Genomic DNA, 133,919 nt, shown 5'->3' with positions numbered 1-133,919 from the left:
GACTTAATAAAGCCGCATACAAACATGGTCTCTTTTTTGTTTTCTTGAGTAAGGCAGCTCCAAAATGCAGGTGTTTCAGCCTAGCTCAGTGCCTTCTGTGGTTGGGCAAGCCAGCAGAAAATACGGAGCCTCATGATTGGCTCACTGTGCTGTCACTCATGGGGACATTACGTCACCGTCAAGTCTAAGGGTAGAGCTCGAAAATTCAAGCCCCTTGGATGCTGCCATAGAGTTACATTAGATGTACCCATCCAAGAAAGCTCCAGGTCATTGGCCACAGATAAAATGACACCAAATCACGTTATATCTACAGTAGCTTTGATTGGACTGATCATGTCAACATCATACTTTCAAAATCTTAGCTAGCAGTCATCATCACAAATCAAGTCAACAATCTATTTGCAAATCTGTTTTAATCCTTGTCACATGGAGAGAAATAATGATGAGAAACTATGGATCAAACGTATCTGTGCTCATTGGCCATTGGACAAGATTAAGGGTCTCTTTTCCTAGTTTAAAATTATAAACATTCAACATTGGCCATGCTGTCAATGAAGCATGATTTGTGCCGCATTAAAAACAATTGTAAACTCGGAACTGCAAAATCTGACTTTAGTGAGTTCAAGACAACTGGGAACTCGGGGAAAAACGAGCTACAACTGGGAAAATACGTTTTGCACTTTCATCCAACTCGGAATTGTAAATCCATAACTCAAGCCTCTTTCTAGAGCTACAACCTGAAGATCACTGAGGTCATCATGATTCAATTTTTTCTTTTTGAGTTCCCAGTTGTCTTGAAAGCACCATAAATCCAGAGAATGGCATACTTTGATGGCAAAATGGATGATAAAATTTGCTCAAGAAGGACCGCTGAGATACCTTTCTATTCAAGTGAGCACACTCCAACAAGGTGAGTCCAAAAATGTATTTTATGCTATTGCTATAAATGATGTAATATGCCAGGGAGATATGTATACTGTAGCTAAGAAAGTAATACTAAGTGTAGTAAGCTGTTAGTAGCCCATGTGCTTCACTCTTATAATTTGGTCTATTTTCACCTACTGTTCTGACTTGGTGCACATGTAGCCTATAACCTGTTTTTGAGCTTTCATTGTCTGCTTATATAGCTCCTTTATTTATCCTACGGTTCTGACTTGGCGTACAGGGAGAGCACTGTAAGAACGGCCCATGTTCTGAATTCTGTCACTGTACATTTAAAAAGTGCTGAACAAATAGTTATAGTGACTACGTCCGTCCTAGCTTGCTCATTGTTGTTTTAATCGAAATCCCTGATTGCCTCCTCCGCTTGTCGTCCCCTTATGCCATAGTTTGTACATCTCAATTGTCAGTAGAAACCACATTTGTTTAAGCAAGTCAGCCATATCATCTTTCTTTTTTTTAAGGCAGTAAATGAGGCTGAATGAACTGTTTCGCTGATAGCCAGGTGTAGCAGTGGTAAGGTGTTTGGACTTCTGTTGGGACAGCTTTATGTATGGGCAGCAGGTAGCTTAGTGGTTAGCGCGTTTGACTAGTAACAGAAAGGTTGTAAGATCAAATCCCCGAGCTGACAAGGTAGAAATATGTCGTTCTGCCCCTGAACAAGGCAGTTAACCCACTGTTCCTAGGCCATCATTGAAAGTAAGAATTTGTTCTTAATTAACTTGCCTAGTTAAATAAATGTAGGCCCTAAGAATTTGTGGTCACTGTTATAATGCAATTAATGTGTTGCCAGCTTCACTGGCATGCATCCCACATTTTTTTTTTTTTTTTGCCGCACCAATATTTACATGCTACATCTTGGCTTATAGAGATAAAACAATTATGTGTGCCAATGTAAAAGTGGGGTGGGAAGTACTGTAAAGCATACAGGGTCTGTATAATCTAAATATGGTGTCATTTCATGAGGCTCTGAATAATACAGAGTGTTGCTGGACTACTCCGCCCATTACATTGGCCACAATTCAAGTCATTGTAAATGCATTAACATATTTTCTTATAGAGAAAACAATTTATTCGTGCCAATGTAAACTTGTTGAGAATTACATTGGTAGAAGTTTTTGTGTTTTTTACTTCTTTTCACAGGTGGATCTAAGGACCCAGATAGTGGGCACACAGGAGCAGGCGTTTACATTCCTGAATCTGATGTGCAGACATGTAGAAGACTAACAGATGAACTGTCAGTATACTCAGTTGAACTGCGATAGTAGTTGCCCTCCATTGGGTGGAGGACGTACAACCTGTTAGAATTATAGTATGCTCATATTCTCTGTCTGTATTGAATAGTTTATCATCTGGCAAATCTCATAGGAGTGACCTACTATTGGTTCTTTGCTTCTTTGCTCGCTTTGATGTGCCACTGATGTTCCACAATAAAGTGCCACCGACACGGCCCGCTCCTTCACCGCAGCCAACATGAGTAAAACATTTAAACGTGTTAACCCTCGCAATGCTGCCGGCCCAGACGGCATCCTCAGAGCATGCGCAGACCAGCTGGCTGGTGTGTTTACGGACATATTCAATCAATCCCTATCCCAGACTGCTGTTCCCACATGCTTCAAGAGAGCCACCATTATTCCTGTTCCCAAGAAAGCTAAGGTAACTGAGCTAAACGACTATCGCCCCGTAGAACTCACTTCCGTCATCATGAAGTGCTTTGAGAGACTAGTCAAGGATCATATCACCTCCACCCTACCTGACACCCTAGACCCACTCCAATTTGCTTACCGCCCAAATAGGTCCACAGATGACGCAATCACACTGCACACTGCCCTAACCCATCGGGACAAGAGGAATACCTATGTATGAATGCTGTTCATCGATTACAGCTCAGCATTTAACACCATAGTACCCTCCAAAATCGTCGTTAAACTCGAGACTCTGGGTCTCGTCCCCGCCCTGTGCAACTGGGTCCTGGACTTTATGACGGGCCGCCCCCAGGGGGTGAGGGTAGGAAACAACATCTCCACCCTGCTGATCCTCAACACTGGGACCTCACAAGGGTGAGTTCTCAGCCCTCTCCGTACTCCCTGTTTACCCATGACTGCGTGGCCATGCACGCCTCCAACTCAATCATCAAGTTTGCAGACGACACTACCGCGGTAGGCTTGATTACCAACAACAACGAGACGGCCTACATGGAGGAGGTGAGGGCCCTCGGAGTGTGGTGTGAGGAAAATAACCTCACACTCAATGTCAACAAAGGAGATGATCAGGGACTTCAGGAAACTAAATAATGAAAATAATGAGTCAACTTTTGTACTATGAGGGACAGTATATTTACATAGGCGAGTGCTTTTGCTGTTTGTTAGGCCTACTCATCTTGTTGGCTGACGAAAAGTAAACTACATGTGCACAGTTCTATCTTCAATATGCGCCTCGGAATTCGTGCAGTTGCGTCTGTGATGTGTCTGTCTTCACTCACTTGAAGCCGACTTCTTAGCTGAAATGCGCGTGAGAAGAACCGGATCAAGTGACGGGCATTGGCGACATCTAAGAGAGCCATGTGAGCGAGAGTTGCTTTGGAGTACGGCAGCAGGGAGAAGGGAATTATACTTAGCGTATTATATTCAGCTTAAGGGGACAACGGCCACTTTGGCCGCAAAAGGCATGCATTTTTAGGGGACATTACGGCCACACAAGGGGGGATGCTGCCGGGAAATTCGAGGGCTGATGCGAATATTATAAACTGCTTGTCAAATTGTGAATGAGAGACTGTTGAAGAGTGTGCAGATTGCGCCTTTTTTCAAATCATAATTCAAGTCCTATCATGCAGCCTTAGAATGTAATTAAACATCAAAACATATAGCCCAACGTTTGTATCACAACTAAAGTTGCACAGATAACTAAATAATGCATATAAGAGGACCAGTTTATTACATGTGCGCGTTATTCTTTCTATTTTATTAAGCTATGTTCAATTGTATTCTTCATACTATAAAATAATACAAAATAATGCTACAGAATTCGAAGCAAATCTTATCAGCTAAATTAGCTAGAACAGCTATATGACATAGCCACATCAGGGCCTAAAATAAGGACAACTCAGACACAGGAGGTTGGTGGCACCTTAATTGAGGAGGACAGACTCGTGGTAATGACTGGCGCAGAATCATTGGAACGGTATCAAATACATCAAACACTTGGTTTTCAGGTGTTTGATGCCATTCCATTTGCTCTGTTCCGGCCATTATTATGAGCCATTCTCCCCTCAGCAGCCTCGTGTGAAGTTAGGGTATGTTATTCTGTTCTTCTGAAATAGACTACATTTTCTTCATGTCATGTGTCTTTAGACCTGTCTAAAATAAAGAATGGACTTATTGCGAATGTGTAGACTATACTAAATGGATTTATTAGACTTTTTAAAATGTAGATGTTCCAAAGGTCTGCATCAGTGGCTTGTGGACTATGTAGGGAAGCCAGGAGATGCTAAATGTGTTTATGTTAATTAACGGTCAATTACCGTAAGAACGGCAATTATTTGCTTGACAATCACCGGCTGACAAAATTTCATGACTGCCACAGCTCTATTAGATGCTTTGTTTTTTGATCCACGCCCCAACTTTTTTTTTTAATGGTATCTGTGACCAACAGATGCATATCTGTATTCCCAGTCATGTGAAATCCATAGATTAGGACCTAATTAATATATTTCAACCGACTGATTTTGTTAAATTAACTGTAATTCAGTAAAACTTTTGAAATCGTTGCATGCCGCGTTCATATTTTTGTTCAGTGTAGTTTCTGGAGAGCCTATGCTAAATTCACACCTTAAGTTCATTATTTACAATATGACTGTTTAACTGTACTATTTTGACTACACTATCTAGCTATCTAACCATTAATTTTTAGAGACTTCTGAATCCCCAGAAACTTGTTTAGAACAACCAGAACAGTAAGGAAATGGCTCTGATCTTACATCTGGCCTCACCTCTACCCAGTGGAACATTAATATCAATTATATCTTGTTTCAAAGCTCTTTTAGCTAACTGGTCTACAATTTCATTCCCCTCCACACCCGAATGTGCTGGGACCCAGCAGAATCTCACTACTACACCGAGTCTCTCAATTCTCCATAATAACATTAATACCTTCAATAGTACAGTAGTTCACTCCTATTAGATTTACCAGATGATAAACTATTCAATACAGACCGAGAATCTGAGCATACTATAATTCTGACATGTTGTACGTCCTCCACCCACTGGAGGGCAACTACTATCGCCAACAGTTCAACTGAGTATACTGACAGTTCACCTGTTAGTCTTCTACATCAAATTCAACAAGGTAAACGCCTGCTCCTTTGCGCCCACTATCTGTGTCCTTGCATCCCTCTGTGAAAAGTGGTAGAAATGCATAACAACTTATACCAATGTAATTGTCAACCATTTTTCCTATGCCACTTTATTTGATTTGATTACTTTTACCCCTTTGGACACAGTAATTGCAGAATTTCTGCAGTGTACTGCAGTTGAACTGCAGTTATACTGCACTGTAACTGCAGTTATACTGCACTGTAACTGCAGTTATACTGCAAAATTACTGCAGTATTTTGGACCCAGTATTTGCAGCATACTGCAGTTACACTGCACTCTAACTACAGTTATATCACAGTGTACTGCAGTTATACTGCACTTTGACTGCAATATCTTTTTCATAAGGGTGAGAGTAGCCACGGAGGAACCAGTGGCGGTTCTAGACGATTTCAACTGGGAGGGCCAAGCTGGGGCTAGTTGTACTGTTAGAGGGGCCAGTTACATTAGATATTATTGTTGTCATCGTTTTCTTCACTGCATTTCAGGCATTAGCAGGTAAAAAGCCCATGTTAATAATCAATATTGTTGCCACTGTCTAATAACGGATGTAAAAAAGAACGATAGCAAAAATTTGTTATGTAAAATTATGATAATACTCCACATTTAGGGGGGCCACAAGGGGGTCCAAAATTGTTGTCACAGCTGCACTGCCCCCCCCCCCCCCCCCTCCTCCAGAACCGCCACTGGGAGGAACATCTCCTATCACCACAGGAGGGCCAACCTCCAACTCCCTCAAACCATTCTCATCAGCAAGCTTTCCAACTTTCCAACCAAAACCACTGCCTTGTCTACTAGTATATTCCCAACAGTCATGTAGAACAGTATCAGTGAGATGGTCAACCTCACAACCTTTCAGCCTAACCCAATACACGAAAGAACACTGTAATTCGTTGGGGTGGCAGAGTATAAAAGCAGAAATGGGTTCATCAACGGGCCAGAAAAGTTACGATTCCATCACAATGCGCATTGTTTCTTTTCTTCTTTGGATGGCAATGTATACCCAAAGCGAAGTGATACATTCTGCCATCTACAGCGTGGAAGTAAAATGACACACTTGTCTCCAGATTGAGTTTCATTTAGCCTGTAGATGGCGCTAAACCCATACAATTCTACAGAGCTGCTAAAAAATGTAGGTCTTCTACCATTTGTCACATTCGGTTACTCTTGTCGCCCTCAAATTCAACTCTGGACCTCGAAGCTAGTTCCACTGTTTGTTTTCATTGTTCAGCTCTAATCAGGGACTGATTTAGACGTGGCACACCAGGTGGGTGCAATTAATTATCAGGTATAACAGCAGTCTCCGGACCTCGTAGGGTAAGAGTTGAATACCCCTGCGAGTCTAATGTATCTAACTATGTCTAAACATTTTTGTACACAAGAAAAACAAACTATATGAAAACATGAATGAATATGTAGTTCACACACATCCAAAGAGTAGGTCTATTTCAAAGGCAAGATGTAGGTACTAGGTCGCCTATGCAGACAGGACTATTGCAGCCTACATTAAAATTAATTGCTTCATATATTGCATTTTATGCATATTCATATTTTTGACATTCTCAATGATCTTTCCACCCAGATCAGTCAAACAAATTTCTGGCACAATGGAAGAGTGCTGGAATGGAAAAAATGGCAATACCTTCCACTTTCTGACTACTTTGTGTGCAAGACATTTTTCCTGTCTATTTACAGAGTTTTGGTGCTCAGATACATAGCCATTACGAGAGATGCAAAATATCCTGTGGAAGATGGTCTGCACAGAGTAAACATATTCTGAAAGTAGGCTATCCTCTCTCACCGCTGTTCGTTCATTTATTCCGGAAATGTTCATTCTTTAAACTTTTGCATATGATACCTGGTATCCTTTTTCATTCTAGTAAAATGTTTGAGGAAATAATGATTGATTGCTTTCTTTTTGTAATTGAGCAGTGGACAAATGAACGTTTATTTTCCTCAACTCTTCACATTTTGGTCAACTAAATGTTGCTTTATACCACAGGGCGGATGGGCAGATATTCAATATCAAATGGAAACCATCTTGTTGTGGCATGAGGCTTGGGACCTTATGCTCTATTTACACAAGACATTTGCCAACAGCTTTTGTCCAGCTTGACTGCATCTGTTGTTAATGTCAATGCTCAGACGCTCTTTTCTGTCTCCCGTTGAAGTTTCAAACAGGGACATGTTATTTGCGATGACAAACACATTACTTGCTCATCAATTTTGCATTTTCCCCCTTTCTTCTCACTATTGCGTTATTTTAAGGTTCCCCCATTCTTCCTTGCCATGCTTCATGGAAAACACAAGAGAGAGAGAGAGAACGTGGTGGACAAATGCATTTCAACTAGGTAAGCATGCATGTGCAGGAGCTGGATAACAATGGTCTTGAGAATACTCCCAGGCCACAGTGGAGTTGTCTTTTGCTCTGGAAATGGAGTCAGTCCGGGCCTCATTCGCAGCAGCAGCCACACCTTCAGTCCCGCTGCTCAAAGTGCAGAACAACCAGCCAGGGCAATCACCTGACACATTTCCATCCAATTTCCACTGCAGAATGTGTTCATTTTCAGCCTAATGGCATGTCATTTTGCTAGAGCCTTTGGTCAAGAATTAATCCTGGAATCAAAACAGATTTTCCGGGGAGCAGTCTTCCATCAAGTATTGATTTTTTTTACACTCACGGAGCCTGTACTCCCTAATTTAACCTGACAGCCGGCAGCACAATGGACTGGGAGCACCTTGGCATCTCACAGAGGGAACTCTCCGCCTCCTCCTCGCTCTCCTTTTCTCTTTCTCCTTTTCTCTCTCCCCCCTCCATTTTTCTTTCTCCTTCCTTCTTTCATCCCCCTCTCTGAAGAAGTGAAAGAGAGGTGTGTGTGTGTGTGTGTGTGTGTGTGTGTGTGTGTGTGTGTGTGTGTAAAACAAAGAGCTTTGGCTACAGAAAATGGTGGAGGGGGGGGGGGGGGGGGGGGGGGTAAAGCTTCTGTCTGTTTTACCTCTAATTATGTTTTCAAGTATAGTGCAACTTGGGCAGGTATGAGGCTGAGAGGGAAAAGGGGAGAGAGTCTTCTGGGGCCATCAGGTATCATTATGGTCCTGTTGACATCTCCCTGTTTTTGAGTGATTCTCATCTGTGATTTCCCCCAGCCATTTCGCTGAGATGTGCGAAGAGGGTCTCATCATGGCACCATGAAGAAGGCCAAAGTGTCCGCACTGGGCCCCGACTAATAAGACGGCAAAGATGCGGCCAACCATACCACTCACAACCTACTCCTCAATCCATATCTCCTCTCTCGCTCGCTGCCTTGTGCTATGTACTCTCTATCTCTCTGCCTCAGTGTATACTATAGGTGATTGGGAGAGAGAGTAAGAGGCAGATGAAGAGGTGGACATTGTCCATACAAACACCTCATCAGAGGAACAGTTATCTGCCAGACTTCCAAACATCTTAGAATGGGATCTCTGTGATACATGTTAAATATATATATATATATATATATATATATATCACTCTCAGATGATATCACTCCACTTAGAATACAACTCCTGTCTTGTTTTTACCATAGAAATCTGAGAGAAATGGACAGTACAACAATATTTTCCACAAGAGCTAGGTTTCCATCCAATTGGCGAAAATATTCTAAAATATGCATAAATATTCTAAAATATGCATAAAAACAATATGTGCATTTTCACACCAGAGATGTTTCCATCAAACAGATTTGCACGTAAAAATAACTTTTACGCTTCAATTCCCAGGTATCGAATCATTTTTTAAATGTTGCTTTATATAGCGACGTCTGCGCTCTAGCCAACAGCTCGCAGGTACAGTGCGGGTAGGCTACATACATTATGAGAGCGAGATTATTTTTATTTGTCAAACGGCAGCCAAGCATCATCACCAGAATAAGACCCAATATATCTATTGGAAAGAAGCATCAAGCACATCACTGTGCACTTTCACCACCCTGTGAAGTTCATCATAATTTATTTCATCTGTAGCCTAATAAACTGTTTTCTTTCCCGAGTCGTAGTGGGAGGACCACACAATATCAACGCTTGACTCCATGTTTACTTTGATGTGATGGTTCTTATATCAATATTTGTGCATAAAGGCATGTCCACCGCCATTTCTCTCATCATTAATTTTACCGACACAAAAAGATCCCACCTTGTGGGACATTGTTTTGTGGACATTTGGAAATGTTACCGACAAAAATAAGTACTTTACTTGCATGAAAGGTTGGATGGAAACCTGGTTACAGATCAGAATAGCTGCGGGTGTGTGTAATAATATAGTAAAGCAGTGTCAGTGGATAGAGATCTGGGTTGGGTCCACTCATTTCAACTAATTCATTGAAAGTGAATTCATGGGCAATCCTATTTATAAATGGCACTTTAATCCAATTCCTTATTGAGTTAACTGAGGGTGGAATTGACCCTGACCCTGGAAGAGTTAAACAGATTTATAGGTCCTACCCCTGACAACAATAATTAGGGAATGCAGATGGTCTTTGCACATTTTTTTTTTTAGGTTCATGTTCAGAACATTACAGTACTGTAAATATTTCTGTTGAATTCATTCAACATGATTTAATTTAGAATTTCGGTAACACCAAGAATGGCAGTGAAGAAGAACATGTCAAACCAACACCCTTGGATTGGTTCATGCAAAAGAGAAGAGGTGGGACCCATGGTGGTGGGAGCACTGGGCCTAGTCTTGAGTCCTGAAGGAAAACGGAAGGCATCACAAAGTGAGAAGGAGCATTCGCACAGTCAGTGTAGATTAGACAGTGTAGAAAGTTTATTGGGCTGTGGGCAATGCAATCTGCTATTCCAGTCAGGGTGCCGGCCATCTCTGTAAAGAAAAAACTTGCCTATTAACTCCTCTACCTTCAAATGCCTCACATTGTGTCATGGCTAAGAATGGTGGAGGAAAAAAAACAGAATACCAAAAGCAACCAGGCATCATATGCATGGACAACCTGGATTGCATGTGAGGATTGTTAATTGTACCCCCAGAGGCAACCTGGTGTGCGGAGCAGAGCAGCAGAGTGGGAGACGCCTCAGCGGCTTTGGAGGCTGAGCAGTGAGAGCAGCAACGTCTCAACCTTGAGGCGGAAGTGAAAACAAGGAGGCGGAGGGAGGGCTGCTGGTAGAGAGGGATACACCGACAGTTCATTTACTGAGAACATCAGCCCAGTGCACATTGTCTGAAAGATAAGGGAAGTGAATGCCTCATGCCTGATGGAAAACAAAGGGGGCAATTTAAAACCATCTGCATCCAACACATGCAGCCTCATCCTCCACCTTTCTCTTTCTGTGTCCTGACAGATATTGGAACATAATCCATTTGGACTGCCGACATGTCATAATATTTTCTTCTCACCATCTTTCTCTTCCAGGATAATTTCAGTTGGTTGCTAGTTGAACAGGAATGTGTTCGAAGTCCGTCGGTTGACTGTCGCAAAGAGCTGTTCGGGAGAGATTATTTTTTCCTAGATCAACACAAACATATTTCTCGCTTTTTTGAAAGACTATACTATATGTACGTAATGTAGACAAAATCCAACAGGTATTTTCTCATTTGCAAAGAAATATGGCAATACTAGTGATAATGTCCTCCTCTGATTTAATTGAAATAGGGACCGCAAACAACACTGTTTCAGATGATTATTAAGGGTCATGGATATGGTTAAGATTCAGGATCAAACAGTTCAGTACTGACAGTGTTGATTGATGATACTTTAGTAGCAACATTATCCCACCCGTAGAAACACAATTAATATAACAGAATATTCTATTAATTGTGGACTAGAATATCAGCATATCAGCAGTACCATTTTGAATGTTTGAGTGTGATTCTGTCCTTGTGCTTCTCACAATGTTGTACACATAGTAGAAATGACAAAGTCCAGAAGCAAATAGGTGAATTGGAAAAATGTGGATTTTAACCATGTTTGTTTTGTCTATACACTATTTCCATGATTCCACCTCACTTTATTGGGTTACTCATCTCTGTACCAGAAAGATGTGTTGTTGGTATGTTGAGAGTGAGATATGTCATTTTTGTGCACCAGTCATTTACTTATTGCCATTTTGTTAACTTTTGTTAAGATGAAGTTTTACTTTTCCATCAACAAACTATAAAAGACATTGAGAGAAAAAAATGGCTGTCTGCACAATTATGCTGTACAGTGAAAAATAAAGAAAATGGAACAAATACAAAACAGAAGAATATCAAATAGCCCAAGCTATACCTCACCCATCACTACGTAAAAATACATCTAGTTTTTTGAAACGAAGAGGGGGAAAAAAATCTGTTTTCAGCCTAATGTTAATAATTTATGTTTGTCTGTGCTTTTTTATTATTTATTTATTTACTACTTTCTATTCACCAGCCAGACAGTTTTCAAAGGCTTCATAAACAAGAAAGCTATTTCAAACTTTGGAGTTTAGTTTCAAAAGGCTTTCACTGAAGAATGTTGATATTTTTTTTTTTTTTTTTGTACGCTTGTCTCGTTATTGTTATCTGGTAAGGCATTGATGTGAAATAACCCTGACATGTATTCATTTCTATTGACCCTATGGAAATATAAATGAATTGCTACTGACCCCACAGGCTGTCAAGCCTGTCCGTTTGCTTTTAGGTGCAAATTCTCTGTATTGAAACATGGTTCATTGTTCAATTCTCTCAATCACGGCACCGTGGAAGTGCAAGAAAGCTGACAGCTAAGACGTTCTGAAAACTACACAGGGAAAAATGATGGGCAAGACACACAAGTTTGAGTTAACTTTATGCTCCAACTATATATATATATGTGCGTGTTTTAATGCAAGGACAGCAAAGTATGCATTGGTGGAATTTGATAGGGGGATATGTACAGGTCTTGTGAGACTAGAAGACAGTGAGTCATTTTCGGCAACCCCGGCCTTATTACTCCTACTGCAGTGTTTACAGTGCCTGTTGGTATACTGTTAGTATGTGGTGCATTTGTGCTTTCTTTACCATACACAGGAAAAAAGGTAATTAAAAGGTTATATCGCTCGCTTGTTATATGGCACCCTAAATTCTATATGGAACCCCAATGAACCTTTTTTCCTTGAAGAAAAAGGGGTTCTACTTAATAGAACTTTTAGGGGGTGAGATATATGAAGCAAGCAATATAACCTTTTATTCTAAGAGTATATTGTACAAGATAAAATGCAGTTCTTACCAGATAATTATTTGGAAATGTCCTTTTGGTGCTTATAAGTCACCGAGAAATATCTTTAGATTCAAAATTCATTCTACATTTCAGAATAAACAAGACGATCCATTAATGTCTAACACGTGTTTATTATTAATTATGGTACAAATAAATGTGACAGATGTGAAGCTTTTTAGAAATACACAAAGCGCCGCTTAAATGACCAAACAGATATTGCTCTATAGATTAAGCACAGGTTTCAGTCTATAAAATGAAAAGCAACCTTTGCAGGTTCATCAGCTTTGGTTTCGAGGTCTTTCTTGAGTTATAACAATATTTCAAACCAGTTGGTGTATGAGTCTGTGTGGATATAATTTAAAAACATTTATCTTAATTATGATTATCTTTATTTTTTTTTACAGAATTGGGTACAATCATAAAGCCTTCTTTGCCCCCAATAAAATAGGGCACATCTTGGAGACTGAAACTGAGAAGTGTATGTAACATAGCCACAGAGAGAAAAAAGCTAAACAAGTAACAACAAACTCTAGTAAGTCCTATACATGTGACCCTGGAAACCACTTGGCAAAAGTAAATCGGGTGTCATCAGTTCAGAATCTCAGTTCAGACCCCCCCCCCCCCCCCTCCCCCATGAGAAGTGAACACTACTTTCAAACATACAGGAGTCATTTTTCTGTGTTTTTTTCTATGACGGTTTTTGCATGGCATTGCTCACAATGTACGGTGGGCAGTGGTGATGTCAAATTTAAAAGAACTGCTACTTATCTACTCATCGATTCTCTTTGTATTTCAAGATTGTCGGCGACATTAACCCATTTCTCTGTACAATGTGCATATAACTATAGAGCTTTGGTCCAGCATCAAAAGGTTACGTGAAGGTTTAACTCCGTCCGTTGTCTTTTTGTTTTTGGTTACAGCTTCATTGTTTAGCCTCAGTACTACCTGCCCATACAATACAGAAGCCGCATAATCACTTCTCTTACATGTTGGGATGAGGTGGGGTGAGAGACAGAGGGGGAACACACAAAAGTCTTTAAATTGAGTCAAATCACATATGACTTACAGTATATTATGATTGAACACCATTTAGTAATACTGACTTACAATATTACACTGTTAAAAACAACTTCCTGCTAAAAGTATTCAATCTTTGCTCAAGGTAGGCCTACAGTAAATAATAAAGGGTAAATGAACACGTAAGGGGGGGCTCCTATGTAGTGCCTCTCAAATCTCAGCCTTCTGTATACTCTCCTCAACTAATGTCTATTTCCGTATGTGTTTGTAAGTATTATCAAGTGCACTTTATGCTGCTAGGCAAGCAACAGCGTAAAGTGGGACTAAGTGTTCTACTTGAATCAAATTAGAACGTTTCGTATCAATGTGTAATCTTAAGAGTTCTGAAAAGTGGTTTTACATGTGTGTATCAGTTTGCAATACTCTTTATAGTTCAACACAGTGGCTGTAGGCCTATAGGTTATTAACACATCCGTGGTGTAACAATATGGATTCCTTAAATCCTCCATGTGGGCCCTGGTAATATTGAAGTACACCTATAGGAGGTGAGCTACATGTTGCGACGACACTCTGTTCATATCCAACATCTACACAGCAACAACACCCTCTGATTTGTTGGTTGAAATGAATATGGATTATGTCTTGCGAAGTGGCTACTTGGTTGTCTTGCATTTCACATGACTTTTCCCCAAAATACTTTTTGAATTAGGCTATACTGTCTGTCAAGGCTTCACTATAGAATCACTAAAATAAAAATAAACAAAACCGCAGCAGGATATTTTCACAAAAACATATTTGACACCTGAAGACAAAGGATTGAGCGATTAGAAAACGTTCAGATTGATAAGATTATAATGAGTTACTGAATGCTAAAGGGAAGTAATGCACATTTTGCTCTTAAAGGTCAAAATATTTGCTTAAAACCACTAACGTGTCATTTGTTCTCAGTGACAATGTACTCTAAAAAATATACATGTATTTAGGGATTTGGAACTTGGGGCTGCCTTTTGTGTTTTATGTTGTCTTGTTTCCAGATTTCTGTAAGTCCAACTTTGTTATAAGTGGTTCATCTCAAACATGCAGGAGCAATTCTTCAAATAGAAAAAACTAGACACACACTTCAGAAAGGGATGGGCAGAAAAGTCCTCACAGTAAAACACATGTTCTATATTGCAATATCAAAGGGTTGTGAACTAACAAAGAGTCATTTTTTGGAATCAAAATGCTATTTGGCATTCTGTTGGCCTTTGTGTAACTTAGTTGAGCCCAGTGTATGAAAGAAACTGTACAGTAAAAAGAACCAGAGAAAGGGAACTTAGGCACATAACAATAACTAAAACATGTTATTGGCCAAGGTAAAATGCCCCCTTGTTCTTGAGCTGAAGTAATGTGTTCTTTGGCTATCAGGCTTTGGCAACAGAATGAGATACAGTAGCTTCAGACATATCCACAATAGAGTCGGTGCACAGAGACAGAACCTATATGGTTAGGTACAGAGTATCCCCTCATTGTTTAGACAGCCTTCAGTTTATTACCCTTCCTCCAAAACATAGACAATCTCATAAAATCATTGATAAATACTTGTAAAAGTTGTACAAAGTTACACTGTGACTGAAAATAGCTGCAGATGAGAAAGTGTCTGAGACAAACAATATGCCATTGTTGAACAGCAAAGAAATGCATTTATATGACAAATTTGACATTGTGGTTTCAATTTAGTAGATATTTACATATAAACACGGGAGATAATGAAATTAAGTGAGACAAAGATTAAATGTACAGCCAAACTCACACACATATCTTAGATGTTCTTGCCAGTACAAATGTAAAAATTTAGAACACTTTTACACTTAAAAAATTATTCTTAGTATTCCGATGCAACAGACTTTGGTAAGTAGTTAGTGTTTTTGTCTTTGATTTTGGCATGATTGCTTTACTAAAATCTCCCTAATGGGAACCCAGATTTGGACAATATTCTGGTCAATGAGGCCAGAACTAGGACTCTTTGAAACAGCACACTCTAGGGTTTGTAATCTTTTTCTATCAAATACTAACATATTTATTTTTATTTGGGGATTTCGGCAAAGGTCAATAACTGTGGTAATCACACTGATAACACGTATTCTCGTTTGCAAACTTTCCTAACTGTCCTTTTCAGTTGACTCTATAAAAGGCCTGGAATGTTCTTTCATTCTTCTTCCCACTTTGGGTCATGATCCACCATGTTGTTTGGACTTTTCTCTTTATCTCTAGTTTTGGTCGTTCATTTTGGGATCTCATCCAGAGAATCACAGAGAGGGTCCATGGGCGCGGTCGGGCCGAGGTCCAGGTCCAGGTCCAGGTCACCGGGCTGTTTCAACCGCTTTATTGTGTTTTTCAACGCTTGCCTCTTGTTGCAGAACCAGACGCGGACCACCTCGCGGTCATAGTTCAGTTTCTCTGCTATCTCGGTCATTTCCTGTCCAGAGGGGTGCGTGTTCTTCTCGAAGTGGCTGTTTAGGATCTCCAGCGCTTGCGGGGTGAACGAGGTCCTCCGCTTGCGTTTTTTGGAGGGCTCGCTGCCAATAAACTCGGTCAGGTTCTGCATGCCGGACCGGTGGCGGGCCTCGGCCTCGGCCATCCAGCGCTCCAGAACGGGCTTAATCTTCTGGGCGCTTTTTGGGGTGATGTCCAACTTCTCAAACCTGGCAGGATATAAAAGGCCAGGGTTCAGTTTGCCTGTCAGACTGCTACCTATAGTGTTCTCTTGGGCTTCCTGTGGTAGGAAAAAGTGGCTTCTCAGGATGGTGTGTCTGGGGAGAATTGAGAGAGAAGAATCTTACTTAGGTGCCCTGCTGGGCCAAGGGATAACCTGCCTGCCTCAGTGAACTGGAAGGGCCTCCTCTCTCAGACAACTGCCACTGGGACAGAGACGCCCACCAGCCTTGGATACAGTCATGACAGATTGTAGCCAAAGTTGTAGCAATTGGAAGAGAGTGTTACATGTTATTGTTTTTCGCTTGTCTTGCATTTGGTTGTGATTCGCTGTCCCAGATAGGCAGTGTTGGAGTGAGGATACCCTGCCATTGGCTAAAAAAAAAGACTTCAGATAGAACCCCCCAAAAAAACAGAGCATCTGACTATCATGATCAAACACTGAGCTTTAGCAATGTAGATTACACACACACACTGATGTGAAATATAATCCACGTATTATATCACCAATCACAAAAAGGTAAAAAGGGGTTAACCAAAACAATGAATTGAACATTATTCCCATACCTTCCCTTGAAGTGATAAAATAAAATCTGTTTTTAATTCATATGGCCAAACAGGCAGCAGTGCATGCATCTACTAGATCTTCTCAGTCGCTTACACTCAATTTCTGTATCTGTGTTGAAACGTATCTATAGCACAACAGCAATGATCAAACGCTCATATGCAGTTACAGAACTGATCCCTTTCTTGCCTTTGTACCTGACTTGTATATCGTAGACCATACAAATGTCAACAATGAACACAAAACTCACTGTTGAGTGTTTTGTTCTCAGAAATGTTAACTCATTGTTTTCATCAGAAGAGAAATGTGTGCAACTGTGTTCACTTTCTGGCGTAAATAAATACTATTGCACAACATGTTAAACCCCCACATCAGTGTCAAACCATGTACAATATAGAGAATGATCTATGCAATGGGGACTGTCCACTTTTTATGATTTTTTTTAACAATATTGCAGACATGCAGAGATGCAGAGAATGAAGTTGGGTTACTTATAAGTCACTGTGGGTTACTCCTAAGTCATCATCTCCAATGTTGTGACCTTCGATGATAGAGCTTTGCTTTGGTGTAGATTGAGGCCTATACAGTATGCATTCAGACTGTATCAGTTGTGTTTCTCCATTGTATTCATCTTTCCCATTTCTATTGTGGATTGTGTTTCTGGAACCAATTGGGAAGTCTACAAAATGTGAGCAAACCAGCCTACTGTATGTATTGAATACATGGAATTGGATTGTGATGATATCGATGAATGAATCCTGCACAACGGGCTTATTATTGACTTTTTTCCATTTTTATCAGGAATAATATTTGATTTGATATGTATGAAATTGTTTGGCTCATAATTCTGCAATTTTTGACCATCATGATTTGGTGACTGTAAAGAAAATGTATTGATCAAAGTGGGATTTTTAAAAGACAGACTAACTTTCTGTTTTGTCTGCTTGGACTCGAGAGGATGAGTGTGGTTGTGTTAATCTTTTTGCAGGCAGTCGTGCTCTTTTGATGGATCTATTTGCAATGTGGACAGTATAGTAGAGTTTTAATGAATGTATTTATGTTTTCAGAAGGCAACTACATTTTGAAAACACATCTACTCTTTTGCAAAAGGCCACAGAGTTTTGTGTCTTGTGGATTCTGTTTTGAAAATAGTCATTAATCCAAAAAATGCTATGTAAGTGATTTGAGCAAGTGTAAATACATAACTGTAATTTCTTTACAAAAGCAGTATGAATTATTAATCCACATTCACATTTTTCAAACTTTTCTCCTGCCTCAAGTTCTCTTGTATATTTAATATGAATACATTTCCCTTCAGAGTTTATGGATGCATGAAGCATAAGTCATTATTTGAATTGAATGTATTGTGCACTTTAGTGCGTTTGAAAAGTACCTTCAATAGCTCAAGACTATAGTTACAACATTTTGACAGAGTTCCTGAGTCACGAACAGTAGCTGAATTATGCCTTGCTGAATCAGTTTAATCTCAACAAATAGTTGATACTACTGTCCTATTAGAACATTTTCAGGAGTATCTGTACTGTAGCTCTGTGTACTCTGAACCTGTCAGTTGCAGAGTTCTGTGAGACAAGCACAGAGATGACTTTTGGCTTTCACATGATGAAAGAAGATGGACCTGGGCTAAAGTTGCTGGGTTTTTCTCATGCTGTATAATAATGGGGTCAGTGTCAGAGTGTGGTTTGAGCTGCCTGCCCTCTAACGAGAGTCCAGACATCTGTCCAGGTGTTCGGGAGCGAGCAGCTGAGCGAAAAAGGTGATCCCCCTTTAAAACAACAGCCGTTCCTGTCCAGGCCTCTTCTAAGACCTTGACCGAACATGGATGTCTTTGATAGAATCTTCCTGGCAGGCAGGTGAGGAGAGCCTTAGAGCTGGGGGAAAGGACCCCTCTCACACAAACAAAATGAAAGACATTTCTTAGTGGCAAGTCGGCTTGTTATACAGAACAGTAGGGAAGTGATGCTGCCCTAGCTTACTGAAGAAGGACCCTGCCTGTTGTTTCCTGTTTCCCCTCTCTGATTGTTGGTGCAGCTCTGCTTGTCGACGGCCATTATTGTTTTTAACCACCTTTTCAACAGCGGACGGTTATATACTGCAGGGAATACTTTAGTAAATATGAGGAGTCGGTAGAGACAGGACATTTCATGGATCAACAGGAACCAAATGCACTAAAATGAGTTGGGAGCTGCTCGGCTGGCTCCCCACTGGTTCAGAACCACCAGGGGAAAATAAAAACATACCTCTACCTTTTTTACCCCCATTGTCTCTCTCTCTTAACGGTCTTAAAAGTACCTTTTTTCAAGCCATGCACAAACATCGGCTAAGTGTAGCCCAAAATGAAGGTTTGCATATGATTATGGCTAAGAGTGGGTCTTTGACTGAGTGGAGGCTCTATGACTTACAGAATACAAGGGGCAGATCAGTATCCCATCTTTCAGATATTAACCCAGGAGCAGGTCGAGACAGAAGTGGATGTGATGAAATAGACATATCGAGGACGTGCGTGAACTGCTACATTGATGCGCAAATTAGAGACAACCGTTTCTTGTCACGAGATGTGAATCGTTGATGTGGACGGGCTGTGTTCTAGTGTGAAGGAAGGCCGTAAACGCATGCAGCTTAAACATGCATGCAGCGCCATGATTCCCCTTCAAGAATTACACCAGCAATGAGTAGTTAAGACAACACTGTGCACCTATGCATTCTGAGCAGCATTCACATCGAGAGCACCGTGAATCTTTGGACATGTACTGTCATTTTATTGAGGTGGATTCAAACTTCATGCATTTTTTTCTGCAATAAGATGTGTCCTCCATTTGATGAAAGAATCAATGCCATCAATCATAATCTGCAACATGATCTATACATAACTGATACAATAGAATAATAGTTTTGTGTTTAACCCATAAATATGACATGCAGCAATATGATATATTGCATGTACCAAGCACTCTATCATAACCAAACCCATCCAAACCCATTGGTCTGATGATGTACTTATGGGATGTTTGTTCCCCCTGTGATAAGCTAATAAGGCTTTTTTAACAAAGGGAGCAATGGAATCAGACAAGATGGAACCATCTGTCACTGCCTGTTCCAGTGATATCGGACAACAACATGCCCCTGAGCTAGCATGCGGTCCCCTCTTCTCCCCCAACTTCCATGTCTCTGTTGATGTTAACTAAACTAAAGCATGTGAAGACTGCCTCTCTACTTAAAACATAGAAGATGCTTGTCATGTCCAATGTCATACAAGCAACAAAAAAATACTATCTTACCGACATAAATGAACCCTCAAGGACATATTACCTGTTTATTTATTTTAAGCTAATGGCTTTTAATGTATGTTATAAATATCTGAATTATGGATGCTTGTAAATATTTCATGTGTGATTTTTTAAAAAGACTTTAAACATTAGTTTGAAAGGGCTGTCCATCATAAGAACCCTGCTCCCCCCCAGTTTCAGATTATATCGGCCGTTTGATGTTGATGTGATGAAACTTTTAAAAGCCCATTGCACCAATATGTCACAGAAGCAGGGCAGGTCATCAGCAAAGCACATGTATTTCAGAAACACATTATAAATGAATACAGGAATAAGACGGGGTACAGTGCTGATAACTGTTGACAGTGAAGCATGCAACTATGGTAAGGCACAATACTATGGGTAGAGTACAAAGAAAAGGGAACACGAAATTAGCCACAGTAAGGTCACGGACAAATGCCAGAATTAAAGAAAACAACATGATTATGATATTGTTAAAACGATTGCCTTTGCGTGTAGTCCTCTGTTGCTCAGTTGGTAAAGCATGGTGTTTGCCATGCCAGGATAGTGGGTTCTATTCCCGGGACTACCCATACATAAAATGTATGCACGCTTGACTGTAAGTCGCTTTGGGTAAAAGTCTCTGCTAAAAAGAACACGTAATGTGTTTGGTGAGAGAAAAAAACATAAAGTATCATACTTTTTGATCATGTGAAACTCTTTGGGTTAATATAATGTTACCCACCCTATGTGCCTTTGTCTGATTAGAGATACTGTAGGTGTATTTTCAAAGGGGTCTATTTCATTTGCACTAAAGTCAACCAGGTGGAGGGAAAAGCATAAAAAAGGAAGAGATTGACTCGTAACACTACATGTCTGATTATCTAATGAATAGGTAATGCAGCTGTTTATGACTAAACGCATGTGCCTGCGGGACTGTAGAACATGACAATCTTATTAACAGACCGGTTCTTGACAGGTTCTCTGAAGCCCAATGTAGAGGGAACAGCAAAAGGCCTTAGTAATTATTAAATGCTTTAAGTGCTTCGTGTAATACTCTAGGTAATGTATTTTGCATAAGTTACAGCGCGCTCTTGTGTGAGAGGAGAGAAAGAAGAATTGACATGAGAGCTTAATTTGACTGGATGGTCTTCAATTATGTATTCATTTTAATATCTTAATGATGTCTGCCTAAATATGAGATGAAATATGGATGTGAGTCATCATGGACACCGGACGATTATGTGCATTCTCATGTACAGCAGTGCTGAGTGCCTTCGTCTACTGTAGCTACTACTGCATACTGACCGGAGTGGAGCAAGAGGGCCAGTTGAACTACAGAGAAATGATTGTCCACCATTCAGATATGAAATGGTATAAGATGTTGTACATGAATGACATACATATTTCCATAACACTGGTAATATATTGTATTTATTTGTCATTTTAACACCACAATGAGTTAGTCAACTTAAATTCTGCACTGCAGTAAATAAAAAACCATTTATCACTTGATGGGAAGGATAGGAATATTCCAGAAGACACCACAATCAACAGATCTATGGTCAAATATAGCATGCTTTGATGTAAATCACATGGCACCCCAAGTCTTCCTTACCTGCAGATGGCAGACTGACTATAGGCTGGGCCCTCGGCCGCGCTGAGCGCCTGTCCCACCTGAGTCTGGGTCAGGCCAAGGGACAAGCGACGGATCTTGAATGCTTTGGCAAACTCCCGAATCTCCTCCAGGTTGACCCCATCCACCTCGCTGGGAGTCATCTGGGGGTCTACAAATACAACACAGAAGGAGTGGCTCAAAAAAACGAGGAGGACCAAGGCACTTTTCATATAGTTTAAAGGAAAAGCTGCACACTAGTAGCTCTGATGCAATTATTTATTCACCAACGTTTCAACAGCAAGCTGTCTTCGTCAGGGTTTCTCTTCATAGAGTTAAAATGCCTTTATTGTGATGGCCTGTTCAATAGAACAACATCTCAAAAGCTCTTTGTCAGGGATTGCAGAGTGAGGCAGGTTTCCGTTACCTGAATAGTACTGTTAAACACACTGGATATAAGGAATGTAGCTCATTACAGTATATACATTCCAATATAATGGGACCATGCTGCTCTCTGTTGACGAGCAACGAGTAGCTTTAGAAAATACATTATGCAATGTATCTTCAATTAGCAGTGATTCTCATTTTGGTGCTTCTCTGCCTCTCTCGTTGATAATAGCAGTCTCTGTACAGTATGTGCGGTATCAATGGTAGTGAGAGTGAAAGGCTGGCTTTGCATTTAACACTAAATTGGAAAATGTTCCTCCTTCAATCTTCCATATAAAAGCTCATACAACATACTCCGTGGCATAAAGCCATTTAATAAGTTAGTCTACGGTGTCCAATTGCCATTCTCGGCATTCATTCTGTTTCATGCAAACAGCTTTATAACCCACTCTCCCTGCTTTTATAATACAAGATAAGGTCTGTGGAATGTTTATTAGAGAACCATTCCTATTCATGTGTCCCTCCTTTGGGTTAGTCAATTGAGGTCTCCACAGAAAGATTGTGCTGCTGTGCACTGCACAACTCAAGTGTTGACAGATGACAAAAAACTCCTCTGTGTAGAATTCACTTTATAGGAATGTTTTTGTAAATTGCTGCTTTGCAGACCCCCATATACACTGAGTGTACAAAACATTAATAACACCTTCCTAATATTGAGTTGCACCCCCTTTTGCCCTCAGAACAGCCTCAGTTCGTCGGGGGCAGGGACTCTACAAGTGTTCCTGCAACATGCTGGCCCATGTTGACTCCAATGCTTCCCACAGTTGTGTCAAGTTGGCTGACTGTCCTATGGATGGTGCACCATTCTTGATGCACATGGGAAACTGTTGAGTGTGAAAAACGTAGGAACGTGGAAGTTCTTGACATAAACCAATGCGCCTGGCTAGGGCTGTGGCGGTCATGAAATTTTGAGAATTTACCAGCATTTGTAACATGAGTCTGATAATTATCTGTACAAAACAGTTAATCTGTAATAATACTTTTGGAATATAAAAAATACTAGTTTGATATATGTTTTGAAAACTGAAATGGTCTACTAATTCCTTTTCAGTAGACACTCTTATCCAGAGCAACTTACAGTAGTGAGTGTATATATATTTATACTGGTCCCTCGTGAGAATCGAACCCACAACCCTATAAGCACCATGCTCTACCAACTGAGCCACATCATCACATCACCTCAACACAAACTCCTTGATGTCTCAATGTATTTGATTACTGTACAGTGCATTGTTTTTCTTCATGGTGAATGAAAGTCTACAGGTACAAACCTAGATGACCAGCTAATGTACAATACAGTAACTGCACAAAAAGTGGTTTGTTGTCCATGCTATTTGATCAAGAAAAATATTGAATTTGATGTGGATGTTTTGTGTCTTTGCCCATAACTAATTCATTGTTTGAGGACAGGGTTTTGTTCTTTCTAGATTCCATTAGAATGACAATCACAGAGAAAGGGACAGGGAAACAACTCTTATAATTCCAATGATTGAATCCTGCAACTGTCACACCCTGACAGTGGCGACTCGTCATTCAGGGCGACCACCAGGTGTCTCACATTTTCCCCCCATTATCCCCTGTGTATTTATACCTGTGTTTTCTGTTTGTTTGTTGCTAGTTCGTCTTGTCTTGTTCAGGTCATACTAGCGTGTTTCCCGTTTTTACCTGTTTTCAAGTTTTGTTTTCTAGTCTTCTCGGTTCTGACCTTTCTGCCTGTCCGGACCCTGATTCTGCCTGCCATTCTGTACCTGCCCGACTGACCTGGTTTACAAACCCCTGCCTGCCCTTTGCCTGCCCCCCATGTAACAACAAATACCTGAGATTCGAACGATCTGCCTCTTGCGTCTGCCTGCATCTTGTGTCTGCATCTGAGTCGAGATAGCAACATACTCTTGTTAATTATACAAAATGTTTTGCCAAAGCGGAGATGCTGAAACAAAATGTTGCCTGCGCTACAGACGTAGCTACAGAAATGTGCCCTACTTTTGTGATTTTTTTTCTCTTTAAAAAAAGAATGTATATTTACATTTTATTCAGATTTTTCAGAACTCCTACTGCCCGTGGCTCTGCATGAAATGGAAGCACTCTTTTCTGTTTTTTGTGCAGGCTGCACACACTTCATCAGTTTTTCCATTCATAATTTGACAAGCACTTTATAATATGCTCATGCAGTGCTCTCAATTTAATCTGGTCTTTACTTATAGCCTACTAATGTATGTGGAGAATTTTAAAAAGTCTGCACTGGAATAGCGAATGGAGGTTACCTGCAGTTACGTTTTTATATGCCAGGAAGGCTACACCGTTCGTGAGCAATAAATATAGCAGCACGAGAAAGCTGGGATCTGCTTTTATTATATAGTGGCCAGTCAAAACTTGGTTTCCAAACGCGATTGCGCAATGTCTGGGCTTATGAATTGAAATACATTTGCCAAAGTTATAGAATTACTGCTGTCTGTTCAGAAAGAAATTACATAATTCAGAATAGCCTACTACAACATGAGTAGGCCTGTAATTTAGCCGTATGGGCTCAATAGCGTCATTAGAAATAGCTTAGCTGTGGATTGTGTAGCCCAATATGAAGGCATAGCCTACAGTCAGGAACGTGCTGCAAATCTGTCGGTGAACAGCATGCAGACAAAACACGTGCTGCAAATCTGTCGGTGAACAGCATGCAGACAAAACACGTGCTGCAAATCTGTCGGTGAACAGCATGCAGACAAAACACACCTTTTGCAATATTTCAAATACAATCGCCGGAAAACACAGGTTGCTAAGCAAATGGCTCCTGCTGAAAAGAAAAGCAACTAATCCGTATACTATAGGCTACGGAAATATTTGATCAACTTCCAAATATTGTTTTACAAACTAAAACAAGAGCGAGATAGGCTTTTGGCACGAACACGTCGGCCATTACCTAACAATGACCTGCGCATCATTGGGTGAGTCAGTGAAACTGGAAAGCATTTTTAGGACCATAATTTCCTCCTCATATGGTAGCCTACAATATGTGTCTACACACACACACACACACACACACACACACACACACACACACACACACACACACACACACACACACACACACACACACACACACACACACACACACACACACACACACACACACACACACACACACACACACACACACAGTGAGGTATTAAAAGAGATTCTGCCAGTCTTTAGTCTCATGAAATGTTTGATTTGATTTTAGAGCGCTGAGTACCGGTCCATTAGCAGGCTTTGGTAGGCTACTAATGACCATCAGAGGCATCAAAGCACACTTTTGACGAAGCCTAGTTACAGTGACTCAATGGTCACATGGTGTTTGACTGCGGTCATGTCTCCTGACTGTCAGTGTGGGTGAAATACGGTCTCCTTAACAGCCCCCACGCTGGCACCTACTACCATACCCCATTCAAAAGGCATTTACATATTTTTGTCTTGCCCATTCACCCTCTGAATGGCACACATACACAATCCATGTCTCAATTGTCTCAAAGCTTAAAAACCCTTCTCCATCTACACTGATTGAAGTGGATTTAACATCCAAGGTGACATCAATAAGGGATCGTAGCTTACATCTGGATTCACCTGGTCAGTCTGTCATGGAAAGAGTAGGTGTTAATAATGTTTTGCACACTCAGTGTAAGTGACTTTAGGAAACTTTTTTTCCCCCCAGAGCATTTGAAGAATTTCATAGCTAATAAAAAGTGATTTCACATTGTACACATTGTGCCCTGGCATACTGCTTACTAAAGCAAGGTTTGTGCCGGTGAATTATTCATCTTGGTCATTATCAATTAATTATTAAAGGAATCCTCCAAGCGTGTTTAAAGAAAAATCTATTGAGCTGTCATCTTGCCGTGAGGCCTCATAAGAGTGGGGCTTCCGTGCTTCTACAGCGGCCGAGCTCCAGACGTGTGAACATTTGGAGACCTACGTAGTGCAATACTTTTGACCAGGGCCCATAGTATATATATTTTTTTACTTAATGGCTGGGGTTCATCTGGTCAAAAGTAGTGCACTATATAGGGAATAGGGTGCCATTTGGGACGCGGGCCCTTTCTGTCATAAAACAACAGAGCTAGAGCGGTGTTTGTCAGACCGGGGCCCATGTCCACAAAGCATCTCAGAAAAGGTCTTAGGAATCCTGTTAAAACCTGTTTCAAGACCAAAAAAACTACTAGCTAGGAGTACGGGTTAGGACAACGCTAATTTTATTCAACTTTTATTTTGGGGTAACCCATTGAGACCAGGGTCTCATTTACAATGGTGCCCTGAGGACAACAATACAAATTCAAAATGATCAATACAGATGAAATAAATACAAATGACATAATCAACGATATAGCTTCAAACACCACAAATACAATTATTGACCAATTCTCATTAAATTCATTCAACATAAAGACCTAAAATGCACTAGAGGCACCAGAGAGTCAAGATGTAGGGAGTTTGGTAGGCTATACCAAAAATAGGGATCACTAAAACTGAAGGCGGATTTACCTAGATCGGTGTGTACTAGTGGAACCTCGAGAGGTAACCATCTCTGTGAATGGGTTTGGTTTTAATATATTCACATTTTAACAGTGCAGTGAGGTAGGTCGGAAGCTTGTGTAGTAAAGCTATGTAAACAAAAAGGGAGTAATGAGGACCAGCCAATCTTTTGATACAAATTAAATCATATTTTGTCACGTGCCGAATACAACATCTCAACATCAACAGTGAAGAGGCGATTCCGGGATGCTGGCCTCCTAGGCAGAGTTGCAAAGAAAAAGGCATATCTCAGACTGGCCAATAAAAAGAAAAGATTAAGATGGGAAAAAGAACAGACACTGGACAGAGGAACTCTGCCTAGAAGGCCAGCATCCCGGAGTCGCCTCTTCACTGTTGACGTTGAAACTGGTGTTTTGCGGGTACTATTTAATAATGAAGCTGCAAGTTGAGGACTTGTGAAGCGTCTGTTTCTCAAACTAGACATTCTAATGTACTTGTCCTCTTGCTCAGTTGTGCACCGGGGCCTCCCACTCCCCTTTCTATTCTGGTTAGAGACAGTTTTCGCTGTCCTGTGAAGGGAGTAGTACACAATGTTGTACGAGATCTTCAGTTTCTTGACAATTTCACGCATGGAATAGCCGTCATTTCTCAGAACAAGAATAGACTGACACATTTCAGAAGAAAGTTATTTGTTTCTGGCCATTTAGAGCCTGTAATCGAACCCACAAATGCTGATGCTCCAGATACTCAACTTGCCTGAAGAAGGCCAGTTTTATTGCTTCTTTAATCAGAACAACAGTTTTCAGCTATGCTAATTTAATTGCAAAAGTGTTTGCTAATGATCAATTGGCCTTTTAAAATGATAAACTTGGATTAGCTAACACAACGTGCCATTGGAACACAGGAGTGATGGTTGCTGATAATTGGCCCCTCCATAAAAAATCTGCCTTTTCCAGCTACAATAGTCATTTACAACATTAACAATGTCTACACTGTATTTCGGATCAATTTGATGTTATTTCAATGGACCAATCTTTTTGTTGATTTTCTTTCAAAAACAAGGACATTTCTAAGGGACCCCAAACTTTTGATCGGTAGTGCATATATATTATTTATATAAATAGTAAAAAGGACAGGTCCCAAAATCAACCTTTAGTAATATCGAGGTAACTTGACACCATCAAAAAGCACACTGTGTTCTGTCGGACAGTTCCCAAACCACTTGTATGACACCTGGTCGAGCGCAATTTCAGACAACCTTTGAATGAGTAGGGGATGGTGGACAGAATCAAAGGCCTAGAATAGGTCTATAAATACTGCAGCACAGTGATTCCTATGATCTAAGCAATTCAATGTATAATTTAAGATAAGCGTAGCTGCTGAAACAGTGCTATTTCCAGGCCTAAAACCAGACTGGTACACATTAAGAGTATAATTTGAAGTTTAAAAAGTTCTTAGCTGAGAGTTTGTGATATTCTAATATTTTTGCAAGACCGTTTAGAAATTGGGCAGTAGTTATCTAGGTCAGAAGGATCTCCACCTTTGTAAAGGGGGAGGACGTGCGCCGCCTTCCTGATCTTAGGGATAGCACCAAAGGCAACTGTTAAATAACACATTTGGGTCAAAGGTTCTATAATTAGGGGGACAGAAAGCTACTGTAGAAATAGATCAAGCGAATCAGCTCCTGTGGATTTGGTTACATCAATTTTTTTGCAAGGCACTTAATAATTAATTGACTTAAAATGGTTCAAATTAAGAAAAAAGAAGTGAGTGCCTGGAAGTGCATCATTCTCTGCTATCTGTTTAGAGGTGAATAAAGGACTCCCTCTACTGGAAGTTGAGGTCTTTCAGAAACCATTATTTCAAATAGATGGCCAGCAGAGACAAAATGGTTATTAAAAGCACCACAAATGTATTTTTTTTGTCTGTTATGGGACCAGAGGCTGTCATAACCTGCTCAGGCAATGAGGGGCAGAGATTCTCAAAGATTTGACACTTTCAAAATTGTAGCTGGATTTCTAACACTCTCTGATACACAATGCAATAAGTATGTTGACTTTGCTTTTCTAACCAGAGTAAATACATTTCTCAAATGTCTGAAGGACTGCCAGTCAGAGGTAGAATCAGTCAATCGAACCATAGCCCAAGCTAAGTTTTCTTTCATAAAATCTTTCAGACAATTCATGCGTGAACCATGGGTTAGATCTGTCCTTTACCCTTAATCTCTTATATGGGGCATGCTTCTCTGAAATAGAGTATTGTGTATGTTAAGACACTGCTTTTTAACAACTATTAGAATTGAAAAAAAAGGTTACACATGCCAACTTATTAGGCAAGAATTAAAAGTAGGTAAAGTGATTGTGTCAGGCGAAAATTATAATCAAAGTTTTACCATTGCAACATTTGATATACAGTCATATTCACTGTGGTTGTCGAGCATGCTATAGAGTTCACAGCTGGTAATGCCTCATCACCAGTGGCAATTTTAGCATGTACATTTTGGTGGGGGAAACAATTTTTTTCCCCTTGATGCATGCCAGCAAAGCCACTACACAAAAGAACACTGAACTATGCATTAATTACACTACAACGATGACAAACGGTGCCCACAAACAGTTAGGGCCTACATAAAGCTGTCCCAACAGCGGAGCTTTCTTTTCAGCACCATGGAGTGAATCCTTACCAACGCTACACCTGGCTATCAGCAGAGCTTCATCTGGCAGCGAAACAGTTCATTCAGCCATTTACTGCCTTTTTAGAAACCATAGCTGATACGGCTGAGTTGCTTAAATAAATATGGTTTCTACTGACTTGTGGAGTTGCGTAACTAGAAAAATAAATGCATTCTCATTCAATAATAACGAATCCCGACATGAGTTTGACTTCTGAACCATACACAAACATTATTACATTTATGTTCCGTAGATTCATAATGTTTATTCATATATCATTAACACTTAGCTCTAAGTATAAGCAATTGCAAGCAAACAGGCTGCGACGAGGTAGGCCTTCGCTCAGCACTTTCAAAATGGACATGGACAGAAATTTAGATTGGTGTTAGTTCAGATAAATTCAGCAAGATGTTAGGGCGTTAACTTTACACTTCTTTAAGGCACCACAGAGAGAGAGAGACTACAATTATGAATAAGATACTAATGAGATAGACCTATATAAGCAATATAACAATTGAGGTGTAGAAAGTATGGCATAAGGGAATGATGAGCAGATAAGAGGCAATTTAGAATTAAGATATTAATGAGTGAGCTCAGACGGACGATATGCCTATTTGTTCAGCACTTTTTAAATGGCCAGCAACAGAATTCAGAACATGGGCCGTTCTTACAGTATTCTCCCTGTACACCAAGTCAGACATGTAGGATTAATAACAGGCATATAAGCAGACAATGAAAGCTTCTACAATATTCGATAATGACATTTCTCTAGAACTGACTATAGGCTACATGAGCACCACACAGTCAGAACAGTATAAGTTAAGTTCTGAGGGGGAGAAGGAACAATTTCTTAGGATGAGACATGTTCTACTAACAGCTTACAACACAACATACACTTAGTATTACTTTTCTAGCTATAATATACATACAGTGGCCTCGGAAAGTATGACAGCCTGCTTGGAATTTGCCAAAATGCACCAGATTCCAAATTGTAACAAGATTCTCTGGTGTGATGAAACCAGGGTTGAACTTGTTGGCCTGAATGCCAAGCGTCACGTCTGGAGGAAACCTGGCACCATCCCTACGGTGAAGCATGGTGGTGGCAGCTTCATTGTGTTGGGATTATTTTATGTGGCATGTACTGGGAGACTAGTCAGGATCGAGGCAAAGATGAACGGAGCAAACTACAGAGAGATCCTTGATGGAAACCTGCTCCAGAGCGCTCAGGACCTCAGACTGGGGTGAAGTTTCATCTTCCAACAGGACAACGACCTTAAGCACACAGCCAAGACAATGCAGGAGTGGCTTCGGAACAAGTCTCTTTTTGGGGAACTCCCCCAAAAAACGAGGATGAATCATGACATCAGTGATCTTCCGGTCGGAAATTCAGAGCTCTAGAAAGAGATCCGAGTTCCCAACTTGAAATTCAGAGTTGGATGATCGTTCAAAATGTATTTTCCCAGTTCCCAGTTGTCTTGAACGTATCGAAGTCTGAGATTTCCCAGTTCCAAGTTCTGAGGTCCCAGCTGTTTTGAATCCGGCAGAAGTCATGCTGGATTGACAGCATGGCCAATGTATTCAACCTTTTCTGACCCATTGTGTTGTGTGTGGATGTTAATCATTTTAGCTTGAAAAGGAGACCCTTTCAGACATGTGTTTAAAATCTTTAAACCCAGATTGGTGAATGTTGATTGCTTTGCATGTGATTGCTTTGCATCTCAGTTAGCCACTGATTCCTTCCAAGTATTTGCAATTTCCGACATGTTGTGTAATGTTTATGTCCAATGGCCGATGAGCACTGACATGTTTTTATCTATAATTTCTCTTCATATGACAGGGATTGAAAAAGATTTGCCAGTAGATTGTCAACATGATTCACGATGATAACTGCTTGTCTAGCTAAGATTGTGAAAGTATGATGTTGACATCAGTCCAATCAAAGCTATGGTAGATATAATGTGTATATATAATGACATAATGTGCCAGCCAAACCCTCCCTAACCCGGACAACACTAGGCAAATTGTGCATTGCACCATGGACCTCCTGGTCGCAGCTGCCTGGGCCCAAACCCAGAGATTCTGGGTTTGGGTCCAGGCTCTGTCGCAGCCAGCTGCGACCAGGAGGTCCATGGTGCAATGCACAATTTGCCAAGCACTGTCCGGGTTAGGAAGGGTTTGGCCGGCAGGGATATTCTTGTCTCATTGTGCACTAGCGACTCCTGTGGCGGGCTGGGTGCAGTGCACGCTGACCAGGTCGCCAGGTGTACAGTGTTTTCTCCGACACATTGGTGGCTTCCGGGTTGAATGTGCACTGTGTCAAGAAGCAGTGCGGTTGGGTTGTGTTTTGGAGGATGTATGGCTCTCGACCTTCGCCTCTCCTGAGTCAGTACTGGAGTTGCAGCGATGAGACAAGACTGTAACTACTACCAATTGGATACCATGAAATTGGGGAGAAAAAAAGGGGTAAAAGATAACGTGATTTGACGTAATTTTATCTGTGGCCTTCTTGGATTGGCACTTCTAATGTAAATCTATGGAAGCACCCAAGGGGGCTTGAACTACCTAGCTTTCCCTGAAGATTCTGCGGCAACGTAGTGTCCCCATGAGTGACAGAACACTGAGCCAATCACTGTGCAACTAGAAAAAAGTACTGATGTATGTTCTGCTTTTGCTGGCTGCCCCTCCACCATAGAAAGCACTGAGTTAGGCTGAAATGCCTGCATTTTAAAAAACTTTTTTTGCAAATGGATTTGTAACATGAATTAATGCCAAAATAACATGCAAAATAGGCCAATTATAATTATTATCTGTTTTTCCTTGTATAAATCTGGCCTTACTACTATTCGCCCATAGAAATGCATTGAATAATAATTCCTGAAATGTAAAATCTGATAGCTAAATGATCCTCGGTATGACCATCTTAAAACAATTCCATTTATTAGCTTAGTAGAAAGCCAGCTCCGGGCCCTTAGACTCTAGGGCAGTGGTCACCAATCTTTTCTGAGTCAAGATCCCTTTTGGAGTCAAAAAGCAAGCTGAGATCTACCTCTCAAATATATTTTAAAAGACTTAAAAAATATAAGCCTATGCATCATTAACCTTTTAAGACAGATGTGTAGCGATGAGGTTTGTGCAGTAGGCTATAGGCCCAACACATTATCACTGCACACCAATTCACGTTTTTACTCCTATGATCAGAGAAAGTGAAATATTCCTAGATATTAAAAAGACACAAGCCACTAATAATGACAACACATGCTTATCGAAACACTTTGCTATACTCATTCATTGAAGCTGCAGTGTTGGTTGTAGCATGAGTGGAAGTAGCCTTGGGAGAACACGCATTTTATGGCTTCTAAAAAAAAAGTGTTGAACAAAGTGCTAAATGACATTTTAGTCATTTAACAGATGCTCTTATCCAGAGCAACTTACATTTAGTGCTTTCATCTTAAGATGGCTAGGTGGGACAACCAAATATCACAGGCATAGTAAGTACACTTTTCCTCAATAAAGTAGCTATCAGCAAAGTCAGTCTTTTTCTAGTCTTGGTTTTAAAAGTTTTCAAATATTCTGCACACTATTTAGAAGATTCCATCCACTCATTCATAATAAAAACCTCCTCATATTCTAGAGGTAAATAGAGAAAATATAAGTTATGTCCAGGACCTTGCCAATACAAAGAGCTTGACCACAGCAGTACATTGGTTGGAAGAATATAGAACTCAAATGATGATGATTTGACACATAAATAATGCTCCATTGCTCATGTTCCCGTCAAGTTGATCAATGGCAACTTCCTAAAATATTGAATTCAGAACTCATTCGCAGATGCTTAAGGAAATAGTTTAGCAAGATGAAATGAATCTAACTAAAACAGCCTTAAGGCAACGTTTGCATGCTGACAACCTTGGGTCCTATGATTCATATAGGGTCCACGAGAGGGCAAAGCATTTGGAAACTGAGGCCCGTGTTCAATACATACAGGGTTTTTGGATAGTCTAATAAATGTTTATTTAACATTAAAAAAAAATTAATTTAACCTTTATTTAACCAGGTAGGCTAGTTGACTGCGACCTGGCATAGCAGTGTGAACAGACAACAACACAGAGTTACACAAGGAATAAACAATAAACAAGTCAATAACACAGTAGAAAAAAAGAAAAAAAGAGTCTATATACATTGTGTGCAAAAGGCATGAGGAGGTAGGTGAATAATTACAATTTTGCAGATTAACACTGGAGTGATAAATGATCAGATGGTCATGTGCAGGTAGAGATACTGGTGTAGCAGAAAAGTAAATAAATAAAAACAGTATGGGGATGAGGTAGGTAAATTGGGTGGGCTATTTACCGATGGACTATGTAAAGCTGCAGCGATCGGTTAGCTGCTCAGATAGCAGATGTTTAAAGTTGGTGAGGGAGATAAAAGTCTCCAACTTCAGCGATTTTTTGCAATTCGTTCCAGTCACAGGCAGCAGAGAACTGGAAGGAAAGGCGGCCAAATGAGGTGTTGGCTTTAGGGATGATCAGTGAGATACACCTGCTGGAGCGCGTGCTACGGGTGGGTGTTGCCATCATGACCAGTGAACTGAGATAAGGCGGAGCTTTACCTATCATGGACTTGTAGATGACCTGGAGCCAGTGGGTCTGGCAACGAATATGTAGCGAGGGCCAGCTGACTAGAGCATACAGGTCGCAGTGGTGGGTGGTATAAGGTGCTTTAGTAACAAAACGGATGGCACTGTGATAAACTGCATCCAGTTTGCTGAGTAGAGAATTGGAAGCTATTTTGTAGATGACATCGGCGAAGTCGAGGATCGGTAGGATAGTCAGTTTTACTAGGGTAAGTTTGGCGGCGTGAGTGAAGAAGGCTTTGTTGCGGAATAGAAAGCCGACTCTAGATTTGATTTTAGATTGGAGATGTTTGATATGAGTCTGGAAGGAGAGTTTACAGTCTAGCCAGACACCTAGGTACTTATAGATGTCCACATATTCTAGGTTGGAACCATCCAGGGTGGTGATGCTAGTCGGGCATGCGAGCATGCATTTGGTTTTACTAGCGTTTAAGAGCAGTTGGAGGCCACGGAAGGAGTGTTGTATGGCATTGAAGCTCGTTTGGAGGTTAGATAGCAGTGTCCAAGGAAGGGCCAGAAGTATACAGAATGGTGTCGCCTGCGTAGAGATGGATCAGGGAATCGCCCGCAGCAAGAGCAACATCATTGATATATACAGAGAAAGGCGTCGGCCCGAGAATTTAACCCTGTGGCTCCCCCATAGAGACTGCCAGAGGACCGGACAACATGCCCTCCGATTTGACACACTGAACTCTGTCTGCAAATAACCAATTTAATTTATAGGGGATTAAATAAATCAAATTAAAGAGGAAGGAGAAAAATCTGTAACCCCGCATATTACAGTTTGTTAATTACCTAGTAAATAAATAATAATTAAGTTTAAAAATATATATATTTCATTTTAAATTTGACCTGGTAGGCTAGTTGAGAACAAGTTCTCATTCACAACTGCGACATTGTATTTACAAATTAAGTAGCCTGAGTCACAAAATGTAATTATATAAGTAAGTACAATTAAGAAGAATGGTACAACTAAGTACCAGTTAATAACTATATAAATCCCTACTCACGCCACTATTTCAATGTAATATAAAAGAAAAACCAAGCAACATACAAACTCACAAAATGTAATTATAAAGTAACTACTTAGTCCCAAAGGTGAGTACAAGTACGAAACATAGTATTAGTATGTAAATACTTAGTCACAGCAGTCTCTTTCAAAATAATACCTAAGAAACACAAATGAACATACATGGTCATTTATTACCACGTAATTACCAAATAAATACATTCAAGTGATCCTCCTGTGTTGATATTCTCTCAGTTGTTCCTATGTACAGTACTTTACCTTTAGTTACCATATACAGTTGAAGTCAGAAGTTTACATACGCTTAGTTTGAAGTCATTAAAACTCGTTTTTCAACCACTCCACAAATTTCTTGTGAACAAACTATAGTTTTGGCAAGTCGGTTAGGACATCTACTTTGTGCATGACACAAGGAATTTTTCCAACAATTGTTTACAGACAGATTATTTCACTGTATCACAATTCCAGTGGGTCAGAAGGTTACTACATACACTAAGTTGACTGTGCCTTTAAACAGCTTGGAAAATTCCAGAAAATTATGTCATGGCTTTCGAAGCTTCTGATAGGCTAATTGAGTTTGAAGGCCTACCTTGCTTGACATCATGGGAAAATCAAAAGAAATCAGCCAAGACATCAGAAAAAAAGGTAGACCTCCCCAAGTCTTGTTCATCCTTGGGAGCAATTTCCAAATGCCTGAGGGTACCACGTTCATCTGTACAAACAATGGGACCACACAGCCGTCATACCACTCAGGAAGGAGACAGGTTCTTCTAAAGATGAACGTACTTTGGTGCGAAAAGTGAAAATCAATCCCAGAACATCAGCAAAGGCCCTTGTGAAGATGCTGCAGGAAACAGGTACAAAAGTATGTATATCCACAGTAAAACGAGTCCTATATCGACATAACCTTAAAGGCCGCTCCAAAACCGCCATAAAAAACCCAGACTACGGCTAGCAACTGCACATGGGGACAAAGATTGTACTTTTTGGAACAAAAATAGAACTGTTTGGCTATAAGGGCCATCGTTATGTTTGGAGGAAAAAGGGGGAGGCTTGCAAGCCGAAGAACACCATCCCAACCGTGAAGCACGGGGGTGTGCTTTGCTGCAGGGGGGACTGGTGCACTTCACAAAATAGATGGCATCACGAGGGAAGGAAAATTATGTGGATATATTGAAGCAACATCTCAAGACATCAGTCAGGAAGTTAAAGCTTGGTTGCAAATGGGTATTCCAAATGGACAATGACCCCAAGCATGCTTCCAAAGTTGTGGCAGAATGGCTTAAGGCCAACAAAGTCAAGGTATTGGAGTGGCCATCACAAAGCCCTGGCCTCAATCCTATAGAAAATGTGTGGGTTGAACTGAAAAAGCGTGTGCGACCAAGGAGGCCTACAAACCTGACTCAGTTACACCAGCTCTGTCTGGAGGAATGGGCCAAAAGTCACCCAAATTATTGTGGGAAGCTTGTGGAAGGCTACCCAAAACATTTGCCCCAAGTGAAACAATTTAAAGGCAATGCTACCAAATACTAATTGAGCGTGTGTAAACTTCTGACCCACTGGGAATGTGATGAAAGAAATAAAAGCTGAAATAAATCATTCTCCACTATTATTCTGACATTTCACGTTCTTAAAATAAAGTGGTGATCCTAACTGACCTAAGACAGGGAATTCTTACAAGGATTAAATGTCAGGAATTGTGTAAACTTCTGACTTCAACTGTATGTTCATAATAACAGGGCTATAAAATGAAGGGGTGTCTGTTTACACATAGATTCAATGTATACTGAACAAAAATATCAACACAACATGTAAAGCCGTGGTCACATGTTTTATGAGCTGAAATAAAAGATCCCAGAAATGCTCCATACACTCAAAAAGCTTATTTCTCTCAAATGTTGTTTATATCCCTGTTAGTGAGGATTTCTCCTTTGCCAAGATAATCCATAAATCTGACAGGTGTGGCATATCAAGAACAGCATGGACATTTATTTTCACCCTGGCTCCATGGAGAAATTCTGAGAACTGCAGGAAACCGGCTTTAAAAAAAAACATGAAGTGAGGCCCTCTAAAACCTTCTTAAAATGTTCTCACAAGTTCACCCGCGCCGACCGCGCCCATTGCTACGTCCCCTGGCACACTCAGACCCTTTTTGATCCTGTAAGGACCGACGCCGGAGATGAGAAGCGGGTACGAGGAGTCAACATTTATTCCCGGAATAGACTGGTAACAGGACAGGCACAGCATCAGCACACGGGCAAAACAACGGCAAATGACAATCCATATAGCAGCGGGGAACAGAGATGTGGAACGGACAAATATAGTGGAGGTAATAAACAGGTGATCGAGTCCAATAATGCAGTGACAGGAGTGTGTAATGTTGGGGAGAAGGCGTCAGGGTTGGGGAGCGGGAGCAGGCGTGACAGATCCAGAAAAAAACGGATAATATCTTTCTAAAGCTCATTGAGAAGGAATGGTGGAGCTCACCCATGGCCACAGCTGGCCACATCAAGTCTTCCTGTTTTTTCCATCAAAATAAAATGTGTATGATATGAATTCAATAACATTTTTTTTTTTTTTTTTTTACAGTTTTCCATAGTGGACAACATTACATTGGGATGCAACATTATAACTGGATTGGGAAAAAAACGAAAGGTTTCTAAATATGTTTTAGACACTTTTCTACTATGACATAGGGGAGTTTTATTTTGAAATGTAAAAAAAAGAAGTAACTCGTTAGTGTTTCTATCAATACACTAAGCTAACTACTTTCCAATCTCACCAACTCGCCCCAAACCATAGCCATACTTGTCTTTCTATCCTTTACATTGGTTGTGAGTCCAACTATTATTTGTCATGATTTGAGCACGTACGTGTTGTTATTTAGTAGAAATATATATTTTTACTAGAAATAAATGATTGCTATCAGTAGCTAGGTTTCAATGTTCTGATTAGCTGGAGGTAAGACGTGGGAGGGATAGAGGTAGAGACTGCTTGGAAAGATACAGCACATGTTAAGATATCGTTTTCTTTTGTGTTTAGTGAGTCCGCTAGATCAGAGTCAGTAGGGATGACAACTGTTCTCGTGAATCTGACCATTTTTCTGTCCTGCTAAGCATTTGAAATGTAACGAGTACTTTTGGATGTAACTTTGTTTTGTAAATAAGAATGTAATATGTTTCTGAACACTTCTACATTAATTTATTAATGTGAATAATGACGAGTGAGAAAGACTCTACCCCCAAGACATTTCTAATGGTGAGAGGTTTGCATAAGATGGGATGTTAGGATTTTTTTAGGGGTAAGATAACGTTGTTAGATTCTACTGTAAGTAAACTTGAAAGTGTCTGGTATTTACATGGTGTTACAGGTTTAGTTTTTTCCATTTATGTTTTGAGGTTGGACTTTTAGCAAGTATATCACGTTAGAACGTAGGCGCAACGATTGGTGCAGATTCAACCAAAAAGACCAGGGGGCTTTTCCAATGCCTCGCAAAGAAGGGCACCTATTAGTAGAGGGGTGTAAAGAAGAAATAAAAGCAGACTGAATATCCTTTTGAGGATGGCGAAGTTATTAATTACACTTTGGATGGTGTATAAATGCACCTAGCCACTTCAAAGAAACAGGCGTCCTTCCTAGCTCAGTTACCGGAGAGGAAGGAAACCGCTTAGGGATTTCACCAAGATTTTCACCAATATTTCACCACTGGGAGATGAATTCACCTTTCACCAGGACAATAACCTAAAACACCAGACTGGAGTTGCTTACCAACAAGACAGTGAATGTTCCTGAGTAGCCGAGTTACAGCTTTGACTTAAATCTGCATGAAAATCTATGGAAAGACCGGAAAATGGTTGTCTGGAAATGATCAACAACCAATTTAACAGAGCTTGAAGAATTTTGAAAAGAATAATGGGCAAATGTTGCACAATCCAGGTGTGTAAAGCTCTTAGAGACTTACCCAGAAAGACTCACAGCTGTAACCGCTGCCAAAGGTGCTTCTACAAAGTATTGACTGAGGGGTGTAAATACTTACTGTATGCAAATAAGATATCTGTATTTCATTTTCAATAAATAACAAAACAATTCTAAAAACATGTTTTCACTTTGTAATTATAGGGTATTGTGTATAGATGGGTTAGAAAAACATATTTCATCCATTTTGAATTCAGACTGTTACAAAGCAAAATGTGGAATAAGTCCAGAGGACATTACTTGGTACATTTATGTCTACACAATAATTGGACTAAATTATAAAGAGGGCTAATAGTATCTGGTATATACCATGTATTCAGAAAGTATTCAGACCCCTTGACTTTTTCCACATTTTGTTACATTACAGCCCTATTCTAAAATTGATTTTTAAAAATGTTTTTTTTTTTTAACTGGTTTTTAGAATTTTAGCAAATGTATTAAATAAATAAAAAAAATGAAATATCACATTTCCATAAGTATTGAGACATTTTACTCAGTTCTTTGTGCACCTCAGCACTCAATGCACTTTTGGCAGCGATTACAGCCTCAAGTCTTCTTGGGTATGACGCTACAAGCTTGGCACAGCTGTATTTGGGGAGTTTCTCCCATTCTTCTCTGCAGATCCTCTCAAGCTCTGTCAGGTTGGATGGGGAGAGTCGCTGCACATCTATTTTCAGTTCTCTCCAGAGATGTTGATCGGGTTCAAGTCCGAGCTCTGGCTGGGCCACTCAAGGACATTCAGAGACTTGTCCCGAAGCCACTCCTGCATTGTCTTGGCTGTGTGCTTAGGGTCGTTGTTCTTTTGGAAGGTGAACCTTCGCCCCAGTATGAGGTTCTGAGCGCTCTGGAGCACGTTTTCATCAAGGATCTCTCTGGACTTTGATCTGCTAATTTTTCCCTCAATCCTGACTAGTGTTTCAGCCCCTGCCACTAAAAAACATCCCCACAGTATGATGCTGCCACATCCATGCTTCACCTTAGGGATGGTGCCAGGTTTCCACCAGACGTAACACTTGTCATTCAGGCCAAAGAGTTCAATCTTTGTTTCATCAAACCAGAGAATCGTGTTTCTCATGGTCTGAGAGTCCTTAGTTGCATTTTGGCAAACACCAAGCAGGCTGTCATGTGCCTTTTAGGCTGATTGGTGGAGTGCTGCAGAGATTGTTGTCCTTCCGGAAGGTTCTCCCATCTCCACAGAGGAACTCTGGAGCACTGTCAGTGTGACCATCAGGTTCTTGGTCACCTCAATTTCGAGTTTTGATGCAAAGGGTCTGAATACTTAAGTAAATACACTTCCAAAAATGTCAAAAACCTGTCAAAGTAAACCGTCCGAGTTGTCCATTTGATTAATTATTCAGCAGTCTCAAGACTTCGGGATAGAAGCTGTTAAAGATCCTTTCGGACCTAGACTTGGTGCTACGGTACCGCTTACCGTGCAGTAGCAGAGAGAACAGTCTATGACTTGGGTGACTGCTACAGCGTACAATGACACAATGACATTCTAGATGATTCTTCCAACTTCGTGGCAACAGCTTAGGGAAGGCCCGTTCCTGTTTCAGCATGGACAAAGCGAGGTCCATACAGAAATGGTTTGTCGAGATCGGTGTGGAAGAACTTGACTGGGCTGCACAGAGCCCTGACCTCAACCCCATTGAACACCTTTGGGATGAATTGGAACGCCGACTGCGAGCCAGGGCTAATCATCCAACATCAGTGCCCGACCTCACTAATGCTTGTGGCTGAATTGAAGCAAGTCCCCGCAGCAATATTCCAACATCTAATGGAAATCCTTCCCAAAAGAGTGGAGGCTGTAATAGCAGCGAAGGGGGGACCAACTCCATATAATTGCCCATGATTTTGGAATTAGATTTTTGACGAGCAGGTGTCCACATACTTTTGGTCATGAAGTGTACATCTATATTAAAAATACAAAACTGAAATATCATAATTGGATAAGTCATCAGCCCCCTGAATTAATACTTGGTGGAAGCACCTTTGGCAGCAATTACAGCTGTGAGTCTGTTGGGATAAGTGTCTACCAACTTTATACACCTCAGCCTGGTTTAGACGTAACATAGAAAATCTAAATCCGGGACACTGAAATTAGTATGATATGTTGTGTGTGGTATGGCTACATAAGACAGAAGGTTAATTAAGGCAAAAAAATGAAAGGAGAATCGTTTGTAGAGGTGGATGGGTGGGTGAATAACACGAACGCCTAGCAACCCAAAGGTTGCGTGTTTGAGTCTCATCACGAACTTTTGCATTTTTGCTAATTAGATACTGTACTGTACCTGTCACACACCTACTCATTCAAGGGTTTTTCTTTATTTGTACCATTGTCTACATTGTAGAATAGTAGTGAAGACATCAAAACTATGAAATAACACATATTGAATCATGTAGTAACCAAAATTATGTTTTATATTTGAGATTCTTCAAAGTAGCCACCCTTTGCCTTGATGACAGCTTTGGACACTCTAGGCATACTCTCAACAAGCTTCATGAGGTAGTCACCTGGAATGCATTTCAATTAACAGGTGTGCATTGTTAAAAGTTAATTTGTGGAATTTTTTTCCTTCTTAATGTGTTTGAGCCAGTCAGTAGTGTTGTGACAAGGTATACAGAAGATAGCCCTACTTGGTAAAATACCAAGTCCATATTATGGCAAGACAGCTCAAATAAGCAAAGAGAAACTACAGTCCATCATTACTTTAAAACATGAAGGTAAGTCAATACAGAAAATTTTAAGAACTATGAAAGTGCAGTCACAAAAACCATCAAGCGCTATGATGAAACTGGCTCTCATGAGGACCGCCACAGGAAAGGAAGACCCAGAGTTACCTCTGCTGAAGAGGACCATTTCAGTAGAGTTTCAGATTGCAGCCCAAATAAATGCTTCACAGAGTTCAAGTAACATACACATCTCAACATCAACTGTTCAGAGGAGACAGCATGAATCATGCCTTCATGGTTGAATTACTTTAAAAAAACACTACTAAAGGACACCAATAAAAAGAGAAGACTTGCTTGGGCCAAGAAACACGAGCAATGAACATTAGACCGGTGGAAATGTGTCCTTTAGTCTGATGAGTCCAAATTTGAGATTTTTGGAGATTTTTGGATTTTTGGATGCAGAATAGGTGAACAGATGATCTCTGCATGTGTGGTTCCCACCGTGAAGCATGGATGAGGAGGTGTGATGGTGCTTTGCTGGTGACACTGTCAATTATTTATTTAGAATTCAAGGCACACTTAACCAACACGACTATCATTTGTTTTTCAACGGGACAATGACCCAAAGCATACCTCCAGGCTGTGTGTAAGGGCTATTTGACCAAGGAGAGTGATGGAGTGCTGCATCAGATTACCTGGCCTCCACAATCACCTGATCTCAACCCAATTGAGATGGTTTGGGATGAGTTGGACCGCAGAGTGAAGGAAAATCAGCCAACCAGTGCTCAGCATATGTGGGAACTCCTTCAAGATGGCTGGAAAAGCATTCCAGGTGAAGCTGATTGAGAGAATGTAAAGAGTGTGCAAAGCTGTCATCAAGGCAAAGGGAGGCTACTTTGAAGAATCTAAAAAAAATAGTTTTTTGATTACTACATTATTCAATTTTTGTTATTTCATAGTTTTGATGTCTTCATTATTATTCTGCAATGTAGAAAATAGTAAAAATAAAGAAAAACCCTTGAATGAGTAGGTGTGTCCAAACTTGACTGGTACTGTACTTTGCAACTACTTACTACTTTCTAGCTACTTTGCAACTACTTAGCATGTTAGCTAACCCTTCCCAACCCTAATCTTGACCCTTTAACCTAATTCATAACCTTGACTCCTAACCCTTAGCCTAGCTAATGTTAGCCACCTAGCTAATGTTAGCCACCTGGCTATTGTTAGCCACAACAAATTGGAATTTGTAACCTATAATACCAATTGCAATTCGTAACATATCATACAATGTATCACTTGTAACATATCATACATTGATGGATAGCAATCTTCAAGTCATGCCACAAGTTTTCTATTGGGATTAGGTCAAGGCTCTGACTGGGCCACTCAAGGACATTTAACCTTTTTATTCTTAGCAACTCCACTGTAGCTTTGGCCTCCGGGTCATTGTCATGCTGAAAGGTGAACTTTCATCCCAGTTTCAGCTTTCTTGCAGATGGCAGCAGGTTTTCTTCAAGGAGTTTTCTGTATATTGCTCCATTCATTTTCCCTTCTATCCTGACGATGAGAAACATCCCCATAACATGATGCTGCCACCACACTTCACACTATTTAAAAAAAAATGTATTTAACTAGGCAAGTTAGTTAAGACCAAATTCTGACTTACAATGACAGCCTAGTAACAGTGGGTTAACTGCCTTGTTCTGGGGCAGAACGACAGAATTTGACCTTGTCAGCTCAGGGATCTGATCCAGCAACTTTTCGGTTGCTGGCCCAATGCTCTAACCACTTAGGCTACCTGCCACCACACTAAGAATGGTGTTCTTTGGATGATGTGTTGTGTTGGATTTGCACCAAATGTAATGCTTTGCATTTAGGCCAAAAAGTTCCATTTTAGTTTCGTCAAACCACAAAACGTTATGCCACATGGCTACAGAATCTCCCAAGTGTTTTCTTGCATTTCAAACGGGATTCAATGTGGGCTTTCTTGAGTAATGGCTTCCTTTTTGCCAGATTTGTGGAGTGGTTGGGATATTGTTGTCACATGCACACTTTGACCAGTCTTAGCCATAAAAGCCCATAGGTATTTCAAAGTTTCCATTGGACTGCCTCAGATCAGTCTCCTACTTGGTCGGTCATCCAGTTTGGAAGGATGTCCTGATCTAGACAGGGTCTTGGTGGTGCCATATACCTTCCACTTCTTAATAATCTTCTTCACTACCCAGTTTCAGGAACTGCTGAATTCATCCTGAAATCATGTCAATCACTACAATTGAGGCCAATTAACTTCTGTGTGTGATTTTGAAGGTGAATTGGTTACACCTGAGCTAATTTAGGATCGCTATTACAAGGGACACTTATCCAACCAAGCTATTTCAGGTTTTATTTATTATTGATTAAAAAAAATACAAATAAAAATGTTCACCTGGAAGTTGTAGGGTATGATGTGTAGATAGATCAATGGGATAACTACTATTTTAATGCATTTTTACTTCCAGGCTGTAAGGCAACAAAAGGTGATATTTTTAAAGGGGGTGTAGACTTTTCTATGGTATTAGCAATGATTTGATTTTACAGCCCTCTTACCTCCTACCTAGCCTGTGAGTGTAAAGGTGGTGCCATGTAGGGTAGGATCACAGACAGATTACAAGTAACTACATTGTATCTACATGGAAACAGACATGACTTCATTTTACAGCCCTGTTACTATGAACATAAATGGTAACTAAAGGTAAAGTACACGGAAGCAACTGAGAGAATATCATCAAAAGAGGATCACTTGAAGGTATTTATTTGGTATTTAAATTAAGGTATTTAAATGATAAATGACCATGTATGTTGGTATTACTTTGAAAGAGACTGGCGTGACCACATATTTACATAGCAATACACTGGTTCTTACTTAAACTTCTTACTTACCAGTACTTACTTATATTATTACTTAATAAGTACGTATGTAATACTTATTTGGTTGTTTAAGACTAAATTGTTACTATGTATATTGTTTTTGTTACTATGTAAATACATAGTAATTAAGAGGCTATAAAATGAAGGGTTACCGAAAAATCTAATGTTTTTGGACAAACAGAAAGCCAGCACTCTTGAAATAGAAGGTTCACCATACCAAAGACTGTGGTCAATTACAAAATGTAATTCTCTGACAATGTAGGTTTATCTGTATGCTTGTATGTTATTTTACTATGTGTGCATGTGTGTTTGTGTGTGTGTTTGCGCGTGGGGGTGTCGCCGGGTACTCACTGCTGACCAGCTGACCCACACTGAGAGCGGAGGAGGAAGAGGACGATGATGAGGAGGAAGAGACCTGGCGGAGAGGACTCTGGCTGTGGGGCATGTGGAGCAGGTTGGGCTGAGACGACACTGGGCCTGTCTGAACCTGCTGAGCCTGAGGCAGCTGAAGACACACACACAGAAATTAAATATTGACTGAATATATTCACTTAAAACAACAATACAACCACTATAATATTACACCTTAATAGCACAACAAGTTATCTTCACAATAATTTTTAGGAACTCAGTCTTAGAATAATAGAATATACGGTGCAATTTCAAAATTTGGTTGTGCATCTGCAGTCACTTAATTAGCTCATGTCTGATTATTTTTTTGGGGGATTGGTAAATTAGTCTAGCGGCCAGCTATCTAAACTTGTAGTGAGCATAGTCAAATTACAGACCTGGGTGGAGCCCATCGATCATCAGTAATCATATTAAAAACGGAAAACATTTGCCTCTACCCTAAGGGCAAAATGTGTAGAATTGCATGAAATTAGATATAAAATTGCAAAACCTTCTCTCTGCCCCATGTCAAAATGTGTTGAATTTCATGAAACAAGCTAGACAATTGCAAAATCTTCTCTCCGCCCCATCGCAAAATGTGTAGAATTGCAGCAAACTTGCTTTAAAACGACAACATTTTCTCTACGCCCTTCTTCTCTTCACTGTCATGAGGGGTGCCGCTAAAATGTTTTGCTTGCAAGGTGGGGGGGGGGGGGCCACTGCGGCCCTTCATGATGAGTTACATTTTTTTGTGGCCCCCGCCACCATTAAAGTTACCCATCTCTGGAGAAAACTATTCAGAGCTAGATTACAATTGAAACAGACAGTGTTAGATTAGTAAAAAAGAGACACTGGGTTTTAATAGGAGATGAATGGTGGCTCAGCTGTTTTGTATTTATCGCTCTCTTTCGCTCTCCATGAGCATAAACGTCCTCTAGAGGTCTTCATGGATCCACCTGTACCCGAATACCCGAGACCCGATCCGGGACTCGAGCAGATCCGAATCTAGAATTCTGAATAATGTCATGGGTTTGGGTTGAATCTGATATGACTGTCAATGGTCTCGGCCCGGGTATGTGTAATTTTAATTGACTTGTCCGGGAGGGCCCGTACATATCCGAACGCGACAGCTGCAGTAGAGAGAGACAAATTGTACCCTTTATGCTGCTGCTCATGCTTTTCACGAGAGTGTAGTGTGTAGCATATAGATTGTTGTTGTTTTTGGCCAATCATAAATCATCGAAACGGCAATTGTTAGTAGATATCTAATCAATGGAAGATTAAATTAACATTAAAATTAAAAGTTAAAGGAGACGGATAGGCTGCAACGACCAAGAGTCAACAGGTAACGCTAGGCTGCTACTTAATATTTTGAACGGAGTTGTCATTTGTAACTGTAGGATGAGAAAGCACATGCACTGCAACTTCAATTAGCCTAGCTACGGTAGCTAACATTAACTAGCTTCTCCCAGTTTGATGCAGTCATATTTGATGCTAAATAACCTAGATATGGCATATTTTAGTCTACTATAGCCGCCAGTCGGCTTGGTTGCTGTCTCTTGTCTCTCCCTCAACGCTCCCAGTGTCACTCGCTCACAGTAGGATCCCTCCCCGCCTGCTAGAGCAGCACCTCTGTCTCCCTCCTCTCGCTTTATCAACTCCGGTCAATAAAGTAGCTTAAAAATACATATTTTCTTCTGCTTCCCGCACTCGGATCCGACCAGGTATATATGGAACGGGTGTAGTTGTCCTCGGGTTCGTTCGGAACGAGTGTCTATATATAAATAAATAAATAACAATGTATCCATATCGGGTTCGGGTTGGAAAGCCTAGGTCCATTTCAGAACGGGTCCAAAAAGTGAATAGCTCTTACCATCCCCTGCCTGCCATACAGGAGTGTAGAAAAAAACATTATGACAATTATAGGGTGTTTTCTCCAGTCATCACACAAGGGAATTGCTAATAAAGGCAAGTCCGCGCAGGAAAAGAACCATGGACACCGCGGCTCAGGTATCAAAGATAATGTATGATTTACAGGCAATGCACTCCGGCTGTAAGAAAACGATGTATTCTCATGTTTGGTGCGCAAATGAATTGCTCTTACAAGATCAAGCTGATACGTCTTCACTCTAAAGTGAAAGCTGTCTCCTCCGTAAACTAGGTTGGCTTTCTCAATACTCTCTCTCGCTATTAATTCCTTCCCCATCGGCATGTGTTTGTTTGGAATGGTAGTGGATGTCAACAGCGATGCACATACTGTCAAGACGGCTGACAGGCAGTGAGAATTATCTAGCTTCACTTGAAATATTCGGCACTGCCGGAGCTGACAACCGTAAATTATACCCGTGGAACAGTCGCTGTCTACGCGCGTGGCTTTGAAGAGAGGACCAAAACACATAAACATTATTACAAATGCATTCATTCGTTCACGAGTGTGATCTGGTGTTCCGTGAAGTCACTGCCCTAGCCCGTTTACATAGCATGTTTCATTTGTTTTTATCTTCCTTATGTATGGCTGAGGGCCTGGTCCATAGTAGGTAGACTTAAAGCTTGGACATTTCTTTGTTTTCTTTGGTAAGTGTGCCTCTGAGGCCTACCATGCATTTACAAGTCCAAAAGAAGGAAGAACATTTACGTTGTACACAACAATTCAGCACTAGGTGGGGTTTGAGTTCACTGTCAAACATTTAGCACCATAGAACTCATGTTCTTCTTTGCATGTTCTAGGAGAGCCTCTTTTAGAGGATCAGTCTGGTGTTGTACTGTTACGATAGCTAGAGACACACGATTCTCCTTTTAAATGTGTGATTAAGGAGAATCATCACATGCTCAGGTCACAGGTAAGGTCACGAATAAGCGGGGGAGGATGAGGGAGATAAATATAGCGGGTAGTGAGAGAACAGAAAACAGAGTGAGGTAGTGTTTGAGTTTTAAGTGGGGTGATGAAAAGTGTTGTTTTTCGTTTGGCTCTGCAGGGGCTCTGCAGACTGCCAGAGAGGGAGTTTGAGAGGTTCCCTGACAGGTGCTTTACACACACACAAACACGCACCTTTGTGAGGATGCACCATCGTGCTGCTTATTAGCTCCTAAGAAAAGAGTATATTTTCAAAGGCCTGACAAATTTTGATATATCACTCTTTCTTTCTGTCACACTTCTGTAATCTTTACTGCCCTAGTCAAGAGACTGGTTTAATCGAAAGCAACCACTTCCAAACACTGGGAGCAATGAAATGCTACAGTTGGGGGTTATGTTTATGAGAAGGAAATCTTCTCATGTTGCGTTTAGACAGAAGATGAGAAGACGTGATAGCTGAAAAACATCAGACTTGACTAGTATTGTTTCTCACGAGTAAACAGAAAAAAGCAAAATCTACACAGATTTTTGGTCTTCGAATGTACTCAATTGGCATTTTCTGTGAGTAGGAATATATCTTCATGTGTCTTGTATGTGATGTGACTTGTGTGTGTGTGTGTGTGTTTGTGTCTGTGCATGTGTGTGTGTACTATACAGTACATATGTGTGGTTACCTGCTGTCCAGGCTTGATTGGTGACAGTGTGATTCCCTGGGTGTTGATGACAGGAAGGATCTGATTGCCGATCACCGTGGCGATGATCTGGCCCTGGGTGTTGGTCAGAAGCTGAGGTGTAATTGGCTGGACCTGCAGCGCAGGGTTTCCGCCCCCTGATTGGCTCGAGGGCCCCCCAGAGTTGGGCATCAGTGGGATCGTTCCAATTATCTGAAAAAGGAGGGGTGAGAGGAGAAGAAATCAGATGGGTCATTCCATTGATCTACAGTACATAGATAAGGGTAGGAAGGCAATTATCGTTACAACTGTTGTACAACTGTTGATCTACTGCACAGAAGTATAGAGCGCCTTTCAGATTCTATACGAACTCCCCCATTAAATACTTGTGCATTGCGTATGATAATACATGTATGTCAGTGGACGCACAAACGTTTGGAATGGCAGTATCAAAGCACGAGCACTTGATGGTTGAGTTCATGTGTGTGAGGGAACTCACAGGCAGATTATCTGATCATCTGTCATAGAGGAGGTTTTATAGGCCAAACCAAGTGAAGGCAGAGCCCACTGCTGGGAGCACACTGCAAAGGTCAGCTCTGAGTACCTGTGTGTGTGCTGGTGCAGACCACCGCCTGTATTATCCATCACCAGGCCAGGAGAGGGGCGTGTGTGTAAGATTCATGTGTGTATATGTGTATTTGTCGGTTTCTGTTATGGGGGGTTGCTAATACTGAGAGACCCCCCCCCCCTCCCCCTTCAACACACACACACAAGTGCGCTTGCATGCACACCAACACACACACACACACCCCAAATGTCCAATTCAGCTCCCAGGGTCCCTGGGGTACTTCATCCCCTCCTCTCCTCCTCTCCCCCTCTCATCCCCAGCTCTCCTCTTCTCTCCTCCATGGCTGTAATCAGGAAGTGCAGATCAAAGGGGGTGGCAGAGTGTCACCGCAACATTTTAGCTCTCAGAGCTGCCAGAGTGTGGCCAAGAGTAGCGCTTTAGGGGGGGACTTAGCGCCTCTTCACAATGATGAAGGTTAATGTAATCTGTGGACTGGTCCTGGACAGACAGCTTCAGAGTTTCAGTCTCTCTGCCTGTTCTCTCCACTGACAGGACCACAGCACGCAGCCTAATTATGCCAGAGGAGAGTGAACATGGTCGGGCTTGCAATTATTTTACAAAACTTGTCATTTGGACCTGGCTGGAAGATTTGGGCTAGCATTGTTGTATTTTGTTATAGTAATAAAACAAAGGCAAAACATTTTTACCAAAATAAATGGACACAAGCACAATGAATGTTTTGGTAGCTCATGCTGCCTACTTCAAGCATTGTGTACAAATCACCAAAATAATCATATAGTATAGTATATAGGTCAGACATAACAATTATTACACGTGCATCTGCCACTATATATAATTTCACAGCGAAATGTAAACAGGTCCCCCCCATACTGTAGTCCAGCATCTCACTACTGCTTCCAGTGCTAATCTGATTCTCCCTGCCATGCCTCTCTCTGCTTTATTGCCCCCCCTCCCTCCCTGCTCCCTGTTTGACATAATGGGGAAGGATCAGTGGTAGAAAGGTAGGCCGGCAATCTGTAATTCATCCCCTCCACGGCTCATTTGCTTACGTTGCTTCGTGTTAAGCGACAGATAATTTCTCTCTCTCTCTCCGGGCTCTGTGTCACCGCCGCCGATTCCCCCTGTAATGCTCTCCTCTCTTGCCACTTAGCATATTTTATTGCGCCGCCTGACGCTCATGTCTCTCGACATCTGGCTTCGCGTGCCTCCGTGGCGGAGGAATTGTTCCACTCAATTATTCATCCTCGTTGGATTAAGTAGTTATTCTATAAGAGATTAGCGTAATAGCACGGGCAGGGAACTGACAGTTTAGCTCTTGCCCCGGATGCACCGCTACCGCCACATCTCCTTCTCTCCCTCAGACCTCGTGGATGATCTATGGCAGTGCTCAGATGGCGTTTCTCAAGGCAGTTGATTGTGACACTGATTATGTAAAACATGTAAGTTCTGATGGATTCATGGAGAGGTCAGTAGATTCATGGAGAGGTCAATGGAGAATACATGCTTCGGTGGTAGACTACAGCCAGTTATGGCATTTTATACACACAGAGTCACATAGGTTGTGGCACCTTCTAACAAACAATAGTATTGTCAGCTTTGTCCAACCAGCATCCTTCATGTTTACCTTTCCTCTCTTTGTCTTTTTCCTCCTCATGGATTTGTTTTCCACTCGTGATAGTGTGGTGTGTCAGGAACGGTCAGGACCCGCATCCTCCTCTCTCTCCCTTCTCTCAGCAGAACTCATTAAGATTATCCTGCTCTTCTCTTGTTTCCACAGAAATGCTGTCTCATCTATCCAGCAAGGCCAGGGCAAGCTGTGGTGTTAGCCATGGTGGCCAGACAAGATCTCTGGCCATTTTCCCCTCCTGCTATCTCCGTGCTGGGAATAGAGAACCATGTTGGAATAGAGCCCCGGGTTGGGAAACGTTTGGAAGTCCTGACTTACCTCATTACAGCTCAAAGACATCAATCATAACACTTTGATAAGGCATGTGAATTGCTTTATAAGATCACACAGTCAGATGTAAAGCCATTTTGATTGTGGTCCTAACACAGTGTGAATATTCTACCATATTACAAAATATACAGACACCTGAAGTATTATTCACCTGCCTTTTATTTGCCCCGCTGTTAGGTGAAAACAGGGGTTCAAAAGTTAATGTCAGAATATGTTTCCTCTACCACTGAGGAACGATTTGTATTTGTATTTCAGCGGAGTCCCTCTGTGGTTGTGCCCGTGCAGGTTAACAGAGCATGTGTGTTCCTGCCTGGCATTGTGTGCATTAGTAACAGCAGTCAGCCCTGTGGGCTCTGGCCTTTATCAAAGCTCAGTGAAGAGGATGGATGGGTCCAACAGCCCAGGCTCATGGGGGTTTCACCAGGAAACACAAAGACCAGGCACCCATCCCACATGAAAAAAATACTACAGTTTACAATAGAATACTACAGTACTTACTACATCATTATTTAGTCATATTCTACACACTGTAGTATCCCTCGATCATGTGTCGTACTTACTATAGAATTTTGTAGTATACTGTAGAAAACTATAGTAAATACTACAGTAATTTCCGCAAAAACACTACAGTCTGCAAAAACACTATAGTAATTAGTATATTATATTATACTACAGTATTTCATTTGCAAATACCCTGCCAATCCCCCTCCCCTATATCCCATTTTGTGCCACCCAGAAGGGAGAAACCTGCATACCAAGTGTAGACCATATATTTTGTTCTCCACAGGTTATTCGCTCAGACCTCAGTCCTACCTACCTACAGGTTATGGAAAATGTGCTTTTTTAGTATTATGTCCAGTAGGTTTCCTCAAGGAGAAGGCTCCTACTGCTATATCCAAGATAGAAAAATAAAAACACTGTAGTAAATACTACAGTAATGTCCGCAAAAACACTGCAGTAATAATTATAGTATACTGCATACTACAGTTTTTTACTACAGTATTTATGCTATAGTAAACTGGAAATGCAGTGTATGTCCACAACAATTCAGTAAATGCAATAGTCACTGTGCACTGCAAAAAGTGAAATCTAAGCAAGCCTAAATATCTTATATTGAGTTAATTCACTGTTTTTATGTACCAAGCTAAATTATCTAACATCATTGGCAGATAATTTTGCTTATTTAAACCTAAACATGGCTTAATACAATAAATGTATCTTATTTCAAGATATTTTTTAAAATATATTTGACCTTAATCGTTGTATTAGATACTGAGGAAACTAAAGTAAAATGGTGTAATGCTTTCCCAAGGCAATCTGTGTATTGATATCAAATGAATTCCTACTATTTTCTCACAGCCGTATTCAAACAGATGGGACTGAAGAGTGGCTTCGTCGACTAGCCTTGGAAAGTGAAAAAAGATTGACAAATGTAATCAGGTGGACACATGTTAAAGCCACATGATCAAATCCAAACCTACTCCAATAAGCTAAGAGGAAGAAATCGACTGGGCATTAATGACAGGGTCACTTACTGTGTTATCCTCTCTTCAAAAGTCAAATACTTCATTCGGATTAAAAGACCTATAGGAGAAGAAAGGACTTCAAATGAAGGCAGGGCAGGTATTTTCATTCGGATACCTCGTTCAGAATCCTTGTGCTTTTAGCACAGTAACAATGCTGCATAACCTAGCTAAACGACTGCTGCCTAACCTAGCTAAACCACAACACAATATTCAACAAGCACACACATTCTGGAGGGATTCTAGTTATTCTGTCGTTCTTCCAGCAAAACAAACGGCAAAGTCTGTTTGGGATTCTACAGACTGACACAAGTGCTGCTTTTATGGTGGGCATTCAGCTTCTGAGGCGCTGTTTTGTTGGTCCTCCAGTCAAGTTGCAGGCATGCATTAACCTCTAATGTTTCCAGTATCAGAGGGGTATGTGTGCATGTGCACGCGCATTTGTGTGTGTGTGTGTGGTGGGGGGGATCCTGGGTTAGTAGTAGTAGTGTAGTGCATGTTTCAGAGTGCTCAGACTGAATAATGCTCTGAATAATAAGGTGTAGGAGCAAAGGACTGTCGCCCAGGGCTTTGACCGTCTCCGTGACCTTATTATGTCAGCCAGTGTCAGTCGCCGTGACATTACAAAAGCACAGAGCATCCCATCAAATCCATCTCCATGGCGATCTGTCCCCGGCGCTCTGGGCATTTCCAGACCAGGGAAACCTATACTTTCTCATTAGCCGTGTTTAGCATCACTCACGCATGCTGTTTACAGTATACACTACACGTGGGCAAACGCATACAAATCAAATCAAATTTTATTTGTCACATGCGCCGAATACAACAGGTGTAGTAAACCTTACAGTGAAATGCTTACTTACAAGCCTTTAATCAACAGTGCAGTTTTAAGAAAAATACAAAAAAAAGTAAAAAATAAAAGCAATAAATAATTAAAGAGCAGCAGTAAAATAACAACAGCAAGGCTAAATACAGGGGCTACCGGTACAGAGTCAATGTGCGGGGGCACCGGTTAGTCGAGGTAATTTAGGTAATGTGTACACTATCGGGGTCACTTAGAAATGTCCTTGTTTTTGAAAGAAAAACACATTTTGTGTCCATTGAAATAACATCAAATTGGTCAGAAATACAGTGTAGACATTGTTAATGTTGCAAATGACTACAGTAGCTGGAAACTGCTGATTTTTTTTCATTGAATATCTACATAGGCGTACAGAGGCCCATTATCAGCAACCATCACTCATTGGTCAGCAACCATCACTCATTTTAAAAGGCTAATTTATCATTAGAAACCCTTTTGCAATTATGTTGGCACAGCTGAAAACTGTTGTTATGATTTAAAGAAGCAATAAAACTGTCCTTCTTTAGACTAGTTGAGTATCTGGAGCATCAGCATTTGTGGGTTCAATTACAGGCTCAAAATGGCCAGAAACAAAGAACTTTCTTTTGAAAACTCAGTCAGTCTATTCTTGTTCTGAGAAATGAAGGCTATTCCATGCGAGAAATTACCCCAAAAAATTAAGATCTCGTACAACGCTCTGTCACGCATGCTCCCTCTTCGGCCTCTAGGTCACCAGGCTGCTCATTATGTCGCACACCTGTCAACATCGTTATGCGCACCTGCGTGTCATCAGACTCACCTGGACTCCATCACTTCCCAGATTACCTTCCCTATATATGTCACTCCCTTTTGTTCCTTCCTTGTTTCTGTTTCATGTCTGTGTTCTGTTAGTGTTTCTTGTTTTGTATTATGTTCAGTTTATTTTATTCAAACACTCACTCCCTGTGCTTGCTTCTCGACTCTCACCGCACATCGTTACATACTCCCTTTCACAGAACAGTGCAAACTGGCTCTGACCAGAATAGAAAGAGGAGTGGGAGGCCCCGGTGCACAACTGAGCAAGAGGACAAGTACATTAGAGTGTCTAGTTTGAGAAACAGATGCATCACAAGTCCTCAACTGGCAGCTTCATTATTAAATAGCACCCGCAAAACACCAGTCTCAACGTCAACAGTGAAGAGGCGACTCCTGGATGCTGGCATTCTAGGCAGAGTTGCAAAGAAAAGGCCACATCTCAGCCTGGACAATAAAAAGAAAAGATTAAGAGGGGCAAAAGAACACAGACACTGGACAGAGGAACTCTGCCTAGAAGGCCAGCATCCCAGAGTCGCCTCTTGATGGAGCCGTTTCTGGCCATGCAGTCATGAGTGAATAGGGAGTACAGGAGGGGACTGAGCACGCACCCCTGAGGGGCCCCCGTGTTGAGGATCAGAGTGGGGGATGTGTTGTTACCTACCCTTACCACCTGGGGGCGGCCCGTCAGGAAGTCCAGGATCCAGTTGCAGAGGGAGGTGTTTAGTCCCAGGGTCCTTAGCTTAGTGATAAGCTTTGAGGGCACGGTGGTGTTGAACACTCAGCTGTAGTCTATGAATAGCATTCTCACATGGGTGTTCCTCTTGTCCAGGTGGGAAAGGGAAATGTGGAATGCAATAGTGATGGCATCATCTGTGGATCTGTTGGGGCGGTATTCAAAGGGAGTGGGTCTAGGGTTTCTGGGATAATGGTGTTGATGTGAGCCATGACCAGCCTTTCAAAGCACTTCATGGCTACAGACGTGAGTGCTACTGGTTGGTAGTCATTTAGACAGGTTACCTTAGTGTTCTTGAGCACAGGGACAATGGTGGTCTGTTTCAAACATGTTGGTATTACAGACTCAGACAGGGAGAGGTTGAAAATGTGAGTGAAGACACTTGCCAGTTGGTCAGCGCATGCTCGGTGTACACGTCCTGGTAATCCGTCTGGCCCTGCGGCCTTATGAATGTTGACCTGTTTAAAGGTCTTACTCACATCTGCTACGGAGAGCGTGATCACACAGTCGTCCGGAACAGCTGATGCTCTCGTGCATTTTTCGGTGTTACTTGCCTCGAAGCGAGCAAACAGTAGAAGTCATTTAGCTCGTCTGGTAGGCTCGTGTCACTGGGCAGTACTTGACTGCTTCCCTTTGTAGTCTGTAATAGTTTGCAAGCCCTGCCACATCCGACGAGCGTCGGAGCCGGTGTAGTACGATTCGATCTTAGTTCTGTATTGAAGCTTTGCCTGTTTGATGGTTCGTTGGAGGGCATAGCGGGATTTCTTATAAGCTTCCGGGTTAGAGTCCCCCTCCTTGAAAGCGGCATCTCTACCCTTTAGCTCAGTGCGGATGTTGCCTGTAATCCATGGCTTCTGGTTGTGGTATGTACTTACAGTCACTGTGGGGAGGACGTCATCGATGCACTTATTGATGAAGCCATTGACTGATGTGGTGTACTCCATAATGCCATCTAAAGAATCCCGGGAACATATTCCAGACTGTGCTAGCAAAACAGTCCTGTAGCATAGCATCTGCTTCATCACCACCTTTTTATAGACCGAGTCACTGGTGCTTCCTGCTTTAATATATTTGCTTGTAAGCAGGAATCAGGAGCATAGAATTATGGTTAGATTTGCCAAATGGAGGGTGAGGGAGAGTTTTGTACGGGTCTCTGTGTGTGGAGTAAAGGTGGTCTAGAGTTTTTTTCCCCTTTGGTTGCACATTTAACATGATGATAGAGATTATGTAAAACTGATTTAAGTTTCCCTGCATTAAAGTCCCTCGCCACTAGGAGCACCACCTCTGGATGAGCGTTTTCCTGTTTGTTTTTGGCTCATTGAGTGCGGTCTTAGTGCCAGCATTGGACTGTGGTGGTATGTAGACAGCTAGGTAGATAGTGTGGTCTACAGCTTATCAGAAGAAGAACATATACACTCTTGAGAAACACATTTTGGACACAATTCTAAGTAGCCTGCAATATGTGCATCGCTTAGTCATGAGCATATTGAGAAAAACTCCCCTGTACGGCAACTCTCACGCCTTACAGACTTCCTACACAACAAACATGGAATACGGTCTGTCTTGTCATAAAACTATGAGAGCCAGCGTCTAAGGCATTCGTCAGGCAGTGGTTTTAAGTTAGCGTGCACCGAGAGAAGGATGAAACGGGGGTTAAGGTAAATAACTGGCTGGCGTGAAAGGGCACATTGTCCATATGATCTTTCTTGAATATGTGCTGTGTGCACCTGCAATAAGATGATTCATTAGATAGGGCCCCACTCTGACAAGCGTCATCGTTCAAGCCACTGGCTACTGATGGAACAATTCTGCAGCCACCCTGTAAATATGACGTGGTCAGCATTTTACGGTGACCGGCACATGCGGATAAGAGGAAGAAGGGCTTTGTTTATTGCCAAAAAGCTTAACATATGACAGTATGTCTGCCACGGGGCTGATAAATAAATAAATAACCCCCCCCAAACAACATTGCTACATAAGAAAACTGAATATTGAGGCCATCCAGTCTTTGGAGTTCTGTTTGTATGTATTTAGTTAGTGAAAAGTGTTTATTGTAGCACTGAACAGCATGGAAATGTACTGTAACAGTAACCACCATTGTGGGACGTGCTCTTCCACTAGGTTTTCATTCCAGACATGTCTTATGAAAAGTTGAAACCTGATATACATCACTTTTTGTGTTATAAGTGGTGTTATGAGTGGACACTCACCTGTCCTTGTGCATTGGTGACCAGCTGACCCGTGACTCCAGCTTGCAGGTTGGAGAGGGCGTTGCCAAAGACCTGGGACCCGGCGATGGAGCTCATAGCTGCAGCAGCCGCCGCCGCCACCGCTGCCTGGCTGGCCAGAGGATTCAACTGAAGGTACACAATCCACCATTAGAGGTCAAATATAATAAGTTATGCTGTTTGATCAGTAGCAAATAAGGTTTATTGGTATTCTTGAAATGTTAGCATACACAAACATGGGAGAGCGAGTACAGGATGAAGAAAGTGAAGTAGCTTGAGAAAATAGAGTGCCAATGCTTTGTTTTCCTAACGACAGTCGTACTGTGAAGTCTATATGTACAGTAGTCCATCATCCAGGCCCTAGAGGTGTGTGCTCCAGGGCCCAGATGAAAGCTTGGGGTGGGCTGGTGAATAAGTGGCAATTTTACCAGTCTAAGTGCTTCCTGTGGCCCCCAGGGTCCAGCACCATCTCTACAGGGGCCAGGCAGCCCCAGACCATCTAGCTCTAACAATAGAAGGAGCCATGGTGGCCATGCACCACCACTTCAACACCTCCCACTCTGAACTACCCCGCCACCACACCGCTCATCTCGAGGGTTAAAAAATGACCGTCTTTACCCCGACTATAATGGACTCATCTGGAACCGGTGGACTGGCCAAGCGGTTGTAGAGGAGGTCTCTGTGTGGGCAGAGCCTGTGGAGCTCCAGCCAAGAAGGAGCATGAGATTACCCATATAAATCAAGCTAACCACTTATTACGGCCTGAAAATGCACTGCTGATTTGGTTGTAGTGCAGCAGAGCAGAGCCTTATTAGGTTGAGTAAGTAGATCGGAGAGCAGGCCGACAGAGGAGACTGTCCAATTACTCAACAGAATAGAGAAATAATAGAAACACTTCTTAAGCTGTAACTGGCTTGTGCTGGCGGGCAATAATGTTATGAGGGGGCTAATGTTCAAACAATTGAGGCCTGGTGAAACAATTGAACATCCTAATAGCACATAGAGAATGCATAGACAAAAGGATAACCATGTAAAAACCAATATGGGTAGATAACTTCAATGTATAATGGATGCGCAATATCTTTCATATACTTCTGTATCAAGGCACGAGGCGGGACCCAGATGCAAACACAGGAGGTAGATGGTTGGAGTCTTACAATGTTTATTAATCCAAAGGGTTAGGTAAGAGAATGGTCGTGGACAGGCAAAAAGGTCAAAACCAGATCAGAGTCCAGGAGGTACAGAGTGGCAGACAGGCTCGTGGTCAAGGCAGGCAGAATGGTCAGGCAGGTGGGTACAATGTCCAGAAACAGGCATGGGTCAAAACCGGGAGGACTAGAAAAAGGAGAATAGCAAAAAGCCGGAGAACGGCAAAAAGGCTGGTTGACTTGGAAACATACAAGACAAACAGGCACAGAGAGACAGGAAACATAGGGATCAATACACTGGGGAAAATAGCATAAGCACCAGGGACATGGCTTTTAATCTTCTTCCCATTAAGCGTTTTTTATTTTCAGAATCTTCTCATGCTGAGCCTGTCTACCACAAAATATTAACAATCTACCTTTTTCCAAAGCTAATTTCACTTCACCTACCTCTTTATTTTTAGAGTGTAAGTGAGGCCCTGTGGTCTCATCAAACACCATCACCACTTTCCACTCAAACACATCATTACTCTTGCTTCCTACCTCCGCCCTCTTTATGTTTTCTTTACTAGACGCTCCACTGCTTTCTGTATCATGATCTCTCTTCTTCCTATGACTTTCCACTACTGACCATTCCAGTCCTTGACCCTCATCCTCCCACCCAGAACTGACACCCATATTGTTCGCATTCCAGCACAGCTGTTGCTTTACCAACTTTTCCTCAATTTCCTCCATTTCCACACTATTCGCCGCCATTTCCGACTCCCGGGCTTCCCCTCTCTCCTTCCACCTTGAGCTGGCATCAGCTGTGTTTACTTATTTTGTAACAGAGAACATGATTGGCAGACGCAATTAGCAGAGATGGTACCCAGGTTTTGATTGGTTTACTGTTATAGTACTTGGCAGCATTTGTTTGACCAGCTAGCGAACTTGAAAATAATTATAAAAATAAATACAAATTGAGAATAGAGATGGCCAACAAACGGAAATGTGTTTAGAAAAAATAAATGTAGCTTATATGAAGAAGAAAAAAAATGCTCCACCTCACCAAGGATCGATTATCTTGAAAACTAAAGCAGATATGGTGCTTCGGCCCACCGGCTAAATCATTCTGTGGGGACCTGAGCTTTGTTAAGCTGAGACCATTCAGTTGCCATTCATCTTTTATGGTACCCCAACCACTATATTATTACGCCTTCTGAAATCAAATGATGAAAAAATGCCACGGAACGATCAATACTTTTTCATTGACAGTAAAGGTTAAGCACATTAAAGAATGACACTGCATTTTTCTTATGAAATCATATTTCATGTTGGTGGCCTCAAACTGGCCATGATTGATATTGGGTCCCCTAGTCTGAAAGTCATCCAGTTTTTTTTTTTTTTCAAAAATCGCAGGAGTTTCTTTAAATGCCCAACCCGCGTTCGTCTTTCTGACCAACTTCAGTCTTAAACGTTAAGAAGAAATTCAACCTTCACAGGGGTGAAGTGCATTTGAGAATCTCATTCAAGCTTTTACTCGTCATTGGCTAATTGACATATATCATTGTCTCAAAATGATTAAACATATGCACTAACATTTGACAATTGTATTTGTTTTTCCATGCTCTTGTTCCAAGAGACCCTTGTGAAAAAAATCACACACTTCACGTGATCACATTGTAGCACTGACGTTAATGTGTTAACATGTGGCAACATTTAAAAGCAACATGCGATAACATGAAACTACATATGTGAAATACATTGAGCACGTGTGGAAGCATCACCTCGTGAAATAAATGTGACAACATGGGGATGTGAAATTTCAACAAGTGATACCATGAAACTGAAATGCTAATTCTATTTTCACATGTAAACGTTTTTCACACGTGAATCTGCACATTTCGTGAACATGAACACATGTTATACTCCTCACATGAGAAAAGATGGTGCTAACATGTGAACTCTAAATTGAATACATGTGAACAACTGACCTCGTGTCTCTTTTGACAGCTCAACATGTGAAAAGGGAAGTAAATAAATTCTATGGGGTTTTAAGGTAGGTGGTACGCTGTTCAGCTAAAATAGTGTAAACATCTGATGACCGCAACTGGGATTTGAACTCGCAACCTCTGTATTTGGGGTCTGCTGATACATCTGCTGCGCCACATCTTTATGTAATACATGTATCACTAGCCACTTTAAACTTTGCCACTTTGTTTACATACCCTACATTACTCATCTCATATGTACATACTGTACTCGACACCATCTACTGCATCTTGCCTATGCCGTTCTGTACCATCACTCATTCACATATCTTTATGTACATATTCTTTAACCCTTTACGCTTGTGTGTATAAGGTAGTAGTTTTGGAATTGTTAGGTTAGATTACTCGTTGGTCATTACTGCATTGTCGGAACTAGAAGCACAAGCATTTCGCTACACTCGCATTCACATCTGCTAACCATGTGTATGTGATAAATAAAATTAGATTTGGTTTACATCACTGCACTTAGCAAAAGAGTGCCATCTGCATTGCTCTTTTAGTTATCAATTCAGCGGATTATTCTGTCATTGATTTCATTGACTTATTTAGTGTCCAATGTTGGTGGGTCATATTATTCCGATTTAATGATACTACTGAATCCCGATGATAAATCAAATTGTTTTTCCAATGTGCAGGAATACAGGTGAAATCAGTTATTGACACAGACATGGTTGCGTAGCAAAGATTGGAATGCCGTGTTCAAATCCCAGGTGAGGGATTGAGTAATAATTACTGTATAAATAAACATACACGCTGTAACCATGTATTTTAAATATGTACGTTGAAAACACAGAGTTTCTGTTTGCAGGGCATCACCTGTGAAATTTCATGTGAAAAATATCCACATGTGAAGCTTTATGTGAAGTATCATCATATGTGGTGTTCCAAAACCACATGGTTTCACGTGATTTTACATGTCAAATTTCATGTGAAATGACATTTTACATGTGCAAAATGTGGACATTTTACATGTGAAATCATGTGTTTTTTCCGTAAGGGGAGGCTTGTCACTTTACAATCAATTTGCTCTAGTCAGGGTAGTATTATTGTAAAGGCCAGCGAAACAGAACAGAAGAGGAAGCATGTATTTCATTACTTGTCATACAGTAATTGTTTTTGAAAACACGTCACTCTCCCGTGAAATGGATGCCCTTAAAGGACTCGTGTCATTTTAAATAGACTTTTTTTTTGCGATGACGGACTTCTAACCTTCTAAACGTATCTTGTTCATTTTAGATCATATTGAAGTTGATGTCAGTAGAGATAGCAATAGTTTGTTTACTTTGACATCTCATGGAATCAGGAGAAAGAAAAACAATAACAAAATAAAAACCTGGCTAGCCCATGGAATGGCAAGAGTCCTTCATGCCAAAAAGTATTTGGAGTGGGATTGGTATCTAGACAAAATGGTAGTGTGGACAGACTGTTTAAACTCTTCTCTATGACAAAGCTTGTAGTGTCACTATGACAATACGGGTTTAGCCTGCTATTATTGTAATAGTGACATTGAGATATACATTTCTCTCCCTTGATGCAATATGTTCACATAGTGACATTTTAGACAGAAATAAAGGATGAGTGTGATGAGGAGCCAGGTTTGCCTCTATATCTGTCCTGGTGGGAGGGGGGGATGGAGAGAGCCAGCCAGACACCCTCATTCTGCTTTATGACCATGGTGCTGGATTTCAGAGGGTCTTATCCAGGCCAAATCTTCAAATAAATACATGTATCGGTGCGAAAGTGGCAGGAAGGGTCGGCTGGTGATATCAGTCAGTGAGGGATTGCATTAACAGATAATCCTCCCTTCATTTCTGAGCAGAGCCGCGCTCTTTCTCTCTCTCTCCCCTCTCTCTCTGCTCTCTGCTGAGGGGGAGAGGATTTGTGTGAGTGAGAGGTGATACAATGGTGGAGTCCAGGTGAGGCAGAGAGGGATTTGGTCATGGTCGTTTAAACATCATGCTCTTAGGTGATTTGGTTATGTCAAGCGATGCGCTGGTCTGACAAAGGAGGTTTCCTTATTTAACTGGGTTAATGATGTGTATTTGGTAATACCACGGGGTGATGTGCTAGCCTGATAGAGGCACAGTGGAGAGAAGGAGGTTGTAGAGAGGGGCGTCTGCACTACAGCTAGCAGAGCGGAGCAGAGCCAGGCCTCATGTGGAGTTGGAGAGGTCTGGATCAGTACACAGATAATGGTATCGGTGTGTGCGTGTGTTGATACTTCAGTGCTATTTCCTTGTGTAGCTATACGTGCCCAACTGAATATGTTGGTGGTAGTATCATTGTGTTTGCTATTCCTCTGCTATGCGGAGGCTATTATTCTGGTAAATCCAGGTAAAAAAGAGATAATCGACTGGGCTCTAGCCTCGGGTCTTGAATTGGGTAATATGGGTAGCGGCGTGAGGGAGAACTAGGCATAAGAAGGGGGGATAGCAGTGTTGGACATCTAAACAGGTGATTTTCCGCCACAGTGCCTCCTCTCAACAGCGCTATAGGAGGCAGAAAATTACAGACGTGGCCCAGCATTTGTGTTGATTGCATGTGTTGCAGGAGATAAACAGTGATCTTCCTATTTACAAGGCCATATAAACCATTGTGTTCCAGCCTTTTCATTCTCCCATCAATAGGGTGGTTATGGAGTCTTAGTGGTATGGATCTCACTAGCCGTTCGCTAGGGCCGAATCGTGCCAATAACCCACAACGAAGAGCCGCAGGAATCTGATAATGACATCAAATAATTGGATGAATATATATTGTGGAGTCACCAGTCAGGTACACTGTGGGACAAATATTATATTATTATATTGAAACATCAGTATGTCATCATCACAGGACCACAAGCCACAGATGTTTCTCGTCACATCTACTTGCATCACTCCCCATAAGCCTTATTCATCACCCTAACTGAATACATACTGTACAGCCCATGGAGTCAGTTGGTACAAAAATAAGGTCCTTGCTTCAATGTAGATATCATTCTTTGATAAAGCAGCCAAATTGTTACAAATACATATTTTGCACTATGGGTAAAATGAGGACGGTACATGTCAACTCTGTTACAGTCACTGTTGACCACGAGGGTCACCTGGTGCAGTAACCCGTTGACCATGAGGGTCACCTGGTGCAGTAACCCGTTGACCATGAGGGTCACCTGGTGCAGTAACCCGTTGACCATGAGGGTCACCTGGTGCAGTAACCCGTTGACCACGAGGGTCACCTGGTGCAGTAACCCTTTGACCACGAGGGTCACCTGGTGCAGTAACCCGTTGACCATGAGGGTCACCTGGTGCAGTAACCCGTTGACCACGAGGGTCACCTGGTGCAGTAACCCGTTGACCACGAGGGTCACCTGGTGCAGTAACCCGTTGACCACGAGGGTCACCTGGTGCAGTAACCCGTTGACCATGAGGGTCACCTGGTGCAGTAACCCGTTGACCACGAGGGTCACCTGGTGCAGTAACCCGTTGACCATGTGGGTCACCTGGTGCAGTAACCCGTTGACCACGAGGGTTACCTGGTGCAGTAACCCGTTGACCACGAGGGTTACCTGGTGCAGTAACCCGTTGTCCATGAGGGTTACCTGGTGCAGTAACCCGTTGACCATGAGGGTCACCTGGTGCAGTAACCCGTTGACCATGAGGGTCACCTGGTGCAGTAACCCATTGTCCATGAGGGTCACCTGGTGCAGTAACCCGTTGACCATGAGGGTCACCTGGTGCAGTAACCCATTGTCCATGAGGGTCACCTGGTGCAGTAACCCATTGACCATGAGGGTCACCTGGTGCAGTAACCCATTGTCCATGAGGGTTACCTGGTGCAGTAACCCGTGCAATCTCTGGAATAGGATAAAAATGGTCTCTGTGAGCGTGAACAGACCCCTGGAAACGTAAATGTGTGTGACTCAAACTAACTGGAGTTTATTCTGGGCTGGCTCTTCTTATGTGCCTGTTTGAAAGTGAACCGCTTTTCCCGGCAGACACAATGGAACAGAGAAGAGCAGAGGTAATGGGTATCAACCCAGGTTAGACAACAAAAAGGGAAGCATCTCAGAGTTTCGATAGGCTTGATGCATGCAGCGCTCAAACGTTTTGATATCTAGCGCGCCCCAAAAGTCACAATAATTTAACAAACCACCATTTTGTTTGTTTTGCAGCCATGTGTACTGGGAAAGGAAAACATAGTGTTCTATCATTATCAATGAGCTTTGAACAACATCCATAATAATTCTCTCAGCTCCTTAGAAGGCGCTTATCAGAGAGAATTTAGCTCAGAGTAGACAATTACTGCAGGATGAAAATACTTTCTCTAGTAGTCCTACATACAAAGCATGTGTAATAGACAAATTATTCTGTACATAAGGGCACAGTATATCTGACCAGTATGGAATAGAATGTACTTCAGCTTGCCTGAGAGGGTCCTCACGTGAAAATGAGGATGATCGCAGTGAAAGGAAGCCTGGCAAAGTAATGCTCTTGAATGTAGCCAGATGCAAGAAGCCCATCTGATAAAGCGGCCCATCCATCTTAATTCTTCCTGTCATGCTCGTTATCACTCAGCCAAAAGTGTGGCAAAAGTTAACCAAACAGGGAAAATGTACAATCAATAGAGTTTTTGCTTCTGGATGAGAGCAACGAGAGTCTATCTCAAGAGGGAAAAACTCGCTCCTGTTTTCTCGGGCCCACCTCTCACATCCCTCCACCCCTCTCTTCTTTTCCCACTCCTGAGTGAATGTAATCAGCTGTGACATGAGAAAACACGCTCTCTGCCTGTCAGTGCCTTGCCAGTCCTCTGCTCGTCCTAGCTTCCCCAAACAGCTCCCTCCCTGGCTCCTCCTTGCCCTCACATCTGCTACTGTACATCAAAAGGCCATTAGGCCCTCCCAAACACCTCTAGTCCCAGGGTTGGCTGAAATGGCTTGGGGGCAGCCTCACACACAGCTCCTCCACTCTGGGTCCTCAGAGCGCAGTCTGGGTCACTGATGGACCTCTGTTGCCACTCTACTTATTGGCCATTTTCCCAAATTAACATTCGAAAGGACATTGAACATTGACGATGAGGGACGAGAAAGCCAGAAAGGCAAAAAGAACATCAGGGACAGAAAATGCCATGACAGTAGAACACCAGAACATCCGTAACCATTCTAATGGCAGTGGGCCTGAGATGGGTGGGAGTGGTGCATGCTAATGGAGTGATGTCATCATAGCCTAGCAGTCTGACAGTTAGTTAACAGAGGAGGGGTGGGGGGCTGATAAAATAAAATGCATTAACTCCAGGAAATAGACATCCTTAGCGGTGGGAGAATGGCTATATTTAATGAATTTAATGAGGCTAAATGCTAATGAAGGAAGAGCAGAGTCCTGAAAACGTTCGGGCTAACTATAAAGGGATGATTGAGTGCAGGATAGTGGCCGTCAATCCTCTCGCTCATTAGCCTCATGTGAAATTAACAGCGGCTTGAATCATTACGTGAAATCGGTTCTCGCCCATTCGTTGATAATTGTGGGGGCTTGAGAGTTCACGCTGGGTTCTACAGCCATCCATCAGCAGAACAGTACATTTCCTCTGGTCAGAGGGGCCACCGACTGTGTGGCTAAAAAAGGTACCTTTTATAAAAATCCCTTTTATTCTCATTTCTCTCTGCTTAATAATCCATAATATTTAGGGTTTTTTTCCCGGACGTGTTGAATTTACGGCAACTGTCTATATGATGAAGTACCATTCGTGGAAAAGAGCTGACCATTGCGATTTTACGAAGTGACACATTTGGTCCAGTTTGTATACAGTTGTAAAGTTGAGAAACATGCCCCTTTTTCTCAAGCTACGTTTCCTAAAATAGCAGAGAGAGTATTACTCTGGCTGAGAGTGTGAAGTGGATGCATTGTATTCCTGGTCTGTGCTACTTCTCAGTTTCACTACAGTAGTAAGTGGAAAATGAAACATCGGGTGGAAAAATGCACAGAATGACAACGTTAGAGTATCACATGGTATAGAATTAGGGGCTGGTTTCTCAGACACAGATTAAGCATAGTCCTAGACTAGAAAGCAGGCTCAATAGAGGTTATTCATAGGAAGTGCTTTTCAGTCTAGGACCAGGTTTAACCTGTGTCCAGGAAACTACCCCAAGAGATTGATTCAATTATTTTGGGTGTGTGTTTAACAATTTATGTTAAAAAGGTTAAGGAACAACAATCACCTAAACAAAATATATTGACCATGTTTCATGACCTGAGGGGAAATGCCGTCTCTTTTCAAATTGCTGTTATTTGACATATAAATATAGCATTTGAATTACTTTAATATCCTCCTAATCAATCTTTCCATGTCCTCAATTCAATATAGAAAGGGTCATCCGTGCTCCGGCCTTATAAACACAATAAAGGTAAATGATTACTCTTTACTGTGGTGTCCCAAAATACGGCTTATAATGAAGAGAAACGAGGGAGGTCGAGGGGGAGGCCTGTCATGTGTCATTGACTCCAGAGATTAATCACAAGAGAGGGGCACTGTGGCCGAGACGTAGTCACCCATGATCGATAAACCCCACCGCTCACACAACACACACATGTGCAAGCAAACACACACACATGCACACACACACGCACGCACACACAACGCTATATCAGCATTAAGTGGTGAGATGAATTGATGACATTTACAGACTTTGTGTATTGATAATCTGCTTGTTTAAGTCCCGAGGCCGTGCTTTTTGAGAAGCTGCCAAAGTGAACTAAATCTATTGGTTTTGTATTGTGGTCCATTCGCAGAAGCATCAACATCAGTTTCACTCCGCTAATCAAATGAGGCCAAAGATAACCCCCCACATGGATGAATATAAGATGGAGCCTATACTTCCATTTCCTTAATTCCAATGGTGTATCAGCATTTAGAGTGCAGCTATCGAGTGACCCTAACATAACATGCAAATAACACACTTTCTGGTCATATTTTGCATTGACCAGAAATGGGGACTTTTGACTTGGCCTATAAGAGTAATGCAATAACATTGCATTAAAAGAGGATGCTTTTTGCGGTGCAGGTCAGTGCTGCTGTGCAGAATGGCTGTTTGCCTTGTGGTCACTAATGGGCATCAGAAATTACAGGCAGGAGAATCGTGCCCCGCAGGGGGACTGGCCTCCTCGGTGGAGTGGAGCACTTAGACAGCAGCTTGTGTCTGGGAGCCCACTGGAGGAGGAGGAGGAGGAAGAGGAGGGGGGAACTCAATGTCACGGCCTAGCCTCATAATTTAAGAAACCCTATTCCGTATCCACTGTTAAGTGAGCCTTGGCTTGGCTTCCCAACCCCAAGGCTCCCCTGTGGGCATCTAATGCGTGTCGCCCCCAGTGTGAGTGCAGGTGGATCGGGGAACCAAGTCTCACTACTAGGCTGAGTTGGTTACCTCCTCTCTTCTCCCCAGCTCTCTGCCTGCCCAGTGGGAGAGAAAGGCTGGGGAAGAGGAAGAAGCGCCAAACACAGACGGGAAGTAGCGAATAGGGGAGTATGCCTCTGCAGAGCCACACAGCAACAGAGTGCAGTTGATAAAGGATACCTGCTTGTTACATCCCTAATAAAAAAAAATGTGCAGGAATTGTCCATGGGCTGGAGTGAAAAACGTATTATTCTTTCAGAAAATATAGTAAATATGACTTTTTTTTTCTTTTTTTTGACTTCTTCAAATGTATTTGGCCCTGAGTCTAAAGATTTCCTTCGGGCCTAATCCCTCTAATTTGAAGTAAATAAAAGCACTAAGGCTGTCATGCTGTTTCCCTCATCTCCCTCCACCTATGCTGCTGTATAAATATTCATATGAGAAATGTGCCGCTGTCTATTGATGGACAACAGTCTTATTTTCTGCTTCAGTCCACAGTGCCCATTTGTATTTCTAAATGGTGGTGGTGGCGCTGAGGTCGCTATGTAAGGCCATTTTCTGCCTTCTTAAGAGCCAGCTCTCCTGTGCATTAATGAGACTCCCTCCCTCCACCTCCTCCCAACTTGAGCTGCTGAGGAGCCTGACTACCGACAAGGCCCTGCTGCTAGCACTAGACAACAGTGACGGCACAACACTTAAGACATCTATCCCCAGCTGCTCATTTACACACTTTTTTTTTATTTAAAGAACACGCTAGTAACAAATGAGTTGAATCCAGTGCTTTATGGAAAAATATGCTGCATTTTAATTCAGTAGTAATTACTACGATATGACCATATATCTGTGCTGTTTGTATTAGACCTATGACGTCTTTTAATTCACCTCTAACACTGTATTTAAAAAAAAAAAAAAAATTCTGAGTGGTAAAGGACAATTTCATAGACTTACATGAGTCCTGTTAGATATGATACTATCACACTAAGAACTATTGGGCATGGAAATCATGTTGTACATTTAGCATGCTAGGGGCATGTCATCTTAATTTACATTTAATACACTGTGGAATTATCCGGGGCTGCATGAGTAAATTAAGCAGGCGGGGTACCTGATCTGGAAAATCAATTAAATCGATATGCAAGAGCCATTTAAAACACACAAAAAGAGGAATGAAACAAATTGAAGGGTGCTGATTCTAACAGTGGTTTGAAATAGGCAAAAGTGCGCTGCAGCGGAAGACAGTGACACGGGTGTTTTGAAGGGGCGTCAGCTGGAGACAAAAGCAGTTGAGATGGGCTGGAGACCGACCGAGGGGAAGGAGGGAGGGAGTGCAAGAGATGGAGAGAGTGCAGACAGCCCAGGCCCCTGAAAGCCTGTTGTGGTGGGCAGGGCCTGACCTTGGTGACGATGGGTTTTCACGAGAGGGCTCTTAATGAAGCTTGATTGTCAGGGACTACTGAGGGAGCCGAAGGGGAGTCGGGCGAGGAGGGGAGAGAAGAGAGGAGGAAGAAGAAAGAGCGAGAAAAGGATAGGGGAGAGAGAAAGGGCCCAGGTAATTGCAGCACTTGTGGGTCTGATGCCCCGCGGTCCTGTGATGTCGGGGTGCACTGGGGAAGAGAAGGAAGGAAAGAGAGGGAGAGGAAGAGATGTCCGCAGACGCTTTGGTGGTAAATTGTGGAGCGCTGGAACAGGAGGGAGGGGAGGGAGATAGAGAGAGAGAGCAGGGCTCTGGGCAGTAATTACCCTAGCGAGTCTGTGGGATGGAGGGATGGAATAGAGTGGACAGGCCCAGTGTGGAGCTCTGACAGGGACGGAAAAGAGGAAAGCTGAGGACTGCAGGGGGGAGGCCAGGCAGACGGCAGGAAGCTGACAGAGGGATGGAGACAGGACATACTGTAAGCCCTGAAACCACAGAACTAGACACCGCTAGACATTGTGCCAAGGTTAAGGGCTATAAGTAAGCACATACACACACACACACACACACACACACACACACACACGCGCACACACACACACAGCATGTGACAGGACAGCCCAGACAAATACAAGAGGTACTGTAGGGCTGGCGAATGATACTGTTCATGAGCCTCTGGAAGATTTCGCTCGCACAAGAAACAGCAGATAAGGTTCAGGCAGACTGAGTATTACATCTAACCAACCAGACAGTTTGCTTTAAGAGACATTCTACATTCTTCTTTCTATAGAAGAACAGGAAAGTGGAGAAAGGACATGTGAGAACTCAGAAAAAGAAACAAATCAAACAGAAATTAAAGGAATAGAATGTGAAAAGAAAGAGTGGAAGAGAGTGATAACATATGGTAGAATGTGTGTGTGTGTGTGTGTGTGTGTGTGTGTGTGTGTGTGTGTGTGTGTGTGTGTGTGTGTGTGTGTGTGTGTGTGTGTGTGTGTGTGTGTGTGTGTGTGTGTGTGTGTGTGCGTGCGTGCGTGCGTGCGTGCGTGCGTGTGTGTGTGCGTGTGTGTGCGTGCAAACCTGTGTCTGTGTGTGTGTGCCTGTGAGTGTGTTAGCTCCACTGAATGGAGCACAGGGGTCACGAGGGCCCGGGCTCAGCGAATGGAATTAGAGAGAGTTGATGGGCTGGCCTAAGCCTCCCACTGCCACGGATCAGTATGTAGCAGCCTCTCTCTCCCTCCTCTGCCTCTCCCTGCCGGGGGCCGATGTAACTCAGTGGACTGGCAAATTACACCAGACCTACAGCTGTAGCCCGACATTATGATTAATTTGATCAGTAATTTCTCCTGTTTTTCATTTTAATCGCCGCGACCATTCTGCTGTGGCAGGTCTTTCAGATCTAATTAAGATCAATTCTGGTGTAACAGACTTGGCGAGCGCCGTCAAATCCCTGAGCTCTGCTGGGCGTGGAGAAAACCTGCACCTCTATTCAATCAACTTCCAGCAAATCCAGCCCGGATCCAGCAATCAGGCCATTAACACACTTAAGCAAATTTCATAATCTCCCTCCCCGTCTATTTGCCATCACTGTGGAGGGAGGCCCCCTCTGCGAGCGCCTGGAACTCAGCATGTTGGAGTGGGGTGTGAGACAGGAGGTCGTAGTGTAGTGGAGACGCACCGAGGAACGGGAGAGTGAACCTCTCGTTGTGCTCAAAGTTCAACTGTGGAGAGTCCGCCAGTAAACCTAGGCTGTTCGGCTACTCTTCTGAAACATGGAGGGAGCAGCAGTGAAACAGCAGCATCGTCTCTCTTCATCCACTCCGATGTTGATATTAGAAGCCAGTGGATGTTAGTTTCTCGAGATGCAAAGACGAGCTCGGACCGCTGATTCTATTCTAAAAGGTTCATTGTGAGCATCATCTCCCAGTGGGGGACAATTAGGAGTGTAATAGCATCCTAATGACTGTTTGTCTGTCTGACACTCCCTCTGGTTCTTAAAACAAAGGGTTGAATGGCTGAGTGGTCTTGTGTGTGTGAATAATAGGGGAACAATAAAAGGGCTGTGATCTGTACTCCCTCTGTATCCCAAATGGCACCCTATTCCCTATTTAGTGCACTCCTTTCGACAAGAGCCCTATAACCTAATGTGAGGACTAATTATGGCATGCCTTGGCTGTATTGATTCCCAATACAACACTTTTGTATTTTAGTCCCACATGGCCAAAGCAATAATGCAAAACACGTAATGAAAATGTACTCTAAGGCCAATTATGGTTTAGAATTCTCAGAGGAAATGTTTAATGTAGCATGCATGCACACACACACACAGACACACCCACCCACACACGCACCACCACACACACCCACACACACTCAGGGGGTTACAGATGGGGACTCTCCCCGGATGGAGGCCTCTATGGATTAACCAAATTGATGCTCAGTGACTCTTAACTGAAAATGTAATCATTGACCTGGGTGTTGAGGGTGGAGGGTGCAGATGGATGGAGGGGCCCAAATCATATTGCAGACTTGAGTGTGTCGAGACCTGGGCAGGACTGCTGTCAGCAGAGAAGGGTTGTCTCCCAATTGGCACCCTATTCCCTGCGTAGTGCACTACGTAGTGCACCCCGGTCAAAAGTAGTGCACTACGCAGGGAATAGGGTGCCATTTGGGATGCACGCAAGAACTGTCCATGGAGGGACCCTCACCGGGTGACATAGCAACGCCCCCAGTGACAACCCCAACACTGAGCCAGAGCGATGAAACATTTCACACCCAGCCTGCCTACCTCCCTCTCACATCAGCCTTAATACCATTGGACGAGGCAATATCTTAATGATGGCCTCTTCGGCTCCCCTCCAGGGTGGTCAATTTATCTATATATCTGTCTATCCCCAGTCATTATAATCAGGATCTCAGCTTCTTTATCTAATACAATCCATGCTAAGAACAGGGTGTGATTGTGGGGAAACTGGTGAAAGATGTCATAACAGCACTAATAAATTATGATTTCTCATTTTAATAAAGCATTAGAATGCATTGTGACTATGCCAGGCACAGGCAGCGATTGCTCTCTGTAGCTATGCTTCCAAAGAAGTTCTATAAAAGCCATGCTTTCTAAGACATTCCTCAAACACACTAAAATATTCAGAGAAGAAAATGGGGGGCTTTGCTTAACTGTAATGTACTAACATTAGAACACTTATTTATTCCAGAAAATAACATTACTGTTAGGCTTTGGCCCTTATGCTGGGCGTGTCTGATTGGACCAGTACTGTGTGTTCATCCCAAATAGCACCTTATTCCCTATATAGTAGGGTTGGGCGGTATACAGATTTTCATATCGTCATACCGTCCTTCTCTCATCCCGGGATTTACGGTATTACCGGCTTATTACACAAGGGGGCGGCAACATTTAATAAAATAAATAAAAAAGCCAACTGAGCGTCTATTACCAGAATTACTAAGAAATGTGTAATTTCCATGAAGGCTGCTAACTAAATATGCTAACGAGCGCAAAATAAAGAATCAATAATTACAAAAACACGCAGTCCAGCTCAAAGTTATACACATATACTGTAGGTAGCTACATATGTCATTTTTGTTAAGTTTTGACATTTACAAACGAATGTGAACGAGAGATATTGTCCAAATGAACAGTACTGGCTTTAGAGCAGCATGTGTCCCCACTCTAGGGCAACGGGCCTGCCTGCTCTGAGGAGCAGATGGGCCGAGAAAGAAGAAGAGAAGAAAACGTAAGGAAATCAAAAGATAGCGGTGGCAGCTGTACAGATAACTCATCCAAAGGGCTTTGACTTCTCAAACACGGGGGGTCGCGTTAACACAGAATTCTAAAACGCATAAGAAATACCTTGCTGCGTTTTGTAAATGCAGATCTAAAATGCTTCTTATTTTCATTTCTGCTCGGCTTCAGACTCATTTTGTGCTTCAGTTGTATTTCTCCACTTCACTAATGGGCATTCTATCATCAGGCAGCTCTCTGACTGATGTGGAGCTACTATTCTCCGGTACTTTTCTAGGTGTAGCCAGCCTACTGTTCTCAAGTAAAATGATAGATTAACTTTATGAAAAACATGAGGAAATGTAGCTGGCTACATTCTTTCTATGATAAACAGAAATATGATGGCTATGCAGTGTTTTTTCAAAAAATACTGTGCTTTTTTATTGTAAGGTAATTTAGCCTACAAGTGTGGCTGCTACGCCAAATAGCGTTGCACTTCTGTTGTCATCTGATGAAAATGAAGCTATTTTCTGCCGAAGGTGTTGCACTAATGTCTTTTCTGTGAAGGAAAACTATAGTTGCATGTCCCTGTTCTCTCTATTGAAGCAACAAAACACACTTGAGTTTCAATATACTGTATATTTACAAACAAACACGTGAAGAGCCCTATGGGCCCTGGTCAGAAGTAGTGCACTATGAAGGGAATAGGGTGCCATTTGGGATACACAGCCTTTCACTAGCCCAATCTACCGTCAGCGCTCAGGGTTCATTGCCATGGCTGGACTGTGGCTACAGTATATGGTTGGCATCTAGGTCTGGGAGGCAGGCAGCAGCTAGCAAGCCTTTGGAGGTCATTAAATGCGGGCGTCTGTTTTTCCTGCTGAGTCTCACTAGGCCATGACAGGGCCGGAGAGGGGTGCAAGGGGGGAAACAAATGGCTGTACTCATCCCGGCTTTAAAGAAGGGTGCAGCGCCACAACACAATAAGGGCCTGACGCTGATGAATGTGGCTGAGGAGAGGGAGGCGACTCTGGCCAGGCTCCACCAGAAATGAAACCACAGGGATATAAAATAGGTTATTATCGTCAGATGGACAGAAGGGGGCCGAGATTGATGGACAGACAAACTGACTGAAAAGTAGGTCGGATGAGGGAAGGGAAGGGCAGCTAAGCTAAAAAGGACTGATAAATGTTGATGAGAGCTGGGATGGATAACATGATCTATCCGAGATGGATCAGTTGAAAAAGTTATGCATGATGGCTCGAGACTCGGGTTTAGTGTGCTTTGAAGAAACCTCTCACTGTAGGATGACCTTGTCGATGAGATGCACATTTGATGTTCCCACACTGACAGCAGAGCTGCCTGCCAGGAGTCAAACACTGGGTTTTGTTTCATATCAAGTAGAGAATAGAGTACCTGGACAAACCAGGTCTATAAAGTAGGCATCAGCATGGTGTTATCTTGAGGTTGGCCTCCGTCTCTATACAACGCACCCAACAATAGCATATCACCACTAGTAAGACAATTGAAAAACACACCCATTTGCTGAAGTTTTGTATGAGGGTGTCAAAGGTACAGCAGCAAAAAGCAGTAAGGTCTAAGTAAACGACTATTCTTCCAACTTGGATAACAAAGTTATAGATCATTTTGTGACTAAACCATTGGCATACGCTAACAGGAGGGGGTAAGAGTGAGCTCACCTGCAGTGGCATGGGCGGGGTGACGGGCGAGGGTAGGCTGCGGGCCGGCGATAGGTTTTGCCGGAGGGGCGAAGACTGTGGCGGTTGGCCAGAGCCAGTCATGGAGGTGGTGGAGGAGGAGGCGGAGCCAGGGGAGGGGACCGAGACAGAGGACTGCTGAAGGCCGGGCGGGGTCATGCGACCCCGCGATGACAGCTGGTTGTGGGCGTGGCTGTGGGAGTGTTGATGCTGCTGATGGTGGTGTTGTTGTTGCTGATGGTGGTGCTGTTGTTGCTGATGGTGGTGCTGTTGTATCTGTTGGAGCTGCTGTAGGTGCTGAAGCTGGGAGTTCAGGGATGAGGTAGCTGAAGAAGGAAGAGAAACAGAAGCAGAGTGTCAACCTCCTGATATCATCTCCATTGTTATCATCATCACCGTCTAAAACTAGTCAGAGACATTCAAAAGCTATTGTAAGACATTCATGTGCAATCATGAAAACCAGCCGTCAGGTTATCATACTGAAAAAGAATGCTCATGCCTCAGACACACGACGATACATAATAGGTGGAGGTGTGGAACGATGATGTAAATTGGGCAGAGCCACAACAAGGTCCTGTAGTTTTTTAACTTCTACAGCGGACTTACAGAACCACTTAACTTCAAGTTAGAGGACAAAGCTATATACATTGATTGACATAATTGCTCTCTCTAGAGAGAATCTGTTCAATTTCACGCAATGGATGCCACGATCTTTGGTTTAATTGCGGAAAATCTCCTATGAAGAGCCATTCATCTTGACTGGACATCTTAAGAAATCAATCCATTAACTAATTGGATTCAATAATGGCATGCCATTATCCTCATTTCTAGATTTAAATGTTCATACATTTCATGCACAGTTTCAGTGAAACACCGAGGCAGAGATGTTTCAGAGAGACAGACACGCATACTCGAGTTTGACAGGGGAACAGGACTCCCGAATCTCGCGGGTCTCGCGGGATTCTGGCAGGAATGGGAGTAAAGTTCTAGAGTCCAAGTTCGAGACAGGATGGGACGGGATCAACAGTCTACAGGGACGGGTAGTACAGGAATAGTTCTGCGTAAATATGTCATGTGTGGAGCAAGTCTGTAGGCTTGGCTTTATACTGTTTACTTAATAAACATTTGTTTTAAAGGTCATTTCCCCTTCTGTCGGCTCACTCCAGTTGTTGCCAGTCACTAGGTTTCAGATGCCAACCGACATCAGTAGGCTAAATGATGAGGCGTTCAAGGAATTGCAATGTCTTGTTGCAGCCAAGGACCCATCACTAACATTAACATTAGAGTCAAGGAAAGAGCGATGTTTTAGCAACATTTTATGGAGTTGTCCGTTGACAAGGAAGGCTTGTAAAAAAATGCTGTGGTTTAATCAAATAGGCTACCAACCGGAGAGCGGGAGCTGTACTCCTAACAACTTTACTGTCAAGCCCAATTGTTTATGTATTTAACTAAACCCGTATCATCTGAGGTGAAGAGCAAAATAGAAATAGATTGACTTATGCAGTACTGCCACTCGGTTTTTATTTTGTATGTTCATGTTGTAAATGTTCATATGGGACTCCCAGGTGGCGCAGTGGTCTAAGGCACTGCATCTCAGTGCTAGAGGTGTCACTACAGACAACCTGGTTTGAATCCAGGCTGTATCACAACCAGCTGTGATTGGGAGTCCCATAGGGCAGCTGTCACACCCTGACCATAGAGAGCCCTTGGATTCTCTATAGTGGTTTAGGTCAGGGTGTGACTAGGGTGGTGTTCTAGAATGTGTATTTCTATGTTGGTGTTTTGTATGGTTCCCAATTAGAGGCAGCTGGTAATCGTTGCCTCTAATTGGGGATCATATTTAGGAAGCCCTATCTCCCACCTGCTTTGTGGGATATTGTTTGTGTTAGTGTTTTGGGGCACTACGTCTTCATGGTCTTTGTAAGTTTTGGTTCTAGTTTCACTTTGTATTAAAAGAATGTGGAACTCAATGCACGCTGCGCCTTGGTCCGCTCATTTTGAAGTCTGTGACAGCAGCGCGTAATTGGCCCAGCGTCATCTGGGTTTGGCTGGTGTCGGCTGTCTCTGTCCTCATCCTCCAGCCTTAATCGATCTACATTTAGGTAATTTAGAATATGCTCTTATCCAGAGCGATTTAGGCCTACAGTCATTGCATTTAACTAAAATAGTAAAGACAACCACATATCACAGTCGCATATTACATTACTGAAATTATTTTCAATACTTCCTAAACAAGCACAATAGCCAACATATTTCTGAGTGCAAGAACTCGCATGGGACGGGACAGGAGTGATTTTTATCGGGAAGGGACAGAAAAGTTCCGGGATTGTAGAAGTGTTGCGGAATCAGGACAGTACAGGAAAAAAATTGACAGGACAAGACTGGAAAAGGAATACATTTTCACTCCTATAATATGCTATACTTACTGTACATGTAGTGCATTCAGAAAGTATTCAGACCCCTTCACTTATTCCACATTCTGTTGCGTTACAGCCTTATTCTAAAATGTATTAAATAAAAAAGAATCCTCATCAATCTACAAAATACCCCGTAATGACAAAGCGAAAACAGGTTTTTAGATTTTTTTGCAAATGTATAAAAAAATAAAAAACAGAAATACCTTATTTACATAAGTATTCAGATCCTTTGCTATGAAATTGAGCTCAAGTGCATCCTGTTTCCATTGATCATCTTTGAGCTGTTTCTACAATAAATTCAATTGATTGGACATGATTTGGAAAGGCACACACCTGTCTATAGAAGGTCCCACAGTTGACAGTGCATGTCAGAGCAAAAACTAAGCCATGAGGTCGAATGAATTGTCCATAGAGCTACGAGAGAGGATTTTGTTGATGTACAGATCTGAGGAAGGGTACAAAAAAAAACTCTGCAGCATTGAAGGTCCGCAAGAACACAGTGGCCTCCATCATTCTTAAATGGAAGAAGTTAGGAACCACCAAGACTCTTCCTAGAGCTGGCTGCCCGGCCAAACTGAGCAATTGGGGAGAAGGGAGGGAGGTGACCAAGAACCAGATGGTCACTCTGATAGTGAGTTCCTCTGTGGAGATGGGAGAACCTTCCAGAAGGACAACCATCTCTGCAGCACTCCACCAATCAGGCCTTTACAGTATGTTAGAGTGGCCAGATGGAAGCCACTCCTCAGTAAAAGGTATTTGCTTGAAGGTGTTTGCTTCATGGTCTGAGAGCACCTGAAGGACTCTCAGACCATGAGAAACAAGATTCTCTGGTCTGATGAAACCAAGATTGAATTCTTTGGCCTGAATGCCAAGCGTCACGTCCGGAGGAAACCAGGCAATACCTGGCCAATACCATCCCTTCGGTGAAGCATGGTGGTGGCAGCATCATGCTGTGTGAATGTTTTTCAGTGGCAGGGACTGGGAGACTAAGGAACAATGAATGGAGCAAAGTACAGAGAGATCCTTGATGAAAACATGCTCCAGAGTGCTCAGGACCTCAGACTGGGGCAAAGGTTCACCTTCCAACAGGACAACGACCCTAAGCACACAGCCCAGACAACACAGGAGTGGCTTTGGGACAAGTCTCTGAATGTCCTTGAGTGGCCCAGCCAGAGCTCAGACTTGAATTTGATCTAACATCTCTGGAGAGACCTGAAAATAGCTGTGCAACGATGCTACCCATCCAACCTGACAGAGCTTGAGAGGATCTGCAGAGAAGACTGGGAGAATCTCCCCAAATACAGGTGTGCCAAGCTTGTAGCGTCACACTCAAGAAGAGTCAAGGCTGTAATTGCTGCCAAAGGTTCTTCAACAAAGCACTGAGTAAAGGGTTTGAATTATAATGTCAATGTGATATTTCAGTTTTTTGAAAACCTGTTTTTGCTTTGTCATTATGGGGTATTGTGATGTCGTCATGGGGTATTGTGATGTCATTATGGGGTATTGTGATGTCGCCATGGGGTATTGTCATGTCATTATGGGGTATTGTGTGTAGATCAGTGGGGGGGAAAACTATTTAAGCAATTTAAGAATAAGGCTGTAATTAATGTAACAAAATGTGGAAAAAGTCAAGGGGTCTGAATACTTTCCTAGTGCTCCGTATTCAGCCCTTCTATAGTACAGTATGTGATGGCAGAAATTTGTAACCATTGACTCTGAAATTCCTTGGTTCTTATTGTTTAACAAAGCCCTACGTGACTGTATAAGTGACTGTATAAGTGACTATATAAGTGACTATATTAGTGACTGTATAAGTGACTGTATAAGTGACTATATAAGCTACTATATAAGTGACTGTATAAGTGACTGTATAAGTGACTATATAAGTGACTATATAAGTGACTCTATAAGTGACTGTATAAGGCATACAGCATTTTATCCGTTATCACTCAGTAATTAGAATGAAGAGAGTGCAAAAACCAGACGATTTCTAACAACAAAACCAAATATAAAGACATGCATACCAGTTGATTTGACCAATACATCACATTTCTAACTGACCCACTCGTTCTCCAGTGAAAGGAAGGGGAAGACTGCGCTCTGAGAGGTAGAACATTTGACTGTGAATCTACTTGACTTTGTCCCTTGGGAAGTGGTACTGGCGGTGTGGTGCACGTCCGGCACCAGACAAAGATCCTGATTGATGTTCAGAGGGCTCTTGCCACTCACTGTAGGCCTATCTGCAGCCTAAGACATTGTTTTTGCCAGGTCTGGGACTACGTGTGAGAGTACTGCAGTATATCGCCAAAGTACTATTCTCTACTTTCTATACGTTATGAATGCTATTTTAAGCCGTATAACATCAATATAACCTTTAGTGACAAGGTTACCGCAATAGTTGTTTTTCAGCCTTGAAAAACAACGAGAGGTCTCGAGAAATTTGAGAGAATAACAACAGATCAATGGCACAAAAAAAATTGTGTTGATTGGCGTATTGATAATGCAACAGAGCATTCGTGAATAGAGGGGTAGGCAAACTTGTATACGTACTGAATCATTGCACTTCACTAATTATGTTTCATAGTGAGATGAATAAATAAAACATCAGGGCAGGCATTTCTTTGATTAGTCTGGTCGCTGTTGGTTCTGGACAGGCGCATACGAACATTTGATCAAGACCTCCCCATTTTCCTGAGTTCTAAGTAGCAGAAGAAGAATGCCAGCGAAGGAAGCTCGTGAGTACGTCTCAAATGGCACCCTATTCCTTATATAATGCACTACTTTTTTTTTTTTACCAGAGCCCTATCCTGCTCAAAAGTGTTGCACTTTAAAAGGAATAGGTTACCATTTGGGACGTGGCCAGTGTCTCTGGGCCAGTAAACAGCAGCAACACTTTTACATTTCTTCTACCTCCTGACACATTGACACCTCTCCCAAACCCCACCATGAATTATATATCGTCTTGGGCTCGCGAAAGCCAAGAGTCCAATTCTCGCTTGAAATGTTGGGGCAAGTTGTCTCGCAATGTATGACAGGACCGGGCGCCTCTCTCTGTCTTCCCTTACAAGTGAACCACAAGAAAATGTGGAGTGCGCCAGTTAAAAGATGGAGAATGGGACGAATGAAAGAAAGACAGAACGAACAAACGAAAAGGAGAGCGCGCGAGAGAGAGAGAGGAATAGAAAATGTCTGTAAAAAAAAAAAAAAACATTGAAACCTAGGGACGATCAAAGAGAATTCGGAGAATTTCCTCCAAGCGCTGACCTGAGGCAGAGGAGGAACGAGTGGCACGACAAAAGAATATGAAGAAGAAGGAAAACAAATACTGAGGGAATATGGAAGAAGCCCCATGTGGCCTTATTATAAGGGCTGCACCACAGGTAACTATATTCTTTAACAGCTGTGGTTTATAAATTCTGTCATCTTGTGAAGACTTTCAAGCCCACTGACCCTTCTCCCCCTTGTAACTGGGCACCCGGCTTTAGGAAGCGCATTCTTCTAACCGCGGCTGTCTGATGGCTTTGGCTGAGCACATGATCCAGCAGCCCTGTCTCCACTAATTGTTTGTGCTCTCCCTCTCTCCTCAAGCAGACAGTGGATGGATGGAGGATGAGAAAGAGAGGCTCGGTGAAGTTGGAGACAGGCCAAAAGGCTGCTGGGATCCTATGGAGCTCATTATATGCTCTACACTTCCCTGGCTGCGTGCTCACCAATCCTAGTACTATGTTCAAGTGGTCCTCTCACTTATATAGGCACCATGCTTAGTGGTAAAAGAGCGAGGCTCCCAATCTGACTGTTGAACCAGCAATCCTCTGTTAATGAGCATAATAAGGAATAAGCCACATCACAGAAGAAGGACTCAAAAGACATGAATCAACTAAAAACATTAGATGTGCATTTCAGTAACACTTCTGGACCATAAGAAGTCCCAGTAGGTGGGAGATGAAATCCCTCAAACAGCATACAACGATTCTCTGCACCACAGAGGGGTAAGAGTCACGTGATCTGCGTGGTTCTAGGACCCAGGATACTGTAGGCTCTTGTCTACTTAGTTTCACCGGGGATGGTGCCACCGTAAAAAAAAAAAAAATTTGACTGTCGTCTTTGACTGCCGCAGCCCTGACTCTTTGTGAAGTACGAAGCGAGGCTGATTGTCAGAGGTCGAAAAGGCTAGGTCAAAACCTGCTTGTTCGTCAGACACAATGCTATTTTTGTTTCCTGTGTCGCTCAGGGGAGGAGGAGAGAGAAGCAGCCACCTCTCTCATTACCACTGGCCCCTCTCTGGTCCCTGCCAACTCTCCGTTAATGCAGTTCTCTCTCTGGGCTTGATTTGGACTCTGTTGTTTTCTCCTCTGTGTTAACAACAGCTCAGCCCTGTGTTTGTGTGTGTGTGTGCGCGCGCAATGAGCATTAGTCATATCTGCACAATGCATGTGTGGTAACTCTTTTCTTTAGAGTTAGGACACATTCACACAAGGTGCTATGAAAAAGGCGGAACATAAAGGAAGGCCAAGTATTTGTCCAGTTATATACAGTATTGAAAGAAGGTCATCAATGGCAAAAGGTGATGTTATAATTGAAAGGAGAAGCCTTCAATGGGATTGTGTCTACATCCATGCTCATCACACTCAGTTCACAGAAAAGGCCGAAGTAGTAACGAAGTAGCCATCATGTCCAGATAAAGGAACATTGACTGGCCTGGCTTCAACCCACAAAGTTTACCCCATAGATAGACTTGCTCTTTACACTTCACTGAATGGACTGGACTCCTCTTTCTTTCGTGGTATAGTGAATATCGCACAAACCGTTTGAATACAATATAAAGATGAGGAGTCCAGTCCATCCAATGAACTGTAAAGAGTTCTTCAAGTACGAAAAATGGTCTAGGTCACAACAGTCAGTGCAAACTGTACAGTCGTGGCCAAAAGTTTTGAGAATGACACAAATATTATTTTTCACAATGTCTGCAGCCTCAGTTTATATGATGGCAATCTGCATCATTGTTGTGAAGAAGGCTTCAGGGCGCCCAAGAATGTCCAGCCAGCGCCAGGACCATCTCCTAAAGTTGATTCAGCTGCGGGATCGGGACACCACCAGTACAGAGCTTGCTCAGGAATGGCAGCAGGCAGGTGTGAGTGCATCTGTACGCACAGTGAGGCAAAGACTTTTGGAGGATGGTCTGGTGTCAGGCAGGGCAGCAAAGAAGCCACTTCTCTCCAGGAAAAACATCAGGGACAGACTGATATTCTGCAAAAGGTACAGGGATTGGACTATTGAGGACTGGGGTAAAGTCATTTTCTCTGATTGTTAGGAGCATCCGGAAAAAAGCTTGTCCGGAGAAGACAAGGTGAGCGCTACCATCAGTCCTGTGTCATGCCAACAGTAAAGCATCCTGAGACTATTCATGTGTGGGGTTGCTTCTCAGCCAAGGGAGTGGGCTCACTCACAATTTTGCCTAAGAACACAGCCATGAATAAAGAATGGTACCAACACATCCTCAGAGAGCAACTTCCCAACCATCCAGGAACAGTTTGGCGATGAGCAATGCCTTTTCCAGCATGATGGAGCACTTTGCCATAAGGCAAAAGTGATAACTAAGTGGCTCGGGGAACATGGCCAGGAAACTCCCCAGACCTTAATCCCATTGAGAACTTGTGGTCAATCCTCAAGAGGCGGGTGGACAAACAAAACTCCACAAATTCTGACAAACTCCAAGCATTGATTATGAAAGAATGGGCTGCCATGTGGCCCAGAAGTTCATTGACAGCATGCAAGGGCGGATTGCAGAGGTCTTGAAAAAGAAGGGTCAACACTGCAAATATTGACTTCTTTGCATCAACTTCATGTAATTGTCAATAAAAGCCTTTGACACTGATGAAATGCTTGTAATTATACTTCAGTATTCCATAGTAACATGTGACAAAAATATCTAAAGACACTGAAGCAGCAAACTTTGTGGAAATGAATATTTGTGTCATTCTCAAAACTTTTGGCCACGACTGTACAATATGTGTTCAAACGTTCGGAGGCGTGAAACATCCAAAGGTCAAAAAACGAATCTACCTAAAACAAACAATGCTCTATCTATCCTGTAAACCTTCTAATCCACAGTGAGATGAGAAAATTCTTTCTGACCGCTATCTATCTTCGCCTCTCTCTCTGCCCAGCATCATTAGCATGTTGTAGTAAATCAAATCAAATTGTATTTGTCACATGTGCCGAATACAACAGTGAAATGCTTACTTACAAGCCCTTAACCAACAATGCAGTTTTAAGAAAAATACTTTTTTGTATTTTTTTTATTATTAAATCAAATAAGTAATAAAAGTAACAAATAATTAAAGAGCGGTAGTAAAATAACAATAGCGAGGCTACATACAGGGGGTACTGGAGTCAATGTACACAGAGTCAATGTGCTGGTTAGTCGAGGTAATTGAGGTAATATGTACATTAGATGTTCAGGAGTCTCATGGCTTGGGGGTAGAAGCTGTTTAGAAGCCTCCTGGACCTAGACTTGGTGCTCCGGTACAGCTTGCCGTTCGGTAGCAGAGAGAACAGTCTATAACTAGGGTGGCTGGAATCGGACAATTTTTAGGGCCTTCCTCTGACACCGCCTGGTATAGAGGTCCTGGATGGCAGGAAACTTGGCCCCAGGGATGTACTGGGCTGTACGCACTACACCCTGAACACCTAGTCAGGGGTCTGAAGAGGTGCCTTCATGACGTAAATGAACATTTCTCTTCTGACTCATCCTGTATTTTAGGGGTCTTCTAAACTGTGCTGTGGTTCTTGAACAAGTCAAGAGAGAGGAGAGGAACAACATCCCTATTATTTCTCTGCCTCACTGTTCTCAGTGGGAGCACATCAAGCACCGTCTCAATTGGTTGCTCAATGAGCCACACAGGTAATTACTACACTGGAGAGAGATGGGCCGGTCGGCGAGGCTCTTGGTAATTATGACGGAGGAAGGACATTTTTACCCCTAGGATTAAGAGTAAACTCACTTGGACTGATAAACTGGATGAAAACATTTGTTGCCACTTTTATCACAGTGGTAAATCATTTTAGGAGGATTGCTGTCTCCCAAGAAATAGTTCATGTTATTGGTATTTGCAATATGGCGGCTCAAGCATAATAATTCAGCACAATGATATACTTCCCTTCACCTTTTTTTTTATAGATGAACTGAAATTGAAAATATTTCATCATCACAGTCTTGTGTAGAGAAGGGTTTAAAATTTCAGCATCAAAATAGATTCCTGCTCCTTGGCCACGGTTGTAATAATCACAAGGAAATAAAACCGGGATCAAAGATCCAACTGTGTAAAAATATGACCCGCAGTCAGTGTTTCAATACCGCTTTGGAGGTGTTTAGACAAGACAAAAATGGAAGCAGTTGAGACTGAGTTGAGTGGGCCATGGGGTTTTACAAAGTAAAACGCACTGCTTGTCGGGATCCACAGATCTCTTTGTGATGCAATGCAATCTCAAGCTGTGTGGTGGAATTATCACCCCAGGGGAAGGATTTTAAAGTATTGAGTCCTCTCCATGGAGATATTAGAATACAAAAAGTTGAGACTGTAATATTAGGAGAGGGGACAACTTTAGTTTTGACTCACTGTAGATATTTAATTGCTATAGTTGATTTTCATCATTATTTCTCATTTTTCCCTACTCTATTTAACTCTGTATCTGTCCATGTGAAATGTCAACATCATACATCAATCACTACAGTACTATGGTCAATAAAGATGTAATGCCAGGCATGGTTGCTTAGCCCACTCAAGTAGGAAAACTCCCTATGAACATAGCAGGCTTCTCTCGCTCTTCAAAGTCCGTCCAGAAGGGAGGTTCAGACAGATGTGGAGGTGATACAGAATGTGTGTCACTGAACACAACAGACATGATTGGCCCTCTAGCTCTGCCTTTTGTCCTTCAGTGGTATGTACTACAGTGGAGTCTGGAGCCCAGGTCAAGCCTGTTAGCCTTGGCAGGCCAGGGTTATCACAGCCTGTCCATGGTCCCGTCACGTGTTGTCAGACCGAGGAGGAGGCCGCGCGTAAAAGCCTCATGCAAAATGTATGTTCATGCGGCTGTTTCGGTGGGTGGTAATATCAATATTGTGGACCTGATGCACAGAGATGACTGAGTGCTCCCTGACTGACAGTAAAAGCTGGGAGAGATTGAGGGGCTACATTTACTGCTCCCAAAATGGAGTGTAGTCGAGCTCCTCTAATAGTCTGCTCAACTTAAATTAGAATTTCATTGGGGATTATTTTGATAACAGTTTGGATTGTGGGGGGGGGGGGGTTAAAAAATGATGCCATTAGAAAACAAAAGAGGAGGGAGGGAGAAATGAGAGCGCACAGCTTGTCCTTTAAAAAACATATTTCATTCTCAGCTTCCAGGCAGCTACATTATGGGGTTATTAAGCGTTGCCTCACTCGCCACTTCACTCACCCACTCCCCCAGATATCAAATGATTCTGAGAGAATGAAAAGACAATGTAGGGATGAGTAGGACATCATAGCCCCCTTTGTTGTACACTGCCTTCGCTTACATATGTGTTTGAACGTGTGCCATAGACCCATAGTGAATTTGGAGAGAGAAATGCGAGAATAGAAGGAGAGAAAGAATTCGGCGGGATGAAATAACCCCAAACAATGGGATTTGCTCTCCATTCTTCTGCCGACATCTTCCGCCTTTAATTATTCCCTTTGGTTGTCTGTGGGAGCGCGTAAGCACTTTTGCACAGCACAACATGCCCACCAGCACAACATTGTCAGCCCCAGTGATGTGGAGACTTCTGAGTGACACAGAGCCTCTTGTGATTAGTAATGCTCTTTAATACAACACAACAGCGAATATGATTGGGGGGAAAAACTGATTTCAAAACTCATAGGCAAAGATAGTGTCAGAAATGTACGAGAGATGTATAATGTCAGTCACGAGCACCACTAATTGTGAGTTTCATACCACATAAACCGAAATGATGGCAAAATGCAAACATCAAAAATGTATATTCCATTACACATGCAAACAATCCATACATTATTTATTGCACAGCATTTGATATAACCTCAGCTGCTTCCTACAGGGATTCTTTGTGCCGTTTTAGTAGTTTCCTCCTGAATCGCATATGAGATATTTGCGGTCCAAGAACGATGTATGATGAATGAAGACCCTCGCCACTTATACACCTATCGTGCTCACTGACTAGCAACAGGTTCAGCAAAAGGCAGCAGCAGTAAGTGTAATTCCCTACCGGGACAATATATCATCAGAAGAAATGTATGCATGCACCTGAAACGTAGAAGTCTTCCCTGAATGCGGACATGGTGCTTGAAGGTGGGAAGAGGAACGGGTAGTGGAGAGGGCAAAGGGGTAGTGGAGAGGGCAGAGGAGAAGAGGGGGTTGGGATGAGGAGGGGAAGAGGGGGTTGGGAGGAGGAGGGGAAGAGGGGGTTGGGAGGAGGAGGGCAGAAGAGGGGGTTGGGAGGAGGAGGGGAAGAGGGGGTTTGGAGGAGGAGCAGGCAGAGGAGAAGATGGGGTTGGGAGGAGGAGCAGGCAGAGGAGAAGATGGGGTTTGGAGGAGGATTAGGCAGAGGGGAAGAGGGGTTGGGAGGAGGAGCAGGCAGAGGGGAAGATGGGGTTTGGAGGAGGAGCAGGCAGAGGGGAAGAGGGCGTTGGGAGGAGGATTAGGCAGAGGGGAAGAGGGGGTTGGGATGAGGATTAGGCAGAGGGGAAGATGGGGTTGGGAGGAGGAGCAGGCAGAGGGGAAGAGGGGGTTGGGAGGAGGATTAGGCAGGGGTGAAGAGGGGGTTGGGAGGAGGAGCAGGCAGAGGGGAAAGCAGCAGATTGGTTGAATCATTTCTAATTTCATATGATCTGTGTCTTTTAACCATTTCCCTGCAACTGGAAAATGAGAGTACCAGGGCTAATTTCACAGTGAGAGCTCATTGAACAAAACTCCATGGTCAGGGCAAAGGGTGCTAGCCTACTTTGTCACTGTGAATTACAGTTATATAATTCAGGAACCATAAGGCTAGGAAGAGAGAAAGAGGGTGGAGAGGAGGAGAGTACAAGAGGAGAGGGGTGGGCGATGTGTTTGAACAAAGTCAGAAACCGTTGCTTTTCTCTCTACGCTCAGATCTAGTTAGTGATGCTCTCTTATTATCAGTGAGTAATGGATCTCCATCTGTGATGTGTCTGCGGTGAGCCCAAAGATGGCCCCCCAGGGACCCCAACACCACTCCCCAGAAATCATCTGACACTGATATAAGCCCCCCTGTCCCTGTCTCAGGCCTGAGACACCAAGGCTATTAATTAAGGCAATTAGGCCCCGGCCAGCAATTAGTAACCACAGATAGCTTTTAGCAGCCTAGTGGTCCAGGCTTCTCCTAATGGCCGTGGGGTTTGTTTCAACACCATATGCTGACAAATATCACCACAAGCTCTCTGGTTTCACAGACATGGAATTGGAGAGCCATGTTTAATAGTGACCTTAGTGTGATATGGCTGGGCTCGCTGGTGTTGTGACCCCCTGAGCCCTTATTGGAGTAGCACTTTGTTCTGTTGAGATGTTTCTGTTACTTTTGAAATGCCTGTGTTTAGTGTGTGCCTGTCTGACCTTTGTAGGGAAAGAACATGTTAAGTGCACAGACTATTGATAAAAAGGTGTACATGTGGGTTGAGTGTAAGCATTATTGATTAGGAGATAAGTCTTTATTGATTTTGTGTTATTATTAAGGAGACGTTCCATAACTTTGGCGACTATGTAATGTCTTTTCTAAACCTCCCTCTTTTGGGCTGGATGTGTTGTTCCTACAGCACCAATTTGAGCACTGCCAGCTTGGCCCACGTGGGCCAGCCCCCTAGGAATTAGAGCTCCAGACAATGAGTTTTAGCCCCCCGCCATTTCAGTGACAGCTAGCAAGATGCACATTGACAAGTTTCACAGTGAAAGAAGAAGGCTGGCCCAGGCCTGCCCAGTATTTTACAATGAGGTTGCCGGGCGGGCCCAATGGCTCAGTGGCATAGCAGAGAGAGAGAGAGAGAGAGAGAGAGAGAGAGAGAGAGAGAGAGAGAGAGTGAGCAATGGCATACTTCATCTGCACATAATGACATAGTACGGAATTTTTGGGGACCCGTTTTGGCCCTTGAGCGCTACTTTCAGAACTACTGGCTAAAAAGTACACAAATGTCCCGGGAAGATTTTTACCGAAAAGGTGTATTGATAATGATGTTTTTGTACTGAACAAATATTATATTCCAATAATAGCTACTCGTCCATTATGAAATAAATATATATTCCTTTGGAAAGTATTCAGCGCTGTTTCTGAAGACTACATACTTCAGCCGAATGTTAACAACGTCAGTAACTCGATTTTTAAGTATCCCTTGAGGAAAATTCCGTTTGAATAGCTTGGTAGAAATAAAAGTGTCAGAAGCCATTCAGCAAGTACTTTTTACTCCACATTTCTAAATCTCTAACCAACGAAGATGAATGTTCAAACAACCCAGTGGTAAAATACTACAGTGTCTCTGTATAGCCTTTGCTTCAGTAAAGGTGTGTGTTTGCAATTGGTGTTCTGAGTAGAACTGCCTGATAAAAAAAATGGTCTGAATTCATACATTCAAAAACAGAGGACAGATCATGCAATAAGTCACATTACTGGAAAATGGGAAATAAAGGATACAACCGCGCTCCCTTACACACTTCTACATTGGAGGCAATCTGAGATAACGCCATTTTCATTCCAAGTTCAGTCCCATAAAATTACCATTAACATTACAAGCCATGCAGAACACAGATAAATGTAAAATGTCACCCAATTCTGCCAAGGCGGGATTTCCAGTTCCACAAAATTACCATCTCGGTCTGCTCTCTCCCACTGCACCTTGCCTAATATTTTGTTTTCAACATTTCGTAAGTTCATTTTCCCCTCACTGACCATTTAAATCACAAATCAATTTTCATTTAAAATGCTTGACTACAGATTGTTCCTGAAAGCTTAGGAATCGTGCCTTGGCAATCTCTGGCAGACCTTTAATTAGTGAGGGCAGCAAATCTTTTGGAAAACTTCTGGAGGTAAAATAAGTAAGGGCTAATTCTGCATTATGCTTCCAACCGTCTTCTCGACTGCCTAGGCACTGAAGTCATTTGCTGGAAACATTGGAAGTATGGAAATGTCAAATGTTTGAATTTGTATCTATTATTTTGACTATAATAATAATGATAATTAATAATAATAAGGTTTAAAATACAAATTCAGTATCGAACAAGTACAAAAAACTTTCCTTTAACACCATCCCATTTTTCATTCCATATTTGACTGAGCATGGGACGACAGTGAGTCAGGCTGATAATGTAATGCATTGTTATAGTCCAGTAGTTGATCGAATGACAGCTGGCTGGGGTAAAGGGAATGTGTTCCAACTTTGTCATTTCATTTTTAATGCCGGTTGGCAAAGCTCAAGTCATTTCAGGCCTCCGTGCACCACTTCTCTGTCAGAAGAGAGCACTGTATTCTCCCCACACATGCCTTTATTGTCAGCCCAAATTACTGGGCGACAAACACGGTTACTATATCGTACAAAGCATGTGCAGAAAGAAACATCACGCCCTACACAGTACAAGCACCTCAAGTGTATGTCTTGAGTCTACATTTATGACATGATGTTAGCAGACTGTCTCCCGCAGTGCTCTCTCTGCCACAGTTAAGGCAGATCCAGAGCCTGCTGTAGTGAAGCACCCACAACCATGTCTGAGTAGCATTGTCCTTTACTACACTGGCATCAAAGAGTCTCTCTCTCTCTCTCTTTTTCCTCTTTCTCTCTCTGCATGGGAAACATTTTTACGTTGCCAAAGCAAGTGAAATAGACAATAAACAAAAGGTGAAATAAAAAATGAACAGTAAACATTAGTTCCTAAATATATACACTACCGTTCAAAAGTTTGGGGTCACTTAGAAATGTTCTTGTTTTTGAAAGAAAAGCAAGTTTTTTGTCCATTAACATAACATAAAATTGATCAGAATACAGCGTAGACATTGTTAATGTTGTAAATGTCTATTGTAGCTGGAAACGGTAGATTTTTTATGTAATATCTACATACAGTGCCTTGCGAAAGTATTCGGCCCCCTTGAACTTTGCGACTTTTTGACACATTTCAGGCTTCAAACATAAAGATATAAAACTGTATTTTTTTGTGAAGAATCAACAACAAGTGGGACACAATCATGAAGTGGAACGACATTTATTGGATATTTCAAACTTTTTTAACAAATCAAAAACTGAAAAATTGGGCGTGCAAAATTATTCAGCCCCCTTAAGTTAATACTTTGTAGCGCCACCTTTTGCTGCGATTACAGCTGTAAGTCGCTTGGAGTATGTCTCTATCAGTTTTGCACATCGAGAGACTGAATTTTTTCCCCATTCCTCTTTGCAAAACAGCTCGAGCTCAGTGCGGTTGGATGGAGAGCATTTGTGAACAGCAGTTTTCAGTTCTTTCCACAGATTCTCGATTGGATTCAGGTCTGGACTTTGACTTGGCCATTCTAACACCTGGATATGTTTATTTTTGAACCATTCCATTGTAGATTTTGCTTTATGTTTTGGATCATTGTCTTGTTGGAAGACAAATCTCCGTCCCAGTCTCAGGTCTTTTGCAGACTCCATCAGGTTTTCTTCCAGAATGGTCCTGTATTTGGCTCCATCCATCTTCCCATCAATTTTAACCATCTTCCCTGTCCCTGCTGAAGAAAAGCAGGCCCAAACCATGATGCTGCCACCACCATGTTTGACAGTGGGGATGGTGTGTTCAGCTGTGTTGCTTTTACGCCAAACATAACGTTTTGCATTGTTGCCAAAAAGTTACATTTTGGTTGCTTCTGACCAGAGCACCTTCTTCCACATGTTTGGTGTGTCTCCCAGGTGGCTTGTGGCAAACTTTAAACAACACTTTTTATGGATATCTTTAAGAAATGGCTTTCTTCTTGCCACTCTTCCATAAAGGCCAGATTTGTGCAATATACGACTGATTGTTGTCCTATGGACAGAGTCTCCCACCTCAGCTGTAGATCTCTGCAGTTCATCCAGAGTGATCATGGGCCTCTTGGCTGCAACTCTGATCAGTCTTCTCCTTGTATGAGCTGAAAGTTTAGAGGGACGGCCAGGTCTTGGTAGATTTGCAGTGGTCTGATACTCCTTCCATTTCAATATTATCGGTTGCACAGTGCTCCTTGGGATGTTTAAAGCTTGGGAAATCTTTTTGTATCCAAATCCGGCTTTAAATTTCTTCACAACAGTATCTCGGACCTGCCTGGTGTGTTCCTTGTTCTTCATGATGCTCTCTGCGCTTTTGACGGACCTCTGAGACTATCACAGTGCAGGTGCATTTATACGGAGACTTGATTACACACAGGTGGATTGTATTTATCATCATTAGTCATTTAGGTCAACATTGGATCATTCAGAGATCCTCACTGAACTTCTGGAGAGAGTTTGCTGCACTGAAAGTAAAGGGGCTGAATAATTTTGCACGCCCAATTTTTCAGTTTTTGATTTGTTAAAAAAGTTTGAAATATCCAATAAATGTCGTTCCACTTCATGATTGTGTCCCACTTGTTGTTGATTCTTCACAAAAAAATACAGTTTTATATCTTTATGTTTGAAGCCTGAAATGTGGCAAAAGGTCGCAAAGTTCAAGGGGGCCGAATACTTTCGCAAGGCACTGTAGGTGTACATAGGCCCATTATCAGCAACCATCACTCCTGTGTTCCAATAGCACATTGTGCAAGCTAATCCAAGTTTATCATTTTAAAAGGCTTATTGATCATTAGAAAACCCTTTTGCAATTATGTTAGCACAGCTGAAAACTGTTGTTCTGATTAAATAAGCAATAAAACGGGCCTTCTTTAGACTGGTTGAGTATCTGGAGCATCAGCATTTGTGGGTTCGTTTACAGGCTCAAAATGGCTAGAAACAAATAACTTTCTTCTGAAACTAATCAGTCTATTCTTGTTCTGAGAAAAGAAGGCTATACCATGTAAGAAATTGCCAGGGAAGATCTCGTACCACGCTATTTACTACTCCCTTCACAGGACAGCGAAAACAGGCCCTAACCAGAATAGAAAGAGGAGTGGAAGGCCCCGGTGCACAACTGAGCAAGTACATTAGAGTGTCTAGTTTGAGTGTCTAGTTCTAGTTTGAGAAACAGACGCCTCACAAGTTCTCAAATGGCAGCTTCATTAAATAGTACCCACAAAACACCAGTCTCAACGTCAAGAGTGAAGAGGTGACAGGGATGCTGGCCTTCTAGGCAGAGTTGCAAAAAAAAGCCATATCTCAGACTGGAAAATACAAATAAAAGATCAAGATGGGCTAAAGAACACAGACACCGGACAGAGGAACTCTGTCTGTATTTCTGATCAATTTGATGTTGTTTGAATGGACAAAAACGTTGCTTTTCATTCAAAAACAAGGAGATTTCTAAGTGACCCTAAACTTTTGAACAGTAGTGTATTTAATTAGGCAAGGAAGTTAAGACCAAATTCTTATTTACAATGATGGCCTACCCCAGCCAAACCCAGACGATGCTGGGCCAGTTGGGACTCCCAATCAGAGCCAGATGTGATTCAGCCTGGACTTGAACCAGGGACTGTAGTGTCACCTCTTTCACTGAGATGCAGTGCTTTAGACCACTGCGCCACTCAGGAGCCCTGAAGAACAAAGACAATTCAAATGTAATATTATGTCTATATACAGTGTTGTAATGATGTGCAAATAGTTAAAGTACAAAAGGAAGAAAAAAATAAACATATATATAGGGATGTATTTACAATGGTGTTTGTTCTTCACTGGTTTCCCTTTTCTTGTGGCAACAAGTCACAAATCATGCTGCTGTGGTATTTCACCACAAAAATAGGATGTGTTTTCTAATTCTTTGTGAATCTGTGTAATCTGAGGGAAATATGTGTCTCTAATATGGTTATACATCTGGCAGGAGGTTAGGAAGTGCAGCTCAGTTGCCACCTCATTTTGTGGGCAGTGTGCACATACACTAGCATGCCTTCTCTTGATAGCCAGGTCTGCCTTTGGCAGCCTTTCTCAATAGCAAGGCTATGCTCACTGAGTCTGTACATAGTCAAAGATTTCCTTAATTTTGTGTCAGTCACAGTGGTCATATATTCTGCCACTGTGTACTCTCTGTTTAGGGCCAAATAGAATTCTAGTTTGCTCAGTTTTTTTTGTAAATTCTTCCCAATGTGTCAAGTAAATATATTTTTGTTTTCTCATGATTTGGTTGGGTCTAATTGTGGTGGGGCTCTGTGGGGTCTGTTGGTGTTTGTGAACAGAGCCCAGAACCAGCTTGCTTAGGGGGCTCTTCTCCAGGTGCACATCTCTGTAGGCGATGGCTTTGTTATAGAAGGTTTGGGAATTGCTTCCTTTAAGGTGGTTGTAGAATTTAACGGCTAATTTCTGGATTTTGATCATTAGCGGGTATCGACCTAATTCTGCTCTACATGCTTTATTTGGTGTTTTACGTTGTACACAAAGGATATTGTTGTAGATTTCTCCATGCAGAGTCTCAGTTTGGTATTTGTCCCATTTTGTGAATTCTTGGTTGGTGAGCGGACCCCAGACCTCACAACGATAAAGGGCAATGGGTTCTATGACTGATTCAAGTATTTTTTGCCACATCCTAGTTGGTATGTTGAATTTTATGTTCTTTTTGATGGCATAGAAGGCCCTTCTTGACTTGTCTCTCAGATTGTTCACAGCTTTGTGGAAGTTACCTGTAGTGCCGAGGTATGTTCAGTTTGTGTGTGCTCTCGGGCAAAGGTGTCTAGATGGAATTTGTATTTGTGGTCCTGGCAACTGGACCTTTTTTGGAACACCACTATTTTTGTCTTACAGAGGTTTACTGTCAGGGCCCAGGTCTGACAGAATCTGTGCAGAAAGTTTAAGTACACTTAGGTTGGAGTCATTAAAACTCATTTTTCAACCACTCCACAAATTTCTTGTTAACAAACTACAGTTTTGGCAAGTTGGTTAGGACATCTACTTGTGCATGACACAAGTAATTTGTCCAACAATTGTTTACAGACAGATTATTTCACTTATAATTCACTGTATCACAATTCCAGTGGGTCAGAAGTTTACATACACTATGTTGACTGTGACTTTAAACAGCTTGGAAAATTCCATAAAATTATGTCATGGCTTTAGAAGCTTCTGATAGGCTAATTCATTTGAGTCAAATGGAAGATTACCTGTGGATGTATTTCAAGGCCTACATTCAAACTAAGTTCGCTTGATATCATGGGAAAATCAAAAGAAATCAGCCAAGACCTCAGAAAGAAAATTGTAGACCACCACAAGTCTGGTTCATCCTTGGGAGCAATTTCAAAACACCTGAAAGAACCACGTTCATCTGTACAAACAATAGTATGCAAGTATAAACACCATGGGACCACGCAGCCGTCACACCGCTCAGGAAGGAGACGCGTTCTGTCTCCTAGAGATGAACGTACTTTGGTGTGAAAAGTACAATTCAATCCCAGAACAACATCAATAGACCTTGTGAAGATGCTGGAGGAAACAAAAGTATCTATATCCACAGTAAAACGAGTCCTATATCGACATAACCTGAAAGGCAGCTCAGCAAGGCAGAAGCCACTGCTCCAAAACCACCATAAAAAAAGCCAGACTGCGGTTTGTAACTGCACATGGGGACAAATATCGTACTTTTTGGAGAAATGTCCTCTGGTCTGATGAAACAAAAATAGAACTGTTTGGCCATAATGACCATCGTAATGTTTGGAGGAGAAAGGGGGAGGCTTGCAAGACGAAGAACACCATCCCAACCGTGAAGCACGGGGGTGGCAGCATCAGGTTGTGGGGGTGCTTTGCTGCAGGAGAGACTGGTGCACTTCACAAAATGCATGAGGAAAGGAAAATAGTGAATATATTGAAGCAACATCTCAAGACAGCTTGTCGCAAAATGGCTTAAGGACAACAAAGTCAAGGTATTGGAGTGGCCATCACAAAGCCCTGACCTCAATCCTATAGAACATTTGTAGGCAGAACCGAAAAAATGTGTGCGAGCAAGGAGGCCTACAATCCTGACTCAGTTACACCAGCTCTGTCAGGAGGAATGGGCCAAAATTCACCCAATTTATTGTGGGAAGCTTGTGGAAGGCTACCTGGAAAGCTTGACCCAAGTTAAACAATTTAAAGGCAATGCTACCAAATACTAATTGAGTGTATGTACACTTCTGTCCCACTGGGAATGTGATGAAAGAAATAAAAGCTGAAATAAATAATTCTCTCTACTATTATTCTGACATTTCACATTCTTAAAATAAAGTGGTGATCCTAACTGACCTATGACAGGGCATTTTTACTCGGATTAAATGTCAGGAATTGTGAAAAAACTGAGTTTAAATGTATTTGGCTAAGGTGTATGGAAACTGACTTCAACTGTAGGTGCTGCTGCAGGCCCTCCTTGGTTGGGGACAGAAGCACCAGATCATCAACAAACAGTAGACATTTGACTTCAGATTCTAGTAGGGTGATGCCGGGTGCTCCCCCAACAACACTTTACATCAATTTGCATAGCAGACCCTCATGCCATATTGAGTCGAAAGTTTTTATTTAAATCAACAAAGCGTAAGAAGACTTTGCCTTTGTTTTGGTTTGTTTGTATGTCAGTTAGGGTGTGCAGGGTGAATATGTGGTAAAAGTACAATTTGACATTTGCCCAGTACATTGTTTTCGCTGTGTAAATGCACGAGTCTGCTGTTAATGATAGTGCAGAGGGTTTTCCAAAAATTGTTGTTGATGCATATCCTCCGGTAGTTATTGGGGTCAAATTTTACTCCACTTTTGTGGTTTGGGGTGATCAGTCCTTGGTTCCAAATATTGGGGAAGATACCAGAGCTGATGTTAAAGAGTTTACGTATAGCCAATTGGAGTTTGTGGTCTGTTTATGTTATCATTTAATTTAGGATATCATCAACCCCACAGGCCTTTTGGGGTTGGAGGGTTTGTATTTTGTATTGTAGTTCATTCAATGTAATTGGAGAATCCAGTGGGTTCTGGTGGTCTTTAATAGTTGATTCTAAGATTTGTATTTGATCATATATATGTTTTTGCTGTTTGTTCTTTGTTAAAGGGCCAAAAAGATTGGAGAAGTGGATTATCCACACATCTCCGTTTTGGATAGATAACTCTTCGTGTTGTTGTTTGTTTAGCATTTTCCAATTTTCCCAGAAGTGGTTAGAGTCTATAGATTCTTCAATTACATTGAGCTGATTTCTGAAGTGCTGTTCCTTCTTTTTCTGTGGTGTATTTCTGTATTGTTTTAGTGATTCACCATAGTGAAGGTGTAGGCTCAGGTTTTCTGGGTCTCTATGTTTTTGGTTGGACAGGTTTCTAAATTTGTTTCTTAGGTTTTTGTATTCTTCATCAAACCATTTGTCATTGTTCATTTTCTTAGGTTGTCTACTAGACATGTTTAGATATGATACGGAAGCTGAGAGGTCAAATATACTGCTTAGGTTTTCTACTGCCAAGTTTACACCTTCACTATTACAGTGAAACATTTTGTCTGGGAAATTGTCTAGAAGGGATTGAATTTGTTGTTGCCTAATTGTTTTTTGGTAGATTTCCACACTATTTTTCTTCTATCTATAGCATTTCTTAATATTATTAAGTTATTTTGGCTTTGATGCCTCATGATTCCAAGTAGATTGTGATTTTTCTGTGATCTAATTGGGGTGTCAGTGGACTGACTGAACGCTCTAAGAGACTCTGGGTTGAGGTCAGTGATAAAGTAGTCTACAGTACTACTGCCAAGAGATGAGCTATAGGTGTACCTATCGTAGGAGTCCCCTCGAAGCCTACCATTGACTATGTACATACCCAGCGTCCGACAGAGCAGCAGGAGTTGTGACCCGTTTTTGTTGGTTATGTTGTCGTAGTTGTTTCTAGGGAGGCATATGGGGGAGGGAATGTCACCTCCAGGTAGGCGTTTGTTCGCATGTGTGCTGAGGGTGTCAGGTTCTTGTCCAGTTCTGGCATTTAGGTCACCACAGACGAGTACATGTCCCCGGGCCTGTTGATCTCCCCCTCTAGGATGGATAAGCTGTCATCGTTAAAGTTTGGGGATTCTATTGGGGGGATATAGGTAGCAAACGAGGACATGTTTTTTCTCTATTGGGATAATTTCCCAACAGAGACATGTCTTTGATTGCTACTGACACGGTTTTTAGGCTCGCGCTAGGTGAGTGAGACACACAGGGTTTATCTATCTGGATCCCTGAGGGATGTTTCCGTGTTTCCTCCTGGACGAATGCAGGGGAACAATGCTATCACCTGACCGTTAGAACTGTGGTCTCTGGTGTCATGCGCACCGTGGAGTTTGGGCTGAGAGCAAAGGCTACAGCCGTTTAACCAGAGTGACAATGCCACCATCTCCAAAACAAATAAGAGCAGGTGGAGGAGCTGGGATTTAGCAGGCCAATGTGTATGACCAGTAAACATAGGAGAACATGCCAGGTCATGGCAATTTCATAACACACAACAGGCCACGTGAATACAGAACGAGGGATAAAGGGTGTACGTGACATATCTCAAAAAGTGAGTTTTGTTCAGGCTTATGATTTTCCGTTCTTATTTGATCTCACTCGATGTGTTACAATTCCACCTCAAATTGATAACAAACGCTTTGAGATGACGGCAAATTCGGGGGTGAAATCGAATTACACCTTTGCTTCCAAAAAATAACACCTAGGTTTAAGTAGCACGTGTCAAGGGATAGGTGTGTGCCTGCTGAAGTGAATACGAGGGGGTTTGATTCGAACCTTTTGTACGCTGCTGTGGTACATTCTGATTGGTGAGTTATTTTCTTTTCCCGAACTGTCACATAAGCAGTTCGCTCCTTTACGTACCCAAGCTGCTTATTGAAGACAAAACAATAAACCAATGGTAGCTGATATCAATGGCAGAGATGAGAGCCACGGCGCCATGTCTGCTGGGATTGCCTGGGATAAACCTGCCTCAGCCTGCTCTTTATCGCCAACAGCACCTCTCGCTCTCAATTATTTGGCTGCTGTCACAACAAATCAATCAAATTATCGCTCCAGGACAGTGTGTGCAGCTGCTCCTATGGCATTGCTAGTTGCATTAGCTTTGAAATGTATGAGGTCTACATTTTATCACGGTTATTTATTTAATGTCACTCTCTCCCTTGCAAGTCATCTTACAACAACGGCAAAGTTGAATCATTAAAGGAACGACGTGGATTACATACTGGTGGAAAACACTTCAAAATCAACAGGAGAAGGGAGAGGGGCTGGGATAGGTTCTATTGTATTGAGAACGGAATAGATAGGGGTGTTGATCTAGGGGAATTATGGGAGCAATAAAGCCTCAGAAGTCTCTCTGACATAAAAATACTCCATCTTGATGTACTCATCGCTAGGATTTTTTTTTACCAACACCAATCTGTTGTAGTTATTGTAAGAATTCTTATTATTAGAATTTTTACTTGCCGCAAAGTGCACGCACTCACACACACACGCACACACACTGTATGACGCACTGTACAAATGAAGCTGAACGACATGTTTGAAATGCACCAACTGTGCCAATGGTGGAATGGAGTAAGGAAGGGCATAGACAGGTATTTCCTTTAAATCCCAGTGTTTCTGGGAGCTGTGGCGCTGTGGCGCTGTGGCGAGCTAACCTGTTAAAGGAACGGTGGCGTACACCCAACCGTCAGCTGAGTCGGAAAAGACGGAGTCTGACATTGACTAGCGAATGTACCCCTCAGGAGTCCACCCTTTGGCGCTGTAATGAGAGGAGTGATTTCCATAATTTGTATCATGTTAACACCCACTCACAACATGAGAACGCCACCGATTGCGTTTGAGCGTTTTCATCAAACCAGGGAGGAGACATGTCTTTGATTGCTACTGACACGGCTTCTCATGAGGCTAGCGCTAGGTGAGTGAGACACACAGGGTTTATCTATCTGGATCCCTGAGTGATGTTTCCTCTGGAAGAATGCAGGGGAACAATGCTATCACCTCACCGTTAGAACTGGGGTCTCTGGTGTCATGTGCACCATGGTGTTTGGGCTGAGAGCAAATATGAACGGGATACACTTATAAGAAAGGGGTTTGTTCAGTGGAATTGAGTCTGGAATTACTGTCGAGTGAGTCCTAGAGAAAATGCGCAGACAAATGATGTTTCATTCATTTCCCTCCGCTGAGCATTACATTTCTGCTTCATTGATACTTTACAACTTACAACACGAGGAAGGATATCTTGCATGGCCAGTTACCGTAGGCCCTCTGTGCAATAAAGCTATATTGAAAATCCAATATAAATATTGTCAGGGTATTAATGTGAGTAATCTATCTTTCCTAGAATCTTATATTTAGTTACTTTTTGTGCAACTGTGTTTTGTTTTATTTACACTTCTAATGACTTACAGTATACAACAGCAATATAGTAATGAAGTAACAACAAATTATGTTCATGAGCCAATTAGTAAATAAACGCATCATCACATAATTGGACAAACAGCATGACCGTAACCTAGTTTGCAGCTAAAATAGTGTCCACTCTATCAAAGAAATATACTTTCTCCCTTGTTTAGTTTCAATGGGAATTTGTTTGTACAGAATGCTTCCTGGCATAAATCATTCTGACAAGTAACAAGTTACACTGGGTGCTGCTGTGTTTACCGTTTCCGTGACAAGATGCTGCTGCTCCGTTTTATTTAAGCAACAGTTCCAACCTTACTGCACAACCCCATTACAATGATGGTTATTCATCACTGCCTCACTCTCACAACTCTCCAGCCTGTACCTCTCTCTCTTTATCTCATTTGTAAGAATGTTTTGCACCTTGCATAAAACTAAAGCAGATAGGGGCGAACAATCGGATTAAATAGCCAGTGAGTGTTGATAGAAAATGCATACTTTTTAGCACTATATTTGGGCTTCTGTTAAAGCCTATGAAAAGGTGGACTCCAAAAGTGGAATCCATCCTGGGTTTACTAGCTATAGTAACTATACTAAACACGTACAGTGAAGAATCCCTCACCCACCCAAAGACAAACAGCTATTAGCTGATCATTAGCCATGTCAGTAGATTTAAATAGAGTCAAAGGTCTTCCTGCAGTCTCATTACTGTAGGCTAACAGCTGTATGTGTCTGATCTGATGCTAATTAACCAGCAGAGCAGTGTTACACAGTGCAGTACAGCAGGGCTGTAAAACACACTTGCTCCTGAGGTCGTGAAATGAGCTGGCTGCTGGCTCTGAGCTCAAAAGGGGCAATGACTGCATTAAACGTGTGATTAATCAGTGTTGATGGGGACTGGCGTGAGTAGCGAGGAGAAAGGGCGAGGGGCGAGGGCAGGGGCAGGCTGGGGCCGCCTTACAGAGGTGCTGTGCCAGCAGGCCTCATTTAGCAGGGCCCTGATGCGCTCCGACAGGGGAGAGTGGAGGAGCGGCGCGTGGCCAGAGGGCCCCGGACACAGTCAAGACATTTAGCTTCACTCCTGACTCGTGTCACTTTCTCTTCACGGAGGTCCCTTCACCGCGTCCCCCTCAGATAGGATGGGCGGAGGATGTGGGAACAGCCAGTCTGTCAGTGCTTCTGTACGCTTAAAATTAAACTGCCATGGAGGCATTTCATTGTTTAACTTTGTAAACAACGGATGATGAAGTATAGCAAGTGATTGAGGACCAAACCATCTGTTATAAAATGATGATTGAGAGGTGTTTTGTGCCTTCAACATTATGACCAGGTGTTTGTCATTTGGTTATTTCTTCCTCTGGCTTGTCCCACATACAGTATGAGAAGTTGTTGAAATGTGAGACAGACAGACAGACAGCCTTTTGGGCCCCTTATCGCCCCTTGCTCCAGGATACATTGGAGGGGCCTCAGTGGCTAGATAGATGTGGGATTTATTAAAAGCTCGCCCCGTAGCGATGATGCACGTTGTTATTTATGCATGCTTGTGTCCATTAGGGCTTCTATCTTCCTTCACATTTCCTCACTCAATCCATCCGTCCATCCATTTCCTCACATGAGGGGAAAGGGAGGACTCCTTTCTCTGCACTTTGTGCTGCCTGGGCATTATTGTAATCTCCACCAAAAAACACACTGCTTTACATGAAGCCTGGCATCTTTTTACATTAGCGAGGCCCCTCTCATGCAACATTCATGACTGATGGTTTCCCCATCCATCCCTCAATCTAATGGTATAAAAGAGACAATGTTTTAAACATGAAAATGGAAACCATTTACAACTATGATCAAAAGAAAACACTTGCGCACTAAAGTTTAAAAGGCGAGGATAAGAATGGATGAGGTGAAAAAGAGAGGAAGAAAAAGAGAGGAAGAAGAAGAGGGGAGAGTACAGTGCACTCTTATGGAGAGAAAAGAGGAGAGGGGAGAGTACAGTGCACTCTTATGGAGAGAAAAGAGGAGAGGGAGAGTACAGTGCACTGTTATAGAGAGAAAAGAGGAGAGGGAGAGTACAGTGCACTCTTATGGAGAGAAAAGAGGAGAGGAGAGAAGACAGTGCACTCTTATGGAGAGAAAAGAGGAGAGGGAGAGTACAGTGCACTGTTATAGAGAGAAAAGAGGAGAGGGAGAGTACAGTGCACTGTTATAGAGAGAAAAGAGGAGAGGGAGAGTACAGTGCACTGTTATAGAGAGAAAAGAGGAGAGGGAGAGTACAGTGCACTCTTATGGAGAGAAAAGAGGAGAGGGGAGAGTACAGTGCACTCTTATGGAGAGAAAAGAGGAGAGGGGAGAGTACAGTGCACTGTTATGGAGAGAAAAGAGGAGAGGGAGAGTACAGTGCACTGTTATAGAGATAAAAGAGGAGAGGGAGAGTACAGTGCACTATTATGGAGAGAAAAGAGGAGAGGGAGAGTACAGTGCACTCTTATGGAGAGAAAAGAGGAGAGGGGAGAGTACAGTGCACTGTTATGGAGAGAAAAGAGGAGAGGGAGAGTACAGTGCACTGTTATGGAGAGAAAAGAGGAGAGGGAGAGTACAGTGCACTGTTATAGAGAGAAAAGAGGAGAGGGAGAGTACAGTGCACTGTTATAGAGAGAAAAGAGGAGAGGGAGAGTACAGTGCACTGTTATAGAGAGAAAAGAGGAGAGGGAGAGTACAGTGCACTCTTATGGAGAGAAAAGAGGAGAGGGGAGAGTACAGTGCACTCTTATGGAGATAAAAGAGGAGAGGGGAGAGTACAGTGCACTGTTATGGAGAGAAAAGAGGAGAGGGAGAGTACAGTGCACTGTTATAGAGATAAAAGAGGAGAGGGAGAGTACAGTGCACTCTTATGGAGAGAAAAGAGGAGAGGGAGAGTACAGTGCACTCTTATGGAGAGAAAAGAGGAGAGGGGAGAGTACAGTGCACTGTTATGGAGAGAAAAGAGGAGAGGGAGAGTACAGTGCACTGTTATGGAGAGAAAAGAGGAGAGGGAGAGTACAGTGCACTGTTATGGAGAGAAAAGAGGAGAGGGAGAGTACAGTGCACTGTTATAGAGAGAAAAGAGGAGAGGGAGAGTACAGTGCACTGTTATAGAGAGAAAAGAGGAGAGGGAGAGTACAGTGCACTGTTATAGAGAGAAAAGAGGAGAGGGAGAGTACAGTGCACTGTTATAGAGAGAAAAGAGGAGAGGGAGAGTACAGTGCACTATTATGGAGAGAAAAGAGGAGAGGGAGAGTACAGTGCACTCTTATGGAGAGAAAATAGGAGAGGGAGAGTACAGTGCACTGTTATAGAGAGAAAAAAGGAGAGGGAGAGTACAGTGCACTGTTATGGAGAGAAAAGAGGAGAGGGAGAGTACAGTGCACTCTTATGGAGAGAAAGAGGAGAGGGAGAGTACAGTGCACTCTTATGGAGAGAAAAGAGGAGAGGGGAGAGTACAGTGCACTGTTATGGAGAGAAAAGAGGAGAGGGAGAGTACAGTGCACTCTTATGGAGAGAAAAGAGGAGAGGGGAGAGTACAGTGCACTGTTATGGAGAGAAAAGAGGAGAGGGAGAGTATAGTGCACTGTTATAGAGAGAAAAGAGGAGAGGGAGAGTACAGTGCACTCAGTTATGGAGAGAAAAGAGGAGAGGGGAGAGTACAGTGCACTCTTATGGAGAGAGGAGAGGGGAGAGTACAGTGCACTGTTATGGGAGAGAGGAGAGGGAGAGTATAGTGCACTGTTATAGAGAGAAAAGAGGAGAGGGAGAGTACAGTGCACTCTTATGGAGAGAAAAGAGGAGAGGGAGAGTACAGTGCACTCTTATGGAGAGAAAAGAGGAGAGGGAGAGTACAGTGCACTGTTATGGAGAGAAAAGAGGAGAGGGAGAGTACAGTGCACTCTTATGGAGAGAAAAGAGGAGAGGGGAGAGTACAGTGCACTGTTATGGAGAGAAAAGAGGAGAGGGAGAGTACAGTGCACTGTTATAGAGAGAAAAGAGGAGAGGGAGAGTACAGTGCACTGTTATAGAGAGAAAAGAGGAGAGGGAGAGTACAGTGCACTGTTATAGAGAGAAAAGAGGAGAGGGAGAGTACAGTGCACTCTTATGGAGAGAAAAGAGGAGAGGGGAGAGTACAGTGCACTCTTATGGAGATAAAAGAGGAGAGGGGAGAGTACAGTGCACTGTTATGGAGAGAAAAGAGGAGAGGGAGAGTACAGTGCACTGTTATAGAGAGAAAAGAGGAGAGGGAGAGTACAGTGCACTCTTATGGAGAGAAAAGAGGAGAGGGAGAGTACAGTGCACTCTTATGGAGAGAAAAGAGGAGAGGGGAGAGTACAGTGCACTGTTATGGAGAGAAAAGAGGAGAGGGAGAGTACAGTGCACTGTTATAGAGAGAAAAGAGGAGAGGGAGAGTACAGTGCACTATTATGGAGAGAAAAGAGGAGAGGGAGAGTACAGTGCACTCTTATGGAGAGAAAATAGGAGAGGGAGAGTACAGTGCACTGTTATAGAGGGAAAAAAGGAGAGGGAGAGTACAGTGCACTGTTATGGAGAGAAAAGAGGAGAGGGAGAGTACAGTGCACTCTTATGGAGAGAAAAGAGGAGAGGGAGAGTACAGTGCACTGTTATGGAGAGAAAAGAGGAGAGGGGAGAGTACAGTGCACTGTTATGGAGAGAAAAGAGGAGAGGGAGAGTACAGTGCACTCTTATGGAGAGAAAAGAGGAGAGGGAGAGTACAGTGCACTGTTATGGAGAGAAAAGGGGAGAGGGGAGAGTACAGTGCACTGTTGTGTAGAGAAAAGAGGAGAGGGAGAGTACAGTGCACTGTTATAGAGAGAAAAGAGGAGAGGGAGAGTACAGTGCACTGTTATAGAGAGAAAAGAGGAGAGGGAGAGTACAGTGCACTGTTATGGAGAGAAAAAGGGAGAGTACAGTGCACTCTTATGGAGAGGGGAGAGTACAGTGCACTGTTATGGAGAGAAAAGAGGAGAGGGAGAGTACAGTGCACTGTTATAGAGAGAAAAGAGGAGAGGGAGAGTACAGTGCACTGTTATAGAGAGAAAAGAGGAGAGGGAGAGTACAGTGCACTGTTATAGAGAGAAAAGAGGAGAGGGAGAGTACAGTGCACTCTTATGGAGAGAAAAGAGGAGAGGGAGAGTACAGTGCACTGTTATAGAGAGAAAAGAGGAGAGGGAGAGTACAGTGCACTCTTATGGAGAGAAAAGAGGAGAGGGAGAGTACAGTGCACTGTTATAGAGAGAAAAGAGGAGAGGGAGAGTACAGTGCACTGTTATGGAGAGAAAAGAGGAGAGGGAGAGTACAGTGCACTCTTATGGAGAGAAAAGAAGAGAGGGGAGAGTACAGTGCACTCTTATGGAGAGAAAAGAGGAGAGGGGAGAGTACAGTGCACTGTTATGGAGAGAAAAGAGGAGAGGGAGAGTACAGTGCACTCTTATGGAGAGAAAAGAGGAGAGGGGAGAGTACAGTGCACTGTTGTGGAGAGAAAAGAGGAGAGGGGGAGTACAGTGCACTGTTAAAGAGAGAAAAGAGGAGAGGGAGAGTACAGTGCACTGTTATGGAGAGAAAATAGGAGAGGGGAGAGTACAGTGCACTGTTATAGAGAGAAAAAAGGAGAGGGAGAGTACAGTGCACTGTTATAGAGAGAAAATAGGAGAGGGAGAGTACAGTGCACTGTTATAGAGAGAAAAGAGGAGAGTGAGAGTACAGTGCACTGTTATAGAGAGAAAATAGGAGAGGGAGAGTACAGTGCACTGTTATACAGAGAAAAGAGGAGAGTGAGAGTACAGTGCACACTTATGGAGAGAAAAGAGGAGAGGGGAGAGTATAGTGCACTCTTACGGAGAGAAAAAAGGAGAGGAGAGAGTACAGTGCACTCTTATGGAGAGAAAAGAAGAGAGGAGAGAGTACAGTGCACTCTTATGGAGAGAAAAGAATAGAGGAGAGAGTACAGTGCACTCTTATGGAGAGAAAAAGAAGAGAGGGGAGAGTACTGTTGTGGAGAGAGGGGAGAGTAGAGTGCACTCTTATGGAGAGAAAATAAGAGAGGGGAGAGTACAGTGCACTGTTGTGGAGAGAAAAGAGGAGAGGGAGAGAACAGTGCACTGTTATAGAGAGAAAAGAGGAGAGGGAGAGTACAGTGCACTGTTATAGAGAGAAAAGAGGAGAGGGAGAGTACAGTGCACTGTTATAGAGAGAAAAGAGGAGAGGGCGAGTACAGTGCACTCTTATGGAGAGAAAAGAGGAGAGGGGAGAGTATAGTGCACTCTTGTGGAGAGAAAAGAAGAGAGGAGAGAGTACAGTGCACTGTTATAGAGAGAAAAGAGGAGAGGGAGAGTACAGTGCACTGTTATACAGAGAAAAGAGGAGAGTGAGAGTACAGTGCACACTTATGGAGAGAAAAGAGGAGAGGGGAGAGTATAGTGCACTCTTATGGAGAGAAAAGAAGAGAGGAGAGAGTACAGTGCACTCTTATGGAGAGAAAAGAAGAGAGGGGAGAGTACAGTGCACTGTTGTGGAGAGAAAAGAGGAGAGGGAGAGAACAGTGCACTGTTATAGAGAGAAAAGAGGAGAGGGAGAGTACAGTGCACTGTTATGGAGAGAAAATAAGAGAGGGGAGAGTACAGTGCACTGTTGTGGAGAGAAAAGAGGAGAGGGAGAGAACAGTGCACTGTTATAGAGAGAAAAGAGGAGAGGGAGAGTACAGTGCACTGTTATAGAGAGAAAAGAGGAGAGGGAGAGTACAGTGCACTCTTATGGAGAGAAAAGAGGAGAGGGGAGAGTATAGTGCACTCTTATGGAGAGAAAAAAGGAGAGGAGAGAGTACAATGCACTCTTATGGAGAGAAAAGAGGAGAGGGAGAGTACAGTGCACTGTTATAGAGAGAAAAGAGGAGAGGAGAGAGTACAGTGCACTCTTATGGAGAGAAAAGATAACTTCTGTTATTACATCAAATACATGCATTGTCAAAATGACTGTAAATGTAGTCTCCCACCCTGTCCTCTATAGGTTATCTGCTGAGGCAGCCCTCTTACCTTGCAGGTTCTGTAGGGGAAGCGTCATGATGCCCTGTGCGGCTGCTGCAGCCACCAGGCCCTGGATATTGGCGGTGGGCAGGGAAAGCACAAGACCCTGCTGGCCTCCCAGGTGGCCGCCCGTGTTGAAGGGGATGAGGATGGGCTGGTTCAGGCCTGGCGACCCCCCGGCCAGCTGCTGGGCCACCAGCAGAGACTGAAGAGAGAGACACTGGGTTACAAAAATATGTTGACATTAGTATGCATAGTAAAAACGCATAGTAAACGGTGATTCATGTATTAGCATGCATAGTAGAGAGAGGTTACGTTCGCATCACATTTCACCCATATGTTTATGAGTGCCTCAGGATAATGAAATGAACCATTCATAAAAATACACGAAGATATTCCCATCAGATTCATCCGAGAGGAATCAACGGCCATCACACATGCAACCCACATTTCACTCAAGTGACAGAGGTGTTCTAAATCAACGTGTTGAATGCTGTTGTTTTTTTCTGCTGACATCTGTGCTTTGAAACATGCCACAGCCAGAGTGACAGTCGGAACGCAGTGCTGCTTGCTGGCGTGTGGGGAAAAGGAATCCAACTCCAACCTTTGAAAAAGAGCCGTGCATTTTCCTTTCAGACGGATGCAGAGTGGTTTATATTTCATCACAATGAACACACTTCTGGTACCCTAGAATCAGCCGTTGAATTGTTCCCCCAAGCTTTCATAAATATCAGCACTTTCCTCGTTTGGTGGGAGATACAGTACATCACTGACTTCATGTCAGCATTCACTAATATTAGTCAGAGTAGAATCGGTGCAGTCATAGACACAGACGCTACGATATGTTATCTGAAGTATCGCTAGAAGACATTTGGCACAGTCGAGGAGCCGTTCAAATGTATTTTCACAGCGAGCAGCTCTGCAAATATACAGCCACAAACACATTTTGTAGCACAGTGCTCTGATCCCGGGTTTAATGAATGGTCTTGACACCAGATGTGGAAATGGCTGTAGCACCGGAATACAGAGTAGAGTTAGTCCAGAGTTAGGACACCCAGATATGTATTACATTTGATATATCATCTATTAGTTCACCAGTTTGTCAGATACAGACTTGATTCTCATAGTGTCATCAGGGGGGAAACAAGCGTTTTGCATCACGTAAAACGACATTCCCAAAATTGCTGCTAGTGCCTCTACATACAGGGCATGGACATGGAGGAATGCGTGGCTCCTTTGTGTCCGAGCCCAGCCTAACTGCTCTTGAACGTCTCAGCCCCTGTATGCCTGTAGTATGCCTGTAGTATGCCTGTAGTATGCCTGTAGTATGCCTGTAGTATGCCTGTAGTATGCCTGTAGTATGCCGTAGTATGCCTGTAGTATGCCTGTAGTATGCCTGTAGTATGCCGTAGTATGCCTGTAGTATGCCTGTAGTATGCCTGTAGTATGCCTGTAGTATGCCTGGCTGCCCTGTGGCCTCGGTGCTGATCCCTCTCCGCTTGACACCTCCACACTAACCTGAACCTTTAACGGCACTTGTCAGCTATCTGCTTCTGTTTTGCATGGGGCGCCTGTGGTGTAGGAGCGGAAGGCGGCGTGGAGGGGTCGACTGGTGTGAACATGGCACCATCCTCCCAGGCTTGGTGCTGCTGGGTGACAGCGGTGTCACTAAGATAACCCGGCGCCGTGCTGAGAGCGAGCACCAGTTTCGACATAATCCCAGTTTTAGGAATGTGATGTTGCATGGGTTTAAAGCCAAGAGGCTGGGTGAGATTGGAAGGTAAAACACTAGCATTAAAAAAAAGTTACAAATCGAATTGGATCGTGGATTTGTTTGTCCCACAGCTTTGATCAAAGGAGACCAGAGACAAAGCTTGAAATGAATAGTCACTGGCATGGAGAGACCTTTCGTTCCAGCAACTGTGTCATGTGAACACAACAGAGTATGTTTGATATAATACTCATTACCGTAGGTTTAAAACGCTGAACATTTTCAAAATTCACAACAATTATAGTTTGCTTTGAAACACTATAACAAATCATAACAGAAACGAGAGACACGGGTTGCCTGCTTTGAACGCGTTCAAAATGACATTTTGTCGTTCGCTTTAAATAAGGAATTAGTTATTTGAGTGAATAAAGAAGAACCATCAGGACATTAACAAAGGGGGCCCTTTCGTCAAGGCAAGTCACATATGTTTAATCTCGCTTTTTAACGTACATTTCACGTCGAATTGTGGTGGCATATAATCAAAGACAAGTCTTTGAACATTTGATCTTGAACATTTTGATCTTGAAATGAAATGAGATCCCTTCCCCTGACACTGAAGAGCGATACATGGAAGGGAATGATATATATTTTTTTAAACAATTCTAAATACATCAAATGTATTTCTGATTTATTATTACAGCCATGTGTCTGCCAGCTTCAGAGCACTTCAAGTAAATAAGACCCCTTGCTATTTGTCTTTAGGCTGTGTTTGTTGCTGTGCGACTCGTGGCTTTTGCGATGGGAAGAGAAGGATAGTTCCAAAATATATCCCATGTTTCCCTAACTTGCTTCTGTAAAACGTGCAAAGTGTGCGTACTAATTGAATCGGAAAAGCTAGCCCCTGACCGCCACCACAAAGTGAGCTTCAATTTCCAGAAAATAAAAACAAAACTGTCCTTTTAAAATACCAGACCATTACTGTAAACAGCCTTGTCTGCTCCCTTTGGGTGTCAGTGTGAATAGTTCTGCATTATTTTCCTTTCTCCGTGTTTGTCTTGCCTGTCTCTCCAACGCAGGTCTAGTTTGGGATGGTGTGGTACTGCCTTAGGCATGGCTGACAGCTGAGTGTTGAGGAGTGGGGTCGCCCAGGGAACAGGCACATGTTCTGGTCCAAACCTAAATAAGGTACCCTACCTCTCTGCATGTGTTCTGGGTGGAGTTGGATGGTGTCTGGATGGGTCTGGGAAGAGCTTTAGACCTGGATGAGATACACTGCCTATCTGCCCAATAGGGGCCAACAGGCTCTTCCATCTGACCGGAAGCCCAGAGAAATTGCCCATAATCACAGTGTTTGTTATCCTAACTGTGAGTGGGGAACAGGGGGAGAAGTGGATTCATGTTGGGTAAACTACCTTCGGATAATGCCTGTTCGCACAATATCCGGCTCCGAAGTGAGAATCTATCAAAACATATTGATCCCAAAATAGGAGAATTGGTTATGGCATGGTGAACACCTTCTTTCTGAAAACTGTTAGCTTCACCGAGACTGTACTGACAGCATTAATATATTAGACAGACTGTTGGGGGAACAACCTTCTGAAGCTTATAGGGACTGGCACAACTAGCTGCACTAAAGCATTTCTATTTTGTCTGATAACCTTGTTTACCATTCATGGATGAAACAGCTATCATGTCTCTCATTATCAGAGTGGCTTTAATCAGTCTGGTTCTCTGTATTTCATTCTGTTGAGCTGAGTGAGGTAATTCAGCAGGGAACTCAGTGAATTAGTCTCTCACGTATCCTCTTTTGTTTACCCTGATGAGGATTGATTCAGTAGCGGAGCCCTTATTGAGTAACACTGAGTGATGTGTCCCAAATAGCAGCCTATTTCCTTTATCGAGCACTACCTTTGACCAGGGCCCATAGGGCTCAGGACAAAAGTACTGCGCTATACAGGGAATAGGGTGTAATTTAGCACGCAGCCACTGAGTGCTGGGAGAGTGGCCTCGTTAGGGGAAGGGAGGGAGGGAAGCCCTATGTCTGCCTGGCTGGCTAGCTGTTCACACTACTGGGTTCAGGGAGGTGACAGTGAGACAGGACTAATGAGATAGATATTCATTGAACAGGGCTGAGCCACCAGGCCAATAAATCCAATCACATAGGCTGACTGTCGTATTGAGCTATTTATTGGGATGCCTGGGGGCAGACTGTGCTTGTGTTGGCGTTGAAGGGGCAGAGGAAATGTAAACAACTCACCATTTATTCAAAAAAGGTATATGTTCATTAAGGTCACATGTCGACTGATTACCTTTGCAGAGGATTTGAAATCCCTCTCAGATCATTTTCATGTTTTGTTGTGTACCTGGTGTGATTGTGTGTGTGGTGCTGGGCGTGTGTGTTTAGGCGCAGGTCAGGAGGAGGTGACATGGAGAACCACTCACCTGTGGTCCTACCGGGTAGGCTGGGTGAGACTGACCCAGATGACACTGTTCTGACGGGCTGTTGCTGGCATCCGACTGGACAGAGCCGTCACGGGCTCCTGGGGGAGCGAAAGAGAGATGGGGAGAGAGGGGGAGGGAGAGAGAGATTTGAATCCCCTGTAACATCCAAACAATCGTAAAACATGCACACACAGACAGAGCCAGCTGTGATCACACAGCCTCAAGTACGAAGGGGAGAGGATTTTGTGTTTAAGTGTTTTATCAATAAACGTACCGCCGTTCACAATCAGCCCTGAATAAATGACCCGTCAGCTGAGAGGCTCATTGACGGGGAGACGGCGCTCCGATTATAGCGGAGGGATGAGGGATGGATGGCCACGGCGCTGCATAAACTGTGGGGCCCGGCTCCGCATTATTCATCCATTTGCATCACTGAGTATCATCACCCATCTAACCCCCCCTTCCCCTTGTACCACAAGCAGCCTTGCGGCTATGAGACACCATTAGACCTGTATGCTACGAAGCCACAGCGGAGTACGGAGGCGCACATCAGACATAGACATGATAATAAGCCTGGCCTGCTGTGTGATGTGATGGCTGGAGGGAAAACAAAGCCACTCAGGGTGGGTGGGTGGTGAGACTGTCTGTGTCTCAAATGGCACCCTATTCCCTATGTAGTGCGCTACTTTTGACGGGGGCCCGTAGGGTACTATTTGAGCCACAGATACTGACCATTCCCACTGGGGATAGACGTCAGTTCAACGTCTGGTTTTGATTTACATTTGGTTGAGTTCTCAACGAATGTGAATTCAACATGAAATCAACAAAACATTTCACCATGTCATTGGATTTAGGTTCACAAGTTGGGTGAAAAAACATGAAATTATTTTGTTTGAAATGACATGTTGAGTCAACCAGTTTTTGCCCTGTGGGTTTGACTCTCTCAGCATCTCTCAATAGCTCATGCTCAGTTTGTGGGTGACTAATCCCAAGGGTTTTGTGTGATAACATGTTACTAGAAAAGTGCATTGACACCATAGTACATTCTTTATAGATCCCTTCTGTTTAGCTATTGTATCTTGTACACTGCATATTAGACATTCAACTTTGAAAAAGTATCTTCAATCAGATAGTTTATCATTGAACTATTTGCTTTTGTACCACATGGGCTTGGATAACTTTCCTAACGTCCATGCTTTACAAAATTCCAGTTCATTGACCAAAGAACGTAAGCCTCAAATATCACAAGTCAATAGAAGTAATCAATACAAAGATCTCGTCAAATTGATCTTTCTCTAAATGCAGTCATACATCAATGGTAGGCTACCACACAACAAATTCAATGCATTGCACCACAACACATTCTAACTCACTTCCCTCAAAAACTTCAATTCAAGTTTGTAAAAGAAGTACACAAATCAAGGAAAGTAGGAATGTGAGTGGGAGAGTTCCAGAGAAAGCCAAAGAAAATGAATACACTTGCGTATCTCTTTTCAATTTGGGCAATTTACAAGAGGACTATTGAAGAAAAATCATAGTTTGACCTTCGAAATTGAATAACAAACTTCAAAAGACTAAAATTAGAAAGACCAAGAACATTTGACAGACACACCGTCAAAAATAACGGTTTAAAAAAGCATTTTGTTCATGAATTCTAAACTTAACTGGACATACACGTGAAAACGTGCACACTGCGTTTGAGAGTTCCAAGATCTCATTGCCGGTTGGATGTGTGGGACTGGGACTGAACAAATGTGCACATTACATCCAAAACTCCACTCCGCCACACAACATCATCTTATCTATACATAAAATCCAAATAATTGGTGAATGGCATGACCCATCAAATAAACCTTAAGCATTTGAGGCTTGATTTAATTGCCCTGGGGACAAGTCCGCATTTCGAGCTGGTTTCTACCTCTGGCTCACTGGGCCTGCATCTAGGTATTGGTTCACATAAACCCAAGCTTGTCAACCCTGCAGTCACTTAACATTAGACGGTACAGTCTCTTACCAATTTCACCCATAAAGAGTCAAACATAACCCGACCCAATGCCTTTAATCTTTGTAGAGAAGAAATAAAAACGATTGGAAGACACTATGTCTTTGGCTTTGAACAGTGGAACCCTCGTCTCATCCTAACTCCGGGGCAAACATTCAAAAGAGGTTCAAATAAGTGCATGATGATGAGCCTGGTTAAGGGTGTCTCTATTTCTCACAGCTATTCTATATGGAATCCATTCACCCCTTAGTACTGACTAAATGTTATGTCTTTGAAGACAAGTTTCTTCATGGAATGAAAGCGGAATTCACGAGTGAACTGAGGATCTCATTCATATTCATGAACATATTAGACATTATCCAATGACATAACTAGCTGCTAATTCATTTAGACAACAGGGCCTACAAGCCTGCGTATCGTCAAGTGTCACATCAGAGAACGACAACCTTGACAGTGGAATTGAACAAAGGCAGCAGCAGTTCCTCTAATTAGCAGATATCCAATTCCATCTCAATATCAGAGATGAAATAACAACGGCTTGACTCTGGCATCCACCGCTAATCAGAGGGATCACTCTGCTCTATTATTGACGAGCGAATCAGAGTTTACAGAATGCATGACAAAACCATCAATAAGTAATGAACGTATGGCTCATAAATGCAGTGGGTGCAGTGAATAATGTATTCCGTTTGATAAGCAGTGCAGGGGGGGCCTATGGCTTATTCAATAACTGCTGTATGCCTTTCATTGCGTCATCTCACAATAACTTAGCGGGAAGTTAAGAGAAAGCTTGATCCCCCCCTTGCAAATATCTGTGACGTTAACACGTTTAGCTCTGGGAAAGGAATCGATAATAAATAAATGCACATGCACTTTTCCCTAAGGTGTTGGGTGTGATTTCTTTAACCAAATTAAAATGCTGACAGGAGAAATATCCAGGGAGGCCATCTTCAATTCCCTTTTATTACGAGGTTCTTTGAAGTTATTTTAACCCGTTTATATAATGTGAAGGTTTCTTAAGTGGATTCCTTTTTGGACAGTAACACTGGACTGACAATAGCAATACTGGCACATGGAATGATAAAATGTTTGCTGATAGGAATGCTTGATGAAAATGTTATACATAGACTAAGTTTAGACTGACGATTTTATACATAGACTAAGTTTAGACTGACGATTTTATACATAGACTAAGTTTAGACTGACGATTTTATACATAGACTAAAGTCATTCCTTAACTTTTGTGTGCACAAAAATCTAGCACTGAAATTGATGAATGTGTTCACTATATTATTTTGAATAGCTACCTCTCTCTGTCACATAGACTTTGCCTTGACCGTAGGAGCTTATTGCGTGATAATATAAAATCCCATTTTGTAACCTATTTGTGCCGTTTTTTTTTTAACTTAACCCAAAACTATCTCCCACTTTAGTCTAACCACTGTCATCTGTTCTACACTTTACAACAAGAATGATTCCTATTTTAGTGTTGGTGGGGGCTCTGAGGTGGCTTATGGTGCGGAAATATTCCCAATATTGGACACCACGCAAATGATCTTGCATTGATCACCTAAGTGGCGACTGGAGAGACACTTTCAAATGGCAGAAGACTTCATATGGGGCGCAAAAGAGCTGCATTTATTTGCCATCATCCGTCGCTCTCCTCAATACAGAGGGCTGCCCCGAGGACAACATAGCACAAAACAATACGTCCGGCATTTCATAAAGCAATCAGTTTGCCACCTACTCTACTGCAACAACTGTTTTACCCATTGACCATCTCAATGAAATGGGTGTTATTGAAGGCTTTGTGTCCCGAGTTAGCTTTTGCCCCAGTGCATTTCTGAATCTAGTTTGTGTCCATAAAAGAAACATTCACATTTAAGCTGTTTTAGTGGCGATTCATTATATAAGTTGTCAAATGTGGGAGAGAGAGCTGCGGCAACGGTTCACGCTTTTCAAAATCAACCAGGCCATCAACGCCCCAACCCCCCCTTTTTAGTAAAGTCTCTTTTTAAAAAGCTGGGCTGAGTGCATGTTATTTCTTTATGGAGCTGGTCTCACATGACATGTAGTATATTCATGACAAAAATATGTGTTGTTGTTCCTTGTCATTGTTTAGTGCTAAACAAATGAGGGTGAACGCTCAGGCTGCACCAATCAATGGAGATTCACTGATGATGAGGATCAGGGCATCATACTGAGGCCCGGAAAAATGACAAGTCACATCATACACAAGGTTTAATTCTGTCAATACCAGACCAATTGTGCTGGATTGTTTGGCCATTGATTTCACTAATGCTGCTGAAATGGCTGACACGGCATAGCTTTTATGGGATTGGCACACGGACAAGTATTCACACACGAGAGAGAGAGAGAGAGAGAGAGAGAGAGAGAGAGAGAGAGAGAGAGAGAGAGAAAAGAACGAGGGAGAGAGAGAGAGGGAGAGAGAGAGAGAGAGAGAGAGAGAGAGAGAGAGAGAGAGAGAGAAAAGAACGAGGGAGAGAGAGAGAGAGAGAGAGAGAGAAAGACAGAGAGAGAGCGAAAGACAGAGAGAGAGAGAGAGAGAGAGGAGAACGAGGGAGAGAGAGAAAATGTCAGATTCCCTAGTTCCTACTCATACTGTATAATACTTCAAAAGTGCCATGCAAGAGAAGGGCCAGAGCATATACAGTACTGGATAGTGCACTACAGGAGGCTATAGTTAAATCTGAGTGGCAGAACATTACGTGCTCAAGAATGTTCCACCTGTATCCCTATGTGGTAGCAACTTGTGTTAGACTCCAGACTTACAAAGTGTTTTTCATGTCATTCTTCTGTCTTTCATTGAGCACACTAAAGCCCTCAACAATAACCCTGAGTATAATGTGCTGCCAATAACCCCGGGTCCTCTTTGTTAGGCTCCCTGAGGATGAGCAGGAAAGTAATACGCTGTTTAGAGACCCCGAGTGAGAGGAGAGGCTGGCTGGTTACAGGTCAATAGCGTTTTTGGAGTCGGAACACACCAGAGACTGACTGTTGAGTGGTTGGCTGCCTGTAATACCATTAGCTACATTATAGCCCGCTGGAGCCTGGAGAGCTGCCATTTCCTTAATTAAGGACCCGGCGTAGGGGCTTGGTGGTCAGGGGCCGTGCCAGTCTCTCTGGGCTCTTTACATTGAAGTTTGATTTGCTGGAGTTGCAAGGAGAGATGCAAGGGGCTCCAGAGTTTACAGGCAAAAATATCTTATTCATTAATTATTCCACCAATAAGTGGACTTATGTAGTCAAGGGGTCGGTTCTCAAAGCAAAGCACAGGGAAGCGTGGATAGTTTTTTTTACCACAGCAATTCCTCAGCCACTTCTGGAGTAATTACAATACCACATTGGAAAACATGGGGGGGGGGGGGGGGGGGGGGGGGAGAAAGAGACAGGGAGAGAGTGGCAGAGAGAGAGAGAGAGTAAGAGAGAGAGAGAGTAAGAGACAGGGAGAGAGTGGCAGAGAGAGAGAGAGAGTAAGAGAGAGAGATGGAGGTACAGAGACGGACTAATGTCTCTGTCTTCCCAGTTTTCACAGGGTGAAAACTACGTTTTTGAAGTGTCGACTCCACTGTTGCTGCTCAATGGATAGCTACTGGTCATTGTCAGTATGTCAATGTATCTGATAACAAGGAAGTAGCATCCTCCCGTAGTTATCCTCTCTCCCATGGCCATGGGTTTCCCTCCAACAGGCTCTCTGAGACAGGGAAGTGCTCTAGGCCTGCTCGTACCTGCCTCTCCCTCTGCAGTGAAGGGGACCAGGAGCTGAGGAGGCTGGAGAGCACAAGAAGGACAGGATGAGGTGAATTGGAGAGGAGGGGGAATGTTCATCTCAAAGGTCGAGATAGAGAGGGTGTGATGAAGAGAGAGAGAGACGGGTGGGGGGGTGGAAAGGAGGAAGAGGGGGAGAGTTAGAGAGAAAGGGAGAGGGAATTTGCGCAGGCAAGCTCTCTGGGGAGTAGAACACTTTGCACATGAGCACATCTGTTGCGGCCTCTTCTCCTCATTCCCCTAGCAATGTCAACCTGATTACCTCAGGGTTGAAAGAGACAAATAACAATCCTACATTATTCCTCATCCTTTTATGTCCATCAGCGCAGCGTGGAGGGTGAAATCAGGGCCTGCCTGAGAGGGCTCTAAGCCTGTTAGGAGATGAGGAGAATACTGAGGTGCCTCCCTCTCTATTGATGGGCAACTCTTTTTAAATGACTTAAGTTATATTTGTGGTAAATAGGATTCCGCCTGATCTGGTGCCCCCTTCATCCCTGTCTTGCACGAGGGTCTCTTTTCAGCCATGGCCCTCTGTCTGCATCTCCGTCCAACGCGTTTTCTTCACAGCACTGGTTTTAATGTATCTTCCTTTACCTCTGTCTCAAACAAAGGAAACGTGTGGAGTAGCACGGCTTCATGTTCAAAATGGCAAATAAGTGACTAACAATTATACGCTATTCATTCCAAAAGTATCAAGGAAAGAAACCGTTATAGCTATGTGAAATATTCCCAATCCTAGAATTACTGTAGGCAGAACATAGATAGCACATAGTATGTACGGAGAAAGCAATACGTCCAAAGAGCGGCAGCCAGTGGCGTCTGTGGGTGGAGACGGGGACGGGGACAGGGGCCGGTGCGGGGGGTTACTAGACACCCACATGTCACACTTGACACATCACTCCCCTCACCCGCCCTAAGGCTATCCAACACTAACACTACTGCTGCCTCTCTGTCCCACTTCCGGGGGAGGGGGGGGGGGATTCTAACAGAATTTCCCCAGCAGCACACAATATCCTCATAGTGCCGTCACGCTGCGGAGGGAGGGGAGTGTACAGGATAGACTATTGCTTTGAAGCCCGTAACTCCATTCTCCAAGAAAAGAAGCGTCACAATGTTATTCCACATCCTCAGATGTGAAGCGGGGGAGAGAGAGAAAACCTAATAACTTCTCGCTAGCCTGGATCTCCACACACCCTTTTCTCTTCCTTCAATCTTTGGTTTCAAAGGAAACAAATCTGCCAGAAGGACAGAAGGTTATGCATTAGTACTGGTCATTGCTCAAAGAGGGAGAGCTATAAATAATAAAGGGTTGTGAAGGACACGCGGACTGTAGGATGGATACATCTCCGGTTCACGCCTCACAAGTGAAAGACAACATTGTAATTTCCATTCCTGAAAACGTGACCCCTCTCCCAGCTTCAATTACATCCCTACAACACCGACCGTGTCAACGCCAAGGAGTTGCGACGTTTCTTTGTTAGTCCAACATGAAGAGCTGGTTGATCTTGTTTATGGAGACTATGAAATACATTTTTCTTTGAAAATTGTTATTTTCATCTCAAAAAGACTGAGCATACAGAGAGCAGAATAAAGTGCATTTTAATATTCATTAAATGTCCTCTACCACTGGCAAATGTGCCCTCAATGTAATTTACTCCACAATAAGGTTAACAATTCATTTCTACAGTATATGCACAATATATTGGACGGATTATAATGTCAGTCACTTTGACGTGCTCAGTGTCACCAGGAATGTAATCTACATGACTGGGGTGTCTATTTGTATAACAGATGACCTCTGCCTGTCCATCTCAGAAACAGCACCTCCTTGTTCCTCAATGCTATCTGAGCTGTGATGGTGACGATGGCAAGGATAGCACACGGTCGCTCTGGGCGCATTAGCGAATGTATTACACCTGCTCTATAGGGCACGCATTAAGCCGCTTTTCAAGTTTGCGGCACGGACACCTGAAATCCTCATAATGAGATCCACCTCCTGGGGAGAAAGACTCCTAGTCCTCCCCCGCTCTCGGCCTTCTTTATCCTTAAGTCTTATTTACTGTTACAGAGCCGGTCCCATTTGCACACTTGCCTCTACCACTTTATTACTTAACCCCGGCGCATCAGAACATTACAGGCCTCTTTGCATTAGCAAGCAGCCAAACAGCTCCACTCACTCACCCTGCTCACTAAGCTGATTTACAGAAAGAAAACGGTGAGTAGGGAGGGATGCCTCCAGCCGTGTGTGTCTGTGTATGCAGAGGGGGGGGGGGGGGGGGAGTTGAAGGGAACAAGGGGATAAGGAAGTAGTAGGAGATAGTTGTAGAGAATGTTGGTATGAAATGAAATACATGCCGAACAGTTTCTTCCAAGTGATAACCATATTTTTATACTGGTATTAAGGACAACTATCACAGTAATCCAATTCACTTAAGTGATTTTAGCGAGGTACTGCACAGTAGCTACAGGATTGTAAAAAAAAAAAGCCCACATTTAGTCATAAATATCTTATCTTATCGAAATGAATGACTAACTGATCTTACGAAACACAACAAATAAAGACATGTGTCTTTCTAGGCTTTTTCTTCGGAATGACCCCCAATCGCATAAATCGATAGAAGATTATTTTTTTCTCTCCTCTTTTTAGTCTGTAGGTGACCTTTCTGAAAATGTTCCTCCATTTTGGCAGAATCGGTATAAGTGCAGGCCATTTCATGTAGACAGTAAGTGTATGAAATGAGTGGCCTTGTCGTTCTAGCCAGGCTGTTTTTGACGGCATGATGATGGAAGCGTCACATCCTAGGGAGAGTAAATGCAAACTGACAAGAGGAGCCTGTGGTTGCGGAATATAATACCGAATTGTGCTCTGAGTGTCTTATTATCTTGTCTGTTGATGTTTGAAAGGGGAGATTTGCTTGAGAGCGGAAGACAGAATCTGTACACAGCCCAGCCATCTCGTCCTCATGCCGGGGAAGAGCTTTCCCACCTAACATCCACTTTTCAGGATGTTTGTGGTGCCTCATGGCTTTTGATAGCTGGAGTGGAAGACTATTTGCACAGCCATGAGGAATTAGCTTTTAAAAAGGAGAGAAACCATTTCACCAGTGAAACGAGCATGGCTGGGTGTGGTAGACAAACATTACTCATTACTCTTTACAAACAAACATTACTAATGACATTGTCTACCAGTGTTTCCTTTTATACAACCGCCTGGGCCCTCACAACTAGGTTTGCAAAGCAACTGGTCATTTACCAAAGTTACCGGAATCTTCAGTAATTTGGTAATTAACAGAAAATCTATGGCAATCTATTGTAACTTTGGCAATTCATATTTGAATATAAAAAAATGTATTCATATATAGTATAAATGTTTTATATATGTGTCCATATTGTCCATGAGTTTCTAATAGATTGACCATAAGGTACAAGAGAAAATAGCCTAATTAATGAAGAGAGAAAAAATATCTACACTGGCATTATTTTCAATTACCTCTGCAACTCGTCCAACTACTGACTTTTTTCACAATTCCCAACAGTTTGACCCCAAAACATTGACAACAAATACATACTGACATAGTAAAAAAGTCTAAAAAAAGATGAAGTATATTAAATGCTTTAACCCTCATATTAAACACCAATGGAATCGACTAAGTTGATGGTTTATATTTAGAATAATGTTTTACATTGGCATGTTACATGTGATAAGGCCAGAGAGAGGGCCAGAGATAATTACAGACACCTGTGATAATCTGAAGTACCCAAACGGGCCACTAGATGACTCGTGATAGATTATATAAAATCCTTGAAAGATATCAAAATTCTGGTAGTTTACTGGTAAAGTTTCCAGTAGCGTACACTCCCTTCGCAAACCTACTCACAACAATCAACCAAATTCGAGAACCCCAAGAAAGTTGACACCTTCACTTCAATCAACACTTTTTTTCCTGCAGAAATCAAACTTCAGTAAGTATCCACTTAACTGTAAAAAAAATCCTACTAAATCCAAAAGCATCACTGTACTCTATACAAAGCAGTTCCTCACAAATAACCTAACTGAACCTTAACTCTCTCACTTTGTTGACACAGAAATAGTCACTGAATAAAGAATCACTGAATATCATGCTCATACTCTTTTGGTTATTTTCCTCCGCTGCCTCAACAAAGTTAGCACCTAACAAATTATACTTGGTGAATTCTGAACATTCACTCTTTATAGCTCCTCGCATCCCAGCTGAATATAGACACTTTCAACCATACAGCCAAGGACATGTGTTCGTTGACCACCGCGTGGATATTTTTTAGATTGATGGTGTGATCCTGTATTGTGCATTTTCTGGCAAACACCACTGTTATGTGTACATTGAGTACATTGTCACCATCCAGCAACATACTGATGAAAATGACACACGTAAAGAATCAACTTTCCTTTGCTGTTCTATTAATTGAAACGGGCAAGCCAGCGAACACTGTGAAGAGTCGCCTCGAGAAATGGGTGGGGAGTTCTTGAGTCCGTCAACAGCAAATAACCTAGTGTATTTTTGTCTAATACCAGGGGACTTCTTAAACCAAATCAAATCTAGAGTATCTGAACTGGCTCATATGACTAGCTCAATTACCGTTATGCAGAAAAGGGGTTTGTTCAAAAGTGCTGAACTTAATACATACGTACTCCATCCCGAGGGTGGTGTGGAGATACATGGGCAATCATAGCTTGAAATAAATTACCATAATTTTCTTGGATAGTGAGTTGGGGTCAAATTGTAACTGAGAATATCAAGAGTCAGGATTTCTCTAAACATCCCAAAATGTTCTCTACTTGGACACAAAAAAATGACACTCTCAACACATTCGAGAGGGAAACGCTGGAGCGTTGGAGATTCACACACATTATCGACCACTTTAAACAACGGGTACCGTGACTTGAAGACTATTCATTGTATTTCTGATTAAGAAATACAATCTCATTGACAAATCTGCATCTTTATAAAAGTAAGCCACCCGAAAGAGACGCATATCCATACCGTCCCTAGAATAGGCCTACTGTACATGCATCTGTTGTCTACGGCAACAGAGACTCAAGGAGGCTGATAAGAGAACATTGCCCTACACCCACATCTAAGGCTAAGAATAATACTGTAACATAGGCTACACATGCATAAACAAATGTGTGTGTGTGTACATAGATGCATGTACAACCTTGGCATAGCATTAGACTTTTACCTTCCTGTGAGAAACCATCCTCCTGTCATCCACTATGCCCTGTGACCTGCATGTAGGGGAGTTGAGCTCTCTCTCTCTCTCTCTCTCTCTCTCTCTCTCTCTCTCTCTCTCTCTCTCTCTCTCTCTCTCTCTCTCTCTCTCTCTCTCTCTCTCTCTCTCTCTCTCTCTCTCTCTCTCTCTCTCTCTCCTGACTGCACCACATATCCTGACTGTCTCAAAGCTGTGCCTAGTCTCAGGGCAAGTGGGTCGTGCCAGCCTGCCCAGAGTCGCTTCCCCCCCCCCCCCCGGCACAGCCTACGGGCCGAGCCATGCCATCGCTCCATCGGCCTCACAAGAAACACCAGGGCAGCTTGGGTCAACCACATCTTATGACAACCTCTACCAAAGCACACCGCTGAATTCACAATAAAGGTGACAGCTGGTGAATTGACATGAAATATAAAATGACAACAGAGTTATGTGGAATACGGTATTGTAAAAATAAAGACTGCCGTTTTAGAAAGGCGTATTGCAGGGATGGGTAACTTTGATGGGGGTGGGGGGGACACAGAACATCAGAACTCATCATGAGCTATTGCAGGGTCTGTGTACCCACCTCCATACCCTCACATGCAGTCAGAGCCGGCCCTAGCCTTTTGGGGGCCCTAAGCGAAATGTTGTTATGGGGCACCCACATGACAGCGGAGAAAACATTTTAAAGATTTACAGTTCATTTCCTGCAATTCTACAAATTTTTCCATGGAGAGTAGAGGATAATTTGGAATCGTATAACTAACTTCATGCAATTCTACTAATTTTGCCAAATGTTTGAAGTTTTTAATATGATATCTGAGTGAGAGTGACGAACTAAATCAATGGGGGCCCCCAGGTTGGTAATTTGACCATGATTACTACATGTTTTAATGGCCGCTAAACTAACTTACCAATCTAAAAATTTTTAACTGTCATGGGCTAATTGAGTAATTTGGGAGGAGGGGGGATTGTTCCTCGGGCCGGGCTGCCAGTTCGCCAATCGGCATTCTGTTCAAAAGAAATGGGGGGGGGGGGGGAGACAGAGCGAGAGGTACAGGCAAACATGGACCAGCGGGCTTCACATGTAACCATGAGTCTGGAAGTGAACTGAAAGACCGCTTGATGCTTATTGCAGAGAATTGTAACACTGTTGAGATGAATTAGTTACCTGGTACACTAGTCTTTGTTTTGGAGAGCCTAGCCCTGGGATATCCCAAAAAATTAATTTGACTAACAGCTGAAGCCGTACACTGATCAGGACTTGGGAAGTTTTTTGGAAAACCCTCTCCCAAAATATTTCTCAGCAGTAAGTAACAATGGAGCACAACGCTGTCAAAGAGCACACTATCTTCACCTTACGCCACTTCCTTGTCTAGTCTCAAAACGCATGCGAACTGTACAGACACAGAAAAACAGACAGATACACGCACACACACCACTGCCAGACTGCACACTATCGTCCCCTTGTCTGATCCCAAAACATGCACACAGACAAATACACGAAGCAGAGAAACAAATACCCACACAGAGAAACAAATACCCACACAGAGAAACAAATACCCACACAGAGAAACAAATACTCGCACAGTCAAATACACGGACAGACAAATACAATCATGGGCAAATACAATCATGGGCAAATACAATCATGGGCAAATACAATCATGGGCAAATACAATCATGGGCAAATACAATCATGGGCAAAAACACGCACGGACAAATACACTCACAGACAAATACACTCACAGACAAATACACTCACAGACAAATACACGCATGGACAAATACACTCACAGACAAATACACTCACAGACAAATACACGCACAGACAAATACACGCACAGACAATACACAGACAGACAAATACACGTACACTCACACACACCCTAAAGTACCTTGTTATTGTATGCTTCATCATAATGGGATAGCTGTTTTTGATGTATTATTCATGACAAAACAAATACCAATGCTTTCTCTCGTCTTTCCATGTCCAATGTAACACTACCATGTTTTTTTAAAACTCTTATTGTGTGATAACAGGTAGACTAAGAGCATTGCTCCTCTTGGGCATCAATGGTGTTGAAGGATGCCAGCAGCAATGGATCTGTACTGATTGATGCGTGCGTGTAAGTGGTTTAATGTGCTTGATCATTAGAATGAATCCAAAATTAGATTAGCCCTGATTATATAGTGAGTATAGAAAGCCAACACGATATATTTGTGTTTTTGGCATGAGGTAGGCCTAGCACACATAAATTAAGTAACAATAATGGCAATTATTATAAACGGTTCAAGCCCTGAATGCTGATTGGCTTAAAGCCGTATACCATTGGTATGACAATACATGTATTTTTACTGCTCTAATTATGTTGGTAACCAGTTTATGAAATCAATAAGGGTTATGGGTGTTTCAATATGGGTGTTTGTGGTATATTGCCAATATACCATGACTGTATCCAGGCACACTGCGTTGCATCGTGCATGAGAACAGCCCTTAACCATAATATATTAGCCATATACCACACCCCTCCGGGTCTTATTGCTTTAACTAGAACTTGACATACAGAAGAAAGAAATGAGACATAAAAACATTCCGGATTGCTGTGCTGACAGCATTCAATTAGAAAAGGAGGTATGGTTTTCTAGCGTGCAGGCCAAATACAGATTCCAAATGGTGTTGTAATCTATTTTGTGTGTATATGTGGTGAGTATAATACTATTTGTAATAAATATATATTTATTATTATTTTTTTTTTGGTACAATCTGAGCTCAAGGCATGCTCTGTTGCCACCTATAAACCTATAGTAAAACCACACATACAGTGCCTTCAGAAAGTACTCATACCCCTTAACTTATTCCCCCCAGAATTGTGTTACAGCCTGAAATAAAAGAGTATTCAAAAAAAAAATCTACATCTACACACAATACCCGATAATGACAAAGTGAAAACATTGGTAGAAATTTTAGCAAATGTATTGAAAGTGAAATACAGAAATATCTCATTTACAAAAGTATTCACAACCTTGAATACTCATGTTAGTTTAGCCTTTGGCAGCAATTACAGCTGTGTTTATGTGCAAGTCTGTCAGAGCTTTGCACGCCTGGATTGTACAATATTTGCACATTTTTCTTTTTAAAATGATTCAAGCTCTGATCATTGCTAAACAGCCATTTTCAAGTCCTGCCCTAGATTTTCAAGCTGGTTTACAGTGGGGCAAAAAGTCTGTGTTGCCCAGCAACAGCCCCAAAACATCACTGCTCTAGAGGAGATCTGCATGGAGGAATGGGCCAAAATACCAGCAACAGTGTGTGAAAACCTTTTGAAGACTTACAGAAAACGTTTGACCTCTGTCATTGCCAACAAAGGGTATATAACAAAGTATTGAGATAAACTTTTGTTATTGACCAAATACTTATTTTCCACCATAATTTGCAAATAAATTCATTAAAAATCCTACAATGTGATTTTCTGGATTTTTTTTCTCATTTTGTCTGTCATAGTTGAAGTGTACCTATGATGAAAATTACAGGCCTCTCTCATCTTTTTAAGTGGGAGAACTTGCACAATTGGTGGCTGACTAAATACTTTTTTTGCCCCACTGTAAGTCAAAACTGTAACTAGGCCAGTCAGGAACATTCACTGTCATCTTGGTAAGCAACTCCAGTGTATATTTGGCCTTATCTTTTAGGTTATTGTCCTGCTAAACGGTGAATTTGTCTCCCAGTGTCTGTTGTAAAGAAGACAGAACCAGGTTTTCCTCCCTAGTCCTTGCTGATGAAAGGCATACCCATAACATGATGCAGCCATCACCATGCTTTAAACATTTAAGAGTGGTACTCAGTGATGTGTTGTGTTGGATTTTTCCCAAACATAACGCTTTGTATTCAGGACATAAAGTTAATTACTTTGCCACATTTTTTGCAGTTTTTCTTCAGTGCCTTTTTGCAAAAAGGATGCATGTTTTGGAATATTTTTTTTCTGTCCAGGCTCCCTTTTTTCACCCTGTCATTTAGGCTAGTGTTGTAGAGTAATTACGATGCTGTTGGTCCATCCTCAGTTTTCGTCTATCACAGGCATTAAATTGAAACTGTTTTAAAGTCACTATTGGCCTCATGGTGAAATCACTAAGAGGTTTCCTTACTCTCTGGCAACTGAGTACACCTGTATCTTTGTAGTGACAGGGTGTATTGATACACCATCCAAAGTGTAATTAATAACTTCATCATGCTCAAAGGGATATTCAGTGTCTGCTTTTTTACATTTTTACCCATCTACCAATAGGTGTCCTTCTTTGCGAGGCATTGGGAAACCTCCCTGGTCTTTGTGTTTGAAATACACTGCTCGACTGAGGGACGTTACAGATAATTGTATGGGTGGTTTACAGAGATGAGGTCGTCATTAAGAAATCATGTTAAACACTATTACAGCACACAGAGTGAGTCTATGCAACTTATTATGCAAATGTTTACTCCTGAACTTACACTGAACAGAAAATATAAACACAACATGTAAAGTTTTGGTCCCATGTTTCATGAGCTGAAATAAAAGATCCCAGAAATGTTTCATATGCACAAAAAGCTGATTTCTTTCCAATTTTGTGCACAAATTTGTTACATCCTTGTTATTGAGGATTTCTCCTTTGCCAAGATAATCCATCCACCTGACAGGTGTGGCATATCAAGAAGCTGATTAAACAGCATGATCCTTACACAGGTGCACCTTGTGCTGGGGATAATAAAAGGTCTCTCTAAAATGTGCAGTTTTGTCACACAACACAATGCCACAGATGTTTCAAGTTTGAGGGTGTGTGCAATTGGCATGCTGAATGCAGGAATGTCCACCAGATCTGTTGCCAGAGAATTTAATGTTAATTTCTCTACCATAAGCCACCTCAAACGTGGTTGTAGAGAATTTGGCAGTACGTCCAACTGGCCTCACAACCACAGACCAAGTGCATGGTGTTGTGTGGGCGAGCGGTTTGCTGATGTCAAATTTGTGAACAGAGTGCTCCATGGTGATGGTGGGGAACACAATTGCATGTTATCGATGGCAATTTGAATGCACAGAGATACGTGATGAGATCCTGAGGCCCATTGCCGCGCCATTCATCCGCCGCCATCACATCATGTGTCAGCATGATAATGCATAGCCCATGTCGCTCTGTATACAATTCCTGGAAGCTGAAAATGTCCTAGTTCTTCCATGGACTACATACTCACCAGACATGTCACCAATTGAGCATGTTTGGGATGCTCTGAATCGATGTGTACGACAACGTGTTCCAGTTCCCATCAATATCCAGCAACTTTGCACAACCATTGAACATTGAGGCAAATAGTGGTCACACAAGATACTGACTGGTTTTCTGATCCACACTCATGTGAAATCCATAGATTAAGGCCCAATTAATTGATTTAAATTGACTGATTTCCTTATATATATTATATCTTTGAAATTGTTGCATGTTGCGTTTATATTTTTGATCTGTATATTTTTAGGCTTGCCATGGCAAAGGGGTTGAATACTTATGGACTCAAGTCATTTCAGATTTCATTTTTTTAATGAATTACTAAAAATTTCTGAAAACATAATTGCGTCTTGACATTATGGGGTATTGTGTGTAGGCTAGTGACACAAATCTCACTTTAATCCATTTTAAATTCAGCCTGTAACAACAAAACGTGGAAAAAGTCAATGGGTGTGAATACAACTAACTATACCATAGGTTGGGCCCCATAAAATCTGCGATGTGGAGAACGTGGAAGGAATCGTGGAATCCAGCCATTACAACAGAATTCAACAATATAAAACAATTTATTGAACTTAATAGGGAATCAACTAAAGGTATTGAAAATGTATTAATTAGCCCACGTTTATTATAAGACATGAACAAAATGCATCAGTGATTCGTATTTCCTGCAACTTTCTGAAGAGGCAATGAGAATTCCCCGTCTGTGTATGTGCGGTGCGCACATCTACCACTTTGTGTAGCGATGATGCTAACGAAAAGTATTCTGGTAGATGGGAAGGCTTTCCCAAAAATTATACCTACAAAGTAGCCTTTGCTTAACTGGCATAATTCTAGAATGATTATTTGCATCAATCCAGTGGGTATTTGTTATGTAAACTCTACTATCACGTGTGCGCTACAAAAACACTGCTAAGCAACATCCTGTTGCTAGCCTCTTGCTAGGTGCACACTGGAATTAAAGGCTAACTACACCCCAAAAGAATTTCAAGACCTCAAAAGTTGGATCCTGATGTGGTTTAAGCATTGTTCTGGATTTAGAACATCTGTGTTTTTTTAGAGAGAAAAAAAAAAGAAAAACAGTGGAAAGCAGAAACCTGGCAAAACTAAACTGAGGAAACAGAATTTGGGAAAAAAACGGAATCAGGGAAAAAAATGAAACAGATTTTATAGAGCCCTACATATATATGGTGACTGCAGTCATTCACAATCCTGCACTCTTCAGGTCAGAGTCACTGTGTACTGTTTTGGTATTGTTTCTTTTGGTACTTCTTTTTCATGGGATGTTTAAGTTACAGAACAAATATGTTTTTAATTTTATTATATTACCATCATTATTTTGTTTATAATGTATTATGTTAATATGAAAATATATATTTACTACCAATTTAATCAAGTATTAGTAGTACTGTTTACATACCCTACATTACTCATCTCATATGCATATGTATATACTGTACTCTATATCATCTACTGCATCTTGCCATCTTTATGTAATACATGTATCACTAGAAACTTTAAACTATGCCACTTTATGTTTATATACCCTACATTACTCATCTCATATGTATTTGTATATACTGTACTCGATACCATCTACTGCAACTTGCCTATGCCATTCTGTACCATCACTCATTCATATATCTTTATGTACATATTCTTTATCCCTTTACACTTGTGTCTATAAGGTAGTAGTTGTGGAATTGTTAGGTTCGATTACTCGTTGGTTATTACTGCATTGTCGGAACTAGAAGCACAAGCATTTCGCTACACTCGCATTAACATCTGCTAACCATGTGTACGTGACAAATCAAATTTGATTTGATTTACTGTAGTAGTTTGTATCAATGATATCTAGAAGACACAATTCACTTACTTTTCGAAAAGCCTCTCCGGACAAGCATACCTTTACTGTAATTTGAAGGGGGTTCATGGAATTTTAGTGAGTGCGAAATCATCTTTTACAATGATGTCCATGGGCCTCTTCAGAAATAGACGTATTACATCCTCAATGCCGAGTACTGACTCATAACCTTACAAGCATGTTTAGATGTGTACTAAGTGTCAAATTATTGTAACCTGAAATAGCTGTTCTCTGTGTAAAATGTCTTAAATAGACCACATCATATCCCATCCAGTATCTACTCACACCAAGGGCACACGCTGTAACTGCATTACATATGGTGTCCTCAGCGATAGTTATACATCCAAAGCACTATCGTCAGGATAACACAAAAAGTACACTTTAGACCATCCATGACATACAGTAATTGTTATATTAATGCATTTCATTACACAAAAATCTAATTGAAATGCCCGAAACCAAATTTTGCACTAATAGATTCATAAATTCATATCTTAGATGCATATTACATATCACAATGTTCCAATCGCTACATTGTTTTTTTATGAATCTTATTTTGATGGTACAAAAAAAATGTACTTTGGTGTAAATAAGGATTAGTGAGTGACTGAATTTATTCCGATTATTTTGCGACAGCATTGACTATAAACGTAACGCTTATGCTTCCATCCTAAAGGATCAGTCCAAAATCCAAACAAATTGAAATGAGGCAGTGTTTAACATTTACATTGAGACTGAATCTACATGTTACAGCAGTCTATATTAGACATGGTGCAATGACTTTTATAGTTTCATTCTACAAAACAATTGTTTTAATCTCATTAGACCTTATGACCTAGGATTAAATTAGACTGTCTGTATAAGTAAATTAGGTTCATCAAAAGCATATTGATTAACTTGATCACAACTGTAATTGAACCTGGACATGGAATTAATGACAGAAATAAAAATAAATTAGTATCTCTTATGTTGGTCTACTTGTGGTAAGGATATGTAATTCCCTATCAGAGCAATAGGCCATTTTTCCTTTATATTTATAAATTGCTAATGTCATGAGTAATTTAAAATGTGTTTACCATGTATCATTTTTATAAATATCAATTCATCTTCATACCGGTATTTGCAATTAACCTACAAAAAAATGTGTTTAGTTGCTTAAAAAATTATAAACTGTGATGACCCACCATTGCAGATAATATAAAGCGTAAGGAAATGTCACAAACCAAAGCCAAAACCAAAGACCCTCACCACTGTTCAATATATAGGTATATTTAAGTGAGAACGCACACACATTTCTGATACATCGTTGCCTCAAATTCTCTCTTATTTAGGATATTTTGTCACAACATTCACACATTTCACTTTCACACCTACTACAAATTATAAAATGCCACATTCCAAGATATTCCAAGATGTTTCTGAAAGGAAGGGTCACTTTCCTACCAATCTAATCAATGTGAACTATACCAACTCTAATTACTAAATGTGTAGGCCTAAAGGCACACTATGAAACGTAATTACATGAACAATTCTAGTGTGACATTTTGAGTATTCAACTGCGACTCTCACGGCAATCTATTTGAAAATTACCATAACTAAACTTCTCAAGATGTAGCCTATAAGGAAATCAATGAATCAATTAACAGAAGACTCATAACAAGACCTCAAACCGTTTTTCATTGATATTTCCAGTGAAAAAAGTCACGACATAATGAACGTGTAAAACACCATGTCACCTGAAAGCTCACATAAAGAACTTATCTTCAACATCTGCATACTCTAAATCAGGCAACCAACCTTATTGCATCCACCTCATCCACCCCTGAATCCTTGCACTTCAACTTAGTTTGGTCTATTACACTCTTCTAGAACCTGCTCCAGTAGCACCCGGTCTCAGACACCCTTTCCAAAACACACAGAGACAGAGCATTTCCCTGGTCAATCATACCACGACCAGTCTCAGAAAGGAGAGGAGAGAAGGAGGACTGTCCTGTCAGTGGACTCACCATAGAGCTTGTTGGGAGTGTCCTCTCTGCCCGTGGCCTCAGAGGACAGGAGCAGGGGCTCGTCATTGAGCTTGCTGTCTGGGGTGGCCGCCTTGTCCTCTGCCCGGAGTTCTGCCGCGCTCATCTCGCTGCGCAGGGAGAGCAGCGGCTTGCTCAACTGCCCTGTAATCATCGGATCCTGGAGGGAGCTGGAGAGCCCAGGTGGGGAATACAACAGAACGTGGTTAGATTTGCCTCGCCGCCTCTCGCACACTACTCTACACCGGCTTGTTCTCTGTCTACTCCCCTTCACTCCCCTTCTCTCTACCCCTGTGTCTCCCCTCTATCACTCACTAACCATTCTCTCCATCCCTCCCCCTACCTCTCTCTCCAGCGGTCTCTCTTTTATCTGAGACTGGTGCTGCTCCCCCTGATATTGGTGGCTGCAACCTGCCTGGTGAAGAGCGGTTACGGATTGTTTGGCTTTGCCATTATACCCTGCAGCCTTCAAGGTTCTTCACACCTCTAACGGCTCATTAACACCCACAGAACATACGTGTCACAACTTCAGCGTGACACACATCCTGTACACGCATACTGTACCTACAAATTCAATTGCTAAAGAAATACTGACACACTCTATCTACTGTTACAAATCTACGTAGACAGTTCGTTCATTTCTCAAAAGTAAAGCCTGCATGATATTTGAAATAAGAGCAAGAAGTCCACGTTGGCATCATAATTCAGAGGCAACACCAGCAAACGATGAAGTCCTCTTCCAATCAAGAGCAGGAATAGATCAAGGCATATCATTGGTCCTCCCAAAAATGTAATTATAATGTCTCACAAAAACAAAAACCACCGTAAGCTGGAGGGAATTAAAATGACTGTCAGTTCATTACTAACAAAGTAATGTATAATGCAATGTCATGAAGTAATGTTGCTAGTTACTGATGTGCAACTATGTAAAAGTGCACCAAATGAAAAATATCATAAATAAACCAACAAAAAGCATACATACCTAAATGAAGCTCCAGTGAATGCCCAGGAAAATATTGTAAAAATTGTCTTCTGAATGCCCAAAAAACCTGACAGAAACCAATTAAACCATGCTCGCGGCCACAGAGCAGAGACCAGCTAGTGCACGATGCTTGCTACCAAACCAGAAACCATTTTCCTTGATCTTGGTGCATCTGAATAACCACTGCAGGATCAAGCCTAAGGTTGCCTCCCAAGACAAGCAGATGTCACCTCCACTCTCTCTCCTCCCTCTCTGCCTCTCCTGTGTCTCCTCTCCCTCGTGTCTCCTCAGACTGTTACACCACCCTCCCTCCACAATGAACAGCAGGAACAGAGAGGGGTACAACTCTCTGTCCCTCTCACTCTGCCTTAATTATGGTTGAGAACATTCAGTCTAAATGGGTTGGCGATGGGGACAGGTGACCAGCATGTATGGCGTGAGGGAAAGAGGGAGAGGGGGGGGCCAACCTTGCCCATGCGCCAGTACCCCACTACCTTCACTCCTGCCATGGTGGTCGATGTGTTCCTGTCCAGAGGGTCCTTTTTAATGCGCTCATCAGGGGAGTCGAGGGGCTTTGATATGACACATGATAATCTATGAAAATGTTAATCAATAGAAATAGTTTAAGATGTCATCGAAAGGCGAGTCGGCTGGTCAATACTCATATCCCTGGTAACAATGTCTCTTGTCATCAGGGCTTCATTTGTGGAGCACTTAAATATGGGACTCTGCGCATCAATGCACCTCTCTGCCCGGTGAGGTAAACACATTTTCCCCTCTGTCTGAGCCTGGCCTTACTCGCTCTTTGCATCCATTTGGGCCCACCGCCACCTCCCACCTCTTCTCTTTTGAGTCACTTGATAGGTCCACTGGAGGGCAAAATTAATACCTAATTGAATCTTGCAGTCATCAAAATAATCAATAGTTTTTTATTATTTATTCTTCACAGTCTGTCGGCTGTTTGAAAGCTCAGAGGAACAGCAGCGGAAAGCCCGGGCAGTGCTCAAATTTCTCTCGTCGTTTTAAAATGTAGTTGTTTGCAAGACATATAGTAAAACAGAGAACAATGAAGGCAAAGCCTTTGGTTAGAATGTGGGGAAAATAAAGGCAAATGGGGAATCTTTTCCCCACCAACTATGATAAAAAAAACAACAATTTGAACATGAAGCAACTGACACTTTAGAGTAGGGCAGGGTCCTCTCTCTCTCATCCTTCCATCTCTTTCCTTTTTTTTGGTATTTTCTCCTTATTTCATCATACCTCATGTTGACATTCCTCTTCCTGACAGACTCTAAACAAGTGGTGGGAATGAGATCACAGCTCTAATCTTCAGCTCCATTGGCGGACAGGTAAGCGTCTGTCTCCTCCGCCTTCATCCAAGGCTGTTAATTACATTATTAAAAAGGAGCTCTCTGTGCAGCTCTTCAGCCAAAGTGTAAATGTTTATTTCAACAGTGAGAGTGGGTGTGTGCGGTGTGAGGGCTCGGGGGTGGAATGGGGTGAGTAGAGAGGGGAAGTGGGGTTGCTCTACTCCCCCTGGCCGCAGTGCAGGAACAGGGAAAAGCACTCGGCTCTCACCCCTCCCTCCCTCCCACTACTCTCTTCATACCCCCAGTTTCCATGGAGGAGGTGGTCAGCACAAAGCCCTCAGCGCTCATCAGATATCCATGCTAATAGCTAATGGCCTTAATGCCGTTGTCCTATGAGTCCCCTGGGCAAGGGGCTTCTGCCTTGGACGAACATGCTCCACTCAACTGACATTCAGGGCACTGAAAGATAATTATAATTAAGTCATTTCAATAATAATAATAAGGGTAATAACAATAATAAAAACAGTGGTAATAATTATAGTAATTGTAGCTTATTCTGTGTCAAACATACAGCATATATCTTATAATATATAATACTATGGCAATCATTATTTTAAAAGTATAATATAATTTAATTATATAACGTAATCATCAAAATGTATAAAACATTCCACAGTTGAAATAAATCATCGTAATTTTCTAAATGTAAAAGGATGGTTAAGATGGTAAATGGTTAAATTTTAGTGGTCATTTGTTTTCTAAGGTATTTGACAGCAAATCCATAAGCTGATTGAGTATGACAACTACTGTCTTAT

The 133,919-nt window shown here is 42.3% G+C and overlaps 1 protein-coding gene across 1 annotated transcript; it reads right to left on the bottom strand.

Moving 5' to 3' along the window:
• Nucleotides 1–15,797: 15,797 nt before the first annotated feature.
• On the bottom strand, nt 15,798–130,966 carry LOC139420729 (POU domain, class 6, transcription factor 2-like). Its single transcript, XM_071170959.1, has 9 exons — nt 130,795–130,966; nt 110,652–110,749; nt 106,508–106,703; nt 74,505–74,848; nt 57,093–57,239; nt 48,448–48,657; nt 44,881–45,034; nt 21,696–21,864; nt 15,798–16,326 (listed from the first exon to the last, which is right to left on the bottom strand). Exons 1-9 carry the CDS (start codon nt 130,964–130,966, stop codon nt 15,798–15,800), a joined length of 2,019 nt encoding a protein of 672 aa, XP_071027060.1.
• Between the last annotated feature and the right edge of the window lie 2,953 nt (nt 130,967–133,919).

The sequence above is a fragment of the Oncorhynchus clarkii genome, chromosome 11 (assembly GCF_045791955.1).
Source record: "Oncorhynchus clarkii lewisi isolate Uvic-CL-2024 chromosome 11, UVic_Ocla_1.0, whole genome shotgun sequence".
Taxonomy (NCBI): Eukaryota; Metazoa; Chordata; class Actinopteri; order Salmoniformes; family Salmonidae; genus Oncorhynchus; species Oncorhynchus clarkii.
The sequence above is the reverse complement of the archived record's forward strand: the minus strand, read 5'-3'. Positions and strand labels throughout refer to the sequence as shown.

Excerpts from the sequence above, each read along its gene's own strand:
- LOC139420729 (XM_071170959.1), bottom strand. The coding sequence starts at position 130,966 with ATGATTACAGGGCAGTTGAGCAAGCCGCTGCTCTCCCTGCGCAGCGAG. Across the intron at positions 110,750-130,794 it reads CACTCCCAACAAGCTCTATG|GAGCCCGTGACGGCTCTGTC; the intron begins GTGAGTCCACTG and ends TCGCTCCCCCAG. Across the intron at positions 21,865-44,880 it reads TGTGGGTCAGCTGGTCAGCA|ACCCCCAGATGACTCCCAGC; the intron begins GTGAGTACCCGG and ends TTGTATTTGTAG.